At 48.4% G+C, this 109,871-nt stretch overlaps 2 protein-coding genes across 3 annotated transcripts; one reads left to right on the top strand and one right to left on the bottom strand.

The window, feature by feature from the left end:
- Nucleotides 1–17,150: 17,150 nt before the first annotated feature.
- On the bottom strand, nucleotides 17,151–31,859 carry LOC142310300 (actin-binding Rho-activating protein-like). Its single transcript, XM_075347813.1, has 2 exons — nucleotides 31,534–31,859; nucleotides 17,151–18,348 (listed from the first exon to the last, which is right to left on the bottom strand). The coding sequence occupies exons 1-2, from the start codon at nucleotides 31,663–31,665 to the stop codon at nucleotides 17,893–17,895; spliced, it is 588 nt and encodes a 195-aa protein (XP_075203928.1). The 5' UTR covers nucleotides 31,666–31,859; the 3' UTR covers nucleotides 17,151–17,892.
- A 26,528-nt stretch (nucleotides 31,860–58,387) lies between these two features.
- On the top strand, nucleotides 58,388–64,661 carry FAM110A (family with sequence similarity 110 member A). Of its 2 annotated transcripts, none has more exons than XM_075350517.1 (2): nucleotides 58,388–58,475; nucleotides 60,040–64,661. In XM_075350517.1, exon 2 carries the CDS (start codon nucleotides 60,134–60,136, stop codon nucleotides 61,127–61,129), a length of 996 nt encoding a protein of 331 aa, XP_075206632.1. In that variant the 5' UTR covers nucleotides 58,388–58,475; nucleotides 60,040–60,133; the 3' UTR covers nucleotides 61,130–64,661. The 2 variants fall into 2 exon arrangements, with proteins under 2 accessions (XP_075206632.1, XP_075206633.1); XM_075350518.1 differs by having other exon boundaries at nucleotides 58,450–58,482.
- Nucleotides 64,662–109,871: the final 45,210 nt, after the last annotated feature.

Below are 109,871 nucleotides of genomic sequence, written 5' to 3'. Positions count from 1 at the left end.
TGTCGCAAATCACTGCCAATAAATCCTCCAGTAGAAATGGGCTCTCCAAGTTATTGATTACGGAGCTATCAATACATCTAAAAGGTGAGGGCATTGAAGGATACCCATCACTCGACCTGGGGGGCTCAGCAGGTAAATTATATAACTTGGAATAATAGTTGTGGAAGGTGTTTGAGATGTCCGGGGTGGCGTAAAGTAATTCGTCGCGTGAGTTCTTAATGCAGGGAATGAGGGTATGGGCTCTCTCCTCCCTCAACGCGTTTGCCAACAGTCTGCCGGGTTTATCCCCAAACTCATAAAACCTCCCCTTTCCCACCTGCATTAGACGTTGATATGAGGAATCAAGTAATTTTTTAACCTCGAACCTAGCTCGTAAGAGGGCTTGTAAATTTGTGGCCGATAAGGCTCGCTTGTGGATGAGCTCCAGTTCAGAGACCCTATGGAGAGCTTTTACTATATCCTGGGCCTTTTCTTTCTTGATTCGGGACCCATGCTTAATAAAAATACCTCGGAGGACACATTTCAATGCTTCCCACTTATAAGTGGGGGCTGTGTCATCTGCCGAGTGGTCTTCCATGAACCTTGCAATAGAGGTCTGGATATCAGAAACACAAAGCTCATCCAGTAGCAACGACTCATTCAGCCACCACGACCCTCTAGGGGTCGAAAGAGAGGGGATCTCAATCGTGCAATAAACCGGCGCATGATCTGACCACAATATGTTATCCTTTCTCGTGTGTTGGATCCAGGGGAGCGCGCTATGTTGTATTAGTATGTAATCAAGACGACTATAGGAATCCTGGGTGTGGGAATAGAAACTATAGTCTCTATCCGATGGGTGCTGTATTCTCCAGGTGTCGAACAATTGAATGCGCAATAAAGCTTTTTTAATACGTTTAATGGTAGTGTATGTAATGCTAGATTTCCCCTTTGAGTTGTCTAAGGTAGGGTCTAGGGTGACATTAAGGTCACCACATAAAATCACCGTACCCTGTATCAGGGGGATCGCGACGTCGATCAAACGGGAAATAAAACTGTACTGTCTTTGATTTGGGGCGTATGCGTTAACTATTGTGAATATATGAGTCCCCACCCTCAGCGAAAGAATTATATATCTTCCAAGACTATCTGTCGTGCACTTTAGGATCTGATGTGGGAGGGATTTATGGATGGCTACCGCCACCCCTTTAGAGCGGGAGTCAGGGTTGTCCGAGGACACCCATGTCTGGTAATATTTATTTTTAAGAATAGGGGCATGTCCTTGTTTGAAGTGTGTCTCCTGGAGACACGCTATCCTCACCTTCCTTTTATGAAGATAATACAGTATCTGTGACCTTTTCTCCGGAACATTGAGGCCTCTGGTGTTGAAAGAAGCGATGGTTAGGTCCGCCATCTATAAAAGAATAGGATATTAGAAATATATAAGAGAAGGGATCGAACACGATCAGCCCAGCCGCTGGAGATAGAAAGAAAAGAGGACTTGAGGAATACAGAATGTAGCGGGTGAGAAGGGAAGAGAGAGAAGAGAACAAGAAGAACAACAGGCAAAAAAAGCCTAGCACAACAGACTAAATCTGAACAAACGTTCCTAGGGAACATATCCACCTCATCTAGGCAGGACAGGGGATCCCAACCTATTTGGGGAGAAAGGATGTCAGACATAACCGAGCAGAGCTCCATATAAACTAAAAAAAAACATTAAGGATAACCATAGATACCGGTAAAAGTGACAAATGCTTATGTAATACGGGCTATGAATAGACTGGAATGTAACGTGTGGAAGCCCAGCAACTCAAAATACTGTAAAAAGTATAAGTCATATAGGCGTATTCAGCTATTAATTTCCTCCATATCGGTTACCGCGGACGGCCCGCCTTGCGGGCCCGTTCTCCTCTTGGAGGTAACCCCCTGCTGGACTCGGAAGGAGGAGTTGGTCTGGAAGAGGCAAGCCGTTCCCTGGGCACCCAGGGCTGGAGTAGAGTGGTTGGCCAGGCTGCAATAGAGATTGTAGGCAAATTCAGACTCTCAGTAAAAGCCGGGAGGTCCTCTGGGGAACGTAGGACCATCCATCGGGAATCTTTCTGTACCGAAAGGGAAAATGGAAATCCCCACCGGAACGGTAAACCCCTCTCTTTTAGGACATCAAGAAGGGGCTTAAGAGTCGCACGTTGGGCCAGAGTGTGCCGTGAGAGATCTGGCATTATGCGGATGGTAGAGCCATTGTATGACAGATTCTGTTTCCTCCTGGCTGCTTGTAGAATGGCCTCTTTTATAGCGAAAAAATGCACTCTGCATACAATATCTCTTGGGCGGGAGTCATTTGGATCCGGAGGGCGTAGAGCATTATGGGCTCTATCAAGTTCAAGGGTAGCTCCCGGTGGCCTCTTTAGCAAATTGTTAAAAATGGCATGGAGAGCAGCGGGAATATCAGGAGCAGCAATAGATTCCGGGAAACCTCTAACTCGTAGATTGTTCCGTCTGTTTCTGTTTTCTAAATAATTCACATGTTGTTGAAGGGCAAATAGTTGCTTGGATTGGTTTTCTACAGTCTCCTGGATAGATTGAGTGTCAACCCTGTGAGTAAGTGAGGAGAGATCCTGCCGCAGCTGGATAAATTCCTGCTTACACTCCGCCACTAATTGATTGGCCAAAGCTGCGATGTCGTTCTTGGTGGGGATTGCTTGTAACAGTGCCCGCAGGTCTGCCAGGGATGCCGGGCGATCCTCGCCCCTCGAGGCGGCAGCGTGAGGTATAGTGGGGTATGCATAGAAAGAATCCTGCAAGGCTGGACCATATATTAGCGTTTGTGTGTTTTGGGGGTTCTTTATGTCGTCCCATACTTGTGGCATAGATGCATGACAAATTGGTGGTGACCCCAGTACCCTGGGACCCCCATTCATGGGGATCTATGGGCCCCTTTCCAGGTCCCCGCCTGCGGCAGTTGGGCTCTCAGCCCAGGAGGATCCGGTGGACCACTGATCTGGGGAGGGAGGGGGCACTTCCCTCTGGGGTATCCCCCAGGACTCATTGGCAGCCACCCAAAGTTCATGGGGCCCTCCTCTATTTCCAGGTCCCCCTGGGGATCATGCGGCCCCTGATAAGAGGCTGATTCCGCTACTCCCCCCTCTGGCTCGGGCCCCGCTCCCCAGCTCTTCCTGAGGCCCCTGTACCTGGGCCTTATAGTCCAGCAGGCCACCAGTACCGGCTCCTGTTCCCCCCCCTCACCTCTGATCGCTGTGCCTGTGGGTGAGGACAGGGCTGCTGGTGCCTGCAGTGCAGCTTCTTCATGCAGCGCCTGTTTCTTCAGTGCTCGGGCCCACAGCGGTGACTCATCTCCTGAGCCCGAGCACATGTGCGCCCCGCGCCCGCACGCCACACTTCCCCCTGCTCCACTGGTGCCGGCTGCAGGCAGGATGGCAGGGCTCCCCGGCTCCGTCAGAGGCGCAGCGGAGGGCGAGGTGAGTAGAGCTGCACTCGTGGTCGGCCCGGCCTCCAGCCCTGGTCCGCCTGCTAGCGTCTCCAGGTCGCGGCCGCCATCTTGGAATGACGCCGCTGGCGGTTCCGTTGTGGTGGATCCGCCAGCTCCTGCCGCCGCCATGGGTCTTTTGGAGGGTCTTCCTGGATTGTGGGGGGGTCTCTGCTGCCTCCTGTCTCCTTTGGGACTCCAGGCTTGTCGCCCCCTCGGGCACCGGGATGGTGCTTCCTTCAAGCCCTGCAGGCCGCAGTTCCCTTCCTGGATGTGACAGGGTCCCAGGTTCCCCAGAACGGGTGAGGTAAGCCCCGATTTTGCCCTGGGATGCAGGGGGTTGCCCTGAGGTGCTGGGCTTTTTCTTCTTTGGAGCAGATTTGCCCATTATAGATAGTACACCGGCACTATAGGGAAATATTTAGAGGAGCTCCAGCAAGTAGCGTCCTCACTCGGCCATGTCCAGCTCCGCCCCCTGCTTTTCTATTTTTTATTCACTTCCATTTTGATAACGCTTCATTTGAGAATCCCGGTGACTGCTATGATACTTAAACGAAGCGTCATCAGGGTACAGTCGCTGAGGTCAATGTCACAGCCTCTGCCCCCTCCCTGTAACGAAGCGTCATCAGTGATGCCCGTTTTAGGGATTGGACTAGTCCCTGCAATCTGTGAACTGTTCTTTAGGGGGGTATTGCCCCTACAATATGGTTGAATGGTACTGTGACTGTGCTCCCCTGATATACTGCATGTTATGGACTGGCTGGCTGAAACGGTGCTCCCCTCTGAACTGTAAACGTGGACTAACCCACCACAAAAAGTGCGGGACAGAGAGAGAGAGCGGGAGAAGAGTTTAAGATGGGACATGGAGAAGTCGGGTTGCCTGAGAGTGGGAGAGAGGAGACGTGTTCCTGTGCTCTGTTCCAGAGCGGCTGTTTCATACAAGGTGTGGTGCCGGCTGCGAGAGATACTGCAAGCCGGACCGTAAAGGAACCCTGAAGATCGACGAGCGAGGACCGGTCCAGGATATTCCTGAGGACGGCGATTCTGAAGAAAAGGAAGAGCTCCCCCTGCCCTGTAAGGAGAAGTGCGCACCAACGAGGACCACAGCATCAAACTCCTGGGAGTAAACCCAACTGAGCCATAAGTGTGTGCGCACTTGGTAGGGCATAGCGTAGGCCTCCATAGCTAGGGCGCTGTAGCCGCGCAGCCTGAGTAGCGAAGGCCAGTGTAGTTGCTGATCTATTTTGACTGCTGAGTTTATTGTTATAGTATTCTGTGTAATACCTGGGGTGACAGACTTTTTGCGTATCCCAGCTAGAAGTTTTGTTATGTCAAAGCTTAACTGTGGCCAGCATAACTTCCCCTGTCCACTTGCATAATATTTAATTCCTGTCTGTTAATGGAATCTGTCACCAGGTTTTTAACACATCTGAGAGCAGCATAACGTTGGGGCAGAGATCCTGCATATAAGGAATTTGAGGGCTGATTGTGGGGTCTCACACTTAATATAGGGAATGTCAGCATACTTAATTCTATTCAGTATTAAAGGGAATCTGTTACCAGGTTTTCTACACCTAATCTGAGAGCAGAATAACGTAGGTGCATCGATGTGTCACTTATTCGGCTGCTTTATGTAGTTTTGATAAAATCACTGTTTAATCAGCAATAGATTATCATTACAGGACTATTGGCATGCTGTAATCCAGCATATTAATGAGCTCTGTGTAACTGCTAGATCTGCAGCAAAGAAAACATTGATTTTATCAAAATAACAGAAAACAGCTCAGTAAGTGACACATCGCTGGAATCAGGATCTCATGCTGCTCTCAGATGAGGTAGCAAAAACCTGGTGATGGATTCCCTTTAATAAACCTACTCTTATGCGGCCTTTACACACTGCGACATCGCTAGCGATTGCTAGCAATGTCGAGCGCGATAGCACCCGCCCCCGAACATGCGATATGTGGTGATTGCTGCCGTAGCGAACATTATCGCTACGGCAGCGTCACACGCACTTACCTTGTCAGCGACGTCGCTGTGACCGCCGAACAATATCTCCTTCAAGGGGGAGGTGCGTTTGGCGTCACAGCGACGTCACTGCGGCGTCACTAAGCAGCCGGCCAATAGAAGCGGAGGGGCGGAGATGAGCGGGACGTAACATCCCGCCCACCTCCTTCCTTCCTCATTGTCGGTGGACGCAGGTAAGGAGATGTTTGTCATTCCTGCGGTGTCACACATAGCGATGTGTGATGCTGCAGGAACGACAAACAACATCGTACCTGCAGCAGCAGCGATATTATGAAAAGGACTATCACCGATCAACGATTTTTGACGTTTTTGTGATCGGTGATTGTCGCTCCTAGGGTTTACACGCTGCGATATCGGTAACGGCGCCGGATGTGCGTCACTAACGATGTGACCCCAATGATATATCGTTACCGATGTCGCAACGTGTAAACCACCCTTTAGTTCTGCAAACTCGACTTGAGTACCGTAGTTGAATCCTGCACACTCTGCTACAAGTGACGCTGCAAGCAGGATAAGTTTACCAAGATGGAGGTAACAGAGAGCAATGGCAGGAATGTTATTGCTAATACTATTGGCGATGCTGTGGGCAATGGTAGAGACCCTGTTAGGACACTATATTCAATGTGCTACCTAAATTTGACGGCAATATTAAGCCCCTGTCCGATTGGGTGCCCTGGCTGAAGGGCGCTTAAGGGTTTTATAACATCATCCCAGACCTCAAAGGGAATATTGCCGTGACCGCCCTGGAGGGAGAGACCCGCAGAAATGTCTGCCTGCAACCGGAACCCACGTGCAGTACTCTGAAGTAGTTAGTGGGGTTAGTGGATGAGGTATACAGTGAAACTGCTGGCGCAGGGCACCTCTGGGCCAAATTCTTCTCTAGGCTGCAGCAGGAGGAAGGGAGTGTCTTCCAGTATGTGAGAGCGCTACATGAAGTAATAGCAAAAGTGAAAAAGAAAGAAGCAGATGGGGTCAGTGACTCTAGGAGCAGTTCATACTGGGACTCTACAACACGCCTCTAAAGGCCGCTTTACACGCTACAACATCGGTCAAGATATCTTGTTGGGGTCACGGAATTTGTGACGCACATCCGGCCGCGTTAGCGATGTCGTTGCGTGTGACACCTATGAGCGATTTTAAATCGTCGCAAAAACGTTCAAAATCGCTAATCGGTGACAGGCCCCCCTATTCCCAATTATCGTTGCTGCTGCAGTAACGATGTAGTTAGTCATTCCTGCGGCAGCACACATCGCTGTGTGTGACACCACAGGAACGAGGAACCTTACCTTACCTGCGGCCGCCGGCCATGCGGATGGAAGGAGGTGGCCGGGATGTTACGGCCGCTCATCTCCGCCCCTCCGCTTCTATTGGGCGCCCACTTAGTGATGTCGCTGTGACGCCGAACGAACCGCCCCCTTAGAAAGGAGGCGGTTCGCCGGTCACAGCGACGTCGCTAGGCAGGTAAGTAGTGTGACGGGTCTGAGCGATGTTGTGCGCCACGGGCAGCGATTTGCCCGTGTCGCACAACGGATGGGGGCGGGTATGCTCGCTAGCGATATCGGTAATGATATTACAGCGTGTAAAGCAGCCTTTAGGCGAATCTTGTCGGAACGTATATGAGCCGATCCAGCCCTCTCTATCCAGAAGATTCTGGCCGAAGCAAAGAAGAGAGCTACACTTCTGGGGTGGTACGAATCTGAAGAGGAGAGTCAGATGATGGCCGATAGTTCTTTCCCTTGGTTCATGAAACATATATATATATATATATATATATATATATATCCACAAAAAGTATTCAATTGAGGCATTATTAGATAGAAAATATATATAAATCTTTATTATACAATAGAAATTAAAAACACAAACACACAGACATTTAAATGAACAAAGAGAAAAGATTTCTTGGTGTTTTGGGAGGCATGTACATCAGATCAGCGGCAAAAATTACAATATACAAGTAACTGCTGATAATATCTTTGATAGTATATCCAGGTGTGCAACTATATCAACAAAACCCAAGGGGATTATAGCAGATAATCAGACATTTCCATAATAGGATAGAATGTTCATGGAAAATATGCATTCATTCAGAATACACAGGGTATAGGTATTAAGAAATGTAATATATAAAAATATATAGAACAATCCTGTGTATTTTGAAGATTATAAATATATAGAAAAATCCCATGTACCTTGATAAAAACGTGTACTGAGTACAGCTATGATTGTGATTGCTGATAATACCTTTGCAATCATGTCCAGGTATGAACCCATAACATTAAATCACAAGAGATAGTAGCATATAGGAGGACGTTTCTATATCAGAATAAATATCCATGTCATAATATGGGTGGCACGGTGGCTCAGTGGTTAGCACTGCAGCCTTACAGTGCTGGGGTCCTGGGTTCGAATCCCACCAGGGACACCATCTGCAAGGAGTTTGTATGTTCTCCCCGTGTTTGTGTGGGTTTTCTCCGGTTTCCTCCCACACTCCAAAAAGACATACAAATATGGATTTTAGATTGTGAGCCCCAATGAGGACAGTGTTCCTGATGTATGTAAAGCGCTGCGGAATATGTTAGCGCTATATAAAAAAAATAAAGATTTATTTAAAAAAAAAATAAAGATAAATAATATGAAAGATTACAAAAATGCACTGAACAACACTGACAGAAATGTAAATAAGTAGATGATGAACTCCTTCATATTCAGCTTGCTTGACTGTCCAGGGGTGCTTAAACGTTTACATGTCACTGTACATGCTCATGTGTGTCTTTGAGTCTGTAAGGAGAAATGTAGATAACAGTAGCAAATTTTGTCCACCCTATTTTAGAAAACCAGCAAAGGCAAAGCAGACAGCTGAGGGCTGATATTATCAGGCTGAGAAGGTCCATATCAGCCATCAGCCACCCCAGAAGAGGTGCATCACATTAGATAAGCCAATTCTGGTGCTTCGTCACTGCTCTTCCCAATTTCCCTGGTACATTGGCAATCGGGGTAATGGTAGTTGGAGTTGATGTCAGCTGTGTAGGATTAGTATCAGACACCCCCATTACTAACAGAAAAGAAAACTATAGACATACTTTTTAGTAGTGTTTTTATCTCATAATTTCTTCAATAGTGAAATTACACCAATATATATCCAAAAAATGAGCATATACAGATTATGTGGATATATTCTGCTAAATATACTGCAACAGTTAGTAGAACCTCATATAATTCAGAGACGGATTCTCATATAAACCATTAGGTCCAGGTTCTGACCTCAATCATGAGTTAATGAAACTTCATTGCAAACTAGTCAATGTATGCGGATAGTCCGCTGTTTCTTCATGAGATTCATCCCAGGTGAGGAACCATGTGCACACTTAACTCAGCCGAGCATGTGTAGTAGGTGGTCGCGTCCCCATACTGTTTTATGCTATTCTCCTGTTCTGTGGAAGATTTATTTTACACTAAGCATATTGTTTATGTCATTATAATTGTATGTGATAAGATGTACTGCTGCTAGTGAACTGTGGGCCCTCAATGTGGTTTAGCGTCCGGCGCCATTTCATGGTTGGACAGGAACAGCAATAGGTTAGGGGTTAGATAAGATAGCGTTGAACCTAGTAGAGGAGGAGTGACAGGTGGCAAGTGGGTTGGCTAAGAGGTGCTGGTCTCTTGGAGTGTAAGTTCTGGATAGGGTTAAAGTAAGAGAAGACGTGGCTATGGTGTAAGAGCCAGTCAGGGAACCCTGAGGTAACCTTGAGAGGTCTGGAGCCTACGGCTCATGGAAGTCATATGACTACACAGCCGTTGGGGCCCAGAAGCAGAATGAGAAGAAGAGTTGGGGAATGGAGGCACAGGCACAGCTTGAAGACGAGATCCAACATAGCGTGGATCGGTCGATAGTACCCCAATATACAGTAACAGCAGAACCGTGAGAAGTTGAGGTCATAGTGGTGAAATGAATAAACTGTTCAGTTTGGTTTGTCAAGAGAACTCCAGTGTCAGGTGTTTCACTACTTCGTCTACGATGGGACCCGCAACGGTGTGATGGACATCAGCCTGAAGGAACCAGTAAGTGTCGCACACCCCACCTGAAGTCATATACACGCACTGTCTCTTTCTGGTGAAGGAGCGCGGAGCCCATATGGTCTAGCGTCCCTGCCTTCCTTCACGTGCATATGGAAGAGGAGAGTAAACTATTGCCAGACATCTTTGACCATAAATTATGCCCTGGGGGAACAAAGGAAGTTGGTGATAAAATTGAGCATTCATGATCCTCTCTTCCCTGACCCTCTTCTGTGTGGGAGAGTTAGGAGGCACCCATACACATTAGTTATTCTGGTTTAGACAACTTTTTGTAATATGAATTGTGGGTGGGGTTCAAACCTTACATAAAGGAATAGGATAAGTTTTGATAACCGGAGTATGATCTACAAGTGTATCTCAATAAATTAGAATATCCTCAAAAAAATAATTTATTTCAGTAATTCAATACAAAAAGGGAAATGCATATATTATATAGAGTCATTGCACACAGAGTGATCTATTTCAAGTGTTTATTTCTGTTAATATTGATGATTATGGCTTACAGCCAATGAAAACCCAAAAGCTATTATCTCCGAAAATAAGAATATTATATAAGACCAACTGAAAAAATTATTTTGAACTCAGAAATGTTGGGGCCTACTGAAAAGTCTGTACAGTAAATGTACTCATTACTTGGTTGGGGCTCATTTTGCATAAATTAGTGCACCAATGCGGCGTGGCATGGAGGCAATCTGCCTGTGGTACTGCTGAGGTGTTATGGAAGCCCAGATTGCTTTGATAGCAGCCTTCAGCTCATCTGCATTGTTGGGTCTGGTGTCTCTCATATTCCTCTTGACAATATCCCATGGATTCTCAATGGGGTTTAGGTCAGGCGAGTTTGCTGGCCAAATCAAGCACAGTGATAGTGTCCTTATTAAACCAGGTTTTGGTACTTTTGGCAGTGAGGACAGGTGCCAAGTCCTGCTGGAAAATGAAATTTCCATCTCCAAAAAGCTTGTTGTCACAGGGAAGTATAGAGTGCTCTAAAATTTCCTGGTAGACTGCTGCACTGACTTTGGTCTTGATGAAACACAGTGGACCTACACCAGTGGATGACATGGCTCCCCAAACCATCATCTCTCCACTCTTCCTCCAGACTCTGGGACCTTAATTTCCATATTAAATGCAAAATTTACTTTCATCCAAAAACAACACCTTGGACCACTGAGCAACAGTCCAGTCCTTTTTCTCAATGGCTCAGGTAAGACGCTTCTGGTGTTGTCTATTGGTCATAGGGGGCTTGACACAAGGAATGACATATGTAGCCCATGTCCTGGATACGTCTATGTGTGGTGGCTCTTGAAGCATTGACTCCAGCAACAGTCCACTGTTTGTGAATCACCCCCAAATTTTTGAATGGCCTTTTTCTACCACACTTTTTTCTTCCACTCAACTGGCCATTAATATGCTTGAATACAGCACTCTGTAAACAGCCAGCTTCTTTATCAATTACCTTTTGTGGCTTACCCTCCTTGTGGAGTGTGTCAATTACTGCTTTTTGGACATCTGTCAAGTCAGCAGTTTTCCCCATGATTGTGTAGCCTACTGAACCAGACTAAGGGACCATTTTAAACACTTGGGAAGCCTTTGCAGTTGTTTTATTGTAATTATTCTAATTTTCTGAGATAATGACTTCTGGGTTTTCATTGGCTGTAAGCCATAATCATCAACATTAACAGAAATAAACACTTGAACTAGATCACTGTTTGTATTGACTATATAATATATGCATTTTACTTTCTATATTGAATTACTTAAATTAGAATATCTTCAAAAAGTTAATTTATTGAGATGCACTTGCATATGTAAATAGAAAATAAAGACAAGCCCGGACGCCTGCCCCAAAGGGGCTCGAGGGAGGGCGAACATGACTGAGGAGGGATGCTGGGCCTGAGGGATAGGGAAGGATTAAGGTGTACTGCATTTTGAGCGGGAAAGTGTGGGGTGGAGTTATGGGGGGGTTATGGGGCCATTTGATTAGTCAATTGTAGGGTGGATATATAGGGCAGAACTGTTGAGGGGTGGGCATTTGTCACCTGGCAGACGTACGTAATCGTCCCTCCCACCCTAATTTTAGGGTCTTCTGGAGATAGTCATGGACATATGAAGAGGACTGACCTTGTCGCAGCAGTCGGCGGAAAGGATGGTCGGTATTTGAAGTCGGTGGATTGCACAAAGATCTGTGGGGGGAACCCAGAGCAGGAACAGGTTACCCCTGGTGGTGCAATGGTATACTTGGTTAAGGTGGGTGCTCAGTCACAGCGGGGCATGTCAACGTGGGTCCCCGCTGGGCTGGCTCCCAGCGGGACATTGGTTGGGCAACACTCGGCTGGGTGTCCTTGAGCCGGTGTGGTGCGGCTGAGGGCATGTGGTGGAGCTGGTGTTGCAATCATGTACAATGGACTCTTCATATACCACCCCTCGTTTGCTGGTGGTTATGTTTTGGAATATTAATATGTTTATGGATTAAATGTTATTGTTTGTTTGGTGTTAATAAACGGGACTGCTGTGGCCTTTTACATCCAATGTCACGCAGTCGTTGTGTCTTATTTTATTTTAGGTTAAAAAGCGGGAAAGGTGGGTTGGGTTATTACGGTGAGGCAATGGCCGTCAGTCAGACAGACTTTCCTAAGTCATATTGTTTTCCAATTACATATACATGTGCATCTCAATAAATTAGTGTGATGACTGAGCTTTACTGTATAGAAAGAAAGGTCAGACGTGTTCTCCCTATTTACTCTGGTCACACATGAGCATATTTCATTCTGTATTCAGACCGCAATGCCCAGTCTGGTGGTGGTCTCTTCGGCTAAACATAAAGCGTCATACACATACGAGGCTGCCAGGCTATGTTCGCATGTCCAGTAAGCATCCATTAGAATGGATCCATCAGCAATGCCTTGGCAAACAAGTTGTGCAAACACAACTTTTTTGTCCGTTTTAAAAATATTGATATTTTTTGCAGGATCCATTTTTTTAATATTGAGTCTATGGAAAATGGATCCATTAACGGATCGCTATTTATCTTCCATCTGACACTGATCCAATGAGCAAAAAACAAATCCTTTACAAATAAAATAAAAATGGATGACTAAATAGCAATCCGTTATCAGATCCATTTTCCATAGGCTCCAGTTTTAAAAAAGAACCCTGCAAAAATCGGACAAAAAAGTTGTGTTTGCACAACTTCTTTTGCCAAAGGATTGGTGTTGGATCCGTTCTAACGGATGATTACAGGACGTATGAACTTAGCCTAAGTTTGGGTCGGGAGACTCGTAGCCAGATTGACATTTTGACATTACAGTCTGAATAAGGACCGTGAAATGCGCCTGTCTGATCCCAGCCAAAGCGGAGAGTAAGGCCCTGTGCGCACTAGACGTTTTTGCTGCTTTTTTTTGCAGCGTTTTTACCGCATTTTTGTGCAGAAAACGCTGTGACATTGCTTCCCCAGCAATGTCTATGGCTTTTCAGAAGTGCTGTGTGCACACAGCGTTTTTTTGTGGCTTTTGTGGTGACCACAAAAACGCATGTCAATTATTTCTGCGTTTTTCACAGCGTTTTTCACTCATTGAATGCAGTGCACAAAAACGCAGCCAAAAACGTGGTAAAAACACACAAAAAACGCAGCGTGAAAAAAACGCCTAGTGCGCGCATAGCCTAAATGTTGACATGATTCAGATAAGGCAATTCTGCGATGTGCCACAAGGGGGAGCTGCTCTTATAGCCATGCGTCAAGTACTCCTGACCACTGCAGAATGACGGACAGTCATGACAATGTCCTCCACCAGGATTCCTGACCATTGCAACCCATCATGACGCATATGATACACTAACATGTATTGCATAATAAGTCTGGGACTTGGGGAAGTGTCTGCAGTATCTGACAGAGCAGATGCATTCCTCTGCAATGCAGCACAGATCAGCGGAGTAGATATCGGGGCCGCAGACAGTGCAATCACCCAAATGGCTCTGGTCTATTAGTAGAAAAGGTTGTGGGAACCAGACAGGACTGCAAATCACGTTCATTATGAATTAATGACAAAGTATAAAAACAAAGTACAATGTGTACTGGACCGCCGTGTATAGCATACAGTACACACACTCACTTGTGCATTGTATATACAGTGGAACCTTGGTTAACGAGAACAATCCGTTCTGGGACTGTGCTTGTTCACCAAGTTACTCGTCTAGCAAAGCAAGATTTCCCATAGGAAATCATTGCAATGCAGAAAATTCGTTCCACAACTTGTTAAATGTCCCATCCTGGTCCCCTATTGTGCCATTCCATACACGTACAAACACGCAAACACGCTTATGATGCTCACCTTACCTTACGTTCCATCGCCGGCCTCCTGGTTCTTGCAGTTCGCCGGTACAGGATGTGTATCGAGTAACTTTCGCGACCGATGCCGGAACGTCCGCTGCCAGAGCACTGACGTCAAAGGCAGGAGCTGCTTGTCTCTGATTGGTCAGCACGCTGCCTTTGAGTAGCGGCTGACAGCGGAAGTTCCTCCCTCGTCTCGATGGTTACCGATACACATCCTGTAGCGGCGAACTACAATAACCGAGATGCCAGCGATTTAACGGCAGATAAGGTGAGCATTATATGTGTGTGTGCGTGCGTGTTTGTGCATGTTTGTGTGTGTTTGTGCTGTAAGAGTGGGTCAGAGCGCGGTGAAAGTACGGAACCGGAAGTGTGTGCGGTGAGTATTTTGCTCGTATGGCAAAGCTTGCTCATAAAGTGAGTTACAAATTTACAGCAAGCTTTGCTCGTTAAGCGGCATACTCACTAACTGTGTTACTCGTTAACCGAGGTTCCACTGTATTCATAAAGGACTTATGCAATCCGCTAAACATAGGCGGCTGAACATAGTGCAAGCAGCGGCGGTGAAGGCTCAGACATCGCCTCCTGTGTATTCAGCCATCAGACAGCTGTTATGCTTGGTCAGCAGATCTGTGATAACTTGTCAGCAGGGATTTCATCACCCCAGGATCATGTGAGATAACGTCGTATGTCCTGTGCGCAGTCACCTTGGAGTTCGTCCAGCCTTGTGTCTTCAAGATATATCAGATAGTGTCCACAAGGTGGCGCTGCTTCTTCCAACCTGTGGCTCTCAAGCTGTTGCCAAACTACAACTCCCAGCAGGTCTCTTCAAGATCTCTGCTTCCTGCCACTTAATGGAAAAATCCTTGTTCACATCTAAAAAAAAACATTCCTGTCCATTTTATGAAAATTATCTCTTCCATTGGGAAGAACGCCATCTCTCTAGTGCCATCTATTGAAGGCATCTAAGGCCACGTGCACACATTGAGGATTTGGTGAGTTTACCTCAGTATTTGTAAGGCCACGTGCACACATTGAGGATTTGGTGAGTTTACCTCAGTATTTGTAAGGCCACGTGCACACATTGAGGATTTGGTGAGTTTACCTCAGTATTTGTAAGGCCACGTGCACACATTGAGGATTTGGTGAGTTTACCTCAGTATTTGTAAGGCCACGTGCACACATTGAGGATTTGGTGAGTTTACCTCAGTATTTGTAAGGCCACGTGCACACATTGAGGATTTGGTGAGTTTACCTCAGTATTTGTAAGGCCACATGCACACATTGAGGATTTGGTGAGATTTTTTTCTCAGTATTTGTGGCCACGTGCACACATTGAGGATTTGGTGAGTTTTTTACCTCAGTATTTGTAAGGCCACATGCACACATTGAGGATTTGGTGAGTTTTTTTTACCTCAGTATTTGTAAGGCCACGTGCACACATTGAGGATTTGGTGAGTTTTTTACCTCAGTATTTGTAAGGCCACATGCACACATTGAGGATTTGGTGAGATTTTTTTCTCAGTATTTGTGGCCACGTGCACACATTGAGGATTTGGTTAGTTTTTACCTCAGTTTTTGTAGCCAAAACCAGGAGTGGGACAATCAGAGGAAAAGTATAATAGAAACACATCACCACTTCTGTATTTATTACCTACTCCTGGTTTTGGCTACTAAAACTGAGGTAAAAACTCACCAAATCCTCAATGTGTGCACAAGGCCTAAAAGTCGGTGTCTGACTCTCATGTGAGGTTGGTCACATGAATTACAGTATTTAGTGTTTCTCATCTGGCGATATTACATCCTGATCACACAGATGTCATTACCAGACACAGCTCTGCACTTGTCAAACAGCCACCATGTAGATAACTTTACAGTCTGTGGATGCAAAGAATTATTTTGTTAACTGACGGACATCAGAGTTCATAAAATGGTGCAGAATCAAGACTTAAAGGGAATCTGTCTGCAGGTTTTTGCTGTTTATTTTGACAGCGGCATAAGATAGGGCACAAGAGCCCGATTCCAGTAATGTGTCACTTATTAGGCTGCGTGCTGTAGTTTTAATAGAATCAGTGTTTTAAAAGCAGGGGTTTATCATTGCCTAAATAGGTCTATTCTGACCCACGGATACATAGGACATGATGGTGCCTAAACTAGCCGTTTTCTTCCTGGACTATTTGTATTTACCATACTCACGTTTATATCGGTTCCTCGGATAGTTTAACTCAGCCACAATCTCATTGTAAGATTACTCCAGGAAAAGATGAACGTTTAACTGAAATCTTATATTGATGATAAATGTATCAGATAAAAAGAGTAATTTTCTCCAGACAGCAGGCAGCATGTTACATAAGATGGCTGGTACTAAACACTAAGAAGGGCGGGGATGTTGACATCACAGAGCTACAGGGAGGAGGAAGGGACAAAATAAAAGGAAAGTCAAACCTTCTACCTTGGAACAGAATACAATACATAGCAATGGAAACATTAAATAATTATGTTGTGGGACATGACAAGGTCTCAGGAGCAGCTAGGCTAATCTGTGTAACTCCGCTCCACCACTGATTGGCAGCTGCTGATAATTCACACTGTACACAGGAAGCTGCCAGTCAGGGGTGTGGACAGGAATATACACAGCTCAGCATTCAGAGCACTGCTACATCTACATTATATATAACAACAGGATTCTATCAAAACTACACCAAGGAGACCAGTAAGTGACACATCGTTAGAATCACGTTCTCTTGCCCTATATTATGCCGATCTCACATTATACAGCGAAAACTTGCTGATAGATTCTCTTTAAACGACTTTTCCTAACATTTAAAGTTACCACCTATCCACAGGATAGGTGATGACTTGCAGATTAGTGGAGATCCGACTGGTGGGACCCCCGCTGATCCTCAGAACAAGGCGTAGAATTTCCCCACATGGGTGGGGAATGATAGCAGATGAAATAAACATATGTCAGGGACAATAGCTGTCAGCTGAGCCTAGTGACAGCTAAGCTTCCACCCCCTCCCAATTCTGCCCCTGTATGGTAGGGGGCTGTATAACACATGCTTCCTTATGTAACGGTGTGCCAGGGGTGCCTCCGGCCTTGTAGTCGTGGCCCTAGCTGACAGGCTTACCCCTGGCGTCGCCGTCACTGGGGGGACAGGAGGTGCCTTTGTGGGGCAGAGTGTGGTGGTGCAGGTGTTGTCCGGCGCACAAATACTCTTCAGGCGTGGATCAATGCAAACAACAAACATCTTTTATTCTCCGCAGTTCTTCACACTTGGCAGTAATAAAGCACAATGCTATGGCGCTTCCTTCAGCTGAGGGGGAGTCTACTATAGCGTTCCCTCAAGTGGGCGACGTGCCTGACTACTTCACTTCGCCCGGCTCCCACTTCTGGCTACCCACAGCCCGGACCCACACCGGACTGCTTCACCCTACGAGGTTCCGCCCGCTCCTGTCTTCTCCGGCTCCCTTGTATTTCAGCTGCCACACTCTGCCCCTGGCTGTTCCTTCCTCTTCTCTGTCCCAGAGCTCACTGCCTGTCTCACACACTTTCTTCCCTCCTAACCTGCCGGCTCCTCCTCCCTACTGTGGTGACAGCCGTCCCACCCGGCCACTAGGGGGTACCCTGACAACAACATACATACATACAATATAAGACATTTTTATTAATAACGTTTCCGGGTTAACTAGGCTTCTTGGTGAGGGGTCTACCCACCCCTTACACTTACATCCTTACAGTATGATCTGGTCCTCTGCTCTTTATCAGCTTTATACCATAGAATGTCCTTCTATAGATGCGGGCAATATGATCCCGCTCAGTCTCGTACATGTATGTAGACCATTCCAGAAAACAAACCTAAAGGTCACAGGGGTCACGCTCTGTCCCTCACTTATATCCGGAGTACCCCTATAATGTCATGAAATTACTAGTGAATATCACAGACATGAAAGCCATGTTCTTATTAAAAACGTCCATATAGATTTTCAATACTTTTCAAGTCAATGCTTTGTCCTGCTCCAGTAGAGTGATGATAACTTTATCATGGACTCCTTGCCACAGCATTTCTCCTTCAAAGTCCAGCCGTCCATGCTTCCTAGCCCTCAGGAGGATCCCAACCACCTTATCCGAGATTCGCACATATCTATCAAACAACCTCCCAAATGTCACCCTGATCCGGCCGTCTCTGCCTCGAACACCCATGTCCCGTATGACGAGGCACATTTCATCAATCTCCTTGTGGACGTGCTGAAGAGCCCTCTTGCCCCTTTGCTCCGTCTTGCTACCTTCCTCTGGTCTCCCGTAGCCTTTTTCCCCCTTGCGGAGACGGACGTCCATGGCGTGCTGGTGGTCAAAGTCATCGCTGAATGGGTTAAGCTTCTGCTTCTCCACGTGCTCCTCAGAGCGGAGCTGCCATTCCTTCCTCAGGTCAGATATGGTTATAATTTTTATCTGTGTAGAGAGAAGATTTACATTTCAGGTCCAGAAAAGACAACAAGGTTCATGATAGTGTGGCGCCCCAGGACCTGGTCGCCACAACAGCATTGCCCTCCCAAAAGGGTTAATACTGAGCCTGGAGGTAATTGGGAGATCTATTGGCCAGTAAGTTAACACTCAACACAGTTCTCCCTCCGGCCAGCAGGGGGAGCTCTGAACCTGGAACTTCAGGGAGCATTCCTTAAGTCTGGCTGGAAGGAGGAAGTGGTAGTTAGTCTGGAGACAGGAGTGAAAGAGTGCAGACGCAGGGTAGTGCTGCCTTGTGAAACTGGGGCCTAGAGCTTGGATAGCTTGGCCCAGTGAAGCAAGGGGAGCAGAGAGGCACAGCAGAGACTCGGACATCGGAGTCTGTAGTTGCCAGGGCATAAAATCCATCCCTGGTAGCTGAATCCGGAGGGCAGGAGAGCTGCAAGCCCCCTGTCCCAGAAGCAATCTGAAGGTACAACTGCATCCCAAGGGCCTGGTGTGGGCTCCAGCAGAGAAGCACCAGAGAGGGCCTGCGCAGTCTACCACACAGAAAAGGGGACGAACAACAAGTCCCAGCAGCAAGAGGGCAATTGCAAACCTAAAGTGCAGTGTCCTAAAACAGCAGAGAAAGATTAAGGAGTAGGCCTCATACTCAACTGGCCAAAGATCACCCCAGGCACTTCCAGGCCGGCCGGATCATCTTTACCATCTGTGACGGTCTCCCTGGACTAAGTTTCTGCCGAGTAAAAGAGGAGAAGGTAAAGAGACTACTGTTTGTGCCTGTTTCTTTCATTGCTTGTCGGCCCTGCACCGTGTTAGTCACACAGCACCATAGACTTCCACAAGCACCAACTGTGCCCCGGGCATTGCTCCACCTGTGGGGAGCAGTACCACCATTGCTGCTATAACATCATCCCGGTGGCCTCACACAGCAGCGGCGGCTTAATAGCCGCAGACCACAGGTGGCGTCACGAATACAAACTTAAAGTCATCCGCCACATATTCAACTGACACCCACCAGGGCCACGGAGCCGGGCCCAGCCACCACTGACTACCACCGGACTAGTCCGGCACCGGGTGTCCCATAGCCCTGGGGTGGGCGAGTCAACTTTTGGCGTCACGAACAGGATTTCGTGCCCGGTCACACCGGGTACTGTGCGCCTGCAGGAATTGTGCTTAAAAGACTGTGTACTGTCTGTAAACCGCCGCCGCCATTAGCCTCGCCGAGCGCAGGAAGAAGGGGGGCGTGCCTGAAAAAGAGCGCGAAGGGAGCGCGCCATCAGAGCAGAGCGCTGTTAACCCCGCGCGACCCAGAAGGAAATTTGAAAAGTGAACGGAGCCTGGTAAGGTTCACTAAGGGGGAGGAAGATGTCCGACTCAGAGGGAGAGCAGGTGGCTGCCATCGCCCAAGGCGCCGCAGCACCGGCCGAAGCAGTCCCAGTCACCGTCGCCCCGGCCCCCACTGTAGCGCCGGTAATGCCGATCACCATGCCGTACATACCGGGAGCAGAATGGCTGCCGCAGTACTCCGGGGAGTCCCATACCTTGAGTGACTTCAGAGAAAGCCTGCACAGCTTATTCCGGGTGTATCCGCTGACTGAGAGCCAGAAGGTGGGCATAGTAATGGGACAGCTAGCCGGCGCAGCCCAGCGTGAAGCGAAGTCCTGGCCTGATACAGATAAAGGGACAGCAGCCCAGATACTGGCCAAGCTAAAGAGTACGTTTGACACCCGCACCGCAGCAGAGATAAAGATGAGATTCTTTGGGTGCAAGCAGCGGGCCACAGACAGCATAAGGGACTATGCCTTAAACTTGCAGGAGGCCCTGAAAGCAGTTAAACAGGTGGATCCAGAGAGTGTACGTGAAGAAGACAAACTCCTAACTGAGCAGTTCATAGAGGGGCTCCTGTCAGATGCCCACAGGACCCAGCTGCGTATCCTGGTCCTGCAGAACCCTGCTCTGGACTTTGCCAAGTTTAAGGACCAGGCCATCAGGGTACTGAGAGAATCTACACCGAATGACCCAGTACCCCTCCGGCCTCTTGCTATCACGTACCCCGGGGTGGTGCCTGCAACACGAGCCACTGCAGGGGCTGAGGCGCAGTCCCTGGATAAGGATCCCACTGCAGAGCTCAGACAGCAGTTCCAGGAGCTGACCAAGACTGTGGCTGCCCTTGCCAAGACCGTGCAGTCTCTACAAATGACCCCCTCGCCTGCAAAAATCGAGTTGGCCTCCAGCCCAGAGGACGTCCCATGGATGCGACAGAGGAGGATTCCGCCGACCCGAGGCAGAGACACAGACCGGTATGATTCAACAGGACAACCGATCTGCCGCCACTGCAACCAGGCGGGCCACATTGCACGACGCTGTCCTTTAAATGGGCTGAGCCTGGGGCCAGGAGCCAACCCCCAGGTGTAAGGAAGCCCGGCTCAAACCCCAGCCGCAGCAAGTATGTGGGAGGACGACCGGTCCTTCCCATTGTGCTGGATGGGATCCCTTTGAATGCCCTCCTGGATACGGGGTCCCAGGTAACAACCATCCCCCACAAACTGTACAAAAGATATTGGGCTGATTCAGACATTGACTATGGCCCAGATGATGATTTAACAATTGTGGCCAGTAATGGTCAGCCCTTACCTCAAATTGGGTACAAAGAAGTAACCATTAAAGTGGGGCGGGTGGAATTGCCATGTCAGGGGATGATAATTGTAGATATTGATCGCAAAGAATCTGACCCACTGCTAACCATTGGTACAAATGTGATAGAAAATTGTATTGCCGAAGTGATAATTTTGTTGCAACAGGCGTCTGAAACTGCCAGCTCCGGGCAGCAGCGTGTCCTACAGAGGGAGATCAGAGCCCTGATGAGGAGGCAGCAGGTAGAGCTGGCCGGAGGAGAAATTGGCAGTGTGAGGGTAAGTGACCCCCTCCCCATTGTAATACCCCCAAGAAGTGAAATGTTGATATGGTGTCGGGCAGCAATAGGCCTCAAGGGTCAGGATTACCATGCCTTGGTAGAACCGGTGTATTCAGACAGTAGGCCTGGAGTCCTGATAGCCAGAGGGGTAGCGGACGTCCGCAAGGGGAGAGTGCCCGTCCGTGTCTTGAATTGTGGGGAGGAGGAGGCCAAATTGCCCCGGTACGCCACTGTAGCAAAACTGTACACTGTCAGCAACAATACCATTAAAGCAGTGGAACCCTTGATCCCGTCCGACCAGGCGGAAGACAATGGCTCCAAGGGGCAGCCGGAAGACTGGTGCCAAAAATTACATGTAGGCACCGACTCCACCCCCTCGCACCAAAAGCATGGGGTTTACCGGGTAGTACAGGAGTACGAGCGGGTCTTCAGCAAACACCCCCTAGATTTTGGGCAGGTGAAAGGGGTTAAACATCAAATCCCCACGGGTGATCATCATCCCATTAAAGAGAGATACCGCCCTGTACCCCCCGCACAGTATCAGTGTGCCAAGGAAATGTTACGGGAAATGAAGGAGGCTGGGGTTATCAGAGATAGTTGTAGCCCCTGGGCAGCTCCACTAGTGCTCGTAAAGAAAAAAGATGGTACGATGAGAATGTGTGTAGATTACAGGCAAATTAACCGCATTACACATAAAGATGCTTATCCACTGCCCAGAATAGAGGAGTCACTAACAGCCTTAAAGTCAGCTAACTATTTCTCCACCTTGGATCTCACCAGTGGGTATTGGCAGGTTCCCGTGGCAGAGGCGGACAAGGAGAAGACTGCATTCACGACACCAATGGGCCTCTGTGAGTTCAATTGTATGCCATTCGGGCTCTGCAACGCCCCAGGGACATTCCAAAGGTTGATGGAGTGCTGCTTGGGCCACCACAACTTTGAAACCGTGCTGTTGTACCTGGATGACGTCATAGTCTACTCCAAGACTTATGAGGACCACCTGAAGCACTTAGCAGAAGTGTTTGAATCCTTGTCGAAATATGGCCTGAAGATCAAGCCGTCCAAATGTCACCTCTTGAAGCCAAAGGTACAGTACCTGGGTCATGTGGTCAGCGCAGAAGGTGTGGCACCTGATCCGGAGAAAGTCACTGTAATCAAGGACTGGCCAAGACCCACCACAGTGAAGGAGGTGCGGCAGTTCCTTGGACTGGTGGGCTACTACCGAAGGTTCATTGATGGTTTCACCAAGATAGCAGCGCCCCTTCAAGATCTCCTGGTGGGCCAGCCAAAGCAGGCTAAGAAGCAGAGCCCTCCATTTGAATGGAGCAGCCAACTGGAAACATCCTTTGTCCGGCTGAAAGGGGCTCTCACGGGAGAAGAAATTCTGGCCTACCCTGACTACAGCCAACCGTTTGTACTGTATACAGACGCCAGCAACGTGGGACTGGGAGCAGTTCTGTCCCAGGTACAGGGAGGCAGAGAGAGGGTGATAGCGTACGCCAGTAGGAAGCTTCGGCCCACAGAAAGGAATCCAGAAAACTACAGTTCCTTCAAGCTGGAGTTCCTCGCTATTGTTTGGGCAGTGACTGAACGCTTCAAGCACTATCTGGCATCGGCCAAGTTCACCATCTTCACGGACAACAATCCGTTGACACACCTGGCAACAGCCAAGTTAGGTGCGATGGAACAGCGATGGATGGCCCGGCTGTCTAACTTTGACTTTACCATCAAGTATCGGGCTGGCAAGAAGAATAACAATGCTGATGCGCTGTCCAGAATGCCTCACTTGCCCGAGTCTGGAGAAGACATGGATGAACTCGAAGAGATAGAGTTACCGGCTTTCCATCACCAAGGTGTGTCCCAGTGTGAGCATGCTGTGGGAGTGAAGCGCTCAAGCCAGCACGGGGTCTCGGTCAACCCCTTACTCCACCATAATTGGGAAGAAACACAGAACGGTGACCCGGCCGTGCGATTGGTCAAAGAGAAGCTAGCGCAAGCTGAGACCCATCTTGGCCCAGACGCTCCAGAGGAAGCCCAGCAGCTGTGGAAGGAGAGGGGACGACTGTTCACCTACCAAGGCAAGCTCTGCAAGAGATATGTCAACTATCGAACAAATGAACTTGTCTGGCAGATAGTGGTTCCGCAGAGAGATGCTCCAATGGTCCTAGCAGCGTATCATGATAACGCAGGACACTTCGGGTGGAAGAAGTTGGAGGCCCTACTCCGTGATCGGTTCTATTGGGTGCACATGAGAAAGATGATCGAGAAGTGGTGCCGAGACTGTGGCCCGTGTAACCTGAGGCGGAAAGACGATGCCAGCCAAAGGTCTCCCTTGCAGCCAATTGTCACAAAGCAGCCCCTGGAGTTGGTGGCCCTGGACCACGTGAAGTTAACACCAAGCCGGTCAGGCTATGTGTACGCCCTCACCATTGTGGACCATTACTCTCGTTTCCTGGTAGTAGTGCCTGTGAAGGACCAGACAGCCAGGACAGCAGCTAGAGCGTTCCAGGCATCCTTTTGCCGACCTCACGGCTATCCGGAAAGGGTACTGACTGATCAGGGTCCTGCATTCGAGGCTGAAGTGTTCCAAGAGTTCTGTAACATGTACGGTTGTAAGAAAATCCGAACCACACCGTACCACCCCCAAACCAATGGACTGTGCGAGAAAATGAACCATGTGGTTATTGATATGCTGAAGACCCTACCGCTGGAGGAAAGGAACCAATGGCCAGAAAAGTTGCCAGATCTGGTAGACCTGTACAACCACATCCCAGTGAATTCGACCAACTGCAGCCCCGCTTACCTGATGCGAGCCAGACCAGGCAAGTTGCCTGTAGACTTTGAGATGGGGACTGTGTCGCCTGAGGCGGTTCAAGAAATAGAGGATTGGGATACAGAACGACAGCAGCGGTACCGTAAGGTCCAGGAGTGCGTAGAGAGGAGCCTGTCTCAAGCAAGAACGAGACAAGAACAGCATTACAATCAAACAGCCCCAGCAACTCCCTTAGCACCTGGAGAACAAGTCCTCAAGAAGAAGCGGAAGGCGCATAAATTGGATAATCAGTGGGAAAGCGAGCCCTACACCATTATCCCCTCCAACTTTGACAATAGTAAGGTATGCCTCATAAGCAAAGATGAAGGCAAGACCTATCAAGCAATTTCCCGAGACCGCCTGAAAGCGTGCCCTGAACGGTGCAGAATCCAAAGAGAAATGGAAGGAGTACAAGGAAGTCCCCAAAGTCAAGAGAAAGAAGGGGAGATGATTCAAACCATCCTTGGAAAGTTCCCCAAAACTTGGACCCGAATAAACAATGCCATAGTGGTACCAGTTTTGACGTTTCCGCAGTTGGTCGAGCCAGAAACGGAAAAGGTTCCGGATCCACCTAAAGAATCGTCCGCTCCAGCACGAGATGACACGCCAGCAGTGGAACAGGAGGATCAACCCCCTGTCAGTGGTGAACCTGTCATACCCTTGGCGACTCTTAGATCACAAAGGCAACCATCACGCTTACCTATGGGGGTTAGGCCCACCTGTAGTGCTGAGATAGAAGACGCACCACGTAGTCAGGGGCAAACACCAGAGCTACGTAGGTCCCAGCGCAGCACTCGGGGACAACCCCCTCTAAGGTATAGGGAGTCAACTGTATAAGGGAAAGAGTACTTATTAGAATGTAAAAAGTTATGCAAAATGTCTGTCATGTTGTGTACAAAATGTTTTCTTTTTCTTTGATTGCGAAAATGGACAATTGGGCCACTGGACTATGGGTGGCCAACACCTAAATTGTTCATAGTTAGCACCAGTGTGCTCAACACCCCTGAAGAAAAACCTGTCCGGCGTGCATAGAGTGGGGTCATCAATGCTCTGACGCACGCCCAGAGCCTACGTTGGGGGTTTGAACGCGGCGGGTCCCCCATGGAGCAGTGTAATGGACACCCGGCAGGGAGCCACACTGGACTCTTATAGTAATGTTTAAGGTTGTAACGTTAAAGTATTTGCGCCTCCCATAATGGGATGAAATGTTCTAACATGTCATGTTTGTTTCTACAGTCCGGGAGTACTGAATTTAACTAAGGGGGAGTGTGGCGCCCCAGGACCTGGTCGCCACAACAGCATTGCCCTCCCAAAAGGGTTAATGCTGAGCCTGGAGGTAATTGGGAGATCTATTGGCCAGTAAGTTAACACTCAACACAGTTCTCCCTCCGGCCAGCAGGGGGAGCTCTGAACCTGGAACTTCAGGGAGCATTCCTTAAGTCTGGCTGGAAGGAGGAAGTGGTAGTTAGTCTGGAGACAGGAGTGAAAGAGTGCAGACGCAGGGTAGTGCTGCCTTGTGAAACTGGGGCCTAGAGCTTGGATAGCTTGGCCCAGTGAAGCAAGGGGAGCAGAGAGGCACAGCAGAGACTCGGACATCGGAGTCTGTAGTTGCCAGGGCATAAAATCCATCCCTGGTAGCTGAATCCGGAGGGCAGGAGAGCTGCAAGCCCCCTGTCCCAGAAGCAATCTGAAGGTACAACTGCATCCCAAGGGCCTGGTGTGGGCTCCAGCAGAGAAGCACCAGAGAGGGCCTGCGCAGTCTACCACACAGAAAAGGGGACGAACAACAAGTCCCAGCAGCAAGAGGGCAATTGCAAACCTAAAGTGCAGTGTCCTAAAACAGCAGAGAAAGATTAAGGAGTAGGCCTCATACTCAACTGGCCAAAGATCACCCCAGGCACTTCCAGGCCGGCCGGATCATCTTTACCATCTGTGACGGTCTCCCTGGACTAAGTTTCTGCCGAGTAAAAGAGGAGAAGGTAAAGAGACTACTGTTTGTGCCTGTTTCTTTCATTGCTTGTCGGCCCTGCACCGTGTTAGTCACACAGCACCATAGACTTCCACAAGCACCAACTGTGCCCCGGGCATTGCTCCACCTGTGGGGAGCAGTACCACCATTGCTGCTATAACATCATCCCGGTGGCCTCACACAGCAGCGGCGGCTTAATAGCCGCAGACCACAGGTGGCGTCACGAATACAAACTTAAAGTCATCCGCCACATATTCAACTGACACCCACCAGGGCCACGGAGCCGGGCCCAGCCACCACTGACTACCACCGGACTAGTCCGGCACCGGGTGTCCCATAGCCCTGGGGTGGGCGAGTCAATGCCAAAAGACAATTAGCCACAAAAAGGTGACATTTAGAAAGAGTGTTGGGTACATCCAAAATGTATCTAAATTAGTCGTGCGTATTTATACACTGGAGCGGTCACAGGATGGTGTTCTGGGAAAATGGGCTTCAATATTACTCATCTACCGTAGTACTGGTTTTTGTCAGATGATGCTTTGTTCTCCAGTCAGGGGTCATGATCCTTTTAGATTGGCCTACCCACAGTATCACTAAGTATACTGCGACTGACTACATGGAAGGAATGTATCATCAGAAAATGACATTATTTACATCTTTGTTTTATATATTTGGCAATTTCTTTTTTTTATTTCCAATTAGTAATCGTGCGGTTTTCACACTGGCCAGTAGGACTATTTCAAACTCCTACTTTCTCTCCTTTTAGTTTACAGCAGATTCCCTATCATCAGAGGCTGGAATACAATGACAGGTAACACCTCTATATACAGCTGATTACATCTGAAGAGTTTACAGCAGATTTATTATCATCAGAGGCAGGAATACAATGACAGGTAACACTTCAGTATACAGCTGATAATACCAGAAGAGTTTACTGCAGCTTCCTTATCATCAGAGTCAGGAAAACAATGACAGCTAAAGACCCCTTTACACACCGCAACACCGCTGGCGATATCGCTGTAACGTCACCGGTTTTGTGACGAAATAGCGACCTCCTCAGCGACATTGCAGTGTGTGGCACGCATCAGCGACCTGGCCCCTGCTGTGAGGTCACTGATTGCTACAAATATTTCAGGAACATTTTTTGGTCCTTTATTTCCCGCTGCGCAGCATGCATCGGTGTGTTTGACACTATTACAACGATATTGTTAGCGACTTAGAAACCAGCGTTCCCTTTGAAATAGCTGCTGTGGCACGTCCCCAACGACCAGCGAGGTCGTTCTGCAGGTCCGTATTGCTGCTGCGTCGATGGCCAGATCTGCCTGTTTGACAGCTCACCAGAGACTTTCCAGTGATCCCACTAGGGATCGCTGATGGGATCGCTAGAAAGTCTCAGTGTGTAAAAGGGTCTTTACACCACAATATATAGTTGATCACACTGGCTCCACCAATCACATCAGGCGATATCACTGCTCCCCCTTCCCTTCACAATGACCTTTGCACACGCTCATTAGATGCTTCTTTGCAAGAGATAAGGTCAGACTCTGATCATTGCAGCTAACAAACATGTCAATTTCCTGATACAACAGGAGGTTAGAGTCTAAAATAGCCCCAGTGGCCAGTATGAAAATTGCTACATTTCTAATTATTATTTTTATAAAAATTGGGATATTGAAAAAAATGACCAATTTTATTTTCTAATTAAATGTAGCACAAAAAATAGCCTTTAATAGCCTGTTTAGACATGACAACCACATTTCCATGTGCACAGAAACATCGATAATACGATCGTACTGTGAGCATATGTGACGCCTGGACTAGTCAGGTCATCCCAGGTAGTCACACACACAAACACCCCCCTCCCCGAGTAGGTGACAGCAGCCAACTAAGAAACCCTTGTCACCACCCTCCAGGTTTGATATCCACACCAGGGGGCGGAGCCCACCGAGGAGTTCACAGGACTGGAGGTGGGAAAAAGACACAAGTTCTAGAGCGGTGTGGAGAGTAGCCTTGACAGTGAAGGAGGGAGGTTGAGTTCAAGGGCAGACCAGGCCTGCCAACAGTCTAATCAGGTGGCTGGGTTGGAGCCCAGTCACCTTTGGCAAGGAGGCAGACGGTGGTGGCCGCCTGCAGGAGCTGGGATTACAGCCGGTGGAACCGTAGGGACTGGGGTCGGGTGGTGGCCCGCCGGTACCGAACCGAGGAGCCGATTGGAAACCGGAGCACCAGGAGGGGTACTCAGACCCAGTACAAAGCCCCGAACTGACAGGGCCGAGTCAAATCAACTGATTGAGGACTGGACTTAAGGACCCACACAAGACCCGTTAGAAGACAACAGCCCAAACATACAGGGTAAAGCCACCGCCAAGGCATAGAGACCCAAAGGGCCAGCGTCTGCGGGCAAACAGGGCTCTTCCGACAATCAGCCAGCCAGGGAGCGGACTACCGTTGCTTAGGCATAGGAGTCAAACATTCATATAGCAAGGTGCAGGAGAAAGGCGGAAACCACCAACCCGTTTAGGGAGAAGCTGCAGACGGCTGCGGGCCCCATTCATCATCCCGTTTGGTTTACCAGAGACTCCAGTGTATTGTGTCATAGTGAGTACACCAGTGCCTTCGGGCCGCGCACTGCACCAGCATACGCCCGCACCCGCTCCCACGCTTCCGCACCTCCCCCAGGCCCCCGGGACCATCACTCCCCTACCCACGGAGGGGTCAACACCAAGCTGCGCAACACCGTCCCCGGGAGGCCTAGTTAATGGCAGCGGTGGTGTCCATCTATTCACCACAACCCGTGGGTGGCGTCACGAACTTACATCCCAAACCAAACCACCGCGGCCCCAGCCGTGGAACTTCCAGTCAAGTCCCTGCATGTAGCGCCAACCCCCTTGCAGAGCAACGTGACCCCCGGGTTCGTGAGGAGCTCGAGCCACCACCCACCGTACGAGCACGGATCCGAGCGGCTCAGCGGCCGCAGCCGAGCCCGAGGGGCCGTACACATAGAGTACAATCATTTTTATGCAAGAAGTAAAAATCATTTCACTCAAGAAAAGGACTTATTGCTCGTTCTTCTGGTGATTGAGAGCCCGTTTACACAGCTTGATAATAGGGAAACAAATGTTTTAAGGCTGTGCACATTTTGCATTTGTGCTCCAGTTTTTGTACAATTTTTAGTGCAGACTTGTCACAAAACCCTAAGGGTTTCGTTGTACCAGTAAAGTGAAGACGAGTCCTGAAGTCTCATGCACATGTGGTGCCCCTCGGCTTCAGGTGCCACAGGGTATTACACCACTTTTCTGGGCTAATATCTATCCTGGGTCAGGAGGGGGTTGACTGCCGGTGCCTTCACAAAAGACACACAAACAACAGTAAGGTGCTCTTCCCACAGGGGGTTGTACTAAGGCAGACAGGGTAGCCAGCCATCACGAAGCATGGGACTTTCCCCAGTCGCTAGGACAACCGCTGGGAGCGGGCACCACATGGGATAGAACTAGGCGCAACCAACACAGTTACAGCAGAACCTTCCCGGGCACAGCTTGGGATAACACCTAGCACTGACAACTGGAGTTAGTGTTTCTCTCTCGTCGTGGGCCTTGGAGCAGGCTTGGCTCGGGTTCAGGATAGCAACCGAGGGACACTTCACTAAAAGACTGTCACGTTCATTGGCGGTGACGGCCGACTATCTGGGATCAGCTGGAGCCCATCGTGGCGGAGATCGGTACTCTGGGGTAGCGCCTGAACTACTTGTGAGTAAAAGAATTGGAACCGCTGCCCCTGTTTGTGCCTCTCCTTTACTGGTGCCATCGCCCAATGCTGCGGCGCCAACGGGGACTACCACTACCCCCGTCCGTCCTCCATCATCCTCCAGGGATAATCCCGCACCGCCTGTGGGGAGCGACACCATCCCAGCTGCGACCCTCACCATCAGCCCCGGACAGCAGCACCCGCAGCGGCGGCCCATCCCTGGCCGTGTACCACAGATGGCGTCACGATCATAAAAGACTTTGCTAACTGTCACTACCACCACCATCCTCCATCCTGACTCCCGTCCACCGCCTTTCCTCACCTCCTATATGCCTCGGGGTAACGGAACCAGGCCAGGCCACCCCGTGACATTGCAGAAGATCTGCATCCCCAGCCCGGCAACGTGTACGTTAAAACACCTGCCACGTGAGGCGCTACACACACGTTGGGTATTTTCGCATTGCATTTAGTGCAGATTTACATCTGAGGTATGTCAATTCTTTCAGCATTTTTTCTGCAGATTTCACCCATTCTAATGAATGAGAAAAATCTGTGACCTACTGAGTGCTAATTCAGAGACAGACTAGCAGGATTTAATCACTGCTAGTCTGCTTGTTAGGTTCCTTTGATCACCTGCTGTGGGGAAGCCAATAACATCTGCTCCCCTCCTATATATGCTGGCTGGATCCTTCCACCTATGCCAGCTATAGTTTTTCTTAGTTGGTCTGGGGAGGTGTGGTGATGCAGACTATCTGGTGTGATACTTGTTCCTGTTTGTGGTTGTGTAGTTAACCATTATATCTTTTTGTTGCTACCTTCCTGCTCTTGTTTATATCCCGAGTCTCACTTTGTCTAGTCCTGTGTATGTGCAGTGTGTCAAAGTTTTGTTTTTTTCCTTGTCTGTCCTTATCTGTTTATCGTCTCTCTCCTGCCCCGTTCCTTACTCGGGGGAGGAAGGTATTAGAGTAGTATTCCTCAGGAGTATAAAAAGGCACGGGACTCTGGCGTCTCCACTATTAGGAGTAATGGTAATCCAGAGGAGAGGGATAGCCTAGGGTTCCCTAGCATAAGGGACAGCATAGGAGTCCCCTGTCCCTTGCTATCCCGAAGTAACATTGTGACAACTGACTTCTAAGCTAGTAAGATACTGTCATGTATTAAGAGGCTTGGACATGTGGGACAGGGACATAATACTGCTTCTTTGCACAGCATTAGAGCGCCATCATCTGGAATAATCAGTTCAGTTCTGGGCATAGAAAGGAGAAAAATTACATAGAAGAAATACAAATTATATTAATCTGTGTAATAATCTACTTTTAAATAATTAGACATTATGGGCAGTTGATAGGAACATGTCAGGGTAGTCCTCGATTTATATTTATGCATGAGTTGGGGATATTTCACAAACCCATTTCAAATAGAAAGCTTCGCCAGTACCCAATATTTTTAGGAACCTTCTAAATATCAGAACATATTCTCTCAAGACAGGGTGTGAAACAAAAGCAGTCGTCCATGCTAAAGGGGGCGCCGCTGCACCTGAACTCTGGTTTCTGAGGCTACTGTACCTACAAAAGGTAGGAGAGGGACTCCTGTAAAATGTCAAAATGGGGCCATCAAGCTAAGTTGTGTTAGACAAGGCCAATGTCTCATTGTAATCTGAAAATATCGATGACCATTACCCCCAAATGGGGTCCACATGTGTACTTTGCATTTAAAGTCAAAACTTCTTACCTTGGACAGAACTGCCTTTCTCCGTTCTTCAACTTCAGATCTTTGCCTTCTGGTATCGTCATTACTGTCGGACTCTATAACCTTTTTATCCATAGTTGTAGAGTCTTCAATTTTGAGTCCAACCAAACTCATCTCCAGGGGTTCAGAGAGCTCTAATGAGCTGGTCAGTCATAAAAGAGTGTGAAACAGAGTACTACACTGATGGATGGGTTACAGTATTCTGGCTGTGTCCTCTGTAGATCTGAGGTATGACCATATAGTGCCACCTCTTATGTCCTACCTATAGGCGACTGCTCTACAGAGTACGGCCATGGCAGCAGCTCTTTATAGATGAATAGTGATCCCTGTGGAATGAGAAGCATCCTGTGTTCTGTCATTCTAAACTTACTCAGTAACAGATGGGACACGAGGAGAAGCTTTACTTCACAGAGGCGCTAAAGTCTTACATCTTCCTGATCATGTGTTCTCTGTATAATTAATGAGGAATGCATGAGCTGTTAATGGAAATCCATCACTAAGATATCCTGCACTGAATAGCATGCAACACAGATGAATGAGCAAGAAAGGCTAGCCTCAACTACTCTAGCTGACATTGTGTCTGCAATATTGTGATAGTTACGTATGTTGTTAGAAATATTGGTGGTATTATAGTAGTTATATTCTTGTACATACAGTAAGAGCAGTATTATAGTAGTTATATTCTTGTATGTAGAGGCAGTAGTATAGTAGTTATATTCTTCTATGTAGAGGCAATATTATAGTAGTTATATTCTTCTATGTAGAGACAGTATTATAGCAGTTATATTATTGTACATAAGGGCAGTATTATAGTAGTTATATTATTGTACATAGGGGCAGTATTATAGTAGTTATATTCTTGTACATAAGAGCAGCATTCCAGTAGTTATATTCTTATACATAGGGGGCAGTATTATAGTAGTTATATTCTTGTACATAGGAGCAGCATTACAGTTATATTCTTGTATGTAGAGGTAGTATTTTAGTAGTTCTATTCTTGCACATAGGAGCAGCATTATAGGTGTTATATTCCTGTATGTAGAGGCAGTATTATAGTAGTTATATTCTTGTATATAAAGGGCAGTATTATAGTAGTTATATTCTTGTATATAAAGGGCAGTATTATAGTAGTTATATTACTGTACATAGGGGTCAGTATTATAGTAGTGTAAAAAAAGGATCCAGCTCTGATAATTCCCATAGATGCTCAAACTTTAATAAAGTGCTTCGACATGGCAAAAAATTCAAATGGTCATAGTGAAAAAAAATGCAAAAAATATAATCAAACCCGTTTCAGTGGTTACACCTTATTCTTTGACAATGACAATGACTGTAAATGAATAAGATGTAAGCACCGAAACGGGTTTGATTAAAATTTTTCTATTCACTATGACCATTTGAATTTTTGGCCATGTCGAAGCATTTTATTAAAGTTTGAGCATTTATGGGAATTGTCAGGGCTGGATCCTTTTTCTACAGTTTAGTACCATATGGACTCTGCTACATGGCAAGACTCGTATGCTACAACTGTGGAAGGGTGAGCTGATCAGTTGTTTCTCTTTTATTACCAGTATTATAGTGGGTATAATCTTGTACATAAGGGGTCAGTATTAAATTTATAATCTTGTCTATAGGGGCTGTATTGTAGTAGTTATATTCTTGTATATAAAGGGCAGTATTATAGTCATTATATTACTCTGCTGTGCATAGGGAACATAATTAAACTATATCATTGACAGCATTATTTCCCAGTCTTCCTGTCTTTTCTTAGGTACTTTTTATAAAGCGCTTCCTTCAGTTGTGATATTAGTCAATGTTGGCTGCTCATTCATAGAAAATGTTAAATCTGCATCCATATCTGTAACAGACAGGAAAGCGTCCTTCACCTGATACCCGCATGTTCCTGAAAGCTCTGCCGGCAGCCTTGCACCTGCTCAGTCTGTGCGCCTCCATCACTGTCTGACACGTTTACTGCCCCAGTTATATATAGAGACTGAACGTCTTGTCTCAGATACTTCTCTAATTAACTTTTAAGCCGGTCTAGCCTACAGAACAAACTTCTGAAAGTAGATCTATGCTCAAAAAGTATCAAGCGGAGAACTTCATGTTCTGCTACTGTGCAGATTTCTCTCTAGGTCAGCCAGCAATTCTCATGATCTTCTCTAAGGTAAAATTAGCACCTTAGACGCCATTTCCGGCAGTTCTGGAGCTACCGGATCATGTTGTCAAAGAATCCCCCAGACTTCATAAAATCACAGTTCTAAACTCATCATTTACAGGGTATTTAAAGGGAACCTGTCAGGTCCAATATGCACACAGAACCATGAGCAGTTCTGAGTATATATTACTATTCCCTGTCTAACCGTCCCTGTATCTAGTAGCATGGATAAAGAGATCTTTAGAACAAGTATTTCTAAAGATCGTTTATCATATGCTAATGAGCGCAGGGACTAGTCTCAAGGGCATTGCTTCCCTTGCTACCGTAGTTGGCTCCATTAGCATGTTAGTACGTCCCTGTGGGCCCCTGTGGGCGTGCTAACATGCTAATCAATACGCAGTATCACAGGATGATCTCACTCACCTCTCCACCGACATTGCGTCCGACGCTGGATTTTGGACACCAGAGTTTCGGTCATGGGCATACTTTAGTTTGAAGCCAGGACGCGTACACCCGGCTTCATAGTGCGCATGAGAAACTCCGGGGTCATGCGCATTGAGCCAAAATCCAGCGTCAGGCGGAGATGGCAGCGGAGAGGTGACAGATCATCCTCCGAAGCTGCACATTCATTAGCATGATAGCACGCCCACAGGGACGTGCTTACGTGCTAATGGGGGCAACTAGAAAGGGAAGCAACGCCCAGGGGACTAGTCCCCTCGCTCATTAGCATACACTAAAAGATCTTTAGAAATACTTTTCCTAAAGATCTCTTTATCTATTCTAGTGTATACAGGGACGGTTAGGCAGGGATTAGCAATATGCACCCAGAACTGCTCGTGGTTCTCACTGCATATTGCACCTGACAGGGTCCCTTTAACTCACTTTTCTGTTTGTGTCTTGTAACATTCGTTGCTGTTTTTGCCCCAGATTCTTCAAAATATCAAATGCGGTTAATTAATTTTTCGAAAGCCATAAAGTCTCTTTATTTTTGGACTCCATTGATCATTTACAATTTTTTTTAAGTCACTTTTATTCTGTCTTGTGGTATTCATTGACATATTTGCATCAGAATCATCAAATTGGTGCAATCAGTTCATCATTTTTGCAAATAGTCAAAAAAGGTCCTAATTTTTTAACCTTTTTTGCAAGACGTTACGGCATAAAATATATTTTGTGGCTGTTTGGGAGGTAGAAGGTATGAAAATTGACCAAGAAAAAAATGGGTCTGATTACAGCATCCTGAAGGAAGTAACAATCCATGAAATCACATCTGTCTGATCTGATCACTATTGGGCAAACGGGGCACATTTCTGTTAGGGCATGATCTATGGTATTCCACGAACACATTTCTTTGCTTCCTCTGTTTGTAGCAACCTGATAAGATTTACCACTAGGTGGTGCTGTATTGCTATGATGCATAACTGTGACATTAATTAGTATTTGTGCTCCCTGCTGGCCAAAATGTGGTACTACAACCTTCTTACGAGTTTATATGGAATAAAACAGCACAAATGACGTATCAAAATATTTATACTGTACACGAAAAGGTAACTCCCAAGTTTCCCATCAGTATTTCTTTATTTTATCATTCCTATAATGGTGTACTTGATTAAATATCTCTCCAATAATAGATTGACTCTTCTACCTCATGCTGGTTCCTAATAAAAACCAAAGGATCTCTTTGATCAATGTATTGTCGAGTGGGGTGAGTACATGATTGGTAAGTCCAACAGAATTCCAGCAGAATAGTGAGTGCTGCTCTGGAGTATAATACATGATGTAACTCAGGATCCGTACAGAATAAGTAATGTACTGTATGTACACAATTAATCCTAGAGCAGAATAGAGAGTGCTGCTCTGGAGTATAATACAGGATGTAACTCAGGATCAGTACAGGATAAGTAATGTAATGTATATACACAGTGACTGCATTAGAACAGAGAGTGCTGCTCTGGAGTATAATACAGGATCTAAAGCTGGTGTCACACTAAACGACAGCGACGTCGCTGTTACGTCACCATTTTCGGTGACGTAACAGCGACCTTGTAAGTCGCTGTTATGATCGCTGCTTAGCTGTCAAACACAGCAGAAGCAGCGATCATAAGGTCGCTGTGCTACATGTTCAGAGAGCAGGGAGCCGCGCTTAGCGCTGGCTCCTTGCTCTCCTGCAGCACACATCGGGTTAATTAACCCGATGTGTGCTGCAGCTACATGTCACAGTTCAGAGAGCAGGGAGCCGCGCTTAGCGCTGGCTCCTTGCTCTCTTGCAGCACACATCGGGTTAATTAACCCGATGTGTGCTGCAGCTACATGTCACAGTGCAGAGAGCAAGGAGCCGCGCGCACTGCTTAGCGCTGGCTCCTTGCTCTCCTTGCTACAGTATACATCGGGTTAATTACCCGATGCATACTGCAGCCACATGTCACAGTGCAGGAGCCGGCACTGGCAGCGAGAGCGGAGGCTGGTAACCAGCGTAAACATCGGGTAACCAGGGAAAGGTCTTCCCTTGGTTACCCGATGTTTACGCTGGTTACAGCTTACCGCAGCTGCCAGTGCCGGCTCCTGATCGCTTCATTTCGTCGCTCTCTCGCTGTCACACACAGCGATGTGTGTGTCACAGCAGGAGAGTGACGACCAAAAAATGAAGCTGGACATTCAGCAACGACCGGCGACCTCACAGCAGGGGCCAGGTCGTTGCTGGATGTCACACACAGCGACAGCGACGGGACGTCGCTGCAACGTCACAGAAAATGGTGACGTAGCAGCGACGTCGTTGTCGTCGTCGTTATGTGTGACACCAGCTTAACACAGAATCAGTACAGGATAAGTGATGTAATGTATTTACACAGTGACTCCACCAGCAGAATAGTGAGTGCAGCTCTGAGGTATAATACAAGATAATAGATCATATGGATCAGTACAGGATAAGTAGCGTATGCACATGGTGACTTATCCAGCAGAATAGAAAGTGCTGGTCTGGAGTACAATACAGGATGTAACACAAGATCAGTACTAGATAAGTAATGTAATGTCTTTACACAGTGACTGCACCAGCAGAATAGCAAGTGCAGCTCTGGAGTATAAAACAGGATGTAACTCAGGATCAGTACAGGATAAGCAATGTAATGTATATACACAGTGACTGCACCAGCAGAATACTGAGTGTAGCTCTTGAGTAGAATATAGGCTGTAACTCAGGATCAGTAAAGGATAAGTAATGTAACTTCTACAGCAGGTTAAAGAGTGTTGCTCTGGAGTATAATACAGGATGTAACTCAGGATAAGTAATGTGGGTACACAGTGACTTCACTAGCAGAATTCTGATTGCAGCTCTGAAGTATAATACAGGATAATATGGATCAGTACAGGATAAGTAATCTAGTGTATGTACACAGTGACTTATCCAGCAGAATAGAGAGTGCTGCTCTGGAGTTTAATACAGTATGTAACACAGGATCATACTAGATAACGTCGTGTATATGTACACAGTGACTCCAGCAGCAGAATAGTGAGTGCAGCTCTGGAGTATAATACAGCATGTAACTGGACAAGAAATATAATTGATTTACAGTATGACTCAGCTGTTTATGTAGATTGATTCTTTATGTAATCTGTGCAGTAGTGATCATAGGCTTAAAAGATAATTCTACTTAATCAATTCCCGTGTTTATTGATCAGGTGTCTTTGGCCTCTGACACTGGACACATTCACACAAGTGATCAGCTGAATTTGGTCACTTTGCTGTGTTCCTCCAGGATGATTGTTGTACATCAGAAGATGAGGTTTGTCTTCCAGTTCTGTCTCATAATTCACGTTTCATTACAGATATGTACAATTACTGGCACCTCATATTTTGTCTTTAGAGATTGGTTATTTGCAGGTCTATGAATGACTGGAGGGTGGAATTTAAATGCCCCCTCCCCCTATACCTGTGCCTCCTGGATTCAGTCCAGTCTTATGTCCTATAAGGGTTTAACATGACACAAATTAGGAGTCAGGAGATGAACCTGCGACGCCTCAGACACCGAGATAATTAACTTTTATGGAAGGAGAATTTCATTTCCAAGTTTAATGGGGTGTGGGTCTGGAGAAGACTGGGATGATGAAACCCCCCAGGGGGGATCCCGTCTGTGCATTATTAGTGTTGGGCGCACGTGTTGCCGATGCTCTATGATTAGCGCATCTGCCCCTCCTCCAATTATACATAGCAGCTGCTGTCCAGAAAATGCAAAGCAGAAAGCCGGCCGGTCCCCTGGATCTGAGCAGATGCTGAGCACAATACTGGGGGCAATGTGCCGTCCTGTCACCACAGCCGCCCCCCCCCCCTCTCCTTTATGGGTCAGTGCCCTGGACGCACAACCCCGATACAGCTAAGCTTCATCTTCACTAATAAGTCCTTGCACTGTCCTCTTCTAAATATTAAACCTGACAAAGGGTGTTCAGTCATCTATCACTACATACAGACATGGACAGATCCGTTGGTACGTTCTTAGGTCCCTTTCATATGTTTTTTGCCATCAGTCACAATCCGTCTAAATGTGAAAAAAACGGATCCAGCGATGTATCCTTTTTTCTTTTTCTCTTTGATTTGTATGAGCGACGGGTTGCGTTGGATGGCCTCACGTTACATCCGTCGTACGACGGATCCATCTACAAGTGTGACGGATCCGTCTCTCTCTCGTCCTGAATGGCCACCCTCTCGCAGAAAAACGCATAAAAAAACACAGCATGTGCACATGGCCTTAGGAGGTAAATTAGGGGTGTTCATTTTTTTAGGTAATCACAGTCCACATTCTGGCCAACTCCGTGTGAGCAAACTGCTCCAGGTTCCTCAAGTGTGAAAGTGTCTTCTTCAGTCAAATATTCAATAAGATCAGAGTTTAGATCAGGACTCATAGAAGCCACTTCAGAATAGTCTAATGCTTTGTTCTTAGCCATTCTTTGGTGATTTTAGCTTTGTTTTGGGTCATTAGCCTGTTGGAGGGCCTATAACTTGTGACTCAGACCGAGCTTTCTGACACTGGGAGCACAGTTCACTCCAGAATGCCTCAATAGCATTGGGATTTCATTGTATGCAGTATACAGTTAGGTCCAGAAATATTTGGACAGTGACACAATTTTCGCGAGTTGGGCTCTGCATGCCACCACATTGGATTTGAAATGAAACCTCTACAACAGAATTCAAGTGCAGATTGTAACGTTTAATTTGAAGGTTTGAACAAAAATATCTGATAGAAATTGTAGGAATTGTACACATTTCTTTACAAACACTCCACATTTTAGGAGGTCAAAAGTAATTGGACAAATAAACCAAACTCAAACAAAATATTTTTATTTTCAATATTTTGTTGCGAATCCTTTGGAGGCAATCACTGCCTTATGTCTGGAACCCATGGACATCACCAAACGCTGGGTTTCCTCCTTCTTAATGCTTTGCCAGGCCTTTACAGCCGCAGCCTTCAGGTCTTGCTTGTTTGTGGGTCTTTCCGTCTTAAGTCTGGATTTGAGAAAGTGAAATGCATGCTCCATTGGGTTAAGATCTGGTGATTGACTTGGCCATTGCAGAATGTTCCACTTTTTTGCACTCATGAACTCCTGGGTAGCTTTGGCTGTATGCTTGGGGTCATTGTCCATCTGTACTATGAAGCGCCGTCCGATCAACTTTGCGGCATTTGGCTGAATCTGGGCTGAAAGTATATCCCGGTACACTTCAGAATTCATCCGGCTACTCTTGTCTGCTGTTATGTCATCAATAAACACAAGTGACCCAGTGCCATTTGAAAGCCCTGCATGCCCATGCCATCACGTTGCCTCCACCATGTTTTACAGAGGATGTGGTGTGCCTTGGATCATGTGCTGTTCCCTTTCTTCTCCAAACTTTTTTCTTCCCATTATTCTGGTACAGGTTGATCTTTGTCTCATCTGTCCATAGAATACTTTTCCAGAACTGAGCTGGCTTCATGAGGTGTTTTTCAGCAAATTTAACTCTGGCCTGTCTATTTTTGGAATTGATGAATGGTTTGCATCTAGATGTGAACCCTTTGTATTTACTTTCATGGAGTCTTCTCTTTACTGTTGACTTAGAGACAGATACACCTACTTCACTGAGAGTGTTCTGGACTTCAGTTGATGTTGTGAACGGGTTCTTCTTCACGAAAGAAAGTATGCGGCGATCATCCACCACTGTTGTCATCCGTGGACGCCCAGGCCTTTTTGAGTTCCCAAGCTCACCAGTCAATTCCTTTTTTCTCAGAATGTACCCGACTGTTGATTTTGCTACTCCAAGCATGTCTGCTATCTCTCTGATGGATTTTTTTCTTTTTTTTCAGCCTCAGGATGTTCTGGTTCACCTCAATTGAGAGTTCCTTAGACCACATGTTGTCTGGTCACAGCAACAGCTTCCAAATGCAAAACCACACACCTGTAATCAACCCCATACCTTTTAACTACTTCATTGATTACAGGTTAACGAGGGAGACACCTACAGAGTTAATTGCAGCCCTTAGAGTCCCTTGTCCAATTACTTTTGGTCCCTTGAAAAAGAGGAGGCTATGCATTACAGAGCTATGATTCCTAAACCCTTTCTCCAATTTGGATGTGAAAACTCTCATATTGCAGCTGGGAGTGTGCACTTTCAGCCCATATTATATATATAATTGTATTTCTGAACATGTTTTTGTAAACAGCTAAAATAACAAAACTTGTGTCACTGTCCAAATATTTCTGGACCTAACTGTAGATTCAAGAGACCCTGTGCCAGTGATACGCCCCAGGGCTTTGGGGTATTCGGTCCTGGGCCGTATATTTATGGAGACAGTTCACTGGGGGGCCATTGCCCAGTTCCGTGACTCTGGGGGTTGCTTGAAAGGGGTTATATACAGGGTAATAGTAATAAAGGTTTTGTCGTGACGCCACTTGCGGGTTACAGCTATGGAGATGGGGCCGTCGCTGCACAGTCTCTCACCGCTGGGGCTGATGATAATGGCTGCCTGGATGTTGGGCCCTCCGCAAGTAGGGCTGGGCCCCAGGGGGTAGGTGATGGAGTTAGGCGCGGAGAAAAGGTAGGCCACACAAGGGATTGCAGTGTAACTGGTTTCTTTACTCACAGCGTTGTTATGGCTGGCAACCCGAAGAAGGGTGGTCCTCACCACTGGTTCCCCTTAGTCCCCAGTGTAGGTGCAGTGTCCTGGTGGCTTCTTTCCCCTGCACCTGTCTCTATTTGGTGGGTCCCCATGGCTTGGAGCATCTGGGGGTTCCCTCCTATAGTCTTTCAGTCTTTAGTCCGTAAGGCGGGCAGTTAGAACCCTGTAGGGTCAATGTTCCGTTCCAGTCCCTGGTTCTCCCGTCACTGCTGGTGCCCCCGGACTTTACGGTCAGTGAGGTCTTGCATGGTCCCCTCCCTGTGCAGATTTTATCAGGTCTGCCAGGAACATTTGCCTGACCTAGGCCTCTGTACGCCGTCGGTGCTATGGTTCTGAGAGTACTCCACCATACTCCTTCGGCAACCACATGCCTACGCCTGACAGGTGACTGTTAAACACTCCCGTCAGTACGGTTACGTCCGTCTCATTTCACTTTCACTTACTGACTGTCTGACCCCTCTTCCCTAGTTGTCGTTTAGTGGACTGGATCGGCTCCACCCCTAGGTGGCCATTCATTGGGTCCAACCCTAGTCTGTCTCCAGTCTTTGGGAAAGGGAAAATCAGGTATTTATATATGTGTTTTGGTATTACTTTCACTGGTCTTCCAGGTCCCTGGGGGTAGGCTCTGCATCTTTGACAGGATGCAGTTCCTTGTAGCTCCTGATGGCTTCAGGGGCGCTACACCAAATGCAGCTCAAAAACATAACCGAGCCTCCTCCATGTTTCACAGTAGTTACAATGTTATTTTATTTGCTTCATTTTTGTCTGTGAAAATAGTAATGATGTGACTTTGCCAAAAAGCTCCAGTTTTGTCTCATCTTTTCAAAGGACGTTCTCCCACCAGCTTTGTGGCTTGTAAGTATGCATTTTGGCAAATTCCAGTCTCGCTTTTTTATTATTTGTGTAAGGCTATGTTCACACAGTGCATCTTTGCTAACCACAAAGATACAGCGTTTTTGGCCCCAAAAAACGAACCTGTGGCAAAAACGCATCAAAAAACGCATGTGTTTTTGACGCATTTTTACTGTATTTTGTCCAGCATATTTTTAAGTTAAATCTATTGACTGAGAGGGCTCAAAAATGCTAGAAAAACGCAAAAATAATTTACATGCTGCATCTTCAAAAACGCAGCCAAGATGCAGCCAAGAAAAGATGCACAGTGTGGACAACAAAATAGAAATCTCATAGACTTTGCTGGGGGAAGGAAATACATGTATTTAGGTGCATCTTTGTGACCCCAAAAACGCACCAAAACCGCAATAAAAGATGCAGTGTAAACAAAGCCTAATGTTATGGCGGGCTTTGCACACACCTGTGGGCATTGTGTTGTCAGACTCTGTTCAGACCACAGAGCCTGACAAGCAACCTGAGAATTCTGTATTGTTCAGCCTGAGCCGGGCGTCTGATGGTTCAGGTTCACAGGTCTTCAGGAGTTAATTCCTGCAGACTGGTGAGCAGGACCTAACAGATCAGGTGTGCAGCTGTCTCCTCCCTATTTAAAGCACAGCTTCTTTCCTGTGTGTGCCGATAATAGCTTTAACTTTAGCTCCAGCGATTCTTTGTCTTGGTGATTTTCATGTTCATGGGGATCCGTGTTGCGGTTCTCAGTGTTGTGAGCGTTCCCCTGTTTTGCATTACTTCCCCCTCTTTTCCGTTGTTTCCCAATACACATATTGTCTCTCCTGTGTGTTTTGAGTGCTGCGTGTACAAGTTTCCGTTCTCCCTTGTCCATGTCGTTTGCTGAGTTTGTCTTTATGTTTTCCAGCCTGCCCAAGGGTGTGATAGAGGAGGAGTAAGATCAGAGCTCAGACAGGAGTTAGGGTCACGCTAAGGGCTCTGATCTAGTTACCATCAAACCTACCTCCGAGATAAGGGACAGTGCAGTGACTCTAGTCTGAGGGCCATCGTAGGGTTACCTGTTCCGTCATTACATATCCCGTGACAATTTGCTTTCAACAGTGGTTTTCTACTTGGTCATCTCCCATTAAGTCCACTTTGGCCAAGACAGCGACCGATGGTGCGGTCTGACACTGATGTACCTTGACCTTGGAGTTCACCTCCAATATCTTTTTAAATTGTTCTGGTCTCTTTGATTACCATTAGTATTATCCGTCTCTTCCATTTGTCATCAATTTTCCTCTCATGGCCACATCCATTGAGGCCGGCTACGTTCCCATAATAATACTGTATGTGCAACTGTAGTAACAAGAACATCATTTGGAGATTGTGTTATAGCCTTTACCTCTAACTTGTTTGCATATAGTTTTCTTTCTAATCTCCTGAGGGAACTCTCCCCTTATTTTTCTTTCATATTCAGTCTTGTACTCACCATGACACAAAACAGCACAATGACTACTTTTCATCCTTTAATGTTAAATAGGATGACTGACTGATCAATTTGTACACATTTGTGATGCTAATGTCAAGACAAATCTAAGGGTAACATGTCCCTATGGTCAAATTATTTTTAATCTTTTATACGGGCATCATCATTTTTTTCCAGGCTATTTTCATAAGTTTTGTTTTCTGCTGAACCACAATTCAAAAGCAAAGTCTGATCCTCATTAGTTGATGGTCAGTAAATTTAACCCCTCCACTACGCAGTGATTTTACGCTTTTGTTTTTTCCTCCTTTTCTCCCAAGAGCCATAATTCCTCTCCCCCTCCCGTCAATATAGCCATTTAATGGATTTTGTTTTGCGGGATGAGTTGTTATTATTATTATTATTATTACTACTATTATTACTATTATTATTGTTGTTGTTTTTTTTATTTTCAATGGCGCAAAAGGTGGGCGATTTGAACTTTGTTTTTTTTTTAATTTCTTCATATTTTTAAAGATTTTTTTTTTTTTTACTTTTTCTTGAAGTCTGCATTGTCATATCACTTCTGCTGTACAGAGCAATGCTTCAGCATCCCTCTGAACAGGAAAAATGCTGATCTCCTCTGTGGGTATTCACAAGAAGCACATCATGACAGTGATAGGGGTCATCAGCTGACCACACTCTGCCATGACAACCCATTGGCGCCCCGTGATCGCGTCACACACTGGGTAAAAGTGCAATCCCCACTAAAGTACGTTAGATTGTGTTGTCATAATTTGTCATTGTGATCCAACTTGTTAACAGGCGTTGTCACCACTTGTTAGCTGCACATATCTGCTGATCAAATCAGTAGACATTAGTGGGGAATAATGCGGGCTCGCTGCACGAGCATTAAAGGGAGGGAGGCGACCTAGGACATATAGGTACGTCCTAGGTCGTAAAGGGATTAAATTGAAAATTACTTTTGTCAATTTAATTTAATTTCAGTATCCATTGTGGGTTTTTCTTAAACACAGTGACAATCAACACCTTATTGTGGAATTTTGCTACTAATACATAAGCTGTAATGCCCTGCACATGAGGTAAGAGACATGGCTGTATCAGGAGAACGATACTACATTTCTAATTAGAGGTGTTTGATAATATTATTATACCTACTACATATTGGGATAGGATCTTGGAGATGGGAATACTGCTTTAATCATGGACAGCACGTGAACTGTACCCTCATGCCATCTTTGTGCTGTCAGGGATTTTCATGGACACTTAAGGTGGTGTCACACACAGCGACGGCGACAACGACGTTGCTGCTACGTCACCATTTTCTGTGACGTAGCAGCGACGTCCCGTCACTGTCGCTGTGTGTGACATCCAGCAACGAGCTGGTCCCTGATGTGAGGTCGTCAGTCGTTGCTGAATGTCCTGCTTCATTTTTTGGTCGTCGCTCTCCCGCTGTGACGCACATATCGCTGTGTGTGACAGCGAGAGAGCGACGAACTGAAGCGAGCAGGGAACACGGAGACAGCTTCTGGCAGCCTGTGGTAAGCTGTAACCAAGGTAAACATCGGGTAACCAAGGGAAGCCCTTTCCTTGGTTACCCGATGTTTACCTTCGTTACCAGCGTCCGCTGCTCTCACGCTGCCAGTGCTGCCGGCTCCCTGCACGCCAGAGTACACATCGGGTAAATAAGCAAGGGTTTCCTTATTAACCCGATGTGTACTCTGGCGTGCAGGGAGCCAGCGCTAAGCGGTGTGCGCTGGTAACCAATGTAAATATCGGGTAACCAAGCCCTTGGTTACCCGATATTTACCTTAGTTACCAAGCGCAGCCCCGCTTCCACCCGTCGCTGCTGGCTGAGGGCTGGTCACTGGTCGCTGGTGAGATCTGCCTGTTTGACAGCTCACCAGCGACCATGTAACGATGCAGCAGCGATCCTGATAAGGTCAGGTCGCCCGTCGTGATCGCTGCTGCGTCGCTATGTGTGAACCCAGCATTAGAGGGTCATTTTGATCTTTACTTCTGATCAAAAATAGACATCACTCTCCATGATGTTTTTGAGGATTGACAATCAGTCAAAAAACATGGACATGAGAGAAGCGCTGTAGATTATAATGGATACACGCGTGAAAAACACATAGAGAACACGACTGTGAGAAACAAACATCTGAATGAGGTCAACAGATGTCTTATATGCTGTATGGCGCAATCATGATGCATTGCAGCGCTTCAAAGGGGCAATACCTCCACAACTCGGTATCACAGGTGCACGTGACACCTCACACGGACAGATGGGGCACTGTATCCCCAATTGTTGCTGTATAGATATTGGAAACATTATGTAAATAGCCTTTTTGGATGTGGATCACTGTGCGGCAGTTGTTAGCTACCCCATCATTGTCTGCTGTGGTGGCCATCACATGTACTTAGCAGCCAGGTGTCTATTTAGACGCTCAGTTGTGAATTAGATTTTAGCAGAGGTACACCGCTGTTACAAAGAGTTTCCCCTGAGACGATAACAAACAATAGTATCATCTTGACAGATACTCCTTGTACAAAAATGACCCACGTGGGCAGCGTCCTATGCACTCCAGTGGAACAATTGTCCAAATTTAGGATTTTACTTACAATTTTCATTTTTCTGTAGATTCAGAGGCCAAAGAAATCACCTCTGACCTAATATTGCTTTAAAAAATATTCTTGTATTAAAAGAAAATAAACTTTCAGTCCACAAAACCAGGTAAAGTCTTCATGGGTAAGCCCAACGCTGTGATGGTGTATATGAAAAATAATTGCATATACTGCCACCTATAGGGCAAGAAGAGCAACTCATTGCACAGGAACGCCTGCTGTATGTCGCAATACGAGTGCTCGTCTTATTGTCTGATTCTATAAAATAAAATATGTAAATAACCAAGGCCATTAAAAGCTGACAGTGTAATCCTCAGCCTGCTAATGTTAGCATTTTTGTATATCCTTATAACGTCAGAGGCAATTAAAAAAAATACATTTAATTATCAACTACAGGCAGATTGGAAGGATGAGGTTGGGTGAAAGGTTCTTTATATAGCTTGTCTTTAATATCTATAAAATCATTAAACACTGGTTAGGAAGTGAAAAGTAAAAATATGGAGTCACTCCCAATAGTAAAACTCCTCTTCTGAATGATAGATAACCATCAGCCCAAAATAATCCAACTGCGGTCTACTGTAAGCTCCAGTATCACAAGGAAGACGTGTGAAAACCTAACCATTAGCATGCTTACCTTATACCAGCAATACTTATATATTATATACAGAATATACCCAAGTTATACCAGTAAACCAGGTTTTACCAGTATGCTCCATATCACTATATTCAGAAGATGTATACCTTATACCAGCTGTACATAGTGTGTCCACCCCTATCCTGTCCACCGCCATTAACTTGAGAATGGCGGTAGCTATAGGCATAGAAGTGGTGTCTAGGTATTGTAAAGTAGCCATGCGCTACGCAATGAAACCACCTATAGCGCCACCTGGTGGAAAACAACGGAGTTAGCATTTTTATCTCGAAAACGGGACGAGATAGAGAAAAAAAGTGAATTACAAAGTTGTAGGGTATCATCAATTCAATACGAATCGACACCTTGCATACAGAAATGCTATGATATGAAACCCATGACCCCCAAAAACGCTGGTCATGCATATGGCGCTCATTTAACTTTGAAGCTCAAAGTGGCCACCGTCAGCTGTAATGCACATCTGGACTCTGGACAGCATACTGTATCTTGCTGCACCTTGTGCAATATGGTAGGTGACACATTTGCACCAGCATCTATGATACGTCGTTGTAGGTCCTGCAATGTTGATGGAGGGGTCGCATACACCTGCTGTTTGATGTGACCTCACAGAAAGAATTCCAATGGGGTCAGGTCAGGTGAGCGTGGAGGCCACTCCATGCAGCCACCATACTCAATGACTTGTAGGAAGGTCTCCATGAGGTATCGCTTCACGTCCGCAGCCTTGTGAGTTTTACACCTTCTAATCATAGCATTTCTGTATGCAAGGTGTTGATTCGTATTGAATTGATGATGCCCTACAACTGTGCAATTCACTTTTTTTCTCTATCTCGTTCCGTTTTCGAAATAAAAATGCTAACTCCATTGTTTTCCACCAGGTGGCGCTATAGGTGGTTTCATTGTAGCACATGGCTACTTTACTATACCTAAACACCACTTCTATGCCTATAGCTGCCACCATTCTCAAGTTAATGGCGGTGGACAGAATATGGGTGGACACACTGTATATAATTATATATAGAAGATGCCTAGGTTATACCAATATGCTCCATATCACTTTATCCAAGAAAATATATAACTTATATCAGCTGTACATATATAATTATATACAGAAGATGCCCAGGTTATAACAGAATGCTCCATATCACTATATACAGAAGATGTATAACTTATACCAGCTGTACATCTACAATATATACAGAAGATGGCCAGGTTTACCAGCATTGTACATATCACTATATACAGAGGATGAGTTGAACCGCCCCTTGCAGCCATGCCCTTACATCTCTAAAAGTTCAGGGCCACGCGATATGGTCTCGTCACTTCCACCAACACTTGACATCCCGCACCCCCTGGGGATACATAAGGTCAGCTTGGCACAGTTTTACATAGACATCCCCTATCCACATGGCCACAGGGAGGTACGGGAAAGGAGAGATACCAGTCTCCCTCTCCCACACTTCTTATCTTGCCCCCTATCTGTCGGTGTTCCCCAAAGTTCTGTTCTTGGACCCCTGCTCTTTTCCATCTACACCTTCATAGAGTCCTACACCTTTCAGTATCATCTCTACGCTAATGATATGCAGCTCTACCTCTCTGGACCCGATATCACTTCCTTACTAACCAGAATCTCACAATGTTTGTCTGCTATTTCATCTTTTTTCTCCTCTTAATTTCTAAAACTTAACGTAGCAAAACAGAATTCATAATCTTTTTTCTATCTCATTCAACTCCTCAACAGACCTATCCATCAGAATCAATGGCTGCTCACTCTCACCAGTCCCAAAAGCTCGCTGCCTCGGGGTTTCCCTGGACTCTGCTCTCTCTTTCAAGCCACATATCTAAGCATTTTCTACCTCCTGTTGGCTTCAAAGTAAAAATATTTCCCAAATGTGTACTCTCCTTAACCAAGAATCTGCAAAAACACTAGTGCATGCCCTCATCATCTCCTGCCTCGACTACTGCAACCTCCTTTTCCGTGGCCTACCTTCTAACACTCTTGCACCCTTTCAATCTATCCTAAACTCTGCCGCCCAATTAATCTACCTTTTCCCCCACTATTCCCCGGCCTCTCCACTCTGCTACTCCCCTCACTGGCTTCCCATTGCCCAAAGACTCAAGTTCAAAACCCTACCCATGACATACAAAGCTGTGACCTAATTTCCTGGTACCTACCTCCACGCAACCTCCAATCCTCACAAGATCTCTTCTACTCCCCTCTAATCTCCTCTTCCCATAATCGCATCCAAGATTTTTCCCATGCATCCCCCATGCTCTGGAACTCTCTACGAAAATGTGGCACCCCTGAGGCTTCCATCGTCACAAAGGTGCTGCACCTCATCCAGAGGTGTGGTATCCCATCCCAGGGTAGGGAAGGGGTCATCCACCGATTCACACAACACACGTGTGGCGCCCTGGACAAACCAGGGGCCACAGAGAACAACACTAACACACCCCACACTCCCGGTCAGGCACACCAAAGTCAGACAAAAACCCTTGTTGCCTTCCTCCAGGGGCTGATGTCCACACCAGGGGGTGGGCCAGGCGGTTGGCCCCGCCCACCGAGGAGTTCACAGTCCTGGAGGCGGGAAAAGTAGGAGAGATGAGTTTGAGAGTGGAAAGTGAGAGGAGGTGAAGTGGCAGTAGAGCAGACTGAAGTTGGTCCGGGTGTGTGGCCCGGACGGATCAGCAAGGTTGGCAGATGGTGGTGACCGTCTGCAGGAGTGACCGATCAGAGTTTACCATAAGGACCGTGGACGGGCGGTGGCCCGTCGGTACCGGACCGGTACACAAAGAGAAGTCAGCACCATCTGGCAGGGGATTACGGACCCTGACAAGGCTAGGAGTCGCCGTGAATTTGTCAAATCCGTTAGCGAAGGGAACCTCCTGGGTTCCCCAGCAGCCAAGTTCCGTCAGAAGGCAACCGTCCAACCGTGAGAGGGAAACACTGTCACCGCCAAGGCTAAAGTTCCCAGGGTCAGAGCCTGCGGGCAAAAGGGGCTCCGTCAGCACCCATCCAAGCTGGGGGAGCGGGTTACCGGTGGGAACCCATTGGGACCGTACACGTTACACAGGTGCAGGGAAAGGCAGTCACCATCAACCTGCCGGGAGGAGAAACACCGCAGCCGTCTGTGGGACCCGTCCATCCAGCCGTGTGTTTTACCGAGAACTGTGTCCTCATCATTGGCTGAGTGAGTACCACCGTGCCGTACGGCACAGTGCTGCCCCCGCGACCCTGCACCTCACCAGGCCCCGTAGCCCGCCTGCCATCCATCCCTACCCCATCACCGGGCCCCGGGACAACCAACTCCCTACCCACGGAGGGGAGAACTAACATCCAGGCTGCTCCCTGTCATCGCTCCCGGGATCCCCGTCCAGAGCAGCAGGGGTGTCACCAATATCACCACAACCGTGGGTGGCGTCACGGACAATAACCAAATCCCCACCATCCAATCCCTACCCGTTTTCACTCACGGGCGAGGAACGCCGCTCGAGTCCCCGGGATCCGGCCCACCGCTCGAGCCACCACCGAGCAGCCGCAGCAGCAGCGGCCGGACCCGAGCAGTGGGAAAGCGCAGCGTCCCCTCCTCCACTCACGACACACGCACACAGACAGACTCATCACAACACTTTACTAAACCGTGGTTAGGGCCTAGTGCAGCTGGACTTGTATAGTGGCTATCACCATCCCCGAAGCCAGTCTTTGGGTTGAGCTTAGTGGGTGAGGTATCTGAGGTGAGTAGGCGGAGCTGAGTTGACAGTGTCAGTGAGTAGTGTGGAGAGAAGGCGACCAGAGAGTAGAGACCCGGGGGTCCTGCTCGACCCGGGTGACACAGAAGAAGGGATGCTAGAGACACGAAACTGCGGGAAACACCCGTGGGCTTGCTCCACAGAACACCGGGTGGAAGGATCTGGCCGCAAAACGGGGACCCGGTCCTTAGACTAAAAGACAACTAACATACTCTTTAGTAACACTGGGGGCCTGGGTGGCTACAAGCATCCAGGGCTGAAAATCGGCACACGAATCCGCTGGAAGGGGGACACAGAGGCAGAAAACCCATTGAAGGTCCACAGTCCCTGGCTCAGGGCACTGTGTGCAGAGGCGCGGGACAGGAGGGTGGGAGCAAGCAAGATAGAGACGACCAGGAAAGGCACATCTGAGGGAGGCACCGGTATTGACCTCTGAGCTGCCTGGGATCGGCGGGAGCCCATCACGGTGGATTCCAGCATATCGCGGGTGATTGGCGACTTACTGTACACCTGTGGAACTGGTACCGTGAGTAAAGACTTTGACTGCAACCCCCAGTGTCGTCTACCTTCTTCCCGCACCCTCTCATGATCCTAGGGCCTTAAGCTGTACCTGTGGGGAGCAATATCACCTCAGCTGCGCCATCATCATATGCCCCGGGAAATACACAGTGAAGCGGTGGCCCAAGTAGCCGCAGTACCACAGGTGGCATCGCGAACTTTTACTTTTAAAGGGAACCTGTCACCACTTTTTTGGCCTATAAGCTGCCGCCACCACCACTGGGCTCTTATATACAGCATTCTGACATGCTGTATATAAGAGCCCAATCCGGGGGTATAACATAAAAAACACTTTATAATACTTACCTAACAGTCGCTGCGGTGGGCCTTATGGGCGTCTCTGTTGTCCGGTGCCGGCGCCGCCTCTTTCGGCCATATTCGTCCTCTTTCTGAAGCCTGGGTGCATGATGCGGCTGCGTCATACACACTCGCCAGTCCTGTGCAGGCGCACTACAATACTTTGATCTGTCCTGATCAGGACCTGATTGCCGGCGAGTGGGTATGACGTCGGACCCGTCATGCACCGCGGCTAGAGAAGAAGGAGCACAAAGATGGACAAAAGAGACGGTGCCTACCGTGGAAACCTTCAAAAAGAACCTGACGCCTTACCTCTTCCAACAAGCCTACAACCTGCAGTAACCCTCAGTCTACCATGTAGCCATCCACTTTTTAACATAGTGTAATTTTTAAAGTTGTCAATAAAAACTTTTTGTTTTTTCAGTATGTCGTGATACAGATTTTTTTCTTTGAAGAATACCATAGCATCGCATGACCTGCTCTACCCTCACCTACTGTATCTTCACCTGTAGACTGTGAGTCCTCAGGTGTAGAATCCTCTCTCCTCCTATATCAGTCTGTGGCTTGTATTGTTCATGATTATTGTACTTGTCCCCATTATGTGTACCCCTTTTCACATGTAAAGCGCCATGGAATAAATGGCGCTATAATAATAATAATGTAGAATTTATACCAACTGTACATACTGTATATAATTATACATAGGGGATACCCAGGTTATGCCAGCATGCTCCATACCACTATATACAGTGGGTATGGAAAGTATTCAGAGCCCTTTACATTTTTCAGTATTTGTTTAATTGCAGCCATTTGGTAAATTCAAAAAAGTTCATTTTTTTTCTCATTAATGTACACTCTGCACCCCATTCTGTCAGAAAAAAACTGAAATGTAGAAATGTTTGCAAATTTATTAAACAGGAAAAACTTAAATATCACATGGTCATAAGTATTCAGACCATTTGCTCAGACACTCGTATTTAAGTCACATGCTGTCCATTTCCTTGTGATCCTCCTTGAGATGGTTCTACTCCTTCATTCGAGTCCAGCTGTGTAAACTGATAGGACTTGATTTGCAAAGGCACGCACCTGTCTATATAAGAGCTCACAGTGCATGTCAGACAAATGAGAATCATGAAGTCAAAGGAACTGTCCAAGGAACTCAGAGACAGAATTGTGGCAAGGCACAGATCTGACCAAGGTTACAAAATAATTTCTGCAATACTCAAGGTTCCTAAGAGCACAGTGGCCTCCATGATCCTTAAATGGAAGACGTTTGAGACCACCAGAACTCTTCCTAGACCTGGCCGTCCAGCCAACCTGAGCAATCGTGGGAGAAGAGCCTTGATGAGAGAGGTAAAGAAGAACCCCAAGATCACTGTGACTGAGCTCCAGAGATGCAGTAGGGAGATGGGAGAAAGTCATAAAGTCAACTCTTACTGCAGCCCTCCACCAGTCGGGCCTTTATAGCAGAGTGGCCCAACAGTAGTCTCTCCTCAGTGCAAGACATATGAAAGCCAGCATAGAGTTTGCAAAAAAACACATGAAGGGCTCCCAGACTATGAGAAATAAGATTCTCTGGTCTGATGAGACGAAGATAGAACTTTATGGTGATAATTGTAAACAGTATGTATGGAGAAAACCAGGCACTGCTCATCACCTGCCCAATACAATCCCAATAGTGAAACATGGTGGTGGCAGTATCATCCTATGGCGGTATTTTTCAGCTGCAGGGACAGGACGACTGGTAGAAATTGTAGGAAAGATGAATGCGGCCAAGTACAGAGATATCCTGGATCAAAACCTCTTCTAGAGTGCTCTGTACCTCAGACTTGCCCAAAGGTTCACCTTCCAACAAGACAATAACCCTATGCACACAGCTAAAATAACAAAGGATTGGCTTCAGAACAACTCTGTGACAATTCTTCACTGGCCCAGCCAGAGCCCTGACCTAAACCCAATTGAGCATCTCTGGAGAAACCTGAAAACGGCTGTCCACCAACGTTCACCATCCAACCTCACGGAACTAGAGAGGATCTGCAAGGAAGAATGGCAGAGGATCCCCAAATCCAGGTGTGAAAAATATGTTGCATCATTCCCAAGAAGACTCATGGCTGTACTAGCTCAAAAGGGAACTTCTACTCAATACTGAGCAAAGGGTCTGAATACTTATGACCATGTGATATTTCCGTTTTTCTTGTTTAACAAATTTGCAAAAATTTCTACAGATCTGTTTTTTTTTCTGTCAACATGTGGTGCAGATTCTATATTATTATATAGAAAAAAAGTGAACTTTTTTGAATTTATGAAATGGCTGCAATGAAACAGAGTGAAAAATGTAAAGGGGTCTGAATACTTTCCATACCCACTGTACACCCACCATACCTGAATACTGAGACGGCGCATAGTCTACTAGGATGTTATCATTACAATCTGAGATTGAGCACAAGCCCAGACAGTTCCGCTCTCAGTGTCTGTGATTTCGGCCTGTGCTATGAGTCAGGATGACGGAGGTTATAATTTTACACCCGGCGGATGCTTGTGCTTATATTAAATAAATTAACTACCAAGAAACTTTATATGGATTCACAAAACAAGTCATTAACCAGGGCACCCGAGCTGGATCTGACCTGAACAACCTGTCGTGTTTCATCAGTGGCGCCATGTTTGCTGTTTGGGGTATTTTTAGTTTTCTTTAAACTTTCTTTGGTGCTGGGGTGGAGCTCCTGAGTCAGTCAGCCCTTCCCGAAATGGAGCAATGTGTCCTCGGAGAGGCTGCCCAGTCAACATTGGCATGTTAGAGCGTGATGTACGCCCACGATTTACCTGGCATTTTGAAGCTCTTAAAGTCACAAAAAAATATTAGTAGTGGGCAACCGGGGAATCGTGAGATCATGTGTTTTGGTAACATAGATGCAGTTATTATATTAACGTGTCTCAAATCTATGATGCAGCCATCTGTCCACAATGTGTAGGTCAGAACTATTGTATTATACGCTGGGTTCCTTCATATTTTGGATTCTTTTCCCATTATTTTCATTGTTTATATAATTTTTATTACCATGTCCGTGGGATTTCCCGCTAATATTCATGTAAATCCTTTCTCTGCCAGTGGAAATTACCTGGAGTTACCTAGACTGCAGTGCTAATTAGAGGATAGCCCCTGATATAAGGACACATTTACTTGGAACTTTTTTGACCATGCAGTCAAAGATTATTGCAGTTTTAGGCTATGTGCCCACGTTGCGTGTTTTCATGCATTTACGCTGCGATCTGCACTCGGTCTGGAGTGCAGTCAACAGATTGGTAAATCATATACATCACAAAATCACAGGAGGGGCTGGGGACATATACATCACTGGAGAGGCTGGGGGCATATATACATCACAGGAGTGGCTGGGGGCATATATACATCACAGGAGGGGCTGGAGCATATATATATATATATATATATATATATATATCACAGGAGGGGCTGGGGCATATATATATATGTATATATATATATCACAGGAGGGGCTGGGGACATATATACATCACAGGAGGGGCTGGGGACATATATACATCACAGGAGGGGCTGGAGACATATATACATCACAGGAGGGGCTGGAGACATATATACATCACAGGAGGGGCTGGAGACATATATACATCACAGAAGGGGCTAGGGACATATATATATCACAGAGGGGGCTGGGGACATAAATACATCACAGGAGTTGCTGGGGACATATATTTATCACAGGAGGGGCTGGGGGCCTATACACATCACAGGAGAGGCTGGGGCTCGGACTTCACTGGGGGGGGCACAGACAGTACTGCCAGGCGTGGACAGCACTGGCGGCGGCATGGACAGCACTAGGGGGGCAAGAACAGGACTGGAGGACATGGACAGGAATGAGGGAGCACAGACAAGACAGTACTGGGGTGGCAGGTGGTACACAGAACTGGGGGGGTGGCACACAGCACTGGTGGGTATACACAGTACTAGGGAGTACATAGCACTGGACGGAGGGCTCACAGCATCAGGAGGCAAGAGGCTCACAGCATCAGGAGGCAAGAGGCTCACAGCATCGGGAGGCAAGAGGCTCACAGCATCGGGAGGCAGGAGGCTCACAGCAGCGGGAGGCAGGAGGCTCACAGCAGCGGGAGGCAGGAGGCTCACAGCAGCGGGAGGCAGGAGGCTCACAGCAGCGGGAGGCAGGAGGCTCACAGCAGCGGGAGGCAGGAGGCTCACAGCAGCGGGAGGCAGGAGGCTCACAGCAGCGGGAGGCAGGAGGCTCACAGCAGCGGAAGGCAGGACGCTCACAGCAATGGGAAGCATGTAAATCAGGGAGACCGGTAAACCTGCTGCTTCTGTGGGATGGGAGTGCAGCACATCTCGCACTTACCCCGCCCACAAAGTACGTCGTCAGCACGCTGGCAGAGGCCAGCGTTCTGAGGACCTAATGGTATGCATGCGACACATTATGATTTAAAAAGTCGGCAGCCGACAAGACCGCGGCTGCCACCCGAGTACTGCGATTTCCGGGAATATGCCCAGGGTCCGCATAAAAAGTTATTGCGGGCCGCATACAGCCTGTGGGCCGGATGTTCCCCACCCCTGATATAGAAGCATAATACAAGTGAATGGGGTCATATTGCGACCTGCAAAATATTGCAACAAGGAAGTCACAAGTTAGGCTACTTTCACACTTGCGTTGTGCGGCATCCGTTGTAATCTGCCGCCTTGAGGAATTACGGTAACCGTTGCAGGAATCCGTTTATTCCTTATAGGCTTCTATTAAGGGCGGATTGCAACGGATGGTCTTGCGTTGCATCTGCCCTGCGGCGCATCAGTCGTTTTGTCACTGACCGTCAGGCGGGGGGAATGCGCAATGTAGCGTTTTTTTGCGCGACGGAATCCTTTTTTTTTTCACTGCGCATGCTCAGCTCATGTTTCTCTCTCTCGGTGGCCGAACGATTGGCCGACTTTTGTGAACAAACAGCTGATTGCCCGGCGGCCGACTTTTGAGAGCGATCAGCTGATCGCTCGGCTTTTGAGATTGATCAGCCGATCGCCCGGCGGCCAGCTTTTGTGGACGATCAGCTGATCGTTCACAATAGCCTGCCGCCAGTAAAACAGTAAAGAAAAAAAACGGATTGTTGTTTTGCAGCATCAGTCACATCAGTTGTGCCACTATCTGCAACGCATCCGCTGCATCCGTCACACAACTGATTGTGAAGGATGCCGCACAACGCAAGTGTGAAAGTAGCCTAATTCAACTGGTTCTGACTTTTTGTGACTTGTTTGTTGAGGTCTCAGCACCTTGTGGGCCTTCGCACAACTCTACTTACTTCCATTAAGCTGTTATGCAGCAGTGGCATACCGCAATCTTTGATCGTGCAGGAGCGTCTGATGAGAGGCCTGCGACTCCGTACTCAACACCAGAAATCTTACTCCAGTCTCCAACTGGAATAAGATTTCTGGCATAGGTCACACCACAGCTCGTCATGAATTAGATGACCTGTAGCAACACAGCCTCTTTTACGCACCCATCCCACTACAGCTCTGTAAAACAAGTGTGAAATGTCACAACATTTTTGTGCAACTGTGAGTCTGGAGAATGGCTTTAATGAATTGGGGGCCATTGTCATACATTTCTGCACACATTGATATTAAAGCAGCACTCCAGTGGGTTTTTTTTTTTTATTGCACCGCTGAAGTGGTGCTTTATATTTAAGTCCCCTGACCCCTGTCATATTCTAACCTCGTGGCGGCATCTTCTATAACCACCACTCTGGTTGGTCTTCTGTGATTTGTGACCTGCTGGCAGCTTCAGTGTTTCAAGGAGCGTGACGGTGATCACAACTCAATGCAAGTCTATGAGAGCCTCCTTCTGACTCTCATACACTTGCATTGAGACCTTGTGGCATAACTACTAATTTCCAGTCAGTCAGATGTTATGGGCACAAAATGGGCGCCAAGGAACCAGAGCAGCGCTGAACAGGATGAAAACGGCAGAGGGTGAGTATATAACAGATTAGATTTAAAGCACTACTCCAGCGCTGAAAAATCCAAAACACGTGAATGGTGCTTTAGAGGGGTCTTTACTACTAGGACTACCTGTCCTTATTCAACATGCCCCCATTAAAACAAAAAAAGCCTATACTCACCTAACGTGCCGAAACAGTTCTAGCAGTTTCGGCACTCACTTTCCTGGGGCTTACGTCAGGTTGTTACGTCACTCCAGCTCTGTGCTCAATCACCGCAGGCTTCCCTCTCTCCACCTTCAGACATATGAGTAATTAACTGGAAGTGAGCAGCCGCAGCTCTTGCTTGTTGTTGATTACTCATAAGCCTGACAGGCAGTGATTGGGTTCAGGGTGACGTAACAACCTCTGGAGAGCAGCGGGACAGTGAGTGCCAAAATCACAGGAACCACACCAGCACAGAAGGTGAGTACAAGCTTTTTTATTTAATGGGGTCAAACTTTGGGAATAGGTTTTCCGAGCAATGGATAACCCCTTTAAGCCTGGAGCTACACATCAACATGTGGCACATGACATCAGACAAATCACATGACCAAAAGGAATTGTGCAGCTTGTCAGCGACTTGCCGCGCAACTATTTTCGCGCTGTAAAAAAAATGGACGAATCACAAGTTGCGCATTCGCATGTGCTTTGTTTTGAAGTCTATGGCAAGAGAATCCAATATATTTGGAATATATTTGGAAACATTTGCAAATCTATGTTGCAGTGCAACACCATAGGAAATCCTCAGATGGGATGTTCCAATGTGACACATACGACCGCGTAGCCTTACCCATACAACAAATGTTTATTTTCTTGTACCAAAACATAGTTAAAATGATTACAAAATGTAACATTGCATATATTATCGATTGACTATAATGTAAAAACAACATATATATGTTGAGTGGCGGACAGATGCGGTTTGGAGCATTTTATTACAGACAAATGTAGCTCAAATGGACTCCATTTTTGCTCTTCTCTGACATTGGCCATCTTTTTGGGCTTGGGACTAAAGAACACAGTCAGATTTGCTCTTGAACCCATCCAAAAAGATGGACACCGCGCTAAACAGCGCTTTGAGCTCCATGTCTCTCATTGTAATGAATGGCTATATCAGGGCATTTCTGTATCGTGTTGGGTTTTTTTTTAGAAGCCATGAAACCACCGCTGAACATTATATATACTTAGCCTTATTCAGTTTACACTCTCCAGGTAAAAGTAAAACCTCAGCAGATGGGAGACAGGCGGGCTATGAATGGTTAAATGCTGGCGGAGACAGATTAGTAGTCATACAGGAAGAGGTGTGTAGAGCAGAGGTAGGGGTGGAGGCACACTGAGAACCAGGTGAGGAGGCCACAGGCTGGGAAACAGGCACTGAGGACTCTGCAAGGACTCTGACCTCCCCAGGTAAGAGGTGAGCGGTGCGTATGCGGATATGAGTGTACGAGCCATGCTAAGGAAGAGCTGCTGGCACACATTGTACCATAGATCCCCATTCACCAGCCTAAAGAATGTTTTTTGGCCTCCGCCTGGCAGATCTGTGTCCTCCAGGAATGTATGGTAGAGGGCCACCTCAAAAAAGTATATAGTGTATACACATATCTATAAAAAATGTAAACAATCTGAGTGCCCCGGCGTTTATCCCCACAGCACAGACAAATGCTATGGGCGCTTCACCCCAAGGTGCCTGCACAGAGTTTTCTTTTATTTTTGGGGGGAACAAAAATCTCTGTTTTGAGACAGAAATGGATCCAGCAGAAAGTAGATGTTTTGTATTTCCCATTCCTTCTGAATCTTCTGCCTTCCATTCAAGAAAATGCATTAAAAAATTGCATTGTTTCTCCCCTCCCCCTATTAAAAAAATGCTGTTTGTTGACCCTTCCTAATGAGGACAGATAAGGTAAGTATTGGCACTGCTGTGTATGTAGGTGGCAATGCTGTTGTGTATATAGGTGTCTGATCTAAGCGAGGCCACTATTGTTTAGGTAGGTAGCTGGAATTAGAGTGGCACATCGGGATAGGTAGGAGGCTGCGTTGTAGGGCACTGCTGTGTGGAGAGTCGGTGGCATTGTGTGTGGCGGATACTCTGGGTCCCACCGCCTAAGCTCTAGGTCACTTTCTCCTATAGCCAGGGAGGGGATAATTCATGTTTAAATGTAATTGTCTCCTTTCTCTTTCTGGGATGCTGTCCCTTCCCCCATCCACTCCCTTGTCTGCCAACCTGATGGACAGGTCATTGTGACTGAGCTGACCCTCCCTCCGGCAGCACTTATCTCCCCAGAGGAGGTGGCTTCAGCCCCCTATTCCACAGGCTTTTTTTTTCTGTAATGTGGGTCACCGGTTGCCCTGGTGATGCTGTTCCCCCATTATTAGGAGCCCTTTGTCGCCCCCTGTAATTGTGACAATGGGTTGTGTTACCCACTGTGTTTAATATTGCATCTGGAGAGGGGTAGTGCTAGGGGTTAGACTTTGGAAAAGTTGCACAAGACCTGTAATTGTACGATTGCCCCATTGTGCCAGCTACAAAATATTCAATCTGGCGGCATGATACAAAGATAAATCCAGGTCATAGTGCAGCCAAATCAATAGATAATGTGTATTCCCCCCCCCCCCCCTCCCTGAGTGGAATTTTCCAGCCATGGAGCTGCAGTTCAGGGACAGATGTCTAGAAGGGGGGCTCTATTAGCAGCGATGATGGAGGTGGGGGTTTGTGGTTGGTGGTGTTGCTGCCAGCAACTGCCATACAGGGTGGGTGGGAGCTGCACAGTTTGAAGAGGTGCCCATGGCAGGGATTGGGCGAGTGGAGTAGGAGAGGGTGGAGGGCTGCACGGTGGATGTAAAGAGCGGCCCGCCCTCGGCTGCAGCCTGTGGCTTTGTGTGTGATGCTGTCAGACCGGCAAACACTTGTAAACTGCATGAGAGGGATGAGCGAGTTAACATTCTCTCCTGCTTTGCACTTCTTTTCCTGCAGGAGAGACTCTTCCATCCTGGACGCTGAGGGATGTTAGGATTTTCCGCCCCTACCGAAGAGCACCAAGAGTGAACGAAGCTAAAGAGTCCCCACCATGTCCGTGGGCACGTTACAGTCCGCAGGGATGGGTGCCCCCCTCACTTCCGTCATGCCGTTCCGAATCCTCAACAAAGGTCCTGAATACTTTCGACGACAGGTGGAGAACGGAGCTCGGAAACCCAGTGCGGTAGAGAGACTGGAAGCTGATAAAGCAAAGTACGTCAAAAGCAAACAAGTGGTCAGCACCAAGCAAGAGCCGGTGAAGCCCGTGTTGTCCCGGCAGCCACTCTTCTCCCCGGGTGTTCGGAGAGTACTGCTCACCCCCAACCGCAGGGGCTCCCCAACTACAACAAGGGTAGAGAATCGAGGTGCCAAAAATTCTCTAAATCTGGAGATTCTTAATAACCTGATAAACATTTGTGACAGTCCTCTGACATCCCCACGGGCAGATATTGTGCCATGGCAAGAGGTGGAGAAGCTACAGAGTTCATCAACCCCAAGCACACCTGCCAGCCAGCGGACGCCCAGCACAACAGCTGTACGCAGAGTGGACGTTCGTCCTGGTGATGCACCTCATCTTTCCCCCGCTCCAAATATCCTCATCACCCCAGTGTTTGAGCTACCTGCCAAATCCTGCCTGAACATTGACAGTCCCCTCTGCTCACCCACCGGTACCCCAAGCGAAAAAGGGAAAAAGCAAACTCTTCTACATCGTTCCAAGTCCGACCTAAGTGACCGATATTCCCGAGCCAGCGCTGATCTTGAACGTTTCTTCAATTATTGCGGTCTGGACCCCGGGGAGGTTTCCAACATTGGAGCAGAGCACTTTGTCCGGGCAAGTTCAGATATTGTGTCCGTCAAGTTCCATAGCGTCAGCGCAGAAAGCTCAGAATACGCTCAATCCCAAGTCAGCGCGGCCACCCCCGAAGACGCTACGGCAGCAAAAGCACGTATTCCCTATGGGATCTCCATCATTGAACGTAACGCCAGGGTCATAAAATGGCTGTATGGATTACGGCAAACCAGAGAGGTCCAAAAGCTGTCCTCGTAGCAGGATGACGTGACCTGATGAAGGGCTGGACAGTTTAGAGATCTGCGTTACACTTTTGTCTGGAAGTATTGAACAGTTTGTTTTGTAGTGTTTAGTGGGAGGTTGATACTTAAGTGGTTCCCAAAATCCAGTACGGCCCCCAACAGGTCATGATTTCAGGATTTCCTTAGTATTGACCAGGTGATGCTTTGATGATTCCATCACCTGTTCAATGCTAATGTGACCTGCTGGGGGCCGTGAAGACTGGAGTTTGGGAAACGCTGATTTACATGTCTCTGGATGTTGCAAATCCACAACTCCCAATATGTCCTGACCACCTTTAAGGCATCCTGGGGGCTGTAGTCCTGCTGTAAGTGCGAGGACGCAGTGATAAATGTTGACTTACTGTATATTCCTCTTGTATTGGTACTTTAATACCAAGCCCGGAGCTCACTTAGATTGTGCAGATATAATCTATGGTTCTGAACTTGCATGTAGCAGCATGCTGAGACTTGTAGTTCCCCACCACAGATTGCATATCTTAGATTCTGTATGCCATTCATACATTAGACGCACAACAATACATGATTCCCATTAATGCCTGGACCAACCCAATCCACCCTGCTCTGCTCTTCTTACCTCTGAGTAAATTTTGTGTTTTTAGACTTCTCAGATTGTACCGGAGCCTGTAGTCTGCGGCGCCCCCCACAGGGCAAAGGACAATAAACCCTACCTGGTGTATAATGTGTAGGGTGCAGCATTGTGGTATACAGGGGCGTAGTGATGGACAAGTAATAGATTCTGAGAATGGTTTATGCCAAGTAGCACAATGCAAACAGCATTTCAGTAGTATTTCAAAGCCTTAGTATTGATTAATGAACCTCTCATACCTGACGTAGCAGAGCTGAATGTGTCACTACAATCCACCTAATGCAGGAGATTTACTTTAAGCCCAGCTGCAATGTTACATAGAAAACACGCCAAACTCTGCTCTGCTGCATCAGTAAACATTGGCTCTGCTGCCTTTATCCAATGTTGCACTGGCTCGAGGCACTTCATCAGTTATGTTCACATTTTTCTTTTTCCAAAAACAAATGTTCAGCCGCTCACACCGTCCATGTCATTTGCATGTAGCTCAGCGGCCATTGCATTTGCGCAAATACGTTTCTAATTTAAAGGGATTTTTCATTGTATGATAAGTTCTGTGACTTTGTAATTTCTCCATTATTTATGTGATGTCTTCTACCTGATAGTGAATGGAAATCTGCAGGGCTCGTCTCCGTGTATCTGAACATGATCATGGCGGCTGTACTGCATCTGGAATGGTTCCGTTCACTGTCAGCAAGCTGAGATTTTGCAAATGTTGAGCCACTGAAAATTACAGTATATTACAATGTCCATAAGCTTCTCCTTGTAAAATGATTGAACATTATTTACATAAAGCTGAAAAACACCTATCTTTACATTTTTAGATGTTTAGGTGCTCGTCTCCCAATAAGATCTCCGTTTTAGCTGGATCAGATGTACCAGTCATGAAAAATATGCTAATTAGGTTGGAAGTGCGCAGGGGCGTGTCAGTGCACTACTTCCAAGACCATTGACACGCCCCAGTGCACTTCTAATCTGAATTATGGCATCTGCACTAGATTTCTCATGACTGGCACATCTGATATCTACAAAAATGGTATCATTTTTAGGCAAGCGAGCTCTTGTGCCCAGCATAGGTCAGACCCATAGCATTACATTCCTAGACGCTTGATTGATAAGTCTGAGTTCCCACTTTGTTTTTTGTTGCACTTTTTTTTTTTGTTTATTTTAGCTTCCTATCCATGTTTCTGTGCAGACTGATTCCTTAATATATCTCTCAAGTGAGTTGTATTTTTGTTTTTCTGATATAAAAGCTCCAAATCCTCTGCATACAGTTAAATAAGATTCTGCAGTCACCACTAGAGGGAGCTCACTACAGACTATGTTCAATGTGTAAACAATATGCAGTCAGCTCTTGAGCTCCCTCTAGTGGTGGCCTTAGGTAGTTAAAATGTTATTGTGTACCTTGTTCATTGCAAGGGATTTAGAGCTCTATCAGGAAAAACAAATAAAATAACACCTTTTAGTATATGGAGGATATCAGCGTCTGAAGTTGGCTAAGGGGTGCTTCACACACAGCGAGCTCGCTGCCGAGATCGCTGCTGAGTCACGCTTTTTGTGACGCAGCAGTGACCTCATTAGCGATCTCGCTGTGTGTGACACTGAGCAGCGATCTGGCCCCTGCTGCGAGATCGCTGCTCGTTACACACAGCCCTGGTTCGTTTTCTTCAAAGCCGCTCTCCTGCTGTGACACACAGATCGCTGTGTGTGACAGCAAGAGAGCGACAAATGAAGCGAGCAGGGAGCAGGAGCCGGCGTCTGACAGCTGAGGTAAGCTGTATCCAAGATAAACATCGGGTAACCAAGGTGGTTACCCGATATTTACCTTAGTTACCAGCCTCTGCAGCTCTCACGCTGCCTGTGCTGCCGGCTCCGGCTCTCTGCACATGTAGCTGCTGTACACATCGGGTTAATTAACCTGATGTGTACAGCAGCTAGGAGAGCAAGGAGCCAGCGCTAAGCAGTGTGCGCGGCTCCCTGCTCTCTGCACATGTAACTGCATTACACATCGGGTTAATTAACCCGATGTGTACTGTAGAAGGAGAGCAAGGAGCCAGCGCTCAGTGTGCGCGGCTCCCTGCTCACACTGGTAACTAATGTAAACATCGGGTAACCATACCCGATGTTTACCTTAGTTACCAGTCTCCGCAGCTTCCAGACGGCGGCTCCGTGCAAGCGCAGCGTCGCTTGCACGTCGCTGCTGGCTGGGGGCTGTTCACTGGTCGCTGGTGAGATCTGCCTGTTTGACAGCTCACCAGCGACCATGTAGCGATGCAGCAGCGATCCTGACCAGGTCAGATCGCTGGTCGGATCGCTGCTGCATCGCTAAGTGTGAAGGTACCCTAATGCTCACACAGCTGTGACTAACCTCTTGATGGATCCTGTTCATTTTTGTGGGGTCAGTGATTGCCAACTGCATCGTTATTAGTTTAATTCCCACAAAAATGAATATCTGTCCTGAGGTTACTTATATAATCCAATGCAAAGCCGCTGGACGGAGTGGAGTGCTTTTATCGATCCATTGGAAATCAGATACAAGGTGACGCACATAAGTGACTGGGATCCATCCACTCAAACAGCTGTGGATACATCTGGGGGGGATCTGCACATCTCTGGCTGCCATCACCCTCGTCATTTCTCCGCATCTCGTGGCCCACCACTAGCCATTGGATTTTATGGACTGTTAGGTCAGGTCAGCGGTGACTGATGAGTGTTGTGGATATGGAGCAGGGAGTCCCCCCTGTGATCGCAGGGTTAATATTAGCCGCTGTGTCAGGACGTGGTGGCACGAAGGACAATGTACCTCTCATTAGCAGGCTGTGTGGGCCGCACCGCTCCCAATGAGCCTTTTGTCTTTTATTTGCTGCTTCCAAACAATTTTGTGTTTTGTAAAGAGCTTTTATCCTGTTAGTAAAAAAAAAAATAATTCTGAAATGCGCTGGTGTCTGATATCTCCTCTGCAAAGGGGGTTTTGTTTGCAGCTTGTTATGTATACACATGGACATTAAGCAGCTTGATAAAGGGACAGTAAGGGGTACTTCACACACAGCGAGATCGCTACTGAGATCGCTGCTGAGTCACGTTTTTTGTGACCTCATTAGCAATCTCGCTATGTGTGACACTGAGCAGCGATCTGGCCCCTGCTGTGAGATCGCTGCTCATTACACAGTGCTGGTTCGTTTTTTTTTTTTATTGTTGCTCTCCCGCTGATAAGCACACATCGCTGTGTGTGACAGCGAGAGAGCAACAATCCTGAATGTCCAGGGAGCAGGAGCCGGCGTCTGACAGCCTGCGGTAAGCTGTAACCAAGGTAAACATCGGGTAACCAAGGTGGTTACCCGATATTTACCTTCGTTACCAGCCTCCGCAGCTCTCACGCTGCCAGTGCCGGCTCCTGCTCCCTGCACACGCTAAGTTAAGCGGTGTGAGCTGGTAACTAAGGTAAACATCGGGTAACCATACCCGATGTTTACCTTAGTTACCAGTGTCCGCAGCTTCACACTTTAGCGATGCAGCTCCTGGTCAGGATCGCTGCTGCATCGCTACATGGTCACTGGTGAGCTGTCAAACAGGCAGATCTCACCAGCGACCAGTGACCAGCCCCCAGCCAGCAGCGACGTGCAAGCGACGCTGCGCTTGCACGGAGCCGGCGTCTGGAAGCTGCGGACACTGGTAACTAAGGTAAACATCGGGTATGGTTACCCGATGTTTACCTTAGTTACCAGCTCACACCGCTTAGCTTAGCGTGTGCAGGGAGCAGGAGCCGGCACTGGCAGCATGAGAGCTGCGGAGGCTGGTAACGAAGGTAAATATCGGGTAACCACCTTGGTTACCCGATGTTTACCTTGGTTACAGCTTACCGCAGGCTGTCAGACGCCGGCTCCTGCTCCCTTCACATTCAGGATTGTTGCTCTCACGCTGTCACACACAGCGATGTGTGCTTATCAGCGGGAGAGCAACACTAAAAAAACGAACCAGCACTGTGTGTAACGAGCAGCGATCTCACAGCAGGGGCCAGATCGCTGCTCAGTGTCACACACAGCGAGATCACTAATGAGGTCACAAAAAACGTGACTCAGCAGCGATCTCAGTAGCGATCTCGCTGTGTGTGAAGTACCCCTAACCTGGGAGTTTATCACTGTCCAGAATAATACTTTATTCTCTGTTATCAGTCACTTAAGGCTGGGTAGAGGCTGCCAGGCTAGAACACCAACCCCCCCCCCCCCCCCCCCCTTCCCTCAATCTGTCACGCATCTCCTGTCCTGGGAGGTTCCCAAAAGCTACTGGTGGGTAGTGACCCTTTCAGGTCTCGTAGACATTACATAGTACGTCACCAAATTAGTCTAATCTTTAATATGTGTTCCCCCTCCGATTGCTCATAATACATGTGATGATATTTAGGGAATTTCCTATAATTGTGGGAAACAATAGTCTCATCAGAGCATTGTAGTTACACAACATCAGAGGCGGCCCGGTATGGATGCTAGCACCAAATGGATCAACAGAGGTGGACATAATACCATGCACAGATGTGTATGTGTGTGTGTGTGTGTGTGTGTATGTGTGTATGTGTTCTCACACACCTATTGGGAATTAGAAAAAACATGGCTGCTTTCTTTTAGAAACCGTACCCCCTCTGACAGTAGGTTATGCATGGAACTCCACATCAGCTCTATTCACTTCAATGGAGCTGAATTGGAAAACCAGACTCCATAAATATTCAGGGATGGTGTTTCTGAAATAAAGGGGTGTCTATTCTTTGACAACCCCTGTAATATTCCCATGTACATTAGATGACATTGGTGTAGCCAACAGCCATCTCTCACTATTTTCCCCATACTTATGAACTCGTGTTATCATGGAAGGATCAAAGCTTCAAATTAAAAAAGTTGCTGTGTAAAAAAAAAAAAAAAAAAATGTGGAGCTCAGTCGGAGGAGCGTGGCCTAGCCAGGCCTGAAACATTCATTAAATTTTTGCCACCAAAGTTCTAGTAGAAATGTACGTCTACGACATTTGACTTTTATAATAATGTTAGTGCATCTTATTCCAGCTGACTAGTCCGGTGTAAAAACAAATGTCATTCTTAATAAATTTCCTCAGTATCTGAATTGGGAGGGCCCTATACACATGAGGTGCTCGGTCAGTGCCACCAAAATTAGTGGATTTGGTCAATGGTATGGATGCCTTTAGAATTTGGCCTGTAGCTTTCAACCATCAATTCATATGGTAGGTCTTGTTTAGGTAAGGTTCACCCACACACAGAGCTCTTCGATCAGCACTACATCGGGGGTTTGTCAGAATATCCCCCCTCCCCCAAAAAAAACCCAAAACAGTATTCCCACAGAAACCCCTATAGAGGAATTCACTATATTGAAGCCGATGGAGTCACCGTGGAAAATGCTAGGACAGTGTCCAATGTGACCCCTATTGACTGACTTGAAGTGAAAGGCTCCATCAGGGTTGCCTGTCAGAATACTGTTTTTTTGGGGGGGATTCTGACAGAAACCATGATGTACTGCTCAGCGGAGAGCACTGTATGTGTGTGAACCTGGCCTTAAAGGGAATCTGTCACCAGGTTTTTGCTATCCCATCTGAGAGCAACATAATAACATAATGTAGAGACAGAGACCCTTATTCCAGTGATGTCACTTACTGAGCTGTTTGCTCTCATTTTGATAAAATCAATATTTTCTCTGCTACAGATCTAGCAGTTATACAGAGCTCCTGAATATGCTGGACTACATGCAGCACGCCAAGTAGTCCTCTAATAATAATCTCCTGCTGATTTAAACAATGATTTTATCAAAACCACAGTAAGCAGCCCAGTAAGTGACACATCGCTGGAATCCGATGCGATACTGCTTTCCAATTAGGTGGCAAAAACCTGGGGACAGATTCCCTTTATTATGGTTTTCCAGTCTAGATCTACTCTGACACCGGTAGAATCCTCACAGTGCTAGTAATAAGATTCACAAGTCTGCAGTCACATAGCATGATACATGGAGTGACTGCAGACAAATGGATTTAGACCTGTTTAATGTCATCCTTTTAGATCTGGTAAAATTAATTACATTAGTTTCAGAAACTATAATCTGCTGCTGGTGATACCAGGGTTGGACTAATCTACAAGGAGATGGTGCCCAGCTGCAACATGGCTGATGAGGTCCAGCCAAAGACAAGCTCAACTCAGCTTTCAGATGGAGAAAAGTTTTTGTGATTAACGTATTAGTCTTCAGTATCAATAGATGTAAAGACTGAGAGGAATGGAAGCAATAGTGTATGGGGTCTCCAGTGCTTCAGATGGGCCCAAGGTCTTTTAAGTCCAACGCTGGGCTAGGACATGTCTTCACTATACAATCTGTAGTCAAAAATGACCATTGACCGGTGATCATTAATAGCCTGTTAGGATTATCTAGAACAATGTTTTATTTAAGCAAACAAGAATGATTTCACCTGTTGTGCCGGTTCATCGGGTGATCAGCCGCCTGTTTACACTGCACGATTATTAGGAAATGAGTGTTCCTAGATATTGTGCAGTATAAATGAATCCTAACACCTGTCTAAATCTTCTTTGATCTCTGCAGAATGATAATATAACACAGACAATGAAGGTTTTGTAAAAAAGTGTCTGAATCAGCAGAGATTTGGTGACGTTCTGGTTTTGTCGGTTGTAGATGACAGAAGTCGCCATCTTCCTGCTGATCCCTCACTTCTCACATTACTCATTCATCTTGTGGCTTCAGTTTCAGCTCTGAAGACTGCCCTGGAGGAAAATACCTTCCTTCCCGTAAGACGATCATATAGAGTGGCAGGAAAATAACCTGTTCCTACTAAAGAAATAAACTTCATACGGACATACTGTAAGTATAGGGACATAAGTCACTGGATTCAGGCTTTTCCTTCACTTCTATTGCACAAGTGTACAACATCCAGCCCCTTGCTTTGCAGTCTGCCTTCATGAACACTTGAGAGAATGGCTTTTTTGTAGATCTCACGATCATTGAGTAACTCAGCCACAAAGTGGAGACCATGAAGTGTTACAGATCGGGGTCACAGAGTGCTGAGGTGCAGAGGGCATGAAAATCACAACCATCTGCTGCTTTCTTAACTGCTTCTCTGGTATTTACATTAACACAAAAAGTGTGGTTTCCATGACTGAGCTGCTGCATGCAAGCCTTACATCACCAAGCACAATCCCAAGCATTGGATTGAGTGGTATAAGGCAGCCGCCACTGGTAAATCCAACAGTAGAAACGTGTTCTGTGCAGTTACTGATCATAGTTCTCTATCTGGGATTTTATGGACGAGTCTGAGTTTGGTGAATGTGTAAGAGGGCGGTCTGTGCACTGTTACACCTGAAGATGTTATAGTCTAAATGTAGATGTTTTAGCGTATTGTATTTGTGTGCATTTTTCCTGTGTAATTTGACCGGCCACCACTGGGTTCCTGGCCCCTTGGTGTAAGAGAATGTAGAGGGAGTGACAGGATGGCTTGGGTTAATAGGGGGAGGACAGTCCCCAGTACAGGAGAATATAGGGAAGAGTGAAGGAGTGACAAGAGTGAGAGGACTAACAGAGTCAGAAGCAGCGGAGTGGAGTAGTGTGGTGTGGAGGGTCCAGGCAGAGAAACGAGACATGAGAAAGTCAAGTAGAGTGAAGCAAAGTGATAACCCCTCAGTTATGAAAGGTAAAGCCAGAGGGAAAAAGAGAAGTGCACTCCCTTGCTAGGCTGGCGGCTGTTAGTAGTGCGGCCAGAAAGCGGGGCCAGTGTTGACTGGTGGGGTCACTGGTACGGCGGAAGCAAGGACTTTAGGAGTCCTCTCACTTGTACTGAGCCGGAAGTTAGTAATGAGGAAGATAAGAGTGCCATCCCTTCCCTCCTTGGTGGCCGTAGCAAAAGAGCCGGGTTCTGTCACGAAAGCAATGCCTGTGAAAGACCTTGGTGTAAAAACTGCCTTTATGAACTGGAAGCTGTGTTTTAAGCGAATTTACAGTAAAGTTCTTACAGTTTTGGCTGGTGGTGGACTGGTTGCTGATGTGATGCCAGTCAGTGAATGGGATCCATAGAAGCCGGATGAAACCCCTGATGAGCCGCTTCAAGCAGGTACCACCTCCACACCCACTCCATACACCACTCTCCCCCCCCCCCCATGTCTGTAGCGTGCCAGGGTGGGTTGAGGACTACAACCCTCGGCCACGACTGCCGATCCCTGGTACGGTACAAATGGCAGGAGAACATTACCTGCCTGACTGCATTGTGACAACTGTAAAATTTGGTGGAGGGGGAAATAATACTATGGGCTTGTTATTCAAGGGTCTGCCTGGGCAACTTTATTTCCAGTGAGGGGAAATCTTATACATACTTCAGCATACAAGACAGATAATTGTACACTTTCCCCTTTAAACTCTATGGGAAGTTTGGGAAAGGCATGTTTTGTGCCCCATTGCACAAAACAAGGATCTTAAAGGTATGATTCATGCAGTTTGGTGTGGAAGAACTGAACTGTCTGCACGAAGCCCTTACCTCAACACCAAATGGGACCCACTTCTTTTGAAGTTCAGAAATTTTCCACTATCTTCTGATCACTGGGAGTTTAACTGCTGGGGAGCCTCACTATTCTTGAAAACCTTCGCTTCATTCATTTTCTGGTTCTTATTTGGCAAGTCTTTGGCACTCCCATTTAAGAATGAATGGAACAGAAAGGTGCACGATTGACTAAGATCCATTCACACAGGCACCTATCCTTGGAATTGGTGGGATTCAAGTGGTCTGACCTTCAACGATTGGGAAGTTAGCCCCATCTTTATACAACTCCTTTAATGGTTCTGGATGTAGAATGGGACATTATAAAGCCTAATGTAGATGTAATGGAAAGGTGTCCCAATACTTTTATCCTTATGTTTCAGCTGAAGACCCCTTTTGATTGCTGGCATCAAATGTATGGAAATGTTTATGCTGCAGATAAGTCCAGTTCTTGACATCCGACCCACTAAAATGGAGTCCTGTAAGCAGTAAATGTTATGAAGGCAATTTTCTAATATGCCCCCTGTACTCATCTGTGAGACTCATGGGCAGATATTAACATAGATGTACTTTCACTGGCTCGAACAGTGCCTCAAGGTTGTGTAGCGCCACTGAAGCCACCAGGGAGCTACAAGGTACTGTATCTCCACCAGGATGCAGGGCCTACCCCCAGGGATCCAGAAGACCAGTGCCGGTAAAAACAAAAACATTCCAGTTAATCCCTGTTTTCTCCCAATTTCCCCAAAGACTGGTGTCAGACTAGGGTTGGATTTAATGGATGGCCACCTAGGGGTGGAGCCGATCCAGTCCACTAGACAACCAGGTGGGAGGGGCAGACAGTGGACAGTCAGAGTGAGAGTCGGAGTAGTCTGTGACAAGCGGAGCGAGTGGATGTGTACCGCCCCGCGGGCTCGGCTGCGGCCGCCGAGCCGCTTGGATCTGTGCTCGTACGGTGGGTGGTGGCTCGAGCCTCTCGCGGACCCGGGGGTCACAGCGCTACACGCGGGGACTTGACGGGGTGGTTCCACGGCCGGGGCCGCGGTGGTTTGGTTTGGGATGTAAGTTCGTGACGCCACCCACGGGTTATAGATGGACACCACCACTGCCGTTAACTAGGCCTCCCGGGGACGGTGTTGCGCAGCTTGGTGTTAACCCCTCCGTGGGTAGGGGGATGATGGTCCCGGGGGACCGAGGGAGGTGCCGAGGCGTGGGAGCGGGTGCGTGCTTGGTGCTGATGCTGTGCGGCGCGGTGCGTGGTCCGAAGGCACTGGTGTACTCACTATGACACAATACACTGGAGTCTCTGGTAAACCAAACGGAGTGATGAACGGGGCCCGCAGCCGGCTGCAGCTTCTCCCAGAATAGGTTGGTGGTTTCCGCCTTTCTCCTGCACCTCTTTGTAAGAATGTTTGACTCCTATGCCTAAGCAATGGTAGTCCGCTCCCCAACTTGTATATGCCGTAGGAGCCCGTTTGCCCACAGACGCTGGCCCTTTGAGTCTCTATGCCTTGGCAGTGGCTTTACCCTATATGGTTGGGCTGTTGTCTTCTAACGGGTCTTGTGTGGGATAGGTCCTTAAGTCCAGTCCTCAATCAGTTGATTCGACTCGGCCCTGTCAGTTCAGGGCTTTGTACTGGGTCTGAGTACCCCTCCTGGTGCTCTGGCTTCCAATCGGCTCCCCGGTTCGGTACCGGAGGGCCACCGCCTGACCCCATTCCCTACGGTTCCACCGGCTGTAATCCCAGCTCCTGCAGAAGGCCACCACTGCCTCCTTGCCAAAGGTGACAGGGCTCCGACCCAGCCACCGGGGTAGTCTGTTGGCAGGCCTGGTCACAGGTCTGCCCTTGAACTTGACTTCCCTTTAATCTTCACTACGTCTCTGTTTTCCCGCCTCCAGGCCTGTGAACTCCTCGGTGGGTGGAGCCAACCACCTGGCTCCGCCCCCCTGGTGTGGACATCAAACCTGGAGGGTGGTGACAAGGGTTTCTTGGTTGGCTGATGTCACCTGGTCGGGGAGGGGGTGATATGTGTGTTACTACTTGGGACAACCTGACTAGTCCAGGGCGTCACAGAAGCACTGACAGGAGTGTGACAGTGACCCACAGGGTTCACGCTACCCTCATAGGACTGTGAAAGAGAGACTACCAGGAGGCGACCCCCAGACCCTCCAAGCCACTGGGACCCACCAACCAGAGACAGGTGCAGGGGAAAGAAGCTACCAGACCAGGTCACTACACCAGCACTGGGACTAAGGGGACCAGCGGTCAAGATTGGCCTTCTTCGGGTGACCAGTTTCCAGCTTATTGTGAGTATAGGAACCAGTTACACTCCAACCCCTTGTGGGGCCTACTTTCTTTCTGCACCCATCAACATAATCTATCTTCTGGAGCCTGGCCCTACTTGTGGAGGGCCCAACATCCAGGCTGCCACTAACACCAGCCCCAGTAGTAAGAACTGTGCAGCGGCGGCTCCACTAATTAGTCGCAACCCGCAAGTGGCGTCACGATATAAACGTTTACCTAATCTCCCCTGTAAATGTCGCGGGCGGAGGAGGGGCCGCCGCGCTCTCCCACTGCTCGGGTCCGGCTGCCGCGGCCTGCTGCTGCTCGGTGGCTCGAGCCATGGTCCGGATCCCGGGGACTCGAGCGGCGCTCCTCGCCCGTGAGTGAAAAGGGATTGGTTTTTGGGATTGTTTATTGTCCGTGACGCCACCCACGGTTGTGGTGATTGTGTGGACACCACCGCTGCTCTGTATGGGGATCCCGGGAGCGGTGACAGGGAGCAGCAAAGTTGTTGGTCCTCCCCTCCGTGGGTAGGGGGGTAGTTGTCCCGGTGCCCAGTGATGAGGTGGGTGATAAGGGATGACGGGGCCAATGCAGGGCTTGGTGGGGTGCAGGGACGCGGGGGCAGAGCTGTGCCTCACGGCACTGTGGTACTCACTCAGCTTGAGACGGGGACACAGTTCTCGGTAAAACACACGGCTGGAAAGACGGTTCCCACGGACGGCTGCAGTTGCTTTTCCCCAGTAGGTGACGGTGACGGTCCCTTTTCCTGCACCTAAGATGATGTTGGTAGCGATGGGTTCCCACCGGTAACCCGCTCCCCGGCTTGGATATGGGCCGGAGGAGCCCCTCTTTGCCCGCAGGCGCTGGCCCTGAGAAACTGGTGCCCTGGCGGTGGTGGTGTCTCTCTCTAACGGTTGGACTGTTGCCTTCAATCGGGACTTGGTTGTTGGGAGACCCAGAGGTCCCCTTCACTGACGGATTTGGCAAATTCACGGCAACTCCTAGCCTTGCCGGGATCCGAAAGGCCCCTGCCAATGGTGCTGGCTTCTCTTCGTATACCGCTCCGGTACCGCCGGGCCACCACCCGTCCGCGGTCCTTTCGGCAACCTCCAAGCATCCTCTCCTGCAGACGGTCACCGCCGTCTGCTGACCTTGCTGTCACAGTCCGGGGCACACACCCGGACCAACTTCAGGCTTTACAAACTGTCACTTTCTCTTCCACCTTAACTCCTCTCACTTGCTCCTTTACCACTTCCTTCTCCTTCACTAACTGTTCTCATCACTCCTTCACTTCCCTAGCTGATCTGCCTGGTTTTCCCGCCTCCAGGGCTGTGAACTCCTCGGTGGGCGGAGCCAACCGCCTGGCCCACCCCCTAGTGTGGACATCAGCCCCTGGAGGAAGGCAACAAGGATTTTTGTGTAGCTTTGGTGTACCTATCTGGGGTGTAGGGTGTGGTGGTGTTATGACCTGTGACCCCTGGCTTGCCCAGGGCGTAACAAACATACCCCTTTTAAAAAGCGTCCCCAGGTCACGGAAGCGGGCAACGGCCACCAAGTGACAACTCCCCAGCAATACAGCGCCCGGGACCGAGTACCCCATAGCCCTGGGCGACACAGTTGTAGATCAGAATGGAATAACTGTGTCTGCGCCATCCACATTGTACGGAACCAATATGGCAATATAAGATGTAGACCCACAATACATATTTTACATAGAAATTGTTGTTTTAGCCCCAAACGGTCAACTCAACCTAAATTCTATTTTTATAAATCCCTCTGGTATTCTGCGTTGCTGATTTGCAGTGTGCAGGGAAGATATAACATGGAAGCTAAAATACATCTGAATACGGCCTTAAGCCCACTTTACACGCTTCAATATATCTCACAATCCGTCGTTGGGGTCAAGTTGTAAGTGACGCACATCCGGCATCGTTTGTGAGGTATCTGCGTGTGACAGCTACGTGCGATCAGGATTGAACGCAAAACCGTTGATCACAAACACATCGTATCTTTGTCTAGAATTGAGCGTTTTGTTGCACGAACCTAGTCAATTGTAACGTGTGACATCCCTCATACGATTTTTGTGTCTGATGCTATGTGCGCAGGTGTGCGCTCTGCACCGCAGCTTACAAAAAGGTCCGTTTCAGAGCGCAGCTGAAAAGCTGCGTTCTGAAGCGCCACACAATGTCTGTCATTCACTAATCTCTGTCAGTCGGTCACTATCTCTGTCCCTCACTCTCTGTCCATGTAGTATATCCCCCTCTCTCATATACTCACCGATCCCCGGCGCTGCACGGCGTTCACACTGCTCCGGCGGCTTTTACTGTTTTGAAAAAGTCGGCCGCCCATTAAACAATCTCGTATTCCCTGCTTTCCCCGCCCACCGGCGCCTATGATTGGTTACAGTGAGACACGCCCCCACGCTGAGTGACAGGTGTCACACTGCACCCAATCACAGCAGCCGGTGGGCGTGTCTATACTGTGTAGTGAAATAAATAATTAAATCATTAAAAAAAACGGCGTGCGGTCCCCCCCAATTTTAAAACCAGCCAGATAAAGCCATATGGCTGAAGGCTGGTATTCTCAGGATGGGGAGCTCCACGTTATGGGGAGCCCCCCAGCCTAACAATATCAGCCAGCAGCCGCCCAGAATTGCCGCATACATTAGATGTGACAGTTCTGGGACTGTACCCGGCTCTTCCCGATTTGCCCTGGTGTGTTGGCAAATCGGGGTAATAAGGAGTTATTGGCAGCCCATAGCTGCCAATACATCCTAGATTAATCATGTCAGGCGTCTCCCCGAGATACCTTCCATGATTAATCTGTAAATTACAGTAAATAAACACACACACACCCGAAAAAATCATTTATTAGAAATAAAAAACACAAACATATACCCTGGTTAACCACTTTAATCATCCCCAAAAAGCCCTCCATGTCCGGCGTAATCCAGGATGCTCCAGCGTCGCTTCCAGCGCTGCTGCATGGAAGTGACCGGAGCTGCAGCAGACACAGCCGCTCCGGTCACCTCCGCGCAGCTAATGAAGACAGCCGTGCGATCAGCTGAGCTGTCAGTGAGGTTACCCGCTGTCACTGGATCCAGCGGTGGCCGCGGGTAACCTCAGCGACAGCTCAGCTGATCGCGCTACTCACCTCAGTTGCTGCGTGGAGGTGAGAGGAGCGGCGGTGAGTAGCGCGATCAGCTGAGCTGTCACTGAGGTTACCCGCGGCCACCGCTGCATCCAGTGACAGCGGGTAACCTCACTGACAGCTCAGCCGATCGCGCGGCTGTCTTCAGTTGCTGTGTGGAGGTGACCGGAGCGGCGGTGTATTCTGCCGCTCCGGTCACCTCCATGCAGCAGCGCTGGAAGCGACGCAGGAGCATCCTGGATTACGCCGGACATGGAGGGCTTTTTGGGGCTGATTAAAGTGGTTAACCAGGGTATATGTTTGTGTTTTTTATTTCTAATAAATGATTTTTTTCGGGCGTGTGTGTTTATTTACTGTAATTTACAGATTAATCATGGAAGGTGTCTCATAGATGCCTGACATGATTAATCTAGGACTTATTGGCAGCTATGGGCTGCCAATAACTCCTTATTACCCCGATTTGCCAACGCACCAGGGCAAATCGGGAAGAGCCGGGTACAGTCCCAGAACTGTCGCATCTAATGTATGCGGCAATTCTGGGCGGCTGCTGGCTGATATTGTTAGGCTGGGGGGCTCCCCATAACGTGGAGCTCCCCATCCTGAGAATACCAGCCTTCAGCCGTATGGCTTTATCTGGCTGGTTTTAAAATTGGGGGGGACCGCACGCCGTTTTTTTTAATTATTTAATTATTTATTTCACTACACAGTATAGACACGCCCACCGGCTGCTGTGATTGGGTGCAGTGTGACACCTGTCACTTAGCGTGGGGGCGTGTCTCACTGTAACCAATCATAGGCGCCGGTGGGCGGGGAAAGCAGGGAATACGAGATTGTTTAATGGGCGGCCGGCTTTTTCAAAACAGTAAAAGCCGCCGGAGCAGTGTGACCGCCATGCAGCGCCGGGGATCGGGGATTGGTAACTATGAGAGAGGGCTGCTAACTTCAGTCACTTAGGAGATTAGCGGTCACCGGTGAATCCTTCACAGGTGACCGCTAATCAGGGAGCGACACAGACAGAGCCGCAGCATGACCATGAAGTCGGGTGAAGTTCACCCGAGTTCATTCTGACAGTGCGGCTCTGTCTGTGTCTGCTGTCATCTGCCATTCAGCTCTGCTACATGGCTGTCTGTGTCTGCTGTCAGCGGCCATGTAGCAGAGCTGAATGGCAGATGACATAGTAAAAACGCATCCCTACACATTATACATGCTTGGCAAGTCAATAAATATAAAAAAAAAAAAAAGGTGCCCAATGCATACGTCACAGAACACATGATCTAAAGGATCGCACACAAAATTGATCAATTTAACATAGACTACTAACGCTCGTGTGACAGCAAATGAACGACCTACGTGTGATCTCATAAGATCCCGTATGCAACCTGGGCGTGTCACATCGCAAATGCGATTGTACAACTAATTGCAACGTGTAAAGCAGGCTTTAGGCCCTGGCTGCGCACAGGTTGTGTAAATGGAACTGCCTGATATTCTTGATCAATTTTTTTGTGCAGCTTGTTAGAAGTCGGTGAGTTCCATTCAGGGGTGTTCCGACCGTGGTCGCAGAGGTTGCCATTGCAACCGGGCCCAGCAGGTTAGGGTCCCGGCAGCTGCCCTGCAGAGCAGCAGCCAGCTCCTTTCTGTGTGAGAGGAGCTGTGCTTTTCTGTCGCAGACCACGCGGCCGCTATATGACCCGTGAGTCAGGGGGGCCTGGATAATAGATGGGGTAACAAACAAGACAACCCCCTACAAGATACCTACATAGGGGCGGACAGACCATTGGTGCAATCTGTGCAGCGGCACAGGAACCCAAGAGGTAAGGGGGTCCACTCCTAATTTCAATGCAGCTTCAGCTTCTGTCACAGACACATCAAGGATGCTTAAAGGGGTATCCCCAGCACTGCAATCCTATCCCAATATATAATAAGTATAATAATAATATTAGCAAATACTTTGAATTAGAAATGTAGTATAGTTCTCCTGATTAGCTGTGTCGCTTACCTCATTTGCAGGGCATTTCAGCTTAGATATCCATATGTACGACCACTGGATACCTTAGCTGCTGCAATGCCCTGCACATGAGGTAAGTGACATAGCTAATGAGAACTGTACTACATTTCTAAGGCTGGTTTCACACTACGTCTTTTTAACATCCGTCCATAACGTTTTTTTAGCGGAAGTACGGATCCTGCTTTTACAGCAAATAACGTATGCAAACGCATCTGTTATTTTGCAGGATCCTGCACTGGATGTTTAGGGGCGGGCATTGGAGTCATGTGATCGGGAGTGAGGGGAACTAGACTGGGAGGAGGCTTCTGACAGCTGCAGACGCTGGTAACCAAGGTAAACATCGGCCTTGGATACCCGATATTTATCTTGGTTACGAGTGTCTGCAGCTGCTAGGAGCAGGGCTGTCTGCACGCGTAACCAACGTAAACATCGGGTAACTAAGAGAAGTGGTTACCCGATATTTACCTTGGTTACGAGTGTCCGCAGCTCTCAGGTGGGAGAGAGAGGGAGGGGAGGAAGGGGGAAAGACATAGATAGAGAGAGAGAGAGAGGGTGAGGGAGGGAGTAGAGAGATAGACAGATCACGCGAGACTGGTTCTGGGCATGCTCAGTACTTTCTGGGCATGCTCAGTACAAAAGCAGGATCCTGTCTATCAGCACGCCAGCGTTCACCTGCGTTCGCGTGCTGTTTAGTCAGGATCCGGTGACTTGCAGTATTTTGACGCAGCTCAAAAACGCTACAAGTAGCGTTTTTGAAACATGTTAAAAAACTGCAAGTCACCGGATCCGCACTATAACGCAGGCAAACGCAGGTGAACGGATGTTAACGCGAGTCCATTGCAAATGCATTGAAATGAAAACGCATTTGCACTGGATCCGTACTTCCGCTAAAATAACGTTTTCAACGGATGTTAAAAAGACGTAGTGTGAAACCAGCCTAATTGGAAAGATATGCTAATATGATAATTACACCTACTACATGGGATAGGAGATGGGAATACTTCTTTCAATGATGAGCTATTGGAGTTCAAAGGGGCCATCTTCTGCCTTCGTGCGCCCTGCCGACATGCCAGCATGGACACGTTATCTTAATGGGACAGATTCTTTCATATCATTGTGTGGCGCCCTTGGCAAGCCAGGACGTCACAAGCACTACACCAACACACCCCACACTCCCGGTCAGGCACACCTAAGTCAAACAAAATCATTGTTGCCTCCCTCCAGGGGCTGATGTTCACACCAGAGGGTGGGCCAGGCGGTTGGTCCCGCCCACCGAGGAGTTCACAGTCCTGGAGGCGGGAAAAGGAAGGAGTAGAGTTTCAGTAGTTAGTGGTGGAGAGTTTGAAGTGGAAGGAAGTGAAGTGGCAGTTGAGCAGTCTCAAGTTGGTCCGGGTGTGTGGCCCGGACGGAACAGCAAGGTTGGCAGACGGTGGTGACCGCCTGCAGGAGAGGCCTATTGGACCTAGCCGTAAGGACCGTGGACGGGCGGTGGCCCGGCGGTACCGGACCGGCACGCAAAGAGAAGCCAGCACCATCCGGCAGGGGCTTACGGACCCCGGCAAGGCTAGGAGTCGCCGTGCAATTTGCCAAATCCGTTAGCGAAGGGAACCTCCGGGGTTTCCCAGCAGCCAAGTCCCGACAGAAGACAACAGTCCAACCGTTAGAGGGAAACACAGTCACCGCCAAGGCTAAAGTTCCCAGGGCAAAAGGGGCTCCTTCAGCACACATCCAAGCTGGGGAGCGGGTTACCGGTGGGAAGCCATTGGAACCGTTTACACTACATAGGTGCAGGGAAAGGCAGTCACCATCAACCTGCCGGGAGGAGAAACACCGCAGCCGCCTGTGGGACCCGTCCATCCAGCCGTTTGTTTTACCGGAGACTCTGTGTTTATCATTGGCTGAGTAAGTACCACCGTGCCGTACGGCACAGCGCTGCCCCCGCGACCCTGCACCTCACGAGGCCCCGTAACCCACCTGCCATCCATCCCTACCCCATCACCGGGCCCCGGGACAACCAACCCCCTACCCAAGGAGGGGAGAACTAACATCCAGGCTGCTCCCTGTCATCGCTCCCGGGATCCCCGTCCAGAGCAGCGGTGGTGTCACCAATCTCACTACAACCGTGGGTGGCGTCACGGACAATATCAAATCCCCACAATCAATTCCCCCCTTTTCACTCAGGCGAGGAACGCCGCTCGAGTCCCCGGGATCCGGCCCACCGCTCGAGCCACCACCGAGCAGCAGCAGCCGGACCCGAGCAGTGGGAGAGTGCAGCGTCCCCTCCTCCGCCCGCGACAACTGTACGTGGGACCAAAGATCACGCTCCATTTCATGACATTGCTCAGTTTTCCATGATCGCATGTCCCCCATGTTTTTTGAGCAGATTCCACACATAGGTGCTGGCGCGTGGGTGATGTAGGCAGCGTGATTGCACTTGCTCTTCTGTCTTCTCACTGTGTTTTATTCCCTCTTTAAAATTTCCCAGTTACATAAGCAGTATGATTTCATAACAGTGAGTACGTAGACTGCAGTATTTACCCAGCGCGCCCCACGTCTGGGAGACAGAACTTGTTTTCTCTTTCAGGATCCCTCTGCTCTGTCTGCACAGATGTAAATCATCGCCCGAGGGCAGTTCTCAAAGTGCAGTGCTAGTCCAGGATATGATCTTATGACCCGGGCAAATCCTAGAAGATGGGTGTTGGTGGTTATTAAAGTTATTGCAAAGAAATGAGGTTACTTTTGCTCAAAGCAGCCATTTAGATCCAATCTGGGTGACTATAGGACAGGTAAATACGTTCTATTGTTCCCTGTTATCAGTTATTTGGGGCTACAGAAGAGCTTGCCTGCAATGTTATTTAGTGGGTAAGGCTAGTTTCACACTTGCGTTAGGCTAGGATCACATTTCCATTGTTTTGCATCAGTCACATGCGTTGCTTGACGCATGTGACTGATGCGTTGTACATGACAAAGAACATAAATCATTGTCGGACTCCTTGTGTGTGGGGGGCGGAGCGCGAGGGGGCGGAGCTGAGCAGTGCCGTGGCGCTGAGGACGTCAGTGACGCGGGGACTGCAGGGCTGGGGACAAGTGAGTGTGAGTGTGTATACATGCGGAGCGTGGGAGGGGGCATAGCCGAGTGGGAGTGGGGAAGTGTCGGTGTCGCGGGTGGGGAGGAGGGTGTCAGCACACCGCGCTCACCCCTTCTGCTCGGGTCCGGCAGCTGCTCCTGGTGGCTCGAGCTGTGGGCCGGATCCCGGGGTTTCTCGAGCGACACTCCTCGCCTTGAGTGAAAGGGGGTGTTTGTTGGGTGGATGTGGGGATTGTTATAGTTCGTGACGCCACCCACGGTTGTGGTGATTGCACCACCGCTGCTCAGTATGGGGGTCCCGGGGATGGTGATGCGGAGCAGCCAGGTGTTGTGTTGCCCCTCCGTGGGTAGGGGCTGATGATCCCGGGGCCCGGTGATGAGATGTAGAGTGTAGGGCCTGGAGGGCGCAGGGACGCGGGGGCAGCGCTGTGCCTTGCGGCACTATGGTACTCACTCAGCCTGACACACGGACACAGTTTGTACGGTAAACCAACGGCTGGTAGGACGGTCCCACAGACGGCTGCACCTGCACTCCCGGTAGGTGACGGTGATGTCCCTCTTCCTTGCACCTGTGTTGACTGATGGTAGCGGTGGATTCCCTCCGGTTACCCGCTCCCCGGCTGCAACCTGGGCTGGAGGAGCTCTACACTTTGCCCGCAGACGCTGGCCCTGAGAAACTTGTGCCGTGGCGGTGTCTCTCCAATACGGGTTGGGCTGTTGCCTTCAATCGGGACTTGGTTGTTGGGGGATCTGCGTCCCCGTCACTGACGGATTCGGCAAATCTGGCGACTCCTAGCCTTGCCGGGGTCCGAGAGGCCCCTGCCCTGGTGCTGACTGTCCTTCGGAACACTGCTCCAGACCACCGGGCACACAGCCAACGGGGTCCTTCCAGGAACTTCCAAACGGTCCCCCTCCAGACAGTCACCGCCGTTGCTGACCTTGCTGTTCTGGCCTTCACAAAGCTGAACCCTTCAGGCTTCTTTCTCCTCTGTCACTTCTCCTTTTCTACTTTCACTTTCACTTTCTAAACTCCTCCACTTTAGCTCCTCACACTTGCCCTGCCTGGGCTATCTGCTGTTCACTCAAGCTCGTCCCTGAGCTGACTGCCTGGTTTCTTCCTGCCTCCAGAGTTGTGAGCTCCTTGGTGGGCGGAGCCAACCGCCTGGCCCACCCCCTGGTGTGCATCATCAGACTCCTGGAGGAAGGCAACAAGGATTTGTGGTTAGCTGTGATGTGCCTACCTGGAGTGTGGGGTGTTGTGACCTGTGTCCCCTGGCTTGCCCAGGAAGACACATTCCCCCTTAGCAAAATGCAGACCGTCCGCAACTCTTCCCAAGACGGGAGGCACATTTACTTAAACGTTGCAACGGTATACGGTCACGGTTTCCGCTCTCTCCCACCCAAGCAACCTGGCCCTGATGCTGCCCCTAAAACCCAGGCAGCACCCCTTGACCCACAGTCCAGCACAAGTTACCCGAGCGGGATCTGTCCTTCCCCTCCAGAGGGTGGCCACCGGTTCCTTTGGTGGCTGGGCCCTGGCCTGCTCTGCTCAGGGCCCTCCCTCCAACCTGCCTCTCCGGAGACGGCATTGCGGAAACGGTAACGGTACCCAACATATTTACAAGCCACTTAACGTTTGTGGTGCCCTGCTAGTTCACGGGCTTGTCCATGGATAGTTCCCATGCAAATAAACTTTAAACGGTCCCCACGGGGACAACGGTGCCGGCTCCTGCCGGTTCAATCACAAGGCAAATCAGGTGAAGTACTCGGTATCATTTCACTTATCATTCTTTCAACAACTTTTTCAAACAAACAACAACACTCTTACATTTGCGGACCCCTTTCATTCATAGAACGGTCTCCCTGTACCTAAGTGGGGGTCTACCTAGGTTGGAACGGGTGGACCTTCGGGGCCCGGTGTCAGTGGTGCTAGACAGTGGGGTAGAGGGAACAATCGGTTCCTCCTCCCTGCTATAGTGTGGAGCAGGCGGAGGTGCAGGGGGGCTGGGTACAGGTTCATCCCTGGGCACCGGCACTGGTTCTGGCTCACGGTTGACCGCTTCCACTACTTCTTCATCCACGGGTTATGGGAACAGTATCACTGGAAGAATCACCGCGCCGTCCTGTGTAGGCCAGTCTGCTGGGAAGTCACCCATTACAGTGTGGATTACCTCTGCTGCCTTCTCCACTGGTGGAGGAACCGGTACTTCAGCCTCTGCCTTCAGCGCTGGGGGGCATTTTTTTAGATGGTCCCGGGAAACTGTGGCTAGGATGTCCCCTTGGTCACGACTGATCTGGTAAGTCTTCCCGTCTCCCCATTCTGTGGGTTGTATGACATAAGGGACTTGCTCCCACTGGTCATCCAGCTTGTGGGTTTTCCTCTTCCATTTCAGCACCACATCCCCTGGCTGGAAAGGACCTGCGGGCGCCTTCTGGTTGAACCGGTGCTCCTGCTGCTCTCGACTTCGACTGAGGTTTTTCTCCACATACTCCTGGATTTGCCGGTACTGTGCCCTCCTCCGACTTTCCCACTCTGCCGTTGAGGGGAGTGCTTCCGGGGCTTCCAACCCCATCTCCAGATCCACCGGCAGGCGGCCAGGCCGAGCCCTCATCAGATACGCTGGGGTGCACTTCGTCGAGCTGGACGGGATATTATTATACATGTCGACCAAGTCAGGTAGCTTTTCCGGCCACATGTTCCGTTCTTCCAGCGGTAGCGTCTTGAGGAGCCCCAGGACCAAGTGATTCATTTTCTCGCACATGCCGTTGGTTTGGGCGTGGTACGGAGTGGTCCGGATCTTCTTGCAGCCGTACAACTGGCAGAATTCGTGAAACACCTCTGCTTCAAAAGCCGGGCCTTGGTCAGTCAGCACCTTCTCGGGGTACCCATGGGGTCGGCAGAAATAAGCCTGGAACTCTCGAGCAGCGGTTCGACCAGTTAGGTCCTTAACGGGGACTACCACCATAAATCTTGAGTAGTGGTCTACCATGGTCAATGCGTAGGTGTACCCACTTCGGCTAGGGGTGAGCTTGACATGGTCCAGGGCGACCAGCTCCAGCGGCTGATGGGTGACTATGGGATGTAACGGTGCCCTCTGGCTAGTCTCGTCCTTTCTCCTCAGTGTACAAGGACCACACTCTCGACACCAGGCTTCCACCGATTCACGCATCCCACTCCAATAGAACCGCTCCCTCAACAGCATCTCCAGCTTCTTCCACCCGAAGTGGCCAGCACCATCATGGTATGCCCGCAGGACAGTAGCGACCTCAGCTTGAGGAACGATCAACTGGCATATCTTCTCATGGGTCTTCGGGTTGATCAGCTCATGGTACAGCCTCCCTTGGTGTAGGTAAAGCCGTTTTCGTTCTTTCCACAAGCGTTGAGCTTCGGCTGGAGCGGCAGGGTCTATTCCCATAGCACCTTGTTCCACCAGAGTCTTGACAAGGCGGACAGCCGGCGCTGATCCTGGGCGTCCTGCCACTCTTGACTGGGCCGCGGGTCCAGATCCACCCTTTGCTGACAGACTTGTACCCTCTCAGTAGGCAGCTGGTGAAACGCAGGCAACTCGATCTCCTCGAGGTCGTCATCCTCGCACCCCTCTTCTGACAAATGGGGCATCCGGGAGAGTGCATCAGCATTTATGTTGACACGACCAGCTCGGTACTTTATGGTGAAATCATAGTTGGCTAGCCGGGCTACCCACCGCTGCTCCAGCGCGCCCAACTTGGCCGTGTTCAGGTGAGTCAGCGGGTTGTTGTACGTAAACGCTGTGAATTTGGCTGCCGCCAAGTAGTGGCGGAACCGCTCCGTGATAGCCCACACCAACGCCAATAGCTCAAGCTTGAAGGAGCTATAGTTCTCAGGGTTCCTTTCGGTCGGCCGGAGTTTTCGGCTAGCGTAGGCAATCACCTTCTCCTTTCCATCCTGGACCTGGGATAGGACCGCTCCTAGCCCCACATTACTGGCGTCCGTGTGGAGGATGAACGGGCTCCCATAGTCAGGGTACGCCAGGACCTCTTCTCCGGTCAAGGCCGCCTTCAACTGGCAAAAGGACTCCTCATGCTTGTCCTCCCACGACAGTGGGGCCCCAATGGGTCTACCACCTTTGGTCTGTCCCACGAGGAGATCTTGCATGGGGGCAGCCATCTTCGTGTATCCCTTTATAAAGCGCCGATAGTACCCCACCAGACCCAGGAACTGCCTTACTTCCCTCACTGTAGTTGGTCTCGGCCAGCTCTGGATGGCAGTAATCTTCTCAGGGTCGGGGGCGACACCATCCGCACTCACCACATGCCCTAGATACTGCACTCTGGGTTTCAGCAGGTGGCATTTTGAGGGCTTCAACTTCATCCCGTACTGGGCAAGGGACGCGAACACCTCGGCCAGGTGCTCCAGATGGGCTTCATACGTCTGGGAATAAACAATCACATCATCCAAATACAGCAGGACGGTCTCGAAGTTTAAATGTCCCAGACAGCACTCCATCAACCGTTGGAAGGTCCCAGGGGCATTGCACAGCCCAAACGGCATGCTATTGAATTCGCAGAGTCCCATCGGGGTGGTGAAGGCGGTCTTCTCCCGGTCCTCTGGGGCCACGGCCACTTGCCAGTATCCGCTGGTGAGGTCAAGGGTCGAGAAGTAGTTTGCGGTTCTCAGTGCAGCCAAAGACTCTTCAATACGAGGTAAGGGATAGGCATCTTTATGGGTTATCTGGTTGATCTTCCGGTAGTCCACACACATCCGCATGGTACCATCCTTCTTCTTGACCAGTACCAACGGAGCGGCCCAGGGACTACAGCTGTCCCGAATAACCCCTGCCTCCTTCATATTCCTCAACATATCTTTGGCACACTGGTAATGTGCAGGGGGAATAGGTCTATACCTCTCTTTGATAGGGGGATGTTCACCTGTGGGAATGTGGTGTTGAACCCCCTTGATCCGCCCAAAGTCTAGGGGGTGCTTACTGAAAACCTGTTCGTACTCCTGCACCACCCTGTGTACCCCGGCCCTGTGATGTGTAGGGGTATCATCAGTGCCTACATGTAGCTGTTGGTGCCACTCCTTTGTGTCCCCCTGGGGTGGGGAAGTGCTGGGGGTAGGTGGGAGTGTGGATGGACTGGCTTCATGGATAGTGTGAGGGTCCAGGGTGAGCAGCTTGGCAATGGTGGCATACCGGGGGAGCCTGACTTCTTCCTCCCCACAGTTCAACACTCTCACAGGCACTCTCCCTTTCTTCACATCTACCACCCCTCGGGCGGCCACTACAGTGGGCCAGTGTTCGGAGGGCATGGGCTCCATCATTGCAGGGTAGTCACGCCCCTGAGGCCCTACTGCTGCCCTACACCAGATCATCATCTCACTCCTAGGGGGCACAGTCAATGGAGCAACATCCATCACTCTCACTCCACCAATCTCCCCTCCTGTTGAGCTTACATGCTGGCGGTACATCAGGGCGCGGATCTCACGCTGCACAGCCCTCTGCCGGCTCCCCGCCGCGGTGGCGGCTAGCTGTTGCAATAGGTTCAACACATCAGCCATGCAGTGTTCCATCACATTGGTTCCCAGCACTATTTTCGGGTTATGATCACTGGGTTCATTCATGATCACAATCATACCCTGGTGTTGCAGTTCAGCTTGCCCCACTGTCATAGCCACTTGTTTATACCCCACCTGGGTCAATGGAAGTCCATTAGCGGCAATCAAATTGATACTATCGTCTGGAGGCGCCAGCTCGTCTGTGGCCCAATACTGCCGATACAACGTGTACGGTATGGTAGTTACCTGTGATCCAGTGTCCAAGAGAGCCATCACTGGTATGCCGTCCACAGCCACGGGGATGATAGGGCGGGCCCCGACATATCGGTCTCGCCAGTCCGGGGGGCCACGGTGTTCTACTCCTGAGGATTGGCCCGGGGCCCCAGGGGTTGCTCGTTTAACGGGCACTGTCGGTAATAATGGCCCGGCTTACGGCACTTGTAGCAGATTGGGGGTCTGCTCCGCGGGTTGTTAGCGCTTCTCCGCTGCATCCAGGGAACATCTTCGGGACTGTCAGCAAGCTGTATCTGCGCTGGAGGCTGAGATCTGGTCAGAGGTTGTAGCGCAGCAAGGATCTTGGCAAGGTCTCCGTCCAGGCGACGGACCTGGGCTGCCAGTTCTTCCACTGTGCTGCTCGAGGCTGCAGGTATTAAGGATGTTGGTTTGGCTGGGGCCGCCACCACGGGAGCTGTCTCGACGGGCCACGGGACGGGTTCCAGGACTTCAGCAGCCGGGGGCTGTAGTGCCTTGATAGCCCGCTCCTTTAACACAGCAAAGTCCACATCAGGGTGTTCCAGGGCCCACAGCCGGAGTTGTTTACGATCCTCAGGGGACCTCATCCCCTGCGCAAATTGCTCCACTAACATCTTGTTGCTATCCGCCTCATTAATAGAGCTCACCCGCTTCAGCGTGCGGAGGGCGGTCTGCAGACGTAGAGCATAGTCCCGAACGCTATCTCCAGCTCGTTGCCGGCACTGGTAAAACTGCATCCTCAGGTCAGCTTCAGTCCGGGTCTCGAAGGCAGTCTGTAGCTTCTCGAAGATGGTGGCTACAGAGAGCCGGTCCCCCTCGGCCCAGGTCTCCGCTTCCTGCTCCGCCGCACCGGTTAACTGGCCTAGCACTATCGCTGCACGTTGCTTATCAGTCAGGGGGTACAGCTCTAGCAACGGGTTAAGCTTTTTCCGGAAGGCCTGTAGGGCATCCGGTTTCCCGTCATACCGCGGTAGCCAGGCAGCTCCGGGCGCATAGGGCAAGGAAAACGGCATGACCTGAGCAAGCGCGGGGGCCGCGGCACCTCCCGCCGGTACGACCGGGACCTGGGCAGGCCCATTCCCATCCGCGGGTGCCGCTGCGGCTGCGACCACCGCTCCTCCAGCGGCTCCGTCAGGCGCAGACATCTTGTTTCCGTCCCCCTTAGCTCTTTCCGGCCCCTCCTCTCTCGGGGCGGGGTTTTGGCCTTCGCGCCTCTACTGCTCGAGAAGACGCTTGAGCGGGAACTTTTCGCGCCAAAGATGGCGGCTTCTGAAATTTTTCTGCCGGATACCTCCGGCGGTAACAAGGCGCACCTCTACCTGACAGCAGAGCGGTAAGATCCTGTTCGTGACGCCAAGTTGTCGCGGGCGGGGAGGAGGGTGTCAGCACACCGCGCTCACCCCTTCTGCTCGGGTCCGGCAGCTGCTCCTGGTGGCTCGAGCTGTGGGCCGGATCCCGGGGTTTCTCGAGCGACACTCCTCGCCCGTGAGTGAAAGGGGGTGTTTGTTGGGTGGATGTGGGGATTGTTATAGTTCGTGACGCCACCCACGGTTGTGGTGATTGCACCACCGCTGCTCAGTATGGGGGTCCCGGGGATGGTGATGCGGAGCAGCCAGGTGTTGTGTTGCCCCTCCGTGGGTAGGGGCTGATGATCCCGGGGCCCGGTGATGAGATGTAGAGTGTAGGGCCTGGAGGGCGCAGGGACGCGGGGGCAGCGCTGTGCCTTGCGGCACTATGGTACTCACTCAGCCTGACACACGGACACAGTTTGTACGGTAAACCAACGGCTGGTAGGACGGTCCCACAGACGGCTGCACCTGCACTCCCGGTAGGTGACGGTGATGTCCCTCTTCCTTGCACCTGTGTTGACTGATGGTAGCGGTGGATTCCCTCCGGTTACCCGCTCCCCGGCTGCAACCTGGGCCGGAGGAGCTCTACACTTTGCCCGCAGGCGCTGGCCCTGAGAAACTTGTGCCGTGGCGGTGGCGGTGTCTCTCCAATACGGGTTGGGCTGTTGCCTTCAATCGGGACTTGGTTGTTGGGGGATCTGCGTCCCCGTCACTGACGGATTCGGCAAATCTGGCGACTCCTAGCCTTGCCGGGGTCCGAGAGGCCCCTGCCCTGGTGCTGACTGTCCTTCGGAACACTGCTCCAGACCACCGGGCACACAGCCAACGGGGTCCTTCCAGGAACTTCCAAACGGTCCCCCTCCAGACAGTCACCGCCGTTGCTGACCTTGCTGTTCTGGCCCTCACAAAGCTGGACCCTTCAGGCTTCTTTCTCCTCTGTCACTTCTCCTTTTCTACTTTCACTTTCACTTTCTAAACTCCTCCACTTTAGCTCCTCACACTTGCCCTGCCTGGGCTATCTGCTGTTCACTCAAGCTCGTCCCTAAGCTGACTGCCTGGTTTCTTCCTGCCTCCAGAGTTGTGAGCTCCTTGGTGGGCGGAGCCAACCGCCTGGCCCACCCCCTGGTGTGCATCATCAGACTCCTGGAGGAAGGCAAGAAGGATTTGTGGTTAGCTGTGATGTGCCTACCTGGAGTGTGGGGTGTGGTGGTGTTGTGACCTGTGTCCCCTGGCTTGCCCAGGGCGACACATCGGCCTCCTTGCACACGTATCCAGGGTAAATATCGGGTAAATAAAAGAAAATCACTTTGCTCGGTTACCCGATATTTATCTTGGATACCAGCGTACACCGCTTAGCGCTGGCTCCCTGCACACGTAACCACTGTAAATATAGGGTAACTAACCAAAGCGCATTGCTTGGTTACCCGATGTGTATCCTGGTTACGTGTGCAGGGAGCCAGAGAGAGCATGCGCAGCGAAATCCTACGGATTGCGCTGCTCAAAAAACGTTACAGGCTGCTTTGCTCCCACCCGGCGGTCAGTTAAAAAATGACTGACCGCGACGCAGCGGATGCAACGCAGCATCATCAGTCGCAATCCGTCACTAATAGAAGTCTATGGTGAAAAACTGGATTCCTGCAAAATATTTTGCAGGATACCGTAATTCCTCAAGGCGACGGATTGTGACTGATGTAAAACAACGGAAGTGTGAACCTAGCCTTAATTATCTTCTGGCGCAATCTGCCCTTTTGGAAAACAGCGGAATCCGGTAACGCTGGATTCCGCTAATTTCTACTGAGCATGCCCAGAATGAAAAAAAATGAAGAAAAAAAGAACTGAGCCGACACATTCCGTTAGACGGACGCCTAACGGACGCCAAACGGATGCAACGGGTCTGTTATTTCACAGGAATCAGCTAACGGATTCCTGTGAAATAACGGACCTGTTGCATCCGTTGACAACACAAAAATAACGGATGCGTCAAAACGACGCAGCAACAGACCCAGCAGATTCAACCCAACGCAAGTGTGAAACTAGCCTTAGTGAGGGCAAGGTTAGAAACCTTCCTTTTTGGAGGTTAAAATCACTACTTTATATCTACATCTAGCTGCTGTGAAACTACAATCCCCAAATTAGGGCTGCCCCGGTATGCTGGGTGTTGTAGTTTCACAAAAGTTAGGAGGCCAATGTTGTAGGGTATACATGTCCTCTTAAGGCCCCGTCACATACAGAGATAAATCTTTGGCAGATCTGTGGTTGCAGTGATGGACATATTGTTCCATTTGTACACAGCCACAAACCTGACACTGATTGTCCACAATTTCACTGCAACCACAGATCTGCCGCAGATTTATCTCTGTGTGTGACAGGGCCTTTAGACTGGTCATACACAAATTGGCCGATGTTGCTAGCGCAATGGTCTACCCAAGTAAGGGGGCTTCATATCGGAAGAGAAAAGGATCGAGCAGTTGGATTTCAGCCTCCCCATTGTACAGATTCGCCTCTAATGCTATTATTACTATGAAAACGTACATCTTCAACTGATGGCTTACGTGAAGTCACCCATAAAGTCTATTCTAACGTCAATGGAAACTTTAAGGTTTTGTTTATTGTATAGAAAAAAAATCTTATTCCAAAAAGTACAGCAAGCCTAATGCGGCACACTATACGTATACTATATATGGTGGTGCGGTTGTATCCTCCTCTGCCCATATAGACCCTGACACTATTGGCTTTCACGCTCTTCTCACGTGCTGCATTTTTTGAATTGTGCTGCGCTGCACACGTCCAGTGGAAAGACCGAGTGCAATCTGGAAATACTTAATCCCGGCTCCAATAGCTGACCGTTCGCACACAGAGCGCGAGACTCAGACACACGGATCAGGTTGCATTTTTTTTTCCAGGGTGTGTTGTGGAAGAATGGTTATTATTATATGGAGGAAGCAGGAATGACAAGGTTAATGTAACCAGAGAGGAGAGCCCAGGCGGACAGGCCCCTGTATCCGGTGTCCACAGAGCTGCATTATTTATTTAGTAGTTATTATTTAAAGAGCCCCTTCCACCCCAAAAATAAATAAAAGATCATGAGCGGTTATCTTCTGTCAAGTAGTGATTTTTTTATTTAGCCATTTTATCTGCCACCTTACAGCTTCGAGAGGGTGGTCACACCACTTTCCTTTTGAGATCTAAATGACAAATGTGCAGACCCTCATAGACTCAGATACATGATATACCTGGGGGTCTTTGTTAGGTTCTCGGGTGCTATAGCAAATCATTGGTTCACTCAAGTCCCCCAAACATGTTAGGCTAAAGTAGGCCGAAGCTGCCAATATTAATGGGTTTGGCGGAGATTAAGACTACACTGGCAAATAAAGAAGAGATAGGGGCACACCTCGTTCACCTAATGAATGCCGAAAACCCCCCACTGATGGATGCCTTATCCCGCATGAACAAAGCAAAAAAAAAAGGGATGAAATACAGAACAATCATCCGGTAAAAGTAAAAGTTCAATTTTTTATTAGACAGCCATTAAAACAAATCGATCCACACTCAAATTGTATAAAAAATTGACACATTTCTGACCTGATAACAAAGGGCGCTGTGTGGCGGTGTGATGCTAGTTACTAGGTGGCGCTAGATACTACTTGCATACAGTGTGAACAGAGCGGTAGTCAAACAAGCCGGGATCAGGAACCAGGAGGGCATTACAGGACACAGGGAGCAGGCAGAGACAAGATCAAGATACAGGCCGGGTGTCAGTGTCACAGCGTCCTCCCATATCACACAATCAACAGAGTGAGAGATGGATGAACAATCCAAAGAACATTTATTCCACGCAAAATCAGACGGTCCATAAAATAATCCACCAAACAGAGGGTAACATAGTCCAGAAACACGGATATAGTTCAGTAAGCGATAAATGTCCAGGTCTCTCTGGGCATCCTCAGCTTCTCCCACTGAAGATGAATTTTCCTGCTTCTCTCTTGAAGTTCTCAGATAGCCTGACTAATCCCTCAGGTAAACAGAGAGGTTGGGTGGATTCCAGGCCCCCTTTCCCTCACCTAGGAACATAAGCACTGCTGGGAGGTATAAACCTGCAGACAGGACAAATAATACATAGAATGGACAGAGCACCATGCCTAAAATACAAACAGGATTCCAGGAGAGTATGTATAGGATACAGGGAGCAGGTGGAGCCGAGGTCAGGAGAAGATCTGAGGTCAGAAGTCAGGAGATAACAACAAAGTCAGGGGGGCAGGCAGAGCAGAGTCAACTACAGTCCTTGGTCGAATAGTCAAGATCAGTTAACTGTACACAAAAGGGAGCCAAGAGCATTTACTGAGGAACCAGGAAATACGACTGGCGACGTGCCGGGAGTGCATGTGTATCGCCCCCGTAACAGCAGCCGACCGCTCGGATCCAGAGCCGCGGTGGCTCGAGGGGTCTCCGGACCCGGGGGGGTCTGCGCGGACACTCGAATTAAAAAGGAGTGGGGGAGTATATACACGGGATTAGGAAAGTTTGTGACGCCACCCACGGTGCGTGGGTACCACCGCTGCTGTTGGGGACGCCCGGTGGTGGTGGTATGGCAGCAAGGTGTTTTAACCCATCCGTGGGTATGGGGGTTTTGCCCCGGGAGCCCGTTGATGGTGATGTAGGGGTGCCGTTGGGGGTAGGAGAAAGGTTTTCAGTGTACTCACTCAGTCCAGAAATAACCACACTGACACCTTGTAAACCAGAGTTCTGAGCACCACTGCAGGTGTGAAACTTTTCGGGTGCCGCTCACCTGTATGGCTAACGGAGTGAGCTTGCTCTCAGGGTTCACGCGTCTTCACCCCCGTCGGGTAAATTACCAGGACGCATGAAGCTACTTCCCGGCCTAGGGTCCACGTACCCCGTCGTGCCCTGCCCCTGCTCGGTGATAGCTCAAGGCCGCCGGTCGCCCTCCTCAGCAGTCCGTGCCCCCTGACACTATCTCCTGTGACTGGGGTTCCAGCTCCTACCAGGCCCAGACCAACGTCAGTACTCAGGAGCCCTGCTCCACCTGTGACCTCTCCTCATGAGAGTCACTTCCTTCTCCTTCCACTACCACTTCACTTCTCCTCACTTTCTCACTCTCCCCTACCAACCCCCCATGTGGGCGGCCCTATTCCCTTCAGGCCCTCCAATGGTGTGTCTGGTGGGTACAGTGCAAAGTGTTCCTAGGGTTTTGATTGGCTCAGCTGTTGGCAACACGAAAGGACCAGGACCCGTAACCAAGGAGGGTGGATACTGTGCTGAAGGGCAGATTGCACAATACCCTGTGACGACCTGATAGACCAGGTGTCACACATGCTCCCTAATGAAGCAGAGCCATCACCCGGAGTGAGGAGCTTCTGGGAAACCCCTCCCAGCACCAGCATAGTACCCAGTGCTAAGAAACAACCCGTCCACAGGTGTTTAAGACAAACAACATAGCAAGTAAACCTGCAAAACGCTCTGTGTGACGAAATAGGCTAGTGCCGACTCTGCAGGAGAGCATGGTAGAACATAACAGTGCACCAGATGCTCCACACATTGGAACAGTGAAAGGCGCATATTGTGCCAGAAACACGTCAGGTTTTTATACAATTTGTGTGGACATACTTGTTTTAATGGTTGGTTATTAAAGAATTGGACTTTTATTATTACCAGATGGTTGTGCCGTATTTTATCCCTTTTTTTTCTTGGCTTTAAGACTTCACTGATAAACTCACAGAGGGCCAATCTCTGTCTGTAGAGTTACTTAGGTGCAGTGGTTGCTATTGACTGTGGCATCTAAGGAGTTAAAAATTGCAGCAGGTTGTTAGGAGGTCAGGGATTAATAAACCCAACCTATGCAACGGAGGGCCAATCAGAGTCAAGAAATTGGTCCGTCCCACATGCACCTCTCATCTTTGAGCCAATTAGCAGGGCAGGAAGGATCACGTGATACATTGCCCTAAAGCCATAGGGCCCACAATTTAGAGGGAAAAGGCCAATTTCTTCTACCCCTTTCTTGACACCTTCAGGCCCCATGGCTAAATTGTTCCAATAGTTCAGTTTCAATAAGGAATTATACAACTCAGTATAATTAACCCTAGAACGCATACCTGGGGCATCGCAGGCCTGCTAGGTTACTTGTTTTCTATTGTAGATTTCTATGGTTGCGCATTCTAGGGTTAAAGAGAACCTGCCCAGACGAGACATCCCCTTTAAGATACAGCTGTCATAGAGCCACAATATAGGGCTTACCTCTAATATTGCTCCACTTACAAGACCACAAGTCCCAGTATGTCTCAGAATCCCGAGAAATGTTGAAGGCATCTCCACAGGGTGTTGTTCAGTGACCTGGGGTCAGAAAAGGTATAAATATAAGCGATAATCAGAAGGAAATCGCAGTGTAGGGTCCATGTGACATTGAGGAGATAATACTGTGGTGAAGGAAGGAACTGTTGTGATTGATTGAGGAAACAGCACTGGTGATAACTGGGCTGTCGCTGCAAAATTAGAAAGCCATGACACAGGGTTCAGTACAGGGCACGGACAGAGGACATCCCACCGGGGCACGCGCCCATCCGACCGCCCGTACCTGCAGATAAGCCGGATAGAGACATTTTTGTAATAATTTATACAACTTTGTTCAATTGTTAGCTGTAACAAAGAAGAATAAATCCAGAAATAAGAAATGGAGTCTACTCTTCACAGGTTTTATCCATTGAGTAGAGCAGAAGACAAGAGAGCTAATGAGTTCCATAGTCGGTCACCACTTGTTCTTATAATAAAATATGTGATGCATTCACAAACCAGTGATAATGAGTCCCCTGCTGGTCCCCCGGCTCATTTAAAGAGCACCTGTCACCAGTTCGGCCCTTTTATTTAAGGGCATCTGTATGATGTACTAACAAAGGGAAGGTTTCTAAGTGCTAAATTACTGGAGCAAAGTGTGTTCATTACTGTTCCTGAGACCTTTCATCCAGTCAGAGGACCGGACTAGGCTCACAAGGTGATCACTTCTCTTTATTAGGATATAAAATGGATGCCCCAAATCTAAAAAAGTCTACACCTAGCTACCACTCTGTGACTAGCCTGAGTCTCTTTTAGCCACAGAGGTAAGAGGTAGCGGTAGAGCATAACAAGCCATAACATCGGTCTTCATTGTATTTAGCGTCAGCATCTGCCCCTCTGAACACTTTTACAATGTTCCTGTAGAGCGTGACGGAGGAACCCTGAGAAGCGAAGAAAAATTAATTACTGGACTACTGTAAATTGCAGAATTAAAGGGCTCCTACTGATTTCTATAATTAAAGTCTGGTTGTTTTTTTTTCATCTCTTCATTAAGTTCAACATCCTGCAGTGATGAGTTATGTTTTATAATATATCTTTATAGCTATCAGACCTCAGTTATACTCATACTTGATTATACTCTGAATCAACAGAATAAGATAACATGTTGGCCCAGACCATCATGATGATTTCTATCTATTACTCGTCTCCACAGGGTTTGGTGTCCAGACAGCTAAAGACCCTCATACATACATATGTAAGGAGGTGGACAGGCTGTCACGTTCCACCCTTAAGACACCAATTGTATTTATGTAATGTTTGTATTTCTGCAATGTTTTCATGTCGTAACAAGTGTTAATTTCCCTGTGGGTTGCAGTACTAACCATCTGCCACAAGAGGTCACGGTCTTCCTTTTTATTCTGAATAGACACTTATTTGAAAACGACATGGTTAATATCTAGTCAGTCAGGGAGAAGGAGAAGTTATAGGCACAAGTAGTTAGTCAGTTCCTGTTTCCAGATACTTGAAGGTACCTTTTTTCATCTGTACAAACAATTATACACAAGTACAAACAAGATGGGAATGTCCAGCCATCATATCGCTCAGGAAGGAGATGGGTTCTGTGTACCAGTGATGAACGTGCTTTGGTTAGACATGTGCATATCAACCCAAGAACAAAAACAAAAGACCTTGTGAAGATGCTGGCGGAAGCTGGTAAGATTGTGTCATTATCCACAGGGAAACAAGTACTGTATCAACATAGACTGAAAGACCACTGCCAGAAAGAAGCCATTACTCCAAAACAAACAGAAAAAAGCCAGATTAATGTTTGCAAATGCACACAGGAACACAGACCTTAAATTTTTTTGAGACATGTCTTGTGGTCTAACGAAACTAGAATTGAACTGTTTGGCCATAATGACCATTGTTATGTTTGGAGGAAAAAGGGAGAGGGTTTGAAGCCTAAGAACACCATCCCAACTGTGAAACATGGGGCTGGCAACATCATGTTGTGGGGTTGTTTTACTGCAGGAGGGACTGCTGAACTTCACAAAATAGATGACATCATGAGGAAAGATGATTATGTGGCAATACTGAAGCAACATCTCAAAACATCAGCCAGGAACTTAAAGCTTGGGTGGAAATGGGTCTTCCAAATGGACAATGACCCGAAGCATACTGCCAAACTGGTTACAAAGTGGCTTAAGGATAAAGTCAATGTTTTGGAGTGGCCATCACAATGCCCTGATCTCAATTCTATTGAAAATGTTTGGGCAAAGCTGAAAAGGCAGGTGCGAGGAAGGCAATCTACAAACATGGCTCAGTTGCACCAATTCTGTCAGGAGGAATGGGTCCAAATTCCTACCAACTATTGTGAGAAGCTTGTGGAAGGAGATCCAAAACGTTTGACCGAAGTCATACAGTTTAAGGGCAATGATACCAAATACTAATTACAGGTATGGAAACATATGACTTTACTAAAAATGCCTTAAAACATTCTCTCTCATTATTCTTCCATTTGGCAAATATTAATAACTAGAAGGTGGCCCGATTCTACGCATCGGGTATTCTAGAATTTACGTATTGTGTAGTTCATGTATGATTTTTGTTATAGATATAGATATATATATTTATATATATATACATATATATATATATTTATATATATATATATATATATATATATATATAGATGTTGTTGTGTGTAGTTACCAAGTGTTTGTGTAGGGCGCTGTACATGTTCTGGGTGTTGTCTGGGTGTGGCGGGGGGTGAGAGCGGTGTTGTATGTGTGTTGCGTTGTTTGTGGAGCGCTGTGTGTCTGTCGTGTTGTCTGTGTGTGTTGCGCGGTTTGTGTGGGTGTGGTGTGTTTTGGGGGGAGGTATGTTTTGTGCAATGTGTGTGTTGTGCGGTATGTGCGTATATTTATGTATGCCGCGGTGTTTGTGTGTTGGGTGTTGTGTGTGTGCAGCGTTGTCTGTGTGTGTGGGTGTCTGTGTATGGCGGTGTTTGTGGTTCCCTGTGTGTGTGTGTGTGTGTTGGGGGGAGGTGTGCACCTCCCATCGTGCTCCATCCCCCACGCTGCGCACCCCCCATCATGCCCCATCCCCTATGCTGCGCATTCCCCATCATGCTCCATCCCCCATGCTGCGCACCCCCCATCGTGCTACATCCCCCATGCTGCGCATTCCCCATCATGCTCCATCCCCCATGCTGCGCACCCCCCATCGTGCTACATCCCCCATGCTGCGCACCCCCCATCGTGCTACATCCCCCATGCTGCGCACTCCCCATCGTGCTACATCCCCCATGCTGCGCACTCCCCATCGTGCTACATCCCCCATGCTGCGCACCCCCCATCGTGCTACATCCCCCATCGTGCTACATCCCCCATGCTGCGCACTCCCCATCGTGCTACATCCCCCATGCTGCGCACTCCCCATCGTGCTACATCCCCCATGCTGCGCACCTCCCCATCGTGCTACATCCCCCATGCTGCGCACTCCCCATCGTGCTACATCCCCCATGCTGCGCACTCCCCATCATGCTACATCCCCCATGCTGCACACTCCCCATCGTGCTACATCCCCCATGCTGCACACTCCCCATCGTGCTACATCCCCCATGCTGCGCACTCCCCATCGTGCTACATCCCCCATGCTGCGCACCCCCCATCGTGCTCCATCCCCCATGCTGCGCACCCCCCATCGTGCTACATCCCCCATGCTGCGCACTCCCCATCGTGCTACATCCCCCATGCTGCGCACTCCCCATCGTGCTACATCCCCTATGCTGCGCACTCCATCGTGCTACATCCCCCATGCTGCGCACCCCCCATCGTGCTACATCCCCCATGCTATAATAGTTCTCCTATTATACTCAGAGAGGAGTATAATAGGAGGACTGTAATAGGAGGAGTAGTCCTGGGGGGAGAGGAGTATAATGCCGGCTCCCTGCACATGTGTACCGGGAGCCGGTGTACACTGGTAACTATGATATACATCGGGTAACTAAGGGACCTTAGTTACCCGATGTGTATAATGGTTACCAGCGTTCACGGGCTCCGTCAAGATCCCAGCATCGCAAGGTTATGTCTGGCGCTGCTGGGATCGTGACGGAGCCGGTGTACACTGGTAACTATGATACACATCGGGTAACCAAGGGACCTTCGTTACCCGATGTGTATAATGGTTACCAGCGTTCACGGGCTCCGTCAAGATCCCAGCATGGCAAGGTTATGTCTGGCGCTGCTGGGATCGTGACGGAGCCGGTGTAGAAGCAAGCGATATCCCAGGATGTTGTGAGTGTGTGGATGTGATGTGTGAGGTGTGTGTGAGAGTGAGTGTGATCTGATGTGTGTGTGTGTACTCACCTGGGAGTCGGAGCTCCGTGTCAGTTGGGCCAGAGCGAGCGTGCATTGCGTGAGGGGGGCGGGGCCTGCAGAGAGCCGGGGCGAGAGGCCAATCCATGTGGGGGGGCAGGGCCATGGCGAGCCCAGCGACCAATCAGCTTTGTGTCACCGTAAGGACACAATTTTGGAGCATGACAGACAGACAGACAGACAGACAGAATAAGGCAATTATATATATACAGACAGACAGACAGACAGACAGAATAAGGCAATTATATATATATAATTGCCTTATTCTGTCTGTCTGTCTGTCTGTCATGCTCCAAAATTGTGTCCTTACGGTGACACAAAGCTGATTGGCCGCTGGGCTCGCCATGGCCCCGCCCCCCCCCACGGATTGGCCTCTCGCCCCGGCTCTCTGCAGGCCCCGCCCCCCTCACGCAATGCACGCTCGCACTGGCCCAACTGACACGGAGCTCCGACTCCCAGGTGAGTACACACACACACATCAGATCACACTCACTCTCACACACACCTCACACATCACATCCACACACTCACAACATCCTGGGATATCGCTTGCTTCTACACCGGCTCCGTCATGATCCCAGCAGCGCCAGACATAACCTTGCCATGCTGGGATCTTGACGGAGCCCGTGAACGCTGTCAACCATTATACACATCGGGTAACTAAGGTCCCTTGGTTACCCGATGTGTATCATAGTTACCAGTGTACACCGGCTCCGTCACGATCCCAGCAGCGCCAGACATAACCTTGCGATGCTGGGATCTTGACGGAGCCCGTGAACGCTGGTAACCATTATACACATCGGGTAACTAAGGTCCCTTAGTTACCCGATGTGTATCATAGTTACCAGTGTACACCGGCTCCCGGTACACATGTGCAGGGAGCCGGCATTATACTCCTCTCCCCCCAGGACTACTCTTCCTATTACAGTCCTCCTATTATACTCTTCTCTGAGTATAATAGGAGAACTATTATAGCATGGGGGATGTAGCACGATGGGGAGTGCGCAGCATGGGGGATGTAGCACGATGGGGAGTGCGCAGCATGGGGGATGTAGCACGATGGGGAGTGCGCAGCATGGGGGATGTAGCACGATGGGGAGTGCGCAGCATGGGGGATGTAGCACGATGGGGAGTGTGCAGCATGGGGGATGTAGCACGATGGGGAGTGCGCAGCATGGGGGATGTAGCACGATGGGGAGTGCGCAGCATGGGGGATGTAGCACGATGGGGAGGTGCGCAGCATGGGGGATGTAGCACGATGGGGAGTGCACAGCATGGGGGATGTAGCACGATGGGGAGTGCGCAGCATGGCGGATGGAGCACGATGGCGGGTGCACAGCATGGAGGATGTAGCACGATGGGGAGTGCGCAGCATGGGGGATGTAGCACGATGGGGGATGTAGCACGATGGGGGATGTAGCACGATGGGGGGTGCGCAGCATGGGGGATGTAGCACGATGGGGAGTGCGCAGCATGGGGGATGTAGCACGATGGGGAGTGCGCAGCATGGGGGATGTAGCACGATGGGGAGTGCACAGCATGGGGGATGTAGCACGATGGGGAGTGCGCAGCATGGCGGATGTAGCACGATGGGGAGTGCGCAGCATGGCGGATGGAGCACGATGGCGGGTGCGCAGCATGGGGGATGTAGCACGATGGGGAGTGCGCAGCATGGGGGATGTAGCACGATGGGGGATGTAGCACGATGGGGGGTGCGCAGCATGGGGGATGTAGCACGATGGGGAGTGCGCAGCATGGGGGATGTAGCACGATGGGGAGTGCGCAGCATGGGGGATGTAGCACGATGGGGGGTGCGCAGCATGGGGGATGTAGCACGATGGGGGGTGCGCAGCATGGGGGATGGAGCATGATGCGGAGTGCGCAGCATGGAGGATGGAGCACGATGGGGAGTGCGCAGCATGGAGGATGGAGCACGATGGGGAGTGCGCAGCATAGGGGATGGAGCACGATGGGGGGTGCGCAGCATGGGGGATGGAGCACGATGGGAGGTGCACACCTCCCCCCAACACACACACACACACACCGGGAACCACAAACACCGCCATACACAGACACCCACACACACAGACAACGCTGCACACACACAACACCCAACACACAAACACCGCGGCATACATAAATATACGCACATACCGCACAACACACACATTGCACAAAACATACCTCCCCCCAAAACACACCACACCCACACAAACCGCGCAACACACACACACACAACGCGATAGACACACAGCGCTCCACAAACAACGCAACACACATACAACACCGCTCTCACCCCCCGCCACACCCAGAACATGTACAGCGCCCTACACAAACACTTGGTAACTACACACAACAACATCTATATATATATATATATATATATATATATATATCTATATCTGTAACAAAAATCATACATGAACTACACAATACGTAAATTCTAGAATACCCGATGCGTAGAATCGGGCCACCTTCTAGTTATATATATAGACTAGCTGTAGTACCCGGGTGTTGCCCGGGATAGTAACTGTCTCTCTGTCTCTATCCCAGTCTCTATATAAGGATAAGGCTGCACATCAAACCTAGATAATAGTATAATGCCTCAAGCATATGGAAAAATATTGGAAAATACAATGAAAAATGCTACTTGCTAACTTGAACATGTGAATAATGAAATGCATACCTGCCATGAATATTAGGAAAAAGGGGATATTTAGCAATCGCATTGATCAATGTAACTGAGCCCCAAAACCTCGTCAAGGTATATCTCTATATTGGGGTCCCTAGCTCTGTGACCCTAACTGTGTGTCATCTCATTGCAATTAAAAACTGCTGTGGGTGGAGAGGGGTAAGCAAGGACTTTCTTATATAGGAGATGGAAAAAACATGGCCGAAAGGGGCGGAGCTGTGTTCACATTCAGGAAAAAAAACTACATATAACTGAATAGAATAACTGAAGTGAGCACTAATACGGTTAGGTCCAGAAATATTTGGACAGTGACACAATTTTCGCGAGTTGGGCTCTGCATGCCACCACATTGGATTTGAAATGAAACCTCTACAACAGAATTCAAGTGCAGATTGTAACGTTTAATTTGAAGGTTTGAACAAAAATATCTAATAGAAATTGTAGGAATTGTCACATTTCTTTACAAACACTCCACATTTTAGGAGGTCAAAAGTAATTGGACAAATAAACCAAACCCAAACAAAATATTTTTATTTTCAATATTTTGTTGCGAATCTTTTGGAGGCAATCACTGCCTTAAGTCTGGAACCCATGGACATCACCAAACGCTGGGTTTCCTCCTTCTTAATGCTTTGCCAGGCCTTTACAGCCGCAGCCTTCAGGTCTTGCTTGTTTGTGGGTCTTTCCGTCTTAAGTCTGGATTTGAGCAAGTGAAATGCATGCTCAATTGGGTTAAGATCTGGTGATTGACTTGGCCATTGCAGAATGTTCCACTTTTTTGCACTCATGAACTCCTGGGTAGCTTTGGCTGTATGCTTGGGGTCATTGTCCATCTGTACTATGAAGCGCCATCTGATCAACTTTGCGGCATTTGGCTGAATCTGGGCTGAAAGTATATCCCGGTACACTTCAGAATTCATCCGGCTACTCTTGTCTGCTGTTATGTCATCAATAAACACAAGTGACCCAGTGCCATTGAAAGCCATGCATGCCCATGCCATCACGTTGCCTCCACCATGTTTTACAGAGGATGTGGTGTGCCTTGGATCATGTGCCATTCCCTTTCTTCTCCAAACTTTTTTCTTCCCATCATTCTGGTACAGGTTGATCTTTGTCTCATCTCTCCATAGAATACTTTTCCAGAACTGAGCTGGCTTCATGAGGTGTTTTTCAGCAAATTTTACTCTGGCCTGTCTATTTTTGGAATTGATGAATTGTTTGCATCTAGATGTGAACCCTTTGTATTTACTTTCATGGAGTCTTCTCTTTACAGTTGACTTAGAGACAGATGCACCTACTTCACTGAGTGTTCTGGACTTCAGTTGATGTTGTGAACGGGTTCTTCTTCACCAAAGAAAGTATGCGGCGATCATCCACCACTGTTGTCATCCGTGGACGCCCAGGCCTTTTTGAGTTCCCAAGCTCACCAGTCAATTCCTTTTTTCTCAGAATGTACCCGACTGTTGATTTTGCTACTCCAAGCATGTCTGCTATCTCTCTGATGGATTTTTTCTTTTTTTTCAGCCTCAGGATGTTCTGCTTCACCTCAAATGAGAGTTCCTTAGACCGCATGTTGTCTGGTCACAGCAACAGCTTCCAAATGCAAAACCACACACCTGTAATCAACCCCAGACCTTTTAACTACTTCATTGATTACAGGTTAACGAGGGAGACGCCTTTAGAGTTAATTGCAGCCCTTAGAGTCCCTTGTCCAATTACTTTTGGTCCCTTGAAAAAGAGGAGGCTATGCATTACAGAGCTATGATTCCTAAACCCTTTCTCCGATTTGGATGTGAAAACTCTCATATTGCAGCTGGGAGTGTGCACTTTCAGCCCATATTATATATAATTGTATTTCTGAACATGTTTTTGTAAACAGCTAAAATAACAAAACTTGTGTCACTGTCCAAATATTTCTGGACCTAACTGTATATATATTATGAGTGCAAGCCGAAAAATACATACTATATAAGGATAAGGCTGCACATCAAACCTAGATAATAGTATAATGCCTCAAGCATATGGAAAAATATTGGAAAATACAATGAAAAATGCTACTTGCTAACTTGAACATGTGAATAATGAATTGCATACCTGCCATGAATATTAGGAAAAAGGAGATATGTCAGGTTTCCAGGTTTTCCAGTTCTCTTTTGAATGAGCTTGCCCTCGGTTAACATGGAGTTTACTGTTCTGTTGCCCTACTTCCTGTCCAGCTGCTTAAAAGGCCGCCTCTAAGCCTAGTCCAGTGCCTGAGTATACTGCTTGCTGTGTGCTCCTGCTTTGCTGCTGCTAATCCTGTTTGCCTTTGGATCCTCCTAAAGACTACCGACCGACCGACTCTGGACCTTACCCGGTTTCTCAAGCTGTGCCCGGATTCCGTCTGCCATCTTCGGTCAGCACTCTGCCCGGTTCTCTCTGGTTCGTAACCACTCTGGACATTCATCCCGTACGGACACTCCTGGACTTTTACCGCTTGCCCCTTGTGTCCCGGCTGCTGCGCATTTAGGCCTTTCGGGGTGATTGCCGGACAGTCCCTGTATAGGGGTTCGCTCTGGTGGTCTCCCTGGGGGAGTCCGGTGCGTGGTCCCGGGAATTCCCTTCGCTCCGTTTCGGGAAGGTATTGTGTGTATTTGTACCGCTGTGTTTTCCGTTGTGTATCTACCGTGGTTACATATTATAAAATATCTTGTACCAAGAACTCGTCTCTGATTGTCATTGCCCTACGCTATCGAAATCCTCAGAACATATATAAATATTACAAGATATTTAGCAATCGCATTGATCAATGTAACTCAGCCGCAAAACCTCGTCAAGGTATATCTCTATATTGGGGTCCCTAGCTCTGTGACCCTAACTGTGTGTCATCTCATTGCAATTAAAAACTGCTGTGGGTGGAGAGGGGTAGGCAAGGACTTTCTCTCCCAGTCTCTGTCTGTGTGTTGCTGTCTGTCTGTCTCTCTGTCTGTCTCTTTCCTTGTCTGTTTGTGTCTATGTATCTGTCTGTCTGTTTCTATCTCTGTCTCCATGTCTGTCTCCATGTGTGTGTCTTTCTGTCTCTCTTTCCCCGTCTGTCTCTTTGCCTGTCTGTCTCTTTGTCCGTCTGTCTCTTTCCAGGGCTGTCTCTTTCCAGGGTTGTCTCTTTGCCCAGCTGTCTCTTTGCCCGGCTGTCTCTTTGCCCGTCTGTCTCTTTGTCCGGATGTCTTTTTGCCTGGCTGTCTTTTTGCCTGGTTCTCTCTTTCCAGGGATGTCTCTTTCCAGGGCTGTTTCTTTCCATGTCTGTCAAATTCCCTATATGTCTCTTTGCCCGTCTGTCTCTTTGCTTGTCTGTCTCTTTCCAGGTCTGTCTCTTTTCAGGGCTGTCTCTTTCCAGGTCTGTCAAATTCCCCCTCTGTCTCTTTGCCCGTCTGTCTCTTTCCAGGTTTGTCTCTTTCCAGGTCTGTCTCTTTCCAGGTCTGTCTCTTTCCAGGTCTGTCTCTTTCCAAGTTTGTCTCTTTCCAGGTCTGTCTCTTTCCAGGGCTGTCTTTTTCCAGGTCTGTCAAATTCCCCATCTGTCTCTTTGCCCATCTGTCTCTTTGCCCGTCTGTCTCTTTCCAGGTCTGTCTCTTTGCCCGTCTGTCTCTTTGCCCGTCTGTCTCTTTGCCCGTCTGTCTCTTTGCCCGTCTGTCTCTTTCCAGGGCTGTCTCTTTCCAGGTCTGTCTCTTTGCCCGTCTGTCTCTTTCCAGGTCTGTCTCTTTGCCGTCTGTGTCTTTCCAGGGCTGTCTCTTTGCCCGTCTGTCTCTTTCCACGTCTGTCTCTTTCTGTATCTTTGCCCATCTGTCTCTGTCTGTGTCTGTCTGTCTATCTTTTTCTGTCTCTCTCTAACCGTCTCCCCACCGACATCATATTACCTCACACATAAGCTTCTTATACTAACAGTTTATTTTGTTCATATAGCAACCACTGACAGTTGCTATTAATAGCCTTTAGCTCCCACCTCCATTCAGTTTAATGGAGGCAGGATTTTTGGAAAGTAACTGTAAAGCGCAGGGATAAATTTTCCCGCCCAAAAATAGTCTATGACGTTCCCTGAGTCACATGGGGTGTCTGTGCAAAATTTCGTGATTGTAAATGCGACGGGGCAGATTCCTTTAGCGGACATACATACACATACACTCAGCTTTATATATTAGACTAGCTGTACCCGGCATTGCCTGGGATAGTAACTGTCTCTCTACCAGTCTCTGTATGTGTCTGTCTGTCTCTGTGTGTCTGTCTCTGTGTGTCTCTGTCTATCTCTGTCTGTCTCTGTCTCTTTCCGTCTGTCTCTCCGTCTGTCTCTTTCCCTGTGTGTCTCTGTCTGTCTGTGTGTCTGTCTCTATCCATGTCTGTCTCTGTCTTTATCCATGTCTGTCTGTGTCTATCTTTCTGTCTGTCTGTGTCTATCTCTTTGTCTGTCTCTGTATCAGTCTCTCTGTCTGTCTTTCTCTATCTGTGTCTGTCTCTCTCTATCTCTTTGTTTGTCTATCTCTGTCTGTCTCTATCACTGTGTCTGTCTGTCTATCTCTGTCTGTATGTGTCTGTCTGTCTCTCTCTATCTCTGTGTCTGTCTGTTTCTCTCTCTCTAATTCGGTCTGTGTCTTTCTGTCTCTCTATCTCTGTGTCTGTGTTTCCCCGTCTGTCTCTTTCCCCATCTGTATCTTTCCCTGTCTGTCTGTGCCTATCTCTTTCCCTGTCTGTCTATATCTGTCTCTCTCTGTCTCTTTCCCTGTCTGTCTGTCTGTCTCTTTCCCTGTCTGCCTCTTAGTCTCTGTGCCTTTATCTGTCTGTCTCTTTCTGTCCGTCTCTGTCTCCCCACCAACATCTTATTACCTCACAAATAAGTTTCTTATATTAACAATTTATTATATTCCTATAGCAACCACTCACAGCTCCTATTAATAACCAATGGAGGGAGGTTTTTTGGAGAGTAACTGTAAAGCACGGGTTACATTTTCCCATCAAAACATAGTCTATGACATTTCCTGAGTCACATGGGGTGTCTGTGCAAACGTTTGTGATTGTAAATGCGACGGTGCAAATTCCTTTAGCGGACATACACACACAAACACACACACATACAGTACATACTGTACACTCAGCTTTATATATTAGATGTTGGCTCCCAATTGACCTAAAACGGGAACGGTTTATTCTAATTTCATGTCAGATAGTGAGAAAAACATGCAGATGTGTTTATTTAGTCTGGTTTAAACTGTATATGTCTGCATGCTGTATGTTAAAAATACCTCTGTGTCTGTGGGTACATATATGATGTGTATCTATGTATGTCAGTGTATATGATTGTATATATTTTTATATCTGTTTATATGTATTTTATGAATGTGTCTTCAAATATGTACAGTATATGCCTGTATGTTTACATATCTATTCACGTGTCTTTGTAGATGTTTGGAGATGTGCATATCTGTGTACATGCGTGGGCATATTTGTATATTGTATGTGTATATGTCTGCATACTGTATGTGTGCATGTCTTCTTACTGTATCTGTGCATGTCTGCATACTGTATGTGCATTTCTGTGTATTGTATGTGTGCATCTCTGCGTATTGTATATTTTCATGTCTGCGTACTGTATGTGTGTGTATCTGTGTATTGTACAGTACAGACCAAAAGTTTGGACACACCTTCTCATCTTTAGAACAACTGTTAAGAGGAGACTTTGTGCAGCAGGCCTTCATGGTAAAATAGATGCTAGGAAACCACTGCTAAGGACAGGCAACAAGCAGAAGAGACTTGTTTGGGCTAAAGAACACAAGGAATGGACATTAGACCAGTGGAAATCTGTGGTTTGGTCTGATGAGTCCAAATTTGAGATCTTTGGATCCAACCACCGTATCTTTGTAGAAAAGGTGAACTGATGGACTCTACATGGCTGGTTCCCACCGTGAAGCATGGAGGAGGAGGTGTGATGGTGTGGGGGTGCTTTGCTGGTGACACTGTTGGGGATTTATTCAAAATTGAAGGCATACAGAACCAGCATGGCTACCACAGCATCTTGCAGCGGCATGCTATTCCATCCCGTTTGCGTTTAGTTGGACCATCATTTATTTTTCAACAGGACAATGACCCCAAACACACCTCCAGGCTCTGTAAGGGCTATTTGACTAAGAAGAAGAGTGATGGGGTGCTACGCCAGATGACCTTGTCTCCACAGTCACCAGACCTGAACCCATTCGAGATGGTTTGGGGTGAGCTGGACTGCAGAGTGAAGGCAAAAGGGCCAACAAGTGCTAAGCATCTCTGGGAACTCCTTCAAGACTGTTGGAAAACCATTTCCGGTGACTACCTCTTGAAGCTCATCAAGAAAATGCCAAGAGTGTGCAAAGCAGTAATCAAAGCAAAAGGTGGCTACTTTGAAGAACCTAGAATATAAGACATATTTTCAGTAGGTTCACACTTTTTTAAGTATTTCATTCCACATGTTTTAATTCATAGTTTTCATGCCTTCAATGTGAATCTACAATTTTCAGTCCTGAGCGCTGTCACTTGCCTGCGGCCGGGCATGCCGGTGGGTGGGCGCTCAGTTGAGCACTGTCACTTGCCGGCGACCGGGCATGCCGGCGGGCGGGCGCTCAGCTGAGCACTGTCACTTGCCGGCGGCCGGGCGCTCAGTTGAGCACTGTCACTTGCCGGCGGCCGGGCGATCAGCTGAGCACTCTCACTTGCCGTCGGCCGGGCATGTCGGCGGGCGGGCGCTCAGCTGAATGTTCGGCCACCGCGAGACAAAATAAAGTTTGTGATTTAAAAAAAAAAAAAGACCATGCGCAGTGAAATCCTGAGGATTCCGCTGCTCAAAAAAACGTTACATGCTGCGTTCCTCCCGCTGGGCGGAAGCAACGGAGCGTCGCCCAGCGGAAGCAACGCAGGTCCTTTTGGTACAATCCGTCATCCATACAAGTCTATGGGAAACAGCGGAATCTGTTAACGGATTCCGCTGTTTTCCAAAAGGGCGGATTGTAACGGAAGGAAAACAACGCAAGTGTGAAAGTACCCTAAGCTGTTTGTCTGAACTGGGACTTGGCATTTTTCACGTTTCTCTGGAGGGAGATCGTAGCTCCACTGGGGGTACTTTTGTTGTGTTGCAGCGTAGAATCTCAAGAGCTGGTCATACAGTTGGTCTTCCATGGATGTCAAAATTGGAAAATGTTTGGTGTCATAGAGCTGAGAGAAACATAAGGTGCCTAACAAGTTATAACAAGTTATAATACACTATGCACTGATGGGACAGCGCCATCTACTGTCAGTTCAATGTAAGCACTGTACTATTTTACACTCCTGAGTAGAGTTTATTCCCCAGGGTATACCATGGCCGGAGGTCCAGACTATACCCAGATTCCACATAATCTGGGTATATTCTGGCCTGGAGGAGTATAGTTTGGCCCAGGCTATTTTACACCCCGAGGTACAGTTTGGCCTAGGACAGTTAATCCCCGGGGTATACCCTGGCCTGGGCCAAACTATACCAGGCCTTAATCTAATAAAATCTAATAAGGGCTTAATTTGGCCTGCTACACCAGGATGTTATTATAGCACGCTCACTTAGTAGTGAACAGTGAATCTAATGACTCCTTGCACCATTACCACTATCACATTACCACTCCATATGACGTTTGCACAGAAACAATCACATGCCACCCACTTTCTCTTCTGCTTCTCTTATTGTTTCATTTGAGAAAAGCAGAAGAGAAAGGTTGGCACATGATTGTAAATAGGCAAACTACGTGAGGAGCGGTGATGTGACGAGTGCTGAGAGTCTGAAAACATCTGAATCCTAAAACAAAATCAGAACATATTTTTTGAGGTTGAGAATAAAGTTTAGAAAAGGTTTTTTTAAGTTCAAAAGAGGCTCACTAAATAATTTTTGTATACAGTTCAATTTTCGTCAACATAACTTGCTGTTGGATGAATTAGGCAAAACTATGAGCAGTGGCGTAACTAGAGTTTGATGGGCCCCGGTGCAAAATTTGGACCTGGGCCCCCCTCCACGTACACCGACAATCAAGGTACGGGATAATGATGCCGACACTCTGGGTACAGGATAATGACACTGACACTCTGGGTACAGGATAATGACACTGACACTCGGGGTACAGGATAATGACACTGACACTCGAGGTACAGGATAATGATGCTGACACTTGGCTCTTTCCCTCAGCACCCAGGTTTCCCATGATCTGAAATCCCTCTATCAGCACCCAGCTTTCCTATGTTCTCATATCCATCTTGTCCTCGGCACCCAGCTTCCTCATGCTGTGCTATAGATCTTTCCCTCAGCACCCAGCTTTCCCATATCAGAGCATGGGAAAGCAGGGTGCTGAGAGACGATATACAGCAGAGCATGGGAAAGCTGGGTGCTGAGGGAAAGAGCCCTTTTCCCTCAGCACAAAACTTTCCCATCCCATGCTTGTATCTTTGTCCCCCCTCATATATAGCTCTCCAAATACTATAATGGCTCTCACATAGCCTTCCTTATAGTATAAAGGGTCCCACATAACATTTCATATATTAGAATGCACCCCCATAGTCCT

This window comes from Anomaloglossus baeobatrachus, chromosome 5 (genome assembly GCF_048569485.1).
Source record: "Anomaloglossus baeobatrachus isolate aAnoBae1 chromosome 5, aAnoBae1.hap1, whole genome shotgun sequence".
NCBI classification, from domain to species: Eukaryota; Metazoa; Chordata; class Amphibia; order Anura; family Aromobatidae; genus Anomaloglossus; species Anomaloglossus baeobatrachus.
Note: the sequence above shows the minus strand (reverse complement) of the source record. Positions and strands in the feature narration are given on the sequence as shown.

Coding starts and splice junctions, on each gene's coding strand:
- LOC142310300 (XM_075347813.1), bottom strand. CDS start 31,665: ATGAGTTTGGTTGGACTCAAAATTGAAGACTCTACAACTATGGATAAA. Junction 18,349..31,533: donor GAAAGGCAGTTCTGTCCAAG/GTAAGAAGTTTT, acceptor CTCTCTACACAG/ATAAAAATTATAACCATATC.
- FAM110A (XM_075350517.1), top strand. CDS start 60,134: ATGTCCGTGGGCACGTTACAGTCCGCAGGGATGGGTGCCCCCCTCACT.